Source organism: Amphiura filiformis, chromosome 13, assembly GCF_039555335.1.
Source record: "Amphiura filiformis chromosome 13, Afil_fr2py, whole genome shotgun sequence".
NCBI classification, from domain to species: domain Eukaryota; kingdom Metazoa; phylum Echinodermata; class Ophiuroidea; order Amphilepidida; family Amphiuridae; genus Amphiura; species Amphiura filiformis.
This window is the reverse complement of record NC_092640.1, coordinates 47,931,977-48,076,155: the sequence shown is the minus strand read 5'-3', so window position 1 is coordinate 48,076,155 and position 144,179 is coordinate 47,931,977. Positions and strand designations below refer to the sequence as shown.

Genomic DNA, 144,179 nt, shown 5'->3' with positions numbered 1-144,179 from the left:
GTTTGGTAAACAATATGCATTACCTCCGAATACATGTTAAAAGCTGTGTCATTTCCACAAACTGAGAGAATAGTAAACAATAGTTAAGCAATAGGTGCAGGGTAATACACTCTTTATTTCTACCAAGTTTCAATAGCCTGCGTTTAAATATTTCTGAGATGTCAACAATAAAAGCAAGTATTCGTAGGTAAATTTCGGTAACCGAATGTTACCTACGAATACAATTTGACATCATTACAGTATTGTGAAACACCGCCATTCATGCCAATGCCCATATTGGTACATAACGAAGGCCTGTATGTTTGCTATCAAATCATATGTCAATGAAAGTTGCGAATTCACATACATTAATTGTTGAAAAATATGTACTGAAATAGACGACGGTCTGCTCATTTGAAAGAAAAATCAGATTCGAGGAACATTAGAAGGGGATAAATACTTGGATTTGTCAGCTGTCATGTGTGTTTCATTTTAAACGTTTACCGACCTTCTGGTTTCTGAGTAATTTGTGTCCAACTTGGTTTATTCGAAGGTAACTTTTGACGTTTTCGATAAGTTTACCTACGAATACCATGGACAAAAACGACTTTTCTCATTGTCTCATGATCTAGACAACACAGTGGTGGACCCTAGTATAAAGCTAATTATAGTTGCCCTCAAACGAAAGGCCACAAGACGTAACTGACTCCAAGATGGACTTCACAAGTCTGCAATAACGGTTTTAAGCGATTTGTGTGCAATTAAGCAAATTAAAGTCACTTTAGTGCCTTTGTTTCTTACTTCAATCCTCTTTCAACCACTGTGAACCGACATTAAATATACATGATAGGGTCTCAAATATCAATAAACGCACATAAAGAAAATAATACATTAAAAGTGCTTTATAAAATGAAGATTTGATTGCGATATCCACCAAAAGTCTAATTCTTACCTACAAATACTGAAATGTTACTTACGGATACAGCATAATACATGACATGTGTAATGAAGTGTCCCTACCAATGGAAATTAATTGCCAAAAACTTTAAGCGGTCCCCCCGGACAATATTATTACCCATATACGGTTTCATTCAACAATTACTTATTATGTAAATTTGCTGTTTAACTACTTGTATATCAAAATGAAGTGTTCAAAATCTTGCTAAAAGCATCAAACAATTTTTGATCTAAGATAAAAGCACTTATTCATTTGGACGTACCATCTGAAAGAGATCTAAAAACTACCATTTTATTCATTCATTATCATAATAGCAAAATTTGAACCTCTAAACTCAATATAGAAATTGTTAAATCGCTCATGTTACCTACGAATACCCGGGTTTCTTCACCTATCATTTTTATAAAGCATTAGGTGTATGCGTATAATTCCTAATATTTCTGAAAACAGATATCCCACTCGTTCTTATACAATATGTACATTTATTCATACTCATTTGATAAATAAAATACAGAAACTGACCTAAACTTCATTTTCAAAAATAAACTAGCATAAATTGACTAAGCTCATATTGATCGCGTTATAAAAATAAAAACAAATATTTTCTGGTTGAACTAGCATTTTCCTGACACCCCGTGGTCTACATTACACGAAAATTGGGAATATTCCATTTGTTTTAGGTTGATTGGTATTGCGATAGTGAAAGCATCCTAGTGGTATTCGTAGGTAACATTGGGTTTTGATGTCACATTTACTATCATACGTCCTGGATTTATTTTTCAAGATTAGTGATGGCACTTTTGGTTCCTATAAGGCCAACATGCCATCAATCAATGGGCAAAAGGAAAAAATCGTGGAGACATTTTTATTTTGGACAATTATTTTTGGCCCGTGGACACTTTTGGTTGGATTCAACCATATATGCCACAAAAATTACTGCTATAATACAGGTGAATAAACTTTATTTTCAAGGCCAATCTGTAGTCCAACATTGGCCAACATTTTTGTACTGCTAAGAAACTAACTACAGCTATTGTGATTCAAGAGCAACGAATACAGGCGATGGATTCTGATTGACCTCATTTGACCAAATCGGACAAGTTTAACATTTGGCCCCATTTGATCTTTGACCTCCCATGACCTCTGATGACCTCTGATAAGCCCAATCGGACAATGATTTCAAAATTTCCCCAGCCTTTCCCCGAACTGACCATGCTTCCCTCCCCCACTTCCCTCCCGCACAACCCTGGCGCACATCCCGTCTCCGTGTATAATTTAAGCTCGATACGTCAAAGCGTGGAGAAAGGAATAGCCGAGCAGATTGAAATGGATACAAAAAAGAGGATTACAATATGACCCTTGACCCTTATCTGTGTGTAACTTATATTAAGCTTGGGTCAGTGCTTTTTGGTTGGGTGCGGCGTGCCGCACCCACCCTATATTCTCTGACTATTGACCTACTTTTTCACATGCTGCAGTGTTGAGAAAATATTCGTGCCGGTTATATCGCAAACTCCCACAGAGGTGATAGTTTACGGCGAGTTTTGTAATTATTACTTGATTTTGATATGTAAGTAATACGATAAAATCGTCATAGGCAGTAATGTGTTTGTATTAAAAGAAATAACAAGTATAATTATTTAAGTAATAGAAATACTATTTGGAAATTGCAGCAAGATTTGCAGATGTTTTTATTTGAACAGTATCAGTTCACCAGTTTTGCTAGTTTTCCTAATCTTTGGGCTAAATTAATAGCATCGTGAAGGTCATATATATCATTTTATACTGACAGCTGTGCATTGTGTTCAGTGTGTACATAGGCTATTTACTTTTCAAATCTTGCTGATGCTTGTATAATGTATTATAGACAAATTATTAGAATGCATGTGCACCAGTAGAAATGGCCCAGGTTGAATAAAATAAATAAACATATGAATGAATATTTTATTCCCTGGATTATTTTTGTTGGGACAAAATAATGATATAATTTGACGCTTTGAAATAAAGTTATGTTAATCATAATAAAGTTACAAAGTTAAAAAAAATAATATCGAAATATTGCAAAATCAAACTTTTCCCCTCATAAGTTGTTTCAAAACAACATATTGAGGAAATTGATATGACAGATTTTTAAACTTTGATATGGAAAGATACCCCAGCCCTGTTGTCTCACCAGAGAAGATGAGCAGAAGTCTTTCTATCTGATGATAAAAAAAACCACTCTAGGTATGATTACGAACATGTTTTAAATAACTATTAACTACAAAAGTTTTATAACAATGTTTTATATAAAATGTAAACATAAAACGTCTTCTGTTATGATGTGAAGGGTTAATATAAAAACAGGAAAAATCTGTTCCAACTGACCAGCAGAGAACAAAGGATAAGCAATAGATAAGATTAAAATCAGGGAAAATATGACACAACCTCCAATGGGGAATAACAAACGTATAAACGTATAAAGTTAAAAATTCTTTTAACTTTGGTTATACGTTTTGTGCCCGGGGTCACTCCCATTGTGGCCTGTACACCATCCGCGATAATCAACTTTTGAAAAGCACCCTGAACAAGGATTTAACCCTTGGCTAAAACGATACCCTAAACAGGGATTTTATTCATTGCAGCAAATTTCATACCCTAAATTTCATTTCCGCGTAATAGCAATTGCAATTTAGCTACCTTTTTTCCAATATTTCATGTTTTTGACACCCTAAACGCGTTACGCGCGTATCGTGCCTACCCACGAAAAACTACCCTTTTTACGCGTTTTTATTATCGCGGATGGTGTACAGGCCACAATGGGAGTGACCCCCCGGGGTTTTGTGTTATTCCCCCATTGGAAATCGATGTTGTGTCATATTTTCCCTGTTTTTAATTGTGAAGACTTACTCATGCTTTCATTTCTCTTGACAATTTTTCATTTGCCCACCCTATTCCTTTTAAAGGAATTTTTATTGTCTTCAAGTTTGGTCGGTACTGGCACTAGTAGCATTTTATCGACCTAAAAAAGAAGAAAGATTTTGGAGCTTCACACGATACAGGCGGTGTGCACTTGTGAAATTTTTTTTGTTCGTTCAACAGAACTTGATATACACATTGCTTTGATATATGGATAGTAATGTCTATACGGATTGATCACAAGATTCTAGTGAACAGGCTATGATAAATTGATACACTAGTTCGATTCCTTTCCACTGGTAAGTTCCCTCTGTGTATTTTTGGGCGGAATGTATCACCGTGCCTCAATCAAAGCAGTTTATCACGTGTATAGAAACCACATTATTAAGAACACACAAGTGAATGTTGACATGTAGTTCGCCTGTTAACTTGTATCACTTCTAACATGTCTAATATCATGGCAAAAGTAATCACACTAATAATGCTATCGAATTGGGTATTACATTGAGGTTTAGTTTCCAGAGAAATTTGACCTGATATTGGCAAGAATGTTGGCTTCTAGTTTGTTTATACGTGGCGCTGGAAATTAATACACATTTGAACACAACTTCCACGGAAAATACAACATTATTCGAGGATGACTTAATAATCGTAAGTAACAATTATATAAAAAGCCGTAGCGAGTATTCCGCCAGCATTTCTGCCAAATGTTATACATACAAGGTGTTTGACAAGTTTATAATCAACTGTTTTATACTAAAAAGCTATGTAAAAACATTTCCGTTGATGGGTGCTAAATGCAGCAACCCATGTCCTTGGCGCAAGTATTTTGACAGGAAACATGTAACATACACACATGAATTTGGTGTACATGCTTATCTGAATATTCGTTAAAATCTTTTTCGTTATAAAAAAATGGGATAATCTGTGAATTTAGATTGACAAAATATCAAATGAAAATAGACGTTTCGGAGCGTGTGAAATTACGTCGAATTGTCTGCATTGACAGGATTCATTAAGGTATATGTTGTGCTCAGAAGTTGGAAGGAAGTACCATGATTCTTTCTTTAGAGTTTTCAACACACAAATGGACAAATATTAGGAAATCGGCCCACGGAAACTTAATGAAATCTCGTCTCGAAAAAAAAGTGCGTGAGCTGAAATGCAACATCACATATACAAGCCTATTTACATAATTTACCATTACCTTACACTAGTGACCATGCTCAAATATAAAACTAAAGAGTTTGGTCATTGATGTGCACCATCAATTTTGAGAGTGTGATCAGTATTGCAAAGTATAGGCAAATTCAAAGCAAACATGGTAGAATCCTACTATTTCTGCTCAATGTCAAATGAAATTGTCAGACCCCTTAAGACTCTATTTTTTCAGCGTCGCTGTCACCCAAAGACGCCATATTTGTTTACGAACACATTTTCCGTCACCCGAAGACCCCTTTTCATTTGATCTGTCATCCAAAGACCCTTATTTTTCAATTTGAAGAGCAACTTTCATTTATCACTGATTTTGTTACTTATTTTGACAAAACAAAGAAATTTGAAGCCATTTAGAACTAGAAATTCAATGTTTGAGGTTTCTGTGGCACTGTTTCAGCTCTCACCAAAAGGTTCCATTTAAAAAAGGTCATGTTCTCACCCAATGACCCCATATTTGTTTTACATTTTGCTCTCACCGAATGCCAAAAATCATGCTCCCACCCAATGACCCCATATTTTTTTACATTTTGCTCTCACCGAATGCCCCTTATTGTGAAAGTGCCAGCCCTACACATATATCCATTTCATATTGAAGTGCCTCCCCATCCCCGTGCTGTTCGTGTTGTAAATTTATGTGTACGTATCTTTTTTCACGATTCTGTTTTCAGCTACTACTACAGAAGCACTTACATGCTACAGCTGTGAATATACCTCCAACCGCTTTTGAGTAACGGGTAAAGACTGTTTGCATAGCCCAAATCCGGATGAGTATCGTTTAAAAGAAACATGCTCCCTGAATCAAAAGTGTGCGGTATGTGATTTTCTTTTGAACTGGTAATATTTTGAACTGGTAAAATGTGGATCGTGGCCGGGTTACCACAGAGGAAAAGATGATTAATAATAATTACGCGCAGTTGTCCCGACCAATTCATTTGAGGATACTAAAGCAATTCGAAGAAAGAATAATCTTTAAAATACTATAGAGGTGTTGTGTGGAAATCGCAGCAAAAGGTGTAAATCGGGCCTTGATGCGGACACTTGGTAAAAACCTTGAAACACATTATTGATGTTAGATGGTAATGATACCCCTCAATGTTTGGACAAAAGTGAAACAATCCTCGGAGGTAATTAGCGAGTTAGAAAAAATCGTGTTAAAAGGCGGACTAGGCTATATAGTTGTACAGTCTTTCAAATATTGGAATTAAAGAGGTGACAGAAGTTGTACGGGGAATTACAGAATCACTAGCCCCAACGAAGATATCTTACCCTTCCCAGAATCCTTTGCAACATTCTTCATTTGTTCAGGTTCCCTTTATTTTCATGTTGAGAATAGACTGCTAAACATTGGTCGATAGTCAAGATCACGTTTGGTGATCTTTTGTGATTTTTTATGATTGCTTTGTAATTCTTTTTGTGTGATATCTTGTAAAAATAAAAACACAGAAACATAAAAAAAGGATCAACCAGTACAGAAAATTGAAATGGAAGAAATGCATTATGGGAAGCGTAAGATATCGTCTCTGCACTAATCCTATCGGTACCCTACTAGATCACTTTTACTATGGCCTTCAAAAACTAATGTCATCCGAGCAAAAATGTGTGCTACTGTCAACATATAGCAAATCTTCTTTGGGATAGTAACGAAAATGGTCTTATCTTTAAAAGATTGAAATTTTGATATCTGTAGTATAATTATAGCAAACTATGTGATACACATGGTGCTATCTTCATTGAATCTTCAATCAATGTGGAACAATTTGAGACGACTTTGAGCGAAATCGGAGCATCTTTGATTTTTATACCCCTGCACATAATAATGGCGACCAAAATTTGACATTTGACCTTTATGCCCATAACTCATGAACTATACATCGGAGATAGGTCAAACTAAACTGAATCCTAATAATAATATCAATACAATTATATGATTTTTATCCACATTCGCCCAATTATTTTGAGGTCTGTATTAGCGGCCATTTTGGAAATAGGCACATTAACATTTCCCCCCTGTGCCCTTTTTTGCCCTATTTGGATATGTTGTTCAGGAGGGTATTTAGAGTCACTAGCAAGCAAAAACATTGGTGTTCCATTTTTGTCTAGCTCATACGTAAATTAACTCGTCTATTTCAACTATAGAAAACATCATCATCTATCATTTGTTTATGGTTATTTAATTCATTAAAAATCATACTGCAGTTACTGTCCGTTTTCCTATACACAATACACAGTGCTCTCACCATTGACGCGTGACCCCTACAAATGATGTATGTTGGAAGAATGGGCACTTGACTAGTTAACATCACTGTGTGAAAAATAACCAGCCAATATTTAATTTATTCTCCAAAACTTCTAGCAAATATATTTCTCTAACATGACCTAAAATTACAGCTAGGTTAGATGTTCAGAAATGGTCGCACTTTTGTAAAATATGAGTGAGGGCAAGGCATAGCTAGCCAACTCCCCGTGTTAATTGAATGGAGATTTGACCGAAAATATTGGTATCGGACCGCTCACTTCTGAAGGATGCCACAAAAAACGGTAAAAGCTACATTTTAATTATTCTCTGGCAAACCTTCATGATGAGTTTCTTATATAGTATGCCGAAATTGGGTACTGTAGGTGATTGACAAAGGGTCGCACTTTTCTGATAAATAAGTGACAGTGAACATGAAATATCAGCGCCCATAAACCCAAGTTAGTAGCTAGTTAGTGGAGGCCGTCACGGGACTGATTATTGATTATTGAAGTGCCTTATTAATAGATACGCACGATTTAGGGCAAGAAAAACAAACCGGGACACTTTTGGAGACATCATCATCATCATCATCATCATCATCATCATCATCATCATCATCATCATCGACATCATCATCATCATCATCACTTTCTACATTTTTCTAAACAACATAGGGCCTACCGTTTTAATAAGATTTTTTCTTGAAATGCATGTAACTATAATTATTGTTTAGAGCGTGATGAAATAAAACATCACGATTTTCATCACAAAACAAATATAATGCATAAGAAATCGTTTGTTTTAGAGCGTGATGATGAAATAAAACATCACGATTTTCATACCGAAACAAAGTAATACATAAGAAATCAATTTTTCGTGAGTGATGAAATAAAACATCAAAATTGTCATCACGAAACAAAGTAATACATGAGAAATCGTTTGTTTTAAAGCGTGATGAAATAAAACATCACGATTTTCATCACAAAACAAAGTAATAGGCCTACAAAAGAAATACATTTTTCGAGAGTGATTAAATAAAACATCATGATTTTCATCACGGAACAAAGTAATACATAAGACATCGTTTGTTTGATTGCAATCAACCGCGACAGTTCGTCTCACACACATAACAATGCACTGCGATCAAATAGGTTGATGACAACATTTGATTGAATGGACTGCACTGCGCCGTGATTACGTGCACCGGTTCAAATCCTTTGTTTGGAGCCAATCAATAGGTTCACGTACAGCCTCTATGCAAATTAGAGTTTACACACGCTGCAGCTGGGGTAATCGACCGAAGCTGGTTGCCGTTAGTGATCGAATGCATGAGCTTATTTGCTTTACTGAATCGATTTACTGGATTAATTTCCTGTTAACTGGGTTTAATGCCACAAAGGTCGAATCGCCTTTGCCATGGACCATGACTGCATCATGTATATCATTATCTTTGGTAAATTTTTTGCAGAAAATGTACAACGAAAATGATTATGAAATCACTACGATGATTCGTAGGTGCCTCGATGAACGTTATTGCTCCAGGTATGCTTATGGGCATTCGATATGCGATAATCAACCAGAAGAACGCGACAATTACCCTTACCTAGAGTGTCCAAGATATATACACTGCTGTACCGGTCATCTGTGCAACGCTGTTTCTACGTTACCGTCAGCATCGTGGCACTCGTATCGTCAGTTGTCTTGATTTACTTTGTAATTATGATGTAGGAAAATTGATCAAGAATAAGCTAAGAAGCTAAATATAGCTTGTAAATTTTCGAACTTTATACTTTAGGCTGTAGCTGCTGCAATGTATGTCTACTTTGTCTAGCATTTAAATTTTTATTAATTTTATGCAAGAAACTGTGCATGTATAGGCTTATTGTACACTCAAGTCGACAACCATGGATGTCGACGCCAGCATTCAAAGTCAACTACAAGGTCAAATAAAACTAAATAATAAAATATAGTTGCATACAAGTAAAATACAGTTACTTAACAATTTCCTGTCGTCCATAATTACAGGTAGCTATACTATACGGCTCATTATTTAATTGTTTTCATTAAGGGGGTACTACACCCATGCCCAATTTTGTGCCTATTTTTTTCATTTTTCTCAAAAATTATAGCGCATTGGTGACAAATAAGATATGTATATTATAGGGGCAAGGACTACAACTACTGCACTGGAAATTTTATTTCAATACAGTCAACAGTTGTGGAGTTACAGTCAAAAATGAGGGAAAACCAATATTTGATCAATAAATCAATAACTACTTGCCTCGAATTGCTGAATTTTCAGTGCAGTAGTTGTAGTCCTTGCCCTATAATATACATATCTTACTTGTCACCAATGCGCTATAATTTTTGAGAAAAATGAAAAATAGACACAAAATTGGCTAGGTGTAGTACCCCCTTAAGGCGGCATAATTATTACACTGATAAGTCATCCTTACACAACATCAATAATAATCATGATAATACATTAAGGGAGGGGGAATGGGCAGACACCAAAACCCCAATAATTTTCTCTTTCAATTGCACTAACGCATTTTTGAAATTTTGATTGACACATAATATTTAAATATTTAGCTTTATTAATAGTAAAGTCTAATTTAAAAGACTATGCGCACATGACTTTACTGCTTTTCCAGGCTGCTTTTAAAGCTTTCTTCATTCCATTGTGCAACGTAGAAGCGTCTGATCGGCACATTGATCATGAATTTTGTAAACACAATCCAACAGCTGTTTCCCACTTCCGGGTCAATCAACATAAAATCCATTCATAAATTAGTCAGCTCCGCCCACCTCATTCCATTATTTCAATTTTACAGGTCCACTCGTATGGCGTACGCTATATTTAGTCGTCAATCACAGGACGGCTATAAACTAGCGTACACGAGACTAATTTTATAACCAAATTGGGGGCGGTATATCGATATAGAAGAAGATAGAAGAAGAAATATGATTGGTGGAATATTTGTTCCATTAACCAAATTGACCAATAGAGAAGCAATACTCATCGAATCTTGCATGAAAAATGGAAAATGGCGTACTGTTCAAATCATGGTCAGTTTTCCGACAAGGATTAGCCTCCGAATGAGGCAAAAGGCAAAGTCAGATCATAAAATAAAATAATCGCAAGATTCCTCGTTTAATGCAGTAACAGCAGGGTAAGTAAGAAAACGTGAATAAACAAATTGGCCCCAGAAATCGATGTACAGCCTGTCTCAAAAAAAAATTGTGCAAGTGAAAAGCGCCCTCTGTGGCAATTAGGAAATACCGTTGTGACATAATGCTTACATCAACGTCAAGGGCATAGTCTTAGCTCTCAAATGCCGTTTAGTCTGTTCAATTTGCTTGTTTTAATCTCGAGATATGCTTACTTAACAACGAAAGGGTAAAATCACAATTGTGCCACTGACATTTCTCTAAATTGTTTGAAAAATATACTAAATTCGAACACTGTATGTTATGTACTGACCCATGGCACTTCTCACGCTAAATAGTAGGCGTAGGCCATGTTTACTTTTCAGCACCTAAATGACGTCGCTACCCCAGCCCTTAAGGGATCGTTTTGAGCGTTTCGAAAGTATTTTTGTGGGACATGAGAGCACATCAGACATATCGAATTGCATAGTGAATACGAAGAATGTCTTTCTGATATCAAATAATTTTCATTTTTTGAAATTCACGATATAATACAAATTTTCTGACTAATTATTAAAATTTGATATTTTTCACATTTTTGATATATAACAGTCCTTGTAAATTGTATAAATCTAATGATATATTCTTAAAGTGTATGTAGCTGGGAGGAAAAGCCGACGATCAATTGAACATTTTGACCTTTCATATTGAAGATATTGATTTTTTCCCAAAAAGACCTAATATTGTTGGTGTTTTGGGGGGAAATCTTCAATACGAAAGGTCAAAATTTTCAATTGATCGTCGGCTTTTCATCCCACCTACATACTCTTTAAGTACATATTATCAGATTTATAAAGTTTACTTCGAGTACTGTTAAATATCAAACATATCAATTTTTAATCATTTGCCATAAAATGTGTATTACATTGGGAATTTCAAACAATCAAGATTATTTGATATCAGAAGGACATTCTTCGTATTCAGAATGCAATTCGATATGTCTGATGTGCTCTAATGTCCCACAATAAATACTGTCCAAAGGTTCATACCCCACCCCTTAATGTACATTGACAATCAGAATTTAAAATGTACCCATAGGGCTTGAATAACATTTTGTTGCTATAAGGCCACATAAAATTGATTTTTCTTTGTTGTCTTGCCCGCCAGAATCGTTTTCTAGATTTGGTCCATATTTATTGTTTTGGGATCAAATTTCAAGTATAATTTTGATTTTAAAGCCAATTAATTATGATACTAAAAAAGTTAACAAAAGAAACATGATTCCATTTAAAGATGTTTAGTATTTTACTCTTCCGAACCTGAAAATAACAAGTTCCTCATCGTCAAAAACTCGCTCTCTTATCACCTTTACCCCACTCTCCGGACGAGAACCAAAACTAAGGGGGTCACCTCCCTAACAGATTTTCCGGAACGCTACAACGCTGAAATAAGTGCTCAATAAGTACGACTTGGGCTAGTCGTAAGTCTATCCTTTGCGCTCATGTTAGCAAAAACCATGACCAATTCCTCTATCACCTTACCCGGGGGGTAGGGTGATGGATCACACTTCGAGAGTAAGCAGGGGGTAGTGAGGCCCAGCAATATTTATTTTTATTCTTACAAACTCTAACTTGATATTAGTTTAGAATACCGATGTCCTTTCATATAATAGCCAAACATCCAGTCAAAATCGCATGTTTGAATGAAATATTAGCACACAATAATTGTTGGCCTATAGTGTAAATAGAATTCCCAATTTTCCGAGGGCACACTTACATTATGACGTCATAGCACATGCTTTACTTAAGATTAAGGCAATTCTATATTTCAATGTTTGTATATTTTGTATAACTTACTATTTCTTGTGTATTTTAATACCGTAAACGTTCGCCTAATGGCGCTTTTGGATTCTTAGAAATGTGAGAGCGCCATCCTTGTAAAATCTCAACAGCATTAAGGATACGTGTATGTTAAATTGAGCAACCTGGACATAATGCCTCAGAAAAAATATCGTGACATGACCCAATACTTTAGGTCACTAGGTTAGTTGCTAGAGCAGCAAATGTTTTGGGTTTCTTCAGGTATTCTTTCTCAAAGTGTCATTGGACTTAATTTGTAAATCGATTCATACGTTATACCCAACTCATTTTGGTAAATCTTTTTATAACATTGTAATTTCTTCATATTTTTTTAATATTCTTCAGTTCAAAATTACACCCTTCTATTGTCTGACCCGTTAGCTCAGTCGGTAGAGGGTGCGCCTTGAATGGTGAATGGTACTTGTTCGAATCTTGATTTCTGCCCCCACTTTTATGTGAAGGAGGGTCAAGAAATGTTTTTGGATTTTGTCCCCATTTTACGAACGAATATTGTGAATTTTTTTAAATTTAATTTTCTTTTTTTTTTAGATAAATAGGGACTGTGAACAAACGGCAACAAAAACCGCTGACAAAATTTGCACCACCTGCTACCTATCAATGCGTGATATATTCCACTACATTTAACAGTTAAATGACCTTTGAAAAATAGAACGGCCTCAATGTTTCAAATTGTGTAACTACATTACTTTATTCATTTATGCATTATAAATTATCAGCTATTTTTTCTTTTCTTAAAAGGATCGAACCCAAGTAGATCAGACCATTGATCATATAACTATCAGACCACGAAGTAGTTACGTAACTCCGTGATGGTATCGGAACCAAGCACTGTTTGTATGGCGATCATTACGATCACGCTATTTTGGTATGCCTTTTTGTGTACTGATTGTTTCGATCGTGGTTCATTACTTAAGCGCGTGATCCCGTTGACATAGTAACATTACGTAACTTCGATACCGGGCTTCGATACTGAATAGTTGTTGAGTGCACATAATATGGAAAGCCATTGGGGTATTGTGTACCTTCCAAAGCGCCTTATAACATGTTCTCACTGGAATCCTAGCCAGTATTCAATGATAGCTATAGAGGCCTTGCGTTTATCGATTGGCTCCAAACAAAGGATTTGAACCGGTTTCTTCCCCGTAATCATGGCGCAGTGCAGTCCATTCAATCAAATGTTGTCATCAACCTATTTGATCGTAATGCATTTTGTTATGTGTGTGAGACGAACTGTCGCGGTAGATGCAAGCATGCTTTTGTTGAATGCATTTGAGTAGTCCGCCATATTTACGGGATGATGTATGCCCAGCCTCTATTCAGTTGGTCATTGTTAGTCCGAATAATCAGACCCAGAACAAAATATTAATTTCTGACATGATCGTGTTAGCTGGGTCTGAACTGTTTCCATATGAAATCTTGATGGCAAATTGGACAATAGAAGCACATGGTTCTACGTGACAGCTTTTTAATCCCTATTCAGGTTACGTGAATCACGCTATTGTGGACCATCCTTCTGATACTTGAGTGTTTGGACAAGCGGAACGGTTTTTTGTCTACCTCTCTGTTTGTAAACAAACCAGGAGGTCGAAATCGTCCTCCTCGCCGAATACGAAAGTCAGCGTAATAGTACGGCACTAGGGCGTTGTATGATTTTGTTCGTTCACTCATTCAAATTTTATTTATATCATTTGAAGACTGAGCCTATTATGATACATCCTCCGTGGAACAGTTTCAAACAAATATAGCTAGGGATTATTGGGGCAGAGGTTATCTTTTGAATCCTCTTAGAGGGCTATCATTTTTTTTCGGAAGGGGGTCCCAAATTTACAAAAAGTCTGCGTCAATAAAATTGCGCACCCCCTATTTCGGCAACAAAAATTTTATGATCCCAAACCCCAAAATTGTATTGAAATCAGTCTTTTTGAATAAAATAACACACTTTCTGTGGTCATCGCGTGACTCCCTACATTTTGGTCATAAAACATTTTATGACCCCCTCCTATTATTCTTTCCAAGACTTTATGACCCCCGTATATGGGACCCCCCCCCCTTTCGAATAAAATGATATGACCACTGATGCATAGGCAAGGACACTAGCGCGAATTGAAAGACTTGTCGCACGCGACAGTTCGTCTCACACACATAACAAATGCCTATACAATCAAATAGGTTCATTACAACATTTGATTGAATGGATTGAGTTACTCTAAAATGAAACGATAAAAACAAAGAATCATGAAAAAAGACACATACGAGATAAAATAATAAAATTATATAAACAATGTTAAAGATAAAATCAAGAAAATAGAGAATGAAATTTCCTCAAATCAGAAAAAAACATTGACAGACATCATAATCTGTCAGAAATTACTGCATGAGATTCGAACCATCAATCTTCTCCACAAGTTCTCTTTATCCTCGCACTATAGTCTAATGCTCTGCTCACTGGGCCACAACGTATCAGGTGAATGATTACCGCATTATCATGAACAAGTTTGTTCGATCTTGTTCATAATTGTATGTGTCGATAGGTTTCACCCTTTAACTACACGTACCCTTAATGATCAGTGGTAATAGTCGGCTTTTACAGGGATGGCGCTCTCTCATTTCCATGAACTCCGTAGCGCCATTAGGCGAACGTTTACGGTATGTAAAGTGGGCCCCAGCGGAAAGCAGTGCTTTGTTCACTGATCTGGGCTACCCTCTGTAAAGATGCCGTTAATAAAAGACAATGGAGACTTTGTTAGAAAATTTACTTTAACTGGAACGGCAACTTCAGAAGTATCTATTGGGTTCCTTGCTCAAATTTACTCCAACGCGAACTTATGGTTGGTTACTGCAACAACAGCGTCTTGTCGCTTAAACTCGGGACATGTGTATCAATGTACGTTCAAAAGAAGGGCATGTGTAAGAGCTTGTAATCAACTACATCAAAATGTCTCTATTTTGTTTAGTCAAGTGGTTATTAGTCCCACTTCAAGACAAAAGACTCTACCTTAAGAGCTTCGTTTGAATAAACATGAATGAACTCGCGATACCACTCAATCAATCAATCAGATTTATTTTATTTCCATCAAAAATTATAAAAAGTACAACACGATGGAGGAGGTACAACGATAAGCGAAGCCTGTAAATGCTGCACACCCTGTATAATTAAATTACACACATTAAAACAGAACAAAAACAAAACGAGGATCTGTAGCCAAAAAATTTAAACACAAATATAATGAATCAATCAATTTAAATATAAAATTGTACCATAATCATGAGTATTTAACATTAACATATAGCAAATTACAAACACTGATATAAAGCATAAAAGCAATGATAAACAACTTTGAGATGACATATTAAGTGGAGGCAATGATTTAACAGAATGATTAACAGAAATATTACACTATAATAATGAAGCAAAACATGCTTAGATCTACTTGTCATTCAGTAAGGCATGTACTCCTCTCTTAAAGAGAGAAATGTTGGTAGCCTGTCTAATCTCATAAGGTATTTGATTCCAAATGTTGTTCAAATCAACTTTCATGTTGTTGGGGTGATTATTGGCAGTTTTGTGTTTTTTTATAATCCTTCAGCAGTCTAAAAATATCACTTGTTTTCAGCATAATGCGGTATTAATGCAGTAGCATACCTTGGGAGTCATCTTCAATTTCAATGTATTTAGGTACTTGTCCATATCTGCACTTGTACAGTGTCCACCTAGGGCTGGCCTATAAGTTTGAGTGCCAATTGTAAATCCCTAATCCTCCTTAAATATCAACTGCAATGTTTGAGATCTCTTCGGCTTCCATATGTCATCCTTATAAAGTCCTCAATCCTGTTTCATGTTCAAACTCCATTTTGTGGAATATCATGTTGTGCAATTATGTTGCACTCTTTGAAGGAGCCATGATGGTCTGTTTTATATTATGTCTGCTGATTTTGTACATTTTAAACGTGAGGATGAAGCAGATTTGAGTTGTTTAGCCCCTCTACACCCTAGTTCATAGTTTATGATCCCAGCGTCTCTTTGCTGCGATATTTTATGGACTGGACGTGCACTAGGCCTATTCATGATTGAAACGCATGATGATCACTGTCTTCTCCTCCCCCAAATCCAACTAAACCTCCTTTTTACTGGAATCCCTTGGCAATCAATAGTAGCATCGGGATCTCCAATTTGTATAGACCCCACACATGACCACCTGAACAAAAGCTAAATATTCTCATCAAATCAAGTATATAAGTACATGTACAAATGTGCTGAATCAGCAGACCCAAAGAAAACAGCGAATTGCATATTGTACTAGCCGCTCATTTTTGTTTCCAACGAACTTATGATCGAATCCGTCAGCGATATTTCTGGAAGGGCATGTACCGAGATATAGACAATTGGGTTAGGTCATGTATTTCTTGTTCACAACGGAAAACTCATAGACACAAAGTTTTGCACCCTTGGTCACAATGAAAGTCCCGGGAGCATTTGAACAGGGTTAGTGTAGATGTGCTTTGATTTTTATGGAAATAAAATATGAATGAAATATGAATGAATGTGCTAGGACCATTGCCAATTACTGTATCGGGAAACCGTTATGTTTTATGTTTCACAGACCATTGCACAAGATGGCCTATCTTAGTTCCATTAAAAAAAACCGATGCATCTACAGTGGCTAGAGTTTTCTTTGACTATGTAATTTGTGAACATGGCTGCCCAAATTCCTTATTAAGGGTAGACGAGGTATTGTTGGTCGAAGCAACCTAAAAATCGATTTTCCATTATCTAGATCAATATATTATTGAAATTTAACACCTTGATGTTTTGCAAAAGTTCATTCTACAAATCGTATACTTTGCAAACTTGCTTAATTTATTGTTGTTAATGAGTTATGTACGTTTTACAAAAGTGTTGTTGTTTCAGCCCTCTTTACAACGTAACTCAAGAACCGCAGCACCTATAAAAGTATATCTGTGATATTTTAATTCTTCTACACGCTCGCTATGAATTGAGCAATGCAGTTTTTGCCAAAGCTCACTACCATTCATAAGATACTGTGAACTACCAAATCACAACAGTTTAAAATAATTAATAACCTTAAGTGACAGAGGGACAAACTTTCTTAGCAAAGTGGTACTTGAAGTATGTCGCATTATGCGCACCCAGAAACTTAATACTAGTTCATATCACCCACAATGCAATGCAATTCAAGAAAGGTACAACGCAGTGATATTAGATACTATTTCACATTATGTGAATTAGAGGTATTCAGAGCAGTTTCCCAATCTCATGCCGAAGAGCATCAAGCAAATATGAAAGATCGGTATGATGAACGTTCACATGAAGTTGAATATCAGATAGGGGATACTGTCTGGATATATATCCCAGCTTTGCAAAAGGTCTCTCCGCAAATTGATGAAGTTTTGGTCTGGTCCTTACTTGTTGGTTGAGAAAACGGGTCCCGTTAATTTTCGAGTCAGAAACTTGGAAAACAACAAGTTAATCAGTACGCCGATTCACGTGAATCGAATGAAATATGCGTACGATAGGTATGTTACGCCAATCAACCAAGATCTTCCCTCAGACCAAAATCAAAGAGATGAAGTACCAGGTCTAATACCGGATGACTGTCCTGAGGATTCATTTGAACCTCTCTTAGCAACTCAGGAAGCACACAAGTCAGTCATTCCCATTATTCCAGGTCTTCCCGCGGTTCAGGAACCTGCTCTAGAATACGAAGTTGAACAAATTGTGAGAGGACGTTACCGAAACAAACGTCTTGAATTTCTGATCAAATGGAAAAAATTTCCTCACTCCAGAAATACTTGGGAACCTGAGTGTAATTTAAATGCTGCTGCATTAAACTTTCTCAAGGAAAATCCTGTCAAAATTACAGGTAAAATGTAAAATGGAGTCAGAGACAAATAACTTTTATTACTTGATGCTAAATGTGGAGTAAAATTTGAATTGAAAAATGTAAATTGACTTTACATAAAAAAATCATGTTTATCATGTCATTACATTATTATTGACATTGAGAAATCATAGTCATAAAATGTATAAAACTGTATCATGTTTAAACAAGATATGAAATGTATCTATTTAAATGACCAGCATGAATGAAATCTCGTAACTTATAAAAAAATGACATATTGCCGATTGTGGTAAAATATTGTATATTTGATTAGTTTATCACATGTTTTAACATGTTTAATGTGATGATGAATTGTTGTCTATGGTGGCAAAATAATGACAATATTGAATTTGTTTTTCAAAGACACAAAATAATTGAATACTGTGTAATGGTGTCAGGAGTTCATTTGTGTTTGTGCAATGTCAAATCCATCCTAGGTAGGATTGTGATATCGATATTGTAACTAGCGAACAATTGGTCGAGTTAACTTGAGTCGACGCAAGTTGTCTTTTATACCAAATGTTTGTTGGTTTACACTATCAGATTCACCATTGCATGATCCGAATAACTTTTGTGACTGAAAAGTTAACTCAAATGATTTTGGGTTGTTGAAGGTGTTACATAGGCCTATGTGGTTATGAAATGGTTGTCATTTCTATTGAATGTATATATAGGGCTTATGCCTTGATTTATAAGTAAAATGCAATGTGAAATGAAATTGTATGAGTATTTTGAAATGTAATTGAAATGTGTGAAAAATGATAGAATCGTCAAATTATATAAATAGACGAAAATATGTGTACACTTTACAATGTGTTAATTTTGATATACTGAGTCTTTATCTGTTAAAAGTAGCATGTGATACAACATTGTTGAACTATGTGAAAAGTCGGATATGAAGTTATTTGTTTAATATTCTGTGTGAATGAATAGGTGTTATATATTGTATAGATGTGTATGGGCGACCGTGAGGGCCAAAAGGGTCTCAAAACTACACAAGGGTCTCAAAAGTACAATAAGGTCTCAAAAACACACAAAGGTCTCAGAAATAAACACACAACAAGGTCTCAAAAGTATAATAAGGTCTCAAAAACACACAAAGGTCTCAGAAATAAACACACAGTGGTGTCTCAATAGCACAATACGGTCTCAAAAACAGAGAAAGGTCTCAGAAACAAACACACAACAATGTCTCAATAGTATAATAAGGTCTCAGAAACAGGGAAAGGTCTCAAATACAGAGAAAGGTATCAAAAACAGAGAAAGGTCTCAAAAACAGAGAAAGGTCTCAAAAACAGAGAAAGGTCTCAAACACAGAGAAAGGTCTCAAAAAGAGAAAGGTCTCAAAAACAGAGAAAGGTCTCAAATACAGAGAAAGGTCTCAAAAACAGAGAAAGGTCTCAAAAACAGAGAAAGGTCTCAAAAACAGAGAAAGGTCTCAAAAACAGAGAAAGGTCTCAAAAACAGAAAAAGGTCTCAAAAACACGTTAAGGTCTCAAAAACACGTTATGGTCTCAAAAACACGTTATGGTCTCAAAAACACGTTATGGTCTCAAAAACACGTTATGGTCTCAAAACACGTTATGGTCTCAAAAACACGTTATGGTCTCAAAAACACATTATGGTCTCAAAAACACGTTATGGTCTCAAAAACACGTTATGGTCTCAAAAAAACGTCAATGTCTCAAACCAGGTATTACAACCGACCGTTATATGTGCAGTACCGCATGCAGTACTATACTGCACACATCAGCAGGCGAAACTATACACATTCCGTCACGCACTTCCGCATGAGGAACTACATATCCCAACTTGCATTTCCGCATGCGGTGATGCAGGTCGGAATGTGCAGTTCCGCATGGGGAACTGCAATATTTTTGGTGTATTTCCGCATGGGGAATTTCGGTATATAGGCCTATGGATGAGTCATTAAGTTTTCAAAATTTTCTTAATTTCTTTTGGAAAATAGACCAACTGTGCATCACTGCAGCCAAAATGTTTCTCAAATTGCTTAAGGTTGTAAGTTGTAAAACTAAGACAATTTGTGTTAGACAATTTGTGTTAGATTTGGCCAAAACTTTTGTCCAAATTTCTTACAAAATTACAAGTTGGACTTAAAAAGTCTTATCATATAATGCGATTGAAAAGAAATTTTGCATATTTGAACACGTTCCTAACGTTTTCCTACACCTTTTAGGGTGTAATATAGAAACGTTGCCCAAAATGTATGTGCCAAAAATTGCTTGCTCCCCCCTCCCCCACCCTTTCGACCTGCCAAAAATTACTTGACCCGCCCTTTCGACCTGCCAAAAAATGCTTCCCCCTTTGACATGCCAAAACATCTTTGCGTCCCCCTATAATTCACCACCCCGGCCCCGGGGGTACAATTTATTGCACCACCCCTGACAAGTTCAGGCGCCTAGAGGTGTAAATGAATTGAATAGAAATTTAGTATGAAATGGGTCTATTGAGAAGATTTATCAATTTTGTCCAGGTATTTGGAACATGGGATCACTCAGGGTCCACCCCATATCCATGTTGGTATATCACTGTGGAGGATGAATCTTATTAAAAAATTGAGTTTTATTGGAATTCAGCAGCAGGCATTGCATTCACTAATTTGGACATTTTCAAAATAACTTGCACCTCCCCTCATTAAAACAAAACTTCACTGAAACCCTCAGTTTTTGGCAAAAATCAATGCCTGTTTTACACCACAGAAAAAAAAGTCTTCTTTGTGCAAGGGGTAAATGTGAAAGATAAAAAGCATCACAAAGAGAATATTTTGAGGCAATTTATGAATTGTTTTCAGCTCAAAAACATTGACATATTTTGCTTAAAATTGTTTTCCTTATAAATTTGTTTTTTTTTTCTTGTTTCACCCCTTGCCATTAAAAAAGCGCAACAATTAACTTGTCTAATATTGATCAGCCCTTACACCAGTCACCATGAAAACAAACACATATAGATACATGTTAAATTGTATTCTTATTTATAGTCACTTTATTTTTCTAAACACACAAGTATTCCAACATGTGGTCAGTATACATGTATGATTCAAACAAAAATACACAAAGTTGTAAAACCTAAAGCATGTGTTACATTTTTAGAATTATTAATACATTTGTTGTTTAAAATGATCAAATTTTACTAGCAGTGCCCGTATTATTTTGAATATGCATAATTAACATTAAAAGTTGGGTTGTTTGTCTGTCACTTTTTAATTGATTTAAGGAATATCAACAAGGAATTACAAGAATCATAACAAAGCAGCCATGAAAGTGAAAATTTTAGCTCTTTTGACCTTGGGAACTCAGGCCTGTACATGGGGGAGTGGGGGAGGGGTGCGACCACACATTCACCCCCAAATTTGCACAAGTATACACAAAGTACCAAAATATCACATTTTTGTGAGCATAGCAAGCAAAAAATCAGTTTTTTTACGCTTTTTTGGTCAAAAAAGGTGAAAATTCCACTTTTCACAATATCACCCCCCTGAAAAAAGTGCACTTTCTCAAAATCAGCACCTCCAAAAAAATCCTGCGTACTACGGGCCTGAGGGAACTGTGACAAGCCCTCTAAACTTACAGCTAAAGAGCATTACTTCTTGTCATTTAGGCCTATATAAAGCACTTATGATTTAGAGCTAATAATTCTGTTTGTACTGAATGTATTCCTACAAATCAAAAATTCTGAATCAGCACCCCAAAATTGACTAAGAACACTTCTCAAACCTTGTATAGCTCTCCATGTCCGAAACCCCGCCAGTCCGACACCAGCGCCTTAGACCGCTCGGCTATCAAGGCTTGGTGGTGTCATGTTGAAAATTTAAAAATATAATCACAACTTCATTACTTCAACATACCACGTGACAAGCAAATACAGAAAACGTACCATATTTTGGAATTTTATTTGTTTAAAAACATTAATGTGTATTAATAGCGCTTAATTGTTGATAACTGCGTGTTTTATATACAGAAATAGGAATGAGGCTATACACGCACAATAGTATAATCGATTTTGATTCACACGTGCGCTACGAACTCGCCGTATACTAAAACTATGTGGCGTGGCCTACCATTTTCTTGTAGCTTCTTTTATACACGTCGATGTTTTCATCAATTACACAATTAATCCACATTAGACCCCCAATTTTATTTCAGGAAATAAAAGATTAGATTACCATAAAAACGAAACAGTAATCATTGGTTGGGTCTAATGTAATTTATACATGGAATTTTCAACGTTTTTTCTATCGCCATTCTCGCTCAATTAAAAAAATATTTTGGCGTATATAAAATTGAAATAAAATTCTCTGCCTCATAAAACGACATCAAATGTGCCACAATTGGGTATCACGAATCGTTATATATGATGTGCAGTTAATATTCATATTTTCTTTTATACAGAGGATGCTTCAGTTTTGACAGGAAAAATATTTTCTTGAAAACCCTCTCACTCGGTTATTTTAAAAAGGTAACCACGCTTCCCTAGAATGTGCAATAATTACAATTACAATTTTTCTTATTCTAACAGTAAGCGTTTCTAAAATGCAGTATGGCGAAATGTGGTGTAGATATTAACAAACCATCTAACCCAATAAGTACGATAGGGCCTAGACCTATATTGTGACGAGCTTAGTAACTTAATTTAGCATGTGATCCTAGCATCCTTTTTTATGACATTTTTCAGTAGATATCCACGAAAAAAGCTTATTCACACAATTTCAATCCGATTTTGCGTTTGCGAGTTATGCATGATTATGTGTATTACACTGCTCCATAGGCCACTGTTGTAATTTCGATGTGGTATACCGGTACCAGAACAAAATTCAATTTTTTCATGTCACGATATTTTTGCTAAATGAATTAATCTGCAAGAAATATTTAGTACATAAACATTATGTAGCCAAAAGTTCCCAATGGTATAAAAATCTCTTTTTTTTTGGAAAAAGTTGGGGGATGAGGCTGTGGATCACGAAATGCCCTTTTAACTGCATGTCAAAGCACGTAGCCATTTGACTTAAACTTTTGATTAATACATCCAATTCGGAAATGTACCAAAAATTGCATTTCCCCATGCGGAAATACACCAAACATATTGCAGTTCCCCATACGGAAATACACCAAAAATATTGCAGTGCCCCATGCGGGACTGCAAGCGGATGTTGCAGTACTGTATGCGGTACTGCATATATGGTCGAATCCAACGAAAAGTGTACACGGCATGTTCAGGGCCATAACTTAAAAGTATTAATCAATTGGCATTCGTTTTTGTATTGTGTTTATTCGCCTTGATCATACGCTTCGCGCCATATATAATAAGACCCCTTCTGTGAAAAACTTAGACACAGAGACCCCAAAACATGCTATTTTTACCCATTTTTTCAAAATATTTCTTAAAGTATTTTTAAAAACATCTAAATCAGTTATGAAAAGAAGTCATTGGATTGAATCTAAATTGATTTCCTGAAATGTGTGTATTCAAAGATTGCCTGTTCAATTTTTCACATATTTGTACATAATTATGAATTTTTTGTGATAATTTTTTGAGTGGTATTTTTTACATTACCTACGAATACAATTTTTCATAGCACTAGATATATCTTTAAAAATGGAAATCACTAATAAATGCGCAATTGATACAAGCTTTGATATGTCCAATAGTGAAATGCATTGCATTCAGACATCTTTATCATTGTGTTTAGCTACCAGAAATTCTAAATGGCACAAAGGTAGGTTTGGTAAAAAATATGCATTACCTCCGAATACATGTTAAAAGCTGTGTCATTTCCACAAACTGAGAGAATAGTAAACAATAGTTAAGCAATAGGTGCAGGGCAATACACTCTTTATTTCTACCAAGTTTTAATAGCCTGCGTTTAAATATTTCTGAGATGTCAACAATAAAAGCAAGTATTCGTAGGTAAATTTCGGTAACCGAATGTTACCTACGAATACAATTTGACATCATGACAGTATTGTGAAACACCGCCATTCATGCCAATGCCCATATTGGTACATAACGAAGGCCTGTATGTTTGCTATCCAATCATATGTCAATGAAATTTGCGAATTCACATACATGCCCACCATGCAAAACTGAATACGGCTTACTTGTTGAAAAATATGTACTGAAATATACGACGGTCTGCTCATTTGAAAGAAAAATCAGATTCGAAGAAGATTAGAAGAGGATAAATACTTGGATTTGTCAACTATCATGTGTGCTTCATTTTAAATGTTTACCGACCTTCTGGTTTCTGAGTAATTTGTGTCCAAATTGATTTATTCGAAGGTAACTTTTGACGTTTTCGCTAAGGTTACCTACGAATACCATGGAAAAACGACTGTTCTCATTGTCTCATGATCTAGACAACACAGTGATGGACCCTGGTATAAAGCTAATTGTAGTTGCCATCAAACGAAAGGCCACAAGACGTAACTGACTCCAAGATGGACTTCACAAGTCTGCAATAACGGTTTTAAAGCGATTTGTGTGCAATTAAGCAAATTAAAGTCACTTTAGTGCCTTTGTTTCTTACTTCAATCCTCTTTCAACCGCTGTGAACCAACATTATTAATACATGATAGGGTCTCAAGTATCAATAAACGCACATAAAGAAAATAATACATTCAAAGTGCTTTATAAAATGAAGTTTTGATTGCGATATCCACCAAAAGTCTAATTCTTACCTACAAATACTGAAATGTTACTTACGAATACAGCATAATACGTGCCATGTGTAATGAAGTGTCCATACCAATGGAAATTAATTGTCAAAAACTTTAAGCGGTACCCCAGGACACTATTATTACCCATATACGGATTCATTCAACAATTATTTATTATGTAAAATTGCTGATTAACTACTTGTATATCAAAATGAAGTGTTCAAAATCTTGCTAAAAGCATCAAAATTTTTTGATTTAAGGTAATAGCATTTATTCATTTGGACGTACCATCTGAAACAGATCTAAAAACTACCATTTTATTAATTCATTACCATAATAGCAAAATTTAAACCTCTAAACTCAATATAGATATTGTTAAATCGCTCATGTTACCTACGAATACCCGGGCTTCTTCACCTTTTCATTTTATAAAGCGTTAGGTGTATGCGTATAATTTCAAATTTTCCTGAAAACATATATCCCACTCGTTCTTATACAATGTGTAAATTGATTCATACTCATTTGATAAATAAAATACAGAAACTGACCTAAACTTCATTTTCAAAAATAAACTAGCATAAATTGACTAAGATCATATTGATCGCGTTATAAAAACAAAAATAAATATTTTTTGGTTGAGCTAGCATTTTCCTGACACCCTGTGGTCTACATTACACGAAAAAAGCGTTAATGGGAATATTCCACTTATTTTAGGTTGATTAGTATTGCGATAGTGAAAGCATCCTAGTGGTATTCGTAGGTAACATTGGGTTTTGATATCACATTTACTATCACACGTCCTGGATTTATTTTTCAAGATTAGTAATGGCACTTTTGGTTCCTATAAGGCCAATATGTCATCAATCAATGGGCAAAAGGAAAAAATTGTGGAGACATTTTTATTTCGGACTTTTATTTTTGGCCCGTGGACACTTTTGGTTGGATTCGACCATATACGGTCGGTTGTAATACCTGATTTGAGACCTAGACGTATTTTTGAGACCAAGATGTGGTTTTGAGACCAAGACGTACTTTTGAGACCCTTTTGGCACTCACGGCGCGTCAAAAGGGTCAACGCCGAGGAATACTATGGGCGGCCGTGTGTGCCAAAAAGGGTGTCAAAACACGTTCATGTCTCAAAAACACGTCTAGGTCTCAAATCAGGTATTACAAAGTCAACCGACCGTTATGTGCAGTCTATGTCTCTGAGGTATATGTCTCTGAGACCTTTCTCTATTTTTGAGACCTTTCTCTGTTTTTGAGACCATTCTGTGTTTGAGATCTTTCTCTGTATTTGAGACCTTTCCCTGTTTTTGAGACCTTTCTCTGTTTTTGAGACCTTTCTCTGTACTTGAGACCTTTCTCTGTTTTTGAGACCTTTTTCTGTTTTTGAGATCTTTCTCTGTTTTTGAGACCTTTCTCTGTTTTTGAGACCTTTCCCTGTTTTTGAGACCTTTCTCTGTATTTGAGACCTTCCTCTGTTTTTGAGACCTTTCTCTGTTTTGAGACCTTTCTCTGTTTTTGAGACCTTTCTCTGTTTTGAGACCTTTCTCTGTTTTTGAGACCTTCCTCTGTTTTTGAAACCTTTTTCTGTTTTTGAGACCTTTCTCTTTTTTGAGACCTTTCTCTGTATTTGAGACCTTATTGTACTATTGAGACCTTGTTGTGTGTTTGTTTCTGAGACCTTTCTCTGTTTTTGAGACCTTATTATACTTTTGAGACCTTATTGTGTGTTTATTTCTGAGACCTTTATGTGTTTTTGAGACCTTACTATACGTTTGAGACCTTATTGTGTGTTTATTTCTGAGACCTTTGTGTGTTTTTGAGACCTTATTGTACTTTTGAGACCCGTGTGTGATTTTGAGACCCTTTTGGCCCTCATGGCCGCCCATAGATGTGGTTAAAATAATCTGTGCGATACGTGTTAAATTTTGATTTACTATGTATTATTACACGTAGGCGCACTTGCATATACCTAAGGGAGTGTTCAGAAATACTTTGGTGGGGTGGGCTGGTAAAAAGGGAGGGGGGGCCAAAAAAGTTTTGGACCTTAAAAGAGTGGGGACCAAAAAGTTTTAGGTGGTAGGAAAGGGGGAGCCAAAAAATTTTCCCCCTTCAAAACCCAAAATTTTCGCACGCTTCGCGCGCATTGAGACCCTCAATATCACTTTTAACATGGCAAAGTTTGGGTTTTCAGTGCTTTTGTTTGAAAAAAATGATGTGTACACATATCTATTAATTAATATAACATTAAAGATGATCAGCAACATGCAACATCTGGGTTGGTCTAAGAAATACTGACACTTTTTATCATAGAATTTTATATCTTTATATGTTTACCGACCTTCTGGTTTCTGAGTAATTTGTGTCCAAATTGATTTATTCGAAGGTAACTTTTGACGTTTTCGCTAAGGTTACCTACGAATACCATGGAAAAAACGACTGTTCTCATTGTCTCATGATCTAGACAACACAGTGATGGACCCTGGTATAAAGCTAATTGTAGTTGCCATCAAACGAAAGGCCACAAGACGTAACTGACTCCAAGATGGACTTCACAAGTCTGCAATAACGGTTTTAAAGCGATTTGTGTGCAATTAAGCAAATTAAAGTCACTTTAGTGCCTTTGTTTCTTACTTCAATCCTCTTTCAACCGCTGTGAACCAACATTATTAATACATGATAGGGTCTCAAGTATCAATAAACGCACATAAAGAAAATAATACATTCAAAGTGCTTTATAAAATGAAGTTTTGATTGCGATATCCACCAAAAGTCTAATTCTTACCTACAAATACTGAAATGTTACTTACGAATACAGCATAATACGTGCCATGTGTAATGAAGTGTCCATACCAATGGAAATTAATTGTCAAAAACTTTAAGCGGTACCCCAGGACACTATTATTACCCATATACGGATTCATTCAACAATTATTTATTATGTAAAATTGCTGATTAACTACTTGTATATCAAAATGAAGTGTTCAAAATCTTGCTAAAAGCATCAAAATTTTTTGATCTAAGGTAATAGCATTTATTCATTTGGACGTACCATCTGAAACAGATCTAAAAACTACCATTTTATTAATTCATTACCATAATAGCAAAATTTAAACCTCTAAACTCAATATAGATATTGTTAAATCGCTCATGTTACCTACGAATACCCGGGCTTCTTCACCTTTTCATTTTATAAAGCGTTAGGTGTATGCGTATAATTTCAAATTTTCCTGAAAACATATATCCCACTCGTTCTTATACAATGTGTAAATTGATTCATACTCATTTGATAAATAAAATACAGAAACTGACCTAAACTTCATTTTCAAAAATAAACTAGCATAAATTGACTAAGATCATATTGATCGCGTTATAAAAACAAAATAAATATTTTTTGGTTGAGCTAGCATTTTCCTGACACCCTGTGGTCTACATTACACGAAAAAAGCGTTAATGGGAATATTCCACTTATTTTAGGTTGATTAGTATTGCGATAGTGAAAGCATCCTAGTGGTATTCGTAGGTAACATTGGGTTTTGATATCACATTTACTATCACACGTCCTGGATTTATTTTTCAAGATTAGTAATGGCACTTTTGGTTCCTATAAGGCCAATATGTCATCAATCAATGGGCAAAAGGAAAAAATTGTGGAGACATTTTTATTTCGGACTTTTATTTTTGGCCCGTGGACACTTTTGGTTGGATTCGACCATATACGGTCGGTTGTAATACCTGATTTGAGACCTAGACGTATTTTTGAGACCAAGATGTGGTTTTGAGACCAAGACGAACTTTTGAGACCCTTTTGGCACTCACGGCGCGTCAAAAGGGTCAACGCCGAGGAATACTATGGGCGGCCGTGTGTGCCAAAAAGGGTGTCAAAACACGTTCATGTCTCAAAAACACGTCTATGTCTCAAATCAGGTATTACAAAGTCAACCGACCGTTATGTGCAGTCTATGTCTCTGAGGTATATGTCTCTGAGACCTTTCTCTATTTTTGAGACCTTTCTCTGTTTTTGAGACCATTCTGTGTTTGAGATCTTTCTCTGTATTTGAGACCTTTCCCTGTTTTTGAGACCTTTCTCTGTTTTTGAGACCTTTCTCTGTACTTGAGACCTTTCTCTGTTTTTGAGACCTTTTTCTGTTTTTGAGATCTTTCTCTGTTTTTGAGACCTTTCTCTGTTTTTGAGACCTTTCCCTGTTTTTGAGACCTTTCTCTGTTTTTGAGACCTTTCTCTGTATTTGAGACCTTTCTCTGTTTTTGAGACCTTTCTCTGTTTTTGAGACCTTTCTCTGTTTTTGAGACCTTTCTCTGTTTTTGAGAACCTTTTTTTTTTTTTGAAACCTTTTTCTGTTTTTGAGACCTTTCTCTGTTTTTGAGACCTTTCTCTGTATTTGAGACCTTATTGTACTATTGAGACCTTGTTGTGTGTTTGTTTCTGAGACCTTTCTCTGTTTTTGAGACCTTATTATACTTTTGAGACCTTATTGTGTGTTTATTTCTGAGACCTTTATGTGTTTTTGAGACCTTACTATACGTTTGAGACCTTATTGTGTGTTTATTTCTGAGACCTTTGTGTGTTTTTGAGACCTTATTGTACTTTTGAGACCCGTGTGTGATTTTGAGACCCTTTTGGCCCTCATGGCCGCCCATAGATGTGGTTAAAATAATCTGTGCGATACGTGTTAAATTTTGATTTACTATGTATTATTACACGTAGGCGCACTTGCATATACCTAAGGGAGTGTTCAGAAATACTTTGGTGGGGTGGGCTGGTAAAAGGGAGGGGGGGGCAAAAAAGTTTTGGACCTTAAAAGAGTGGGGACCAAAAGTTTTTTAGGTGGTAGGAAAGGGGAGCCAAAAATTTTCCCCTTCAAAACCAAAATTTTCGCACGCTTCGCGCGCATTGAGACCCTCAATATCACTTTTAACATGGCAAAGTTTGGGTTTTCAGTGCTTTTGTTTGAAAAAAATGATGTGTACACATATCTATTAATTAATATAACATTAAAGATGATCAGCAACATGCAACATCTGGGTTGGTCTAAGAAATACTGACACTTTTTATCATAGAATTTTATATCTTTATTTTTTAATTTTAAACTCAGCACACTGTAAAGTGTGCCGAGGCTTGTGGATCAAAGTCTAGGCGTTGTGCCTGTGCGTAGCGCATTATAAATCACTGCGCTTTTTTTAAACTACTTCCAGACAATTCTGCTCTCCTAAAGGCAACATTGCATGTTTTTTTATAGTAAGATGATGTTTTTTTTTATTATTCCTATTCTTGCTGTTGTTCTTTTTCTCCTGCTCCTCCTCCTTTATTTTTTTTTATTCTTCTCCTTCTTCTTTTTTTCTTCAAAGTTGATTTGTTGCCTTAAAAATCATACAAACATGCGATTTTCCAAGATTTTTGGCTAAATATGATGAATGGAAAGCACTGTTTTAATATCAACTCAATATCACTCTGAATATTTTTGTCAGAGCTAAAAATAACAACCCCCTACCCTTAAAGTTTCATAGATCACCCTACACCAGGGTAGGGTGGTAGGATGGACTTACGATTAGCATAAGTCATTTGAATGTTTTGAGTACAGCAGCAAAAGTTACTTACTTGTAACGAGGTTGAATAACAAGCATCCACATTGACATTGTATAGGGTCCACAACTTATAAGTTACCCCTGAATACTTTTTAAGATAAATCAAAAACATTTGACGAAATTTAAAAGATATAAGTAACCTTAGCTGTTTTACACATATGGACCAAATTATAGCGTCACACGTCATTGCGTTCAATCACAATGGTTCATTATGTAAAAAAGAGACCGTTTCAAACAATTTTAAAAGGGACATCTGAGTCCATAGGAATCAGATCTCAAACAAGTAGGCCAGGCCTATTCATGTGTTGGTTAAAGAAAACCTGACTGCTAGGGACTCAGGTCACGAGGTACAACTTTTAAAACGGCTTCTTTTCTTACACAATTAACCATTGTGATTGAAAATTGGTCCACAAGGGTAAAACAAATAGGGCTATACATAGTTTTTTACATTTTTATATTTCGTATAATATTTTTCGACTTATTTTAAAAAGTATTAGGGGGAATATATAAGTTGTGAACTGTATATCTTCTTTACTGAAATTAATTGAAAAGGTTACTTTTTATATTGTATATAGACGTGTATATCTCAAACATGATCTCGCATGGAATATAAATCTGTACTTTGAAACAAAGCAATAGGTGTAAAGTTTATAAGTAAACGCACATCATATATCTCAGTGGAATATATAGTGATGCAAATCATAATGACATGTGTAAGTAACTTAAGTAATAAAACTCACTGTTGCGAATCTCACACAAACCTATTGTGAACTTCACCAGCCCCACGCAAACCTATGGCGAGCTTCACCAACCCCATACAAACCTATGGCGTATTTCAACAGCCCCACATAAACCTATGGTGAGCTTCATCAGCCCCATATAAACATATGGTTAGCATCACCAGCCCCACATAAACATAATATGGGGAGCTTCACCAGCCCCACATATACCGATGGTGAGTTTCATCAGCCCCACATATACCTATGGTAAGCTTCACCAACCCACACTTCAGATGTTTGATGGTCGGCCTTACCCTCCAGTAAGGTGGTGGGTTAAAAAATTGTATTACTTAAGTGACGAAAAGGGACTATACTGATTAGCCTGAGTAATTTGGGTGCAAATACGAATGTTTAAATTTACCGCATGAGAGCCTTCGTATATCTAAGACAAAGGATAAGAATGTAATGCATAAAGATTGCATGTAGATTATATCACTTCTTCTTGAGAATGGAGTGCATAAGTAAGGCGTTATACAGGCTGAGTCAAAAAGAAGTAAACTCACGTTTGAGGGGCTGTAACTCGAGTTCTGTAAAGAATCTGCAAAAGAAAGAGCAAATTCTACACGTCTAAATAAAGAAAAGAATTGTTGCAACTGCTCACAGCAAACTCAAGTTATACTCATTTGAATACAACCACCCATTTTTGTAGCTGCACACGGTTTCACTTCCCAAGTATAGGCCTACCTATTATATTGATTGGTAAGGCGCGATATTCAAATGCAAATAAAGTTTTGTGGCAGGTGTGGTTTCAACAATAAATCCTGTTGCTGATTCGTCGAAATTGAAATGGATGAAAATCAATCAGCTGTACGCAGCTACAAAAATGGGTGGTTGTATTCAAATGAGTATAGTTTTAGTTTGCTGTGAGCAATTGCAACAATTGATTTTTTATTCACCCGTGTAGAATTTGCTCTTTCCAGTGGTATTTTTATTTTTAGCAGATTTCTTGCAGATCTCGAGTTACAGCCCCTCAAACATGAGTTCACTTCTTTTTGACTCAGCCTGTAAGTAACGCAAATCATATGATTTGGTGTTTCGAATAAAATCTGTAAGTAACGCAAATCATTAAAGGTATTTTAAGAAAGATATGTATAAATAAGCAACCCTATTATATAAATCAGTGTTAAGAATAGGCTGTATATGTAACACAAATCACGTAACTTGGTATGGAATGACTAAGGGACGCTAAAATGTTAAAAAATAAAATGTATAAAAATGTAATCATATAAAGCATCTAGAACATAAAATTATTGTAAATAAAAACTGTATATTCACTTTTTCTTCTATAATAAACATTTTAAATGATTGATCATAAACGTTCTCAATGTTAGAATGGCTGATGGAATGATATCAATATTTTCAAACGCCGTTTAGCCCGAACAGCACGCAATTTTGCTTATTCGTCAATCTTCCGATTCATAACCAATATGAACGCAGCATCTTATAGCTATCATTTGTAAACTAGGGTTCATTTAATAAAACCTTTTAATCTGAACAATTTTGTAAAATGTGACATACGCAATGTATAGTAAATGTTCTGAGAACTTCAAAAATAATATTCAAATTTTGATAGGTCTGTTAGTTTGGCCAGATATAGAGAACTTGAACTTTTTAATATTTTACTTTTATTTTCTTTATAACTCAAGATCCGTAAAAGCTACCAAATTGATAATGCCATGATTGTGTTCTTTTTTTACAAGAAATGTTTGATTTAAAAAAAAAAGCCACAAATGGACGAACGTAAGTCCCCCAAAACTCTCCATTGAGTAAGCATTGTGCGCTTTTAATCAGCCAGTACTGTACGACCTGAAGTTAACAGCAAATTTATTGATAAATTTAAGTGGTGAAAAACGATTAAGATTATAAAAAAAACAATTGCATTAAAATTTCCAGATATACTCAAACACAAAAGTAATTTTAGGGATTCTTGGCCACAAGGCTGAGTACTTCTGGCATTTGTTGTACCAATTGTTTACTTCAAGAGCCAAAGTGGGCGAGGTTTTTAGCTATTGTACTTTTTGAAAAATGTATTTATCGTATTTTTACTTCTAATTAAACTGTTATGCTGGATAACATAATTATGTTGTTTGCGCAATAATTGCATTACGGTTTTGTGTTTTAATTGCTGTTTATTTGGTGTAAATCAGACATTCGGTTCAAATGTTGTGGTTGCTTGAAGTGAAAGGAATGTCGCAACATAAACTTTATAGTGTAATATTTAAACAAAGCAAATAAGGGCAAGACCTATGTTGTGCCAATTTGTAGGCGGCTTGAATGGTGATCGTTAAAAAATGTTCAGAAGCAGGGTGAAAAGAAAAACATGGAGTGTACAGACCTAACAATGTAGGTCTTTGGGGGTGTATATCTTCCATACAAAAAGTCAACATTTTCAAATGATGGCCGGCTTTTCCTTCCAGCAACAAACACTTTAAGTACATATCATTAGATTGATAAAGTTTACTTCGAGGACTGTTCAAATTCTAAAATATCAAAAGTACAAATTTTAAATAATTTGCCTTAAAATTTGTATTATATCGGAAATTTTCCAAAAATCTAAATTATTTGATATCAGAAGGACATTCCTCGTATTCAGATTGCAATTTGGTGTGTCTGATGTGCTCTCAGGTTCCACAAAAATACTGTGTAAACGTTGCTATTCCTTAACATTGTAAATCAAAAATAAAAAGAGAAAGTAAACATGTCTAATTTGACGACTAATAGTTACTTAGTACTCAAGGTTAAGTAACTCTTAGTTGCCATGTTTCGTCTCGTTCTTCCTTTACATTAAGTCACAAATCACAATCACATGTTTATCTAATTCATTCGCTAGAATTTATACATTATTATTTCTCCTTAATACCTTCCGCTAAGCAGGATAGGTATGATTTGGAACGGTAGTATACTGTAACGGTTTAATGCCATTGACGTTATTGACAGCTCGTGATATGGTGGTCCCAGGTTCTAATCCAGGTCTAGGATGATTTTTTTCCTTGGCCTATTGAGGGAAAGAATACATTTCGTGCATGTCTTCGATTCTGTTTTAATATAAAGTGCCTTTTGTCTTATTTTCTTTCATGAGTAATACGTTGCTTTGGCACCGGATAATCTGGCGACTTTACTTCTTCATTGCTACACTTTTTCATCTTCATCAATCACGCCTGTATCATCATAAACGTCATCGTCGATCTCGTCAAGTAACAGGTAGTCCTGGAATGATTGGGTTGAAAGTAAATGAAAAATACAAAAGTAACTTAATATTTTCAATAAACTATTAAACTATGCGAGTGACATGTGATGTGTACATGATATGGGAATATATTGCGCAGATCGTTACCGCACACGATATACATGACTGTGTATGTCGACGGTGACGTCACTGTCTCTTTGAGAATGATTCTAGCATCGCCAAAAAGGTTGATTATTGGGTAGCTAGGATAACCCGACTCATTTTCAAAGTGCAACATAGTTACAACACCTTCAATGGTTTACAGATAATTACTTCCAGAACTCATTGGACTCTTCCTTACTTTGCCACGCTTTTAATATCAGAACCTAATCATGTGTGCTGAATCCAAACTACTTACATAAAGAAAGTCTTCGTCCAATCAAAATCAGTGGCTCTTCATTCTTTTCAGAACACCGTCTAACTATGTTTCTTCTTGTCGTGCGTTAGTGACCTATCATCGTCAGTGGGTGGTTCGCTGGCGGTGGCTTGGAAGTCGTCAGATGTACCATCGCCAGTGGGTGGTTCCTCATCCCGTGGCGGTTCGCTGGAGATGTGGCTGAAAGTCGTCCGATGCACTCTGGCTTTGGCCGGGTTGCTGGCAATCAGTCACATTTACTTCCGAGTTGTATCCGAGAGGCATATCGTCCGTCACGATCTGAATCAAATTGTTATATCCATTCAGAGTTCCAACTTGGCCTCCATGTTGCTCGGAAGCATGTACAGCCCGTGTCTACGACGAAGTCAAGTTTACTCCGTACTTTTACTTGTACTGAAGCGTTCTCTAGTACCGGTCGATCGAATCGAGGTCTACCGCCGAATTCACCGCGTCCTCGACGTTCGCCAAAAATTGCTTCTGAGCGTCAAAAGCCTTTCCACTTTTCACTGATATTTGTATCGAGTAAAATGTGGATTTAATTAGGTCCAGAATGAAAGAATACGGTGTTTTAATTAATTAGTTATGTATTTATTGACTCTTATTGACTTATTTATATATAAATTTATTTATTTATTTATTTATTTATTTATTTATTTATTTATTTATTTATTTATTTATTTATTTATTTATTTATTTATTTATTTATTTATTTATTTATTTATTGGCTCATTCATTTTTTGATTTGCTCTGTACACACCCAAATGCTAACAAGTACAGTTCATCCATAGGTTAAATATTACATATCGCTGGCAAAAATTTAGGCATGAGTCATGTCCATGAATATGCCAGGATCTTGCCATGAACATGACAAGAACATCATGCTCAATTTTCGCTAGCAACGTGCATGAATTGTCGTGAATTTGGGAATTTTTGATGGGTTGTTCATGCTCACACATGAATATTCATGCCATAGCATGCTTTTTTTTGTCATGCATTTAGTCAGAGCCTGGACATGTTCAGGGCATGTTCATGGGTAACTCATGGACATGAATCGCGGTCAATGTCAAATTCTCTCTACTTCCATGCCCATAAATTCAATATTCATGGGTAATTCATGGCATGGATCATGGTCAATGTCAAATTTTCTCTGCCTCCATGCCCATTAATTCTTCATTCAAGGGCGTCTATTACAATTTTAATGGGTTCAAAATTAACCACCCATGAATCCTTGATAGAGGATTTTCATGCCATTTGGCCATATACAAAACAAAAGAATTTGAATGTCTTGCCATGTTCATGGCATGATGGCATGAATATGCCATGTTCATGGCATGGTTTGCATAGCAATCAGTGGCGAATTTTGGGAATACCCATGATTTTATTTATTTATTTATATATGTATTTATTTATTGATTGATTGATTGATTGATTTACTATCTTATTTATTCATTTATTTATTTATAAGTATTATTTTTCAGGTGACTAACTTTGGAATTAAAAGTGCTCAAACCCATTACAGGTGAGCGTATTTATTTATTTATTTATTTATTTATTTATTTATTTATTTTTATTTATTTATTTATCTATTGACTCATTCATTTCTTGATTTGCTCTGAACAAACGCAAATGCTATCAAGTAAAGTTCATCCGTAGGTCAAAAATTACAAAGGCCTAACTAGCGTTTAACATCCTTTTGATTCCTATAATTTGGAGCCATTACCGACATTAAATCATGACTGAGTTTACCTATTATGATTTTATTGACTTCGTTAAAGAAATTCTCTAAATTTTGCTTACATTGGTCAACGGGCAATACTTGTTAACAGTCGGGCAACGCTTGTGAATTGTAGAAATATATCTTTCTCCGGTTCATAGTTTTATCAGGGCTACGACACTGCCTAATTTGCATACCAAAATGACCCGTCTCCTCTGCAGCCAATTAGGTTCCGCACAGTGTCATCGCCCCGATATCTTCATGGCAGAAATCGCCATGGTAGGTTAAATCCACCGCCACGCATAGACATTTTATATCGACCTGTTTAATAGTTTTGTGTCGCATAAGAGCCGAAGGACATCTGACTAAGGCTACTGACAATAGCCCCGATTAGCCCGGTTACTGTCCTCGCTGTGTGTTAGTCAAGCATGGTACACCATAGGTCATATGGTTTTAGACTACCTACACGATTGGCCTATACACTGCCATACTGCAGTTACTGTCCGTTTTCCTATACACAATACACAGTGCTCTTTCCCATTGACGCGTGACCTCTACAAATAGCCCTACGTTAAAAGTATGGGGATATGACTAGTTAACGTCGCTGTGTGAAAAATAACCGGCCAATATTAAAAGTACTCTTCTAAAGTTCTAGAAAATATAGTTTTTTAACATGTCCTAAATTTTAGCTAATTTAGATGTTTGGAAATATTCGTACTTTGGTGTTTTAGTTAATGTTATAGGTAATAGTACATTGCCTAGTTAACGTCGTTGTGTGAAAAATAACCGGCCAATATTAAAAGTACTCTTCTAAAATTCTAGACAATATAGTTTTGTAACATGTCCTAAATTTTTAGCTAATTTAGATGTTTGGAAATATTCGTACTTTGGTGTTTTAGGAAGGATATGTAAACGACAGATAACACTAAAAATATGAAGAAATTATTTCCAAACCGTGTTAAGTCAACAATCATTATGTTGCTCATTTTCAAGAATGCTGGTTTACAAAAAGCAGGCAATTGTCTCATTTCGTGAATAAAGCTACACATACCATTGTTTCCTTTCGTTTCCTTTATAATCGGTTACCCAACTGAAGCTATAATACCAGCTTTATTGCGATATCGCACATGAAAACAGACACTTGTGCACAACCAGAGAAGATCCGATTTAATCAGTTGAGCTGTTTCAATGAGTGTTATCTTGGTTTAATAGCTTTTAATGGGGTTAAGTCCTGCAAAGGTCGAGATGAATTCTACTGTAGACATGACTGCATCATGCGCTATATAATTCGGCACATATTTTTTCAGAGGGCGCACTATAACGTATAAACACGTATAATTTTAATCGTGTGTATTGACTCAAAATAATCATCAAATATCACCATTTGGTTTTGCCATCAACAGTTCATTTTCATCATCACCTACTATTTGTATCCTGTGGATCATACTTGGACCATATTTGACTGGTTTTGTTACTTTCAACGATATTTAAGTGACTTTTTGTGTCCGGAATGGGTCCACCAACACCAACAATGGAACTGAGAGGTAGGAGCGGGAAAGTTAAACCCGTGAAAGATGATGATGTGAGTACTGATATTCAACCTCAAACAGAGCCTGACTTCGAAACCTTTGTCAGAAGCTCCCTAAGAACTATAATTGATGGTCAGAATTCCTTACGTGAGTCAATTACTAGCCTCCAAAAACGTCAAGACAAACTGGAAGCTATGGTTAAAGAAAACGAACAGAATTGTGATGAATCGATTGAATTTCAATCATCCCGTACATCAGACATAGAAAAACAGGTCTCAGCTTTAAAACAACAAAACTCTAAGCTGATACACCAAATAGACCAACACAAAAGTGATGTGAAGAAATTGCGTGAATCAAGTGATAATCTAGAAAGGCATTCACGGCGTCATAATTTGTTGTTATGCAACTATGGTCCTGAGAAGAAAGATGAGGTCCCTGCAGAGATCGTAAACAGAGTAATGAAAAAAGATCTTGGGCTGAACATTTCGGTAGAGGTTGCCCATCGGACGGGTAGACAGAGTCAAGACAAGAATCGTCATAGGCCAATCATTTTTAAAGTACTTTCGCTAATCGATAAAGATTCCATTATCACAGCAAAGAAGGAACTTAAAAAGGCCCCGTATTACATCAAGACCGACGAAATCGAGTCAGACAGAAAGGAACGGTTCAGACTGAAATCAGTTGCGGAGACCGCGTATAAAGCTGGCAAGAAAACAGTTTTCAAACGCGGTAAACTGTTCATAGATAACAAATTGTACAAAGAATCAAGTGACAACGCTGAGAATACGGGTTCTCAAGAGAACACAGGTTCTCATCACGATCATTCGGACTAGGACAGAGTTGGCTGTCATCATTCATTACGAATTGGATGCTGGAACATTGGGTGTTGGTACTTAGAAAACTGTGAATTGCGTAAAAATATTATTGCTAAGTGTGATATTGATATTATGTGTCTTGTAGAAACTCATATGAAAGAAAATGATGTTATAAATGTTCCCAACTATATGTGGTTTGGTCATAATAGATCCGTTCTCCATTGTAAAGCAAGAAAAGGTTCAGGTGGCGTTGGTATCCTTGTACATAAACGTATTCTTAAATCTTTCACAATCAAAACTGTGGAAAAACGCATGATGGTATATTGTGGTTGAAATTTACTAACAAAAGTGCCAAGGAAAGTTTTTATGTTTGCTGTTGTTATCTACCACCCGAAAATTCAAGTCGCGGTGGTCACGCTGAAGAGTTTTTTGATGCATTAATTTCTGATATTTACAAATTTCAAGATACTGGTTCGTTGCAAATATGTGGTGATTTTAATGCCAGAATTGGTGACAGTGTAGATTATATTGAAGGTGTTGATGAAGTTAAAACTCGTAAAGTCATTGATTTTAGTACGAACTCACAAGGTAAACCATTCATTGACTTTTGTATAAGTGCTAATATGTGTTGTCTAAACGGTAGAAATGATGATGTAATAGATAATTTTACTTGTGTTTCAACAAAAGGTAAATCAGTTGTTGATTACTGTCTCGTTCCATATGATGGCTACGTGAACTTTGCTCAGTTTGAAGTATCACTTGTTCAAGATCTTATTGAAAAGTATAGTGTACCTGTGTTTGGTACTATACCTGATCATTCAATGTTATCATGGGTGTTCAAAACTAATGTTTTCTCTTGTTATGAAAAATCTGTGAATAAGTCAAATGTCGACTTGAAAAGTCTGGCTAAATTGTATGATATGCGTGAAATACCGTCCACTTTTCTTATGGATGAGTCTAGTGTGTCAAAAGCAAATGAATTGATTGCTGAAATAAATACCAACCAAGGCAATCAGAGTGAGGTTGACAGTGTATATGACAAGTTTGAAACTTACATTATGTCTGCAGTTGAAAAGAAACTTTAAGAAAAAGAACAATAAGCGTGGTAAACACAATAAGGGTATGAGACATACTCCTAAACCATGGTGGAACGAATCACTTCAATTGATTTGGGATGAGGTGTGTTGTAAACAAAAATCTTGGCTAAGATGTAAAATACCTAACATGCGTAATACATGTACCTTATTTGTGCAATTTAAATCAGCTCATAGACAATTTGATAAAGCTGTGAAGAAAGCTAAACGACAATTTCAATACAGTAAGATCAAAGATATTGATGATATGTTGAATGGTGACCAATCTATGTTTTGGAAAGAGATCGGTAAAATTGGTGTTAACAGTTGTAAACAAAGTAGTAGTATACCAATGGAGGTAATAACAGATACTGGTGAAACTACAGATAATACTGACCATGTTTTAAACAAATGGTGTAATGAATTTGAATCGCTTTTCAAAGCTGATGCAAATAATTTTGATGACGAGTTTTTGTCACATATAAAGACAAAATTGAAAGATCTTGAAGCTAGTTCGTCTGAGAAAGATTATACTGCAGTTAATCTCAATAAACCTCTTGAGCTTGATGAAGTTATTGGTGCAATTAATAGAGCTAAATTGAATAAAGCTGCTGGTGTTGATGGTATTGTAACAGAATTACTTAAGAACAAAACTATGACAGTTGTTCTCCATGCTCTCTTTAGCCGTTGTTTTACATGTGGTATTTGTCCATCCAAATGGAGATTTGGTTTAATAAACCCAATACCTAAATCTGGTAATAATGATTCTAGAGATCCGATGAGTTACAGAGGTATAACGCTGATTTCAGTGGTATATAAAAAATATTGTTTTGTGATCCGTAAAAGGCTCACAGATTGGCTTGAAGAAAATAACATTATCAATGAAGAGCAGAATGGATTTAGAAAGAATCGTAGTTGTCTTGATCATTTATACACATTTTCATCTATTGTACAGAATAGAAATCTTTGCAAAAAAAGACACATTTGCTTGTTTTATCGATGCCAAGAAGGCATTTGACCGTGTCAATCGTGATTGTTTATGGTATAAACTTAGAAGTATAGGTATTAATGGTAACTTTTATAACTGTATTAAAAGTCTTTATGAAGATGTGAAATGTTCTGTAAGGGTTAATAACTTTATGACAAATTGGTTTGATGTTGAAATCGGTGTGAAACAAGGTTGTTTACTTTCTCCCGTGCTCTTTAACATTTATTTGAATAGTATTGTGAATGAAATAAAATAATCAAAATGTGGTGTTCCTGTGCTTGACACAAAAATTGATCTGCTAATGTATGCGGATGATATTGTACTTGTTGCTGAAAGTGAAAGTTCTCTTCAAAGAATGTTAGACTGTGTATCAAACTGGACTAAAAGATGGCGTATAAGTTTAAATGATACAAAGACTCAGGTAGTTCATTTCCGCATTAAAAGCCGTGATAAATCAAATGTACAGTTTACATGCTGTGATACTAACATCTCTACAGTAAATGGTTATAAATATTTAGGCATTTGGTTTGACGAATATCTTGATTTTCATGTGTCTACCCGAAATCTAGCTGCTTCTGCATCCAGAGCTCTGGGAATGGTCATCAGTAAAGTCAAAGCCCTGGGTGGTATCAATTTCAATTCTTTCACCAAGCTTTTTGACTCTTTCGTTGGTCCAATTTTAGACTACGGCAGTGGGGTCTGGGGTATTGATGAGTTTTCCTCGATTAATTCTGTGTTCTACCGCGCTTGCCGATTTTTCCTTGGTGTTGGGAAATATGTTCCAAATGACGCCATGCTTGGTGACTTGGGATGGGTTTCCCCTTTTGAGCGTCAAATGCAGTCAGTGGCTAGATTGTGGAGTCGTCTTTCAAAACTAGACAGCAATCGTTACCCAAGTAAAGTTTTTCAATGGTCCCAACATTTAGCAGGTAAAGGTATTAAGAACTGGTGTTACAAAGTAAGATCGTTATGTTCTAAGTTGAATTGTGATCTAATTCTGAGTATTTCTGAACAGATCGGTACTCGAAACTTAGTTAATCATATATCCGATGCTGCTAAATTGTTTGTAGAAAATCGTTGGAAAGAGGCAATCTTTAAGAACCCAAATGCTCGCAATAAACTTCGTACGTATCGCACCTTTAAAGCCACTTATGGCACTGCTGAGTATGTAAATACCATTATGAAGAAGTGTAATAGACGGGCTTTAGCCCTCTTCAGGTGTGGATGCGCTCCAATTGCCATTGAAACGGGTCGTTATAATAACACTCAGGTACAGAACCGAATTTGTAATATTTGTAATATGAATTGTATTGAAGATGAGTTCCATTGTTTTTATAATTTGTTCAACGTATAATGATATCAGATCCAATTTCTTTAATGACATGGTTAAATTTAACCCAAGTTTCTCAAATCTTTCAGATTACAATAAATTCATTTTTGTAATGTCAGATGGCAACCATTGTTGCAGGGTAGCAAAATTTGCAAATGAAATTCTCACACTTCGTCAATCTATTGTGTACACTAAGGGTTAAATAAATTGTAATTATTATTTAGCTGTCTCCTCATGTACACGTCAACATCATGCTTGCTTCTGCCATGTTGCGCATTTGCGGCTTCTTGCATTTATTTTGTTCTTTTGATCTAGGCCTAAAAGCATGATGGGCGTTTGATGAGGTTTCAGCTAACATTGCCTTGTGTTTATTTAAAAAAAATGTATATGCATGTTATTGTTTTTAAAAAAAACCTTGACTATATTTACATGTATTATTATGTGCTATTTATATGTATTATTTATATGCTATATTTTTATATTGTATATTATTGTTTTGTCACTCATAAGCCAGAATTGGCTGGTCTCTATGTGAGAGTGTGACGTTAGTAAAGATTTAAACTAAACTAAACTAAACTAAACTATACATCAAAATTATTGTCAGTTTTTGACTCAAGACGCAAGCTAGTATCTCAAAGCGCAAGCCAGCGACTATCATATCTGTTAAAAATATATATTCAAGTGCAAGGAACCAGATCTGGTTTCTTTATACGAAATCATTTACGGGAGATATTCATCATTTTCAAACCCGGTATCCAAAGATTTATCGTCTGAATATCAATCGTGCATAGCACATCCACGTGTATCGATCCCGTCTATTCATTTCAGTGTCTCTTGCTGTATAGTGTAATTAATAACCGGGCGATGTCGGTGTGTTCCGCTCCATCGAAATCAAGCTGGTCACGGAGGAGACTACCCTCCTTTGTGTTTGTTCATGTGTGTATGGAGAGCCCTTCTTGGAGCCCGTAATGACTTAGGCTACGCTCTCAGCTAGAATCCGACGCTGCATTGTACTAGAAATACCTTTTCTGTGAAATCGCTATAGAGCCAACCGGGAACACGTATTCGTTTTGAAAATATAGCATTAAAATTAGTATCACTCTTGTGGCCCCCGTGCAGTGGAAAATCTTAATTCTTTCATTAAAAAGAAATGAAACAAAACAAAACACGGATCTACCTGTGCACCTATAAAATGAGCACAGCAATTTGTCTCAAATATGAATGAATTTTACGAAACATACGGGATATGATGAACATTGACCTGACGCCATGATAGTAGGATCTATTAGTCGTTTTATATACAATGTATATACCGTATTGTCATAATATTCAGATTTGTCATATAAATATTGAGTAATATTTAGCAACGTAAATGTGCAGTTCATATGCACAACGAATACTGATCTTTATGATATTCAGGTTTGTGTACATCACATCATAACATGTCACATAGGAGGTCATACGTGTTGACCTTCATCTATTGTATTTGTTCATCTGTGTATGGAGAGGAGAAACGCCATTAAACGCCATTAAAACTCCATCAGTATTGGGGCGTAGTTCAGTGAACTCACCGTATTGCTATTCTAAGTATGTATTAATGGGTCGAGGCGATTGCATTGAAAAACCTAATAAATTATTCATAACAGTTACGTAATCAATCGATAGTGCTTACACTTTTCACTTGCAAGCCACAAAAATTCGTGATCTTTTAGCGTTGGAAAAGAAACCACGTGAATAGAGTGCCCTCTCAAGAATATCAACTCTCTGGTTTTATATTCGAAGCCGCATACTATTTTGACGACCAACAATTGAAGAGCTTTGTTTCAAAACCCCTTACATCCACTTGGCAATTTTTAAGAACACATCATCATCAAAAAAAATCACTGATGTATGGGGGTTTGCAACAAAAGCAGTTTTTGGTGGGATGCTTGGATAGGATGAGCATCCTGCCAAAAACTGCTTTTGTTGAAAAACACCTTATATCAGTGATTATTTTGATGATTTATTGATGTGTTCTCAAAATTGGGCAAGTGGATGTAAGGGGTTTTGAAACAAAGCTCTTCAATTATTCGAAGCCGAATATTCGCCTTCGAATATACACACTGAACAGGGCTTCAGACATGTGCTGCGTAGCGACGGATGCGAGCTAGAAGCAAAGTGTCTACAAGGGGTGACGTTAAATTCACGGTTGTTCTATTAGCAACGCAAAACCTATGAAAAATCCCGCTGCTTTGCTACCAAGAAAATGAGGCCAGTTATCGATCCATTGTGAATAATTCATGTTTGACCCCTTGATCATGTTAATTAAGGTTGGCAAATAACAACGTTGTTAGTTTTGCGAACTTTGCCTGTTCAATGAGAGCACAGTGCACATCAGGGCGAAAACGGTCCGGTTTACAAATGGTTTATGAAATGGCGGACGAGAATTTCCCATCAGTGATATGTTTTTTCAAAGAAAGTCTACTAATTTGATATGAAATGACATTTTGCAATAGCAATATCAAACATTACTCGCCGATGGTCGATAGACGTCCCAATAAATCGGACTCTACAGAATAGATCTCCAAAGCTAACGATGGTTAACTATGGAAACATGTTAAAGGACATCAAGAAAATTTTCTAAGTTATTTATTTTGAGCTCTTTCGAGTATCGACGAGTAATAGATATAAAAACTGTCATATGGGCATGAAACTAGGTCCTACGGGGCTCAAACTCGGTGGGTGGGTGTAGTTCTGTCCTGGCAAGAAGATGTTCATGTTTGTTAAGTCATCCGACCCCGGGGCCCCCCTCCCAGGGGTCATGTGGGGTCAAATGACTAAAACTGTCATATGGGCATGAAACTAGGTCGTACGAGGCTCAAACTCGGTGGGTGGGTGTAGTTCTGTCCTGGCAAGAAGAAGTTTATGTTCGTTAAGTCATCCGACCCCGGGGCCCCCTCCCAGTGGCCATTTGATGTAAAATGACTAAAAACTGTCATATGGGCATGAAACTAGGTCGTACGCGGCTCAAACTCGGTGGGTGGGTGTAGTTCTGTCCTGGCAAGAAGATGTTTATGTTCGTTTTAAAGTCATCTGACACCGGGGTCCCCTCCCAGGGGTCATCTGAGGTCAAATTACTAAAAAGTGTCGTATGGGCATGAAACTTGGTAGGTACAGTCAACATTTAAAACAACATTTTTTGAAGGTCATTGTGGGGTCATCCAAGGTCACCACTGGTCATCTGAGGTCAAATTAGTAAAAACTCATATTATGGGCATGAAACTTGGTGGGTACAGTCAACATTTAGAGTTATAAGTTTAGGTCATTTTGGGGTCATCCAAGGTCACCCAGGGGTCATCTGAGGTCAAATTACTAAAAACTGTCGTATGGGCATGAAACTTGGTGGGTACAGTCAACATTTAGAGCCACATTTTGGAAGGTCATTTTGGGGTCGCCAGAGGTCATCTGAGGTCAAATTAGTAAAAACTGTCATATGGGCATGTCACCTTACTACTTACTGCTTACTGCTCCCATAACCCTCCTGGGTCGTAGGGGCACTGCATGATAGACCGCTCCACCACCATCCTCCATCTGTCTCGGTTGTGTGCCAGGGTTTGAGTCTGTGAGAAATTCATCCCAGTCCATTCTGCGATGTTGTCCATCCATCTCTTCCTCTGCCGGCCTCTTCTTCTCTTTCCCTGCACTGTTCCCTGTAGGATCGTCTTGGATAGGCCACTGGATCTTGTTACATGGCCATACCACTTCAACTTCCTTTTCTTAACAGTGGACAGCAGGTCCTCATAATTACTCATGTGTTGTAATACTCTTCTGCGCACTTCCTCGTTGGTGATGTGGTCAGTATATGATATGCCGAGGAGCCTTCGTAGGCATCTCATTTCTACAGCTTGGATCTTTTTCTGTAGTTCTGCCGTCAGGGTCCACGACTCACATGCATACAAAAAGATTGAGAGCACTAGGGCATGAAGTAGCCTTAGTTTGGAGTTCAGAGTGATGTTTTTATCTCTCCAAATCGGTTGCAGTTTTGCCAGGGCAGCTGTTGTCTGTGCAGTTCTGGAGAGGATTTCTGGTTTGGAACCTTCTTGGCTGATTATGGCCCCTAGATATTTGAATTTCTTCACTGTGTCAAGTTGCTGGCCACTGACTGAGATTGGTGTTTTTATTTCCCCGTCATTATTTTTCATCAGCTTTGTCTTCTCTCCACTTATCTCCATGCCATATCTGGTTGATGTTATGTCCAGCCGATTTACGAGGTCTGCCAACTCTTATTCGCTTTCTGCTAGCCCGTCAATGTCATCAGCAAACATTAGGTTAGTGATTGTTCGGCCTCCTATGCTGACTGTTCCACAATGGTCTTCTAGTGCTTCAGTCATGATTCTTTCCAAGAAGATGTTGAACAAGGTAGGAGATAGCAGACAACCTTGACGTACGCCAACTGACGTGTGAAACCATTCTCCGATTTTGCTTTGTGCAAGTACTGCGCTGCTGGCTTTACTGTACAGCTGTTGGATTGATTTGATTAGCTTCTGGCCCATGTTGTAGCTCTTCATTGTGGCCCACAATGCGTTGTGCCATACACGGTCAAAGGCCTTCTTAAAGTCAATGAACACGTGGAAGATGTCCTGCTGGTGTTGGTTGTATTTCTCACCCAGGACACGCAGATTAAATATTTGCTCGGTTGTGCTTCTTCCACTCCTGAAACCGGCTTGCTCCTCAGAGATAATTTCTTCTGCCTGTGGTTTCAGCCTGTTCAGTAATACTTTTAGCATGACCTTACTGGCATGACTAATTAAACTGATGGTTCTGTAATTCTGACATTGTTGCAGATTGCCTTTCTTGGGGAGTGTGATGATGAGCGACTGAGTCCATGGTGTTGGCCACTCACCAGATTGCCATATCTTATTGCAAATGACTGTGAGGATGTCAATTGTCATTTCGCCTCCATGCCTGATTAGCTCAGCTGTAACATTGTCTACCCCCGGAGCCTTTCCAATCTTAAGTGATTTAATGGCTTTCTCCACCTCTTCCCTCAAGACGGGAGAGTCATCATTGTTTGATGATTCCTGGCTTATGGTTACACCAGGATCTCCATTTGTCTGGTGGTTGTAAAGGTCTGAGGAATACTCTGTCCACCTCTTTAGTATGCCTTCCTCTTCTGTGAGACAGTTCCCCTCTTTGTCTTGGATGGTGTTGACTCGTGGCTGCCTAGGTTTTGTGAGGTCCTTGACAATCTGAAATGCTCTTCTGCTGTTGTTTTTTCTCCAGGCTTTCTTCCAGCTCAGTACATTGTTTCTGAATCCAATGATCCTTAGCTTTATTCATACTTTTCCTGATCTGCTTGCTGACTTCCTTGTACCCTTTGGCACCTGCTGGAGTATTCTTGTCCTTCTTTAGCTTTCTCCTTTTGTCACACATGTCCAGTATGTCCTCGGTAACCCATGGTTGTGTTTTCCTGCGATGTTTCCCAAGTGTCTCTGTTGCTGTCTCAATCATTTAATTTTGATGTCAGCATTTCGGCACTGTCATTGTCGTTGAGCATCAACAAGGGAGCAAACCTTCCACCAACTGTGGCTTTGAAGGAAGCAGAGATGTTGGGGTCCTTCAGTCTGTCCAAGTTGAACTTGATCCTGGTGCTCTTGGTCTTTTTGGTATTCTTTAACCGGACTCGGAAGTTCATTATCACCATGTCATGGTCGCTCCCAATGTCTGCACCTGGGTAGGTCCTTGTTGTCTCTTTGTTGATTCCTGACTGAAACCGCTTCTGCACCAGTATATAATCGATCTGATTATGGTATCGTCCATTTGGTGAGTGCCTGGTCCAGCGGCGAGATGGCTTGTGTTTTCCAAGAGTGTTGGCAAGTACCATGTTGTTGAGTCTTGTAAATTCCAACAGCCTTAGCCCTCTTTCATTGGTTACAGTATTGCAAGAGGGGCCACAGACTTCCTCCCAGTCTTTCAGTGCATCCTCACCGACTTTTGCATTCCAGTCACCCTGGATGATCAAGATGTCCTTCTTTTTACTTTGTCGATGACTTCCTGCAGTTGGGTGTAGAAGGTTTCCACATGTTCATCATCGTACTCTGACGTTGGCACATAAACCTGGATTATTGTGATGTTAAATGGGGCTGCTTGCAGCTTAATGGTGATGATCCTGCTAGAAACTGGGCAGCATCCCAAAACAGCATTTTTGATGCTCTTGTTGACAAGAAAGCCCACTCCATTGGCATGTGTGTCAAGCTCTCCACTATAGTACAACACGTGGCCTTCCTCTGTTTGATGTTCTCCGAAGTTCTTCCATCTCATCTCGCACAATCCCACAATGTGCCAAGTGTAAATCTTTAGTTCATGTGTTAGCTCATGGAGTTTCCCTGTTTGGGCAAGTGTTCTAACATTCCATGTGGCTAATGAGATCAAATCTCTTCCACGGATCTTCTGTAAGTTTGCACCAGTATCACATTTTTCACGTCTGTCCTGGTGAAAGGCAGATCGCGCGGTCCTTGTTGACCCGGGCGACGACCGATCCGGTATGTGAGTTGTTGTTGGTGTGTCCATCATACAGTGCGTCTTGGGCAGTTGAGGCCTAGCGGAGCCCATCCCTCTCCAGGCCTGTTACTCATATTACTAGAAGCTGAGGCTTGCTGGTATCGCGCCCAGCCGAGAACCGCCAAATATGGTAACCGCCTAGTCTATTTTAAAACTGATGCATCAATGACTATGTTCATCATGTCAATATTGTATCATTCTCACATACATTAGGAAATGAATTTGGAGAATAGAGGCCTTGCATGTGACATATCATCCCGTAAATATGGCGGACTACTCAAATGCATTCAACAAAAGCATGATTGCAATCAAATAGGTTGATGACAACATTTGATTGAATGGACTTCACTCCACCATAACTACGGTGAAGGACACCGGCTCAAATCCTTTGTTTGGAGCCAATCGATAATTTCATGCAGGGCCTCTATACTTTCTGTTAATAAAATACTATGCTAACCTCACACTCCAGTAATTTCAGATCATTGAGCTCAGTAATACATCAAAGAATGTCTTCCAATTCATGAAAACAAATAGATAATCTGCATATCGGATTAAAAGCTTGAGGCATTTCAATTGCAAGGCTCATTACTTATACACCAACAACAACATAGGCCTACAAGTGTATATAATGTAGCATGTGCACACATTATCATGTTGTGGATGGTGAATCAAGCTGCAGTCCCTACACATTCCCAAATGTTTTTTCTATTCCTGTTGTATTTTGATTTTAAAAGCATGTATTGATTTTGTACCTTTTATACCATGTAAAAAAATACGCAATTTGGCCTTAGGGCCACGAGGTTATTTTTAATAAAATTGAATTGAATTGAAATGAATGCAGTGACCAGCAGGCGTTCACTCATGATGGACGTACTGATCATTACGTATGATTTAAACTCATAGGTGTTGTGCGTTAAGTTTGGCAATTTGGGAGGGGGTGGGTTCAAAATGACCCCATAGGATTATACGGGGGTAAATATTTCAAATTGCTCAAATACCCCTTTCAAATATATCAAATTATTTAAATAAATAAATAATTTAAATAAATAAATAAATAAATAAATAAATAAATAAATAAACGAAAAACAAATTGAACAAATTGTAGCGTAGCATTAAAATCATAATAACCATTGCTGACGGGCGGATTCGAACCAACGATATTGACATTACCAGTCTGATGCTCTAACACTGAGCTATGCCATCATCTAGTAATGAGGGTCGAGTTTTTAGCGTGTACAGTGTTTGTCTGTGACAATGCCGCCTCGTGAAATAAATAAACTGAACGAGGTTCAGGACAAATCAATGTCCTCTCATTGTTAATTGTTGGTTAACCCACCACTTGAACAGGATTTAGCCAAAAAAAGACTTAAGCTTTTTACTAATGCTATACATAAGTATAAGCTTATTACCCTCTTCAACAATACGATTAAAGATTGGTGTTTGACTGGAATTGCGTGCTAGTGTCATTGGTTATTGTTAAAAGGCAATAAGGTGTGTAATTGCAATATTTCATCTGAATAGGAATGACTCTCTACATCGAACCATGGATGCCGGTGGTTCGAATTAAGCCCGATCCTGACTCCACTTCGTAGCGCGATGCGATGCTGCGATGCTTTTCAAACATCTCAGCATCGCGCGATGAAATTTAAATGTACAGGTGGAGTCAGTATCGGGCTTTAGGAGAAGGTATCTTCCAAACCCAATTCGAAATGCGGCGCGGTCCGGTAACTAAGTCTTTATTGGGCGTTTTATCGTAGGTCACCGAGTAATGATTTGGGACTTGCTGTCAATAATACGAAGAAATAGTGACAAAGGCAAAGTATGAAATACAAGTAGTATTTGAAGCTACGAAAACCTTTGACACCCCATCTGACCTTCCACCATGGCACCGTATTCGTCTATGTGTTTGTATTCATGTTCTCAGGTAAAATAAAACACCAAGCTGCACTAATCAGACAGAATGTTACTTGGCTCCCAGCATAAATTATTGATCTTATAAGGAGGTAAAGAAATGCACAGCTGACTACGAATGTGTGCCAGCCATGCACCAATACTCCAAATATTCACGGTAAATCTGACTAATGGTCACATGTTGACATTTCATGTGTTCGGGAAATCACGTGGCAATATTTTAAGAGTTCAGGCTTGTTTACTAGTTAAATTGTCATTTGTATTCTCGATTTTTTATCTTTGTGAATTAACATATCTTTTAAATTCTGATAAATCGCGGTTGGCTACCCATATATCTGTTAAATTCAATGTTTCATGAATATAATTCTACCACACAGAGGAGGTCACACAGCAGAATTTCACACCACCCGAATAGCTAGATTTCGGCGCTCTGCACTGCAAATTCACGTAAAGTTCAAAGTTTATGCACTTAATATATTTAATATGATACTCATTTTTTTGTTATAACAAAATGGTACATGAAATATACTAGCTTATTACCTATACAGAAAGGAGATTATACACATTCTCTCAGGAATTTGATATGCCTAGTGCATCGAGCCATTCTCCGTCTGCATAACATGACTACCGCCATCTATAGGTCAGGGCGCAAATTTGAATAACAATACGCTATTTACATATCAATGCGCCTCATGCTAATTAAAGTTGCCACTTCCAGGAGTTCTTCTATGGTGTCTATTTATGCCGTGTGTGAAGAGAAGCTACGCAGGCCCGCGACACTTCGGAGCTAGTTTGAGGACAGTACACATAACCATATATGCCCCCCATGACAGTACACATACCATATGGATGTGATTGATAATAATTAATAAATTATATTGCAAACCCGTGCTGGTCTTCTACACAACCAGTTAGGCCGGTTCTGACATACAGTCTGGTCCCGAGACTAGACAAAACTCTGTTCTGTGATTGGTTCTGCATGTCCATACAGTCCATCACGTCATGGATAATTGATTAATTATTGTCATTCACATTTTTGCTGTCCTCAACTTCGGTGTACATGCATGCATGGTACGTATAGGCAGGCTAGCGGTACTCTGTACAAATTGCCTATACCGATTCTGAGGACAAGACCTGTGTAACAGTCGCGTTCCCCTGCTTTGTACGCAGCGCCCTGGTCACAGTCTGTCTACGTGACAGCATTGCAGGTCAGAGGTCGGAGGACAGTGGCTGTGGAAAAGCGCCCCCATTGTAATAAAGGTCGATTAATCACCTTTTTGTACCGCCGATATGCAGCAGTCAATCACCATGCAGAACGAGTGAGAACTGGTGAGAATTACTGGGTAAAATCGGGAATAAAATTATAAAAACAAATCTAAATAGGTAAATCTACCATATATTTTTTTAAAAGGTAATTAAATAGTCTATGAAAGAGATAACAGCTTCAGAAAAGATGAGAAAAGGCGCTTTTTATTGCGGCGTCGTCTGCAACTAAAGGCAGCGAACGAGTGAATGACGTCCAACGCTCTGCATCGTCTATTGTGCTATTGTTTCCGATTAGAGCACTGACATATTGGAAAATGTTGCCAATCAATATTCATCTGAGTGTACATTCAACGTCCAGTTTGCGAAATTGGGTGACTTGTGTTTGGCTGGTGTGAAATACATCTGACCAAGGAGGTTAGATATAGAAAGGAGAGGAAATAGATTACGTAACGCAAATTGTTCCTTTGTGCCAATTAGAGTTGCCGCCAAACTATTCATCGAGAGGTACCTTTTGTTCGGGACAAAGGGCATCCGCCATTAAATCGGTAACTGACCTGACAGCGTATTAACGCTATATAGGGAGGCCACTGTCATTAAGTGATCAAATGAAAGTCACGTGAAAGCGCCTACTCGGACGAGAGGTACCTTTTGTTATAATACCACACAAGGGTGTGCTCGAGTTGTCGCATACACACAAAAACACACTTTACCGTCGACATAGAATTATTTACCGCCCATCTTAATTTAGGCGCCTCGTTTAAATAAATTCAATAGAGTTGCTGACCGATTACCCGTAACAACGTGTCATTGCTGCCAGGTATATAGGTCTATCTATAATTAACTACTTCGCAGCTATTATGTTGTTATCATGGTTATAGGCCTGTTCAATAAAATCAAATGGATTTCTTCAGGTCCAATTGAGGTAGTGAAGGAGGGTCGAGAGGTGAAAAGAGGGGAAGCGGATGGGTGATCGAGATTCTAGGGGAGGGAGGAAGACAAAAAAGAAAGGAAGAGGAGGAGAAGGAGAGAGAGGTAGAAGGAGAGCGATGCAGTCACATGGCTCTAAGTTACTAGGCGTAGATCCTGGGAGGGGGAGGGAGTTTGGGGGGGATAAATCCCCCCAATATTTAGCCAGGGAGGGATGGTCGATATAATTACACCCCCACCCCCAATATTGACGCCTGTGTATCGGTTTCTGTCAAAATTAACCATTTGGCCATTTTAGCCACAAAATGCCTTTTATTAGCGCTCCGAGCGAATTAATTCCACTTTTTGTTCAATATGTCACCAGTTTAGTTTCAATAGGCCTATGCTAAAATTTTCCCGCGCATATTTGTACCACTGTACTGGGTACTTACCCCCCCGCTCCATGCCACTGCTTAAGTGTGTGCATAAGAAAGAATAAGTGCAGAGAAAAGAAAATAAAGGAATGAATAAAGAAAATAATAATTATTATTATAGAATCTAAGCATATAACAGCACTAGGCAGCCATTTAATTATGCTAAAACCTTAGTACGTTACGTAATTAAAACACCCAGTCAGATATATTTCACACCTGCCAAACACAAGTCACCCAATTTCGATAACTGGACGTTGAATATACACTCTCATGAATATTGATTAGCAACATTTTCCAATATGTCAGCGCTCAAATCGGACACAATAGAACAATAGACCCTTCAGTGCGTTGCATCTGACTGGGTGTTTAATTACGTAACGAATATAGGCATTAACATCATCGAATGGCTGCCCAGTGCTGTTATGTGTTTAGTTATTATATATATAGGCCTAATAATTATTATTAAATGTATTCATCATGCCTTTCTTTTCCCTTCTCTGTACTTATTCTTTCCTAGGCCTACACTTTATCACTCCCTGGCTCTCCTTGTCCTCTCTCACCCTGCCTCTCTCATTCCCATCATTTTCCTTATCCACTTGTCTTTATTGTATCTTTTCATTTCTCCCTTCCTCCAGCCCTCTCTCATTCTCCATATCCCTCATCCCCTCTTCCTCCCTCCTCCCCTCCCAAGACTTCTCACAGGGGTGAATCTGCCCCTTCCCAACCCCCCTCCCCTCATTGGTTACGCCACTATTTCTATACCAATCTCATTCTTAAAATAAAATTAAATGGAAATTTCTTAAAAACAACCTTTATAGGCCTATACTTATACTTACATGTATACGTATAGCGATTATCATTATAGTGTAATATAGATATGTAGAAATGGCAGCCTTCATACATTGTAATGTGTAATCGATCAGCAACAGCATTCAATTTATTTAAATGAAGCGCCTAAAGTCAGGTGGGTGGTAAAGATGATTGCATCGACAGCTAAAGCCTCCTTTATCGACTTCAGACCCACACAAGCACACATTTGGGATACGTGGGAACAATGGTACCACTTTACACATGACTTATTGATGCTCGCCTGTTGTGTAGAGCGTTAATATGATGCCGGATCAGTGACCAATTTAATGGCGGAACCACTTTGTTCGAAACAATTGTACCACTTTTATGAATAGCCTGTCTAATCGGCATCAAACGAACAAAGCATTATATAATCTATTGCGACTCTATTTCTATTAAAAGCTCTTTGATGACGTCATTCTGCAATGAGTGCAATTAATGTGGGCCAAGATAAATGACGTATGTTATTAGTCACCTAGCTCTTACACAAGGTAACGAGCTCACACTGTCCTCACTTTAGCGATCGAAGTAGCGCCTCTCTAATTTTAGTACTCGCAGGTATTGGCCGTTCGTGTACAGACTGTCTTATCTCATAGTATAAAATCTCTGAGCTGGGCTGTACTTGTCGAGACTCGCACGACAGGAAATATTTACAATTGTAAACTACTACACATGTAGATGGGCAGAGGTAACATGAAAGTAGTCATGACTTATATTGGGATAGCGGTTCTTATGTAGCACAGCGACGAAATACACAAGTACGAGGAAATAATAATGCAGAACATGACGTAAACAGGATTTATATTGCGTGAATTTCAGTCGCCATCTACTGTATATGTTACAGCTAAAGGAAGGATATTTGTATCGAGTAAAAATATATAGCATTATAGATAGCACGTAGCCGGGCACGCAGCATGTTTACCTATCCATCGTGATGTGGCAGGCGGGGATGCTGTTACTTCTTGGACAGTTGCCACATTTAGGTAAGATTATCCACTGTTTGATAGCTAGCACTGGTGAATTTAAATTGGGTGAGGAGTGAGAAGTGAGGGAATTTAAAGGCTGTGCAATATAATTGTGAGCCCTGCTGGAAGGGTAAAATTGTGGGGGGAGGGGGGAACAAGAATTTGGCTTGCCAAAAGGGGGGGGGAGCAATTTTTGGCAAGCCGAGAGGGGGCAAGCGAGTTTTGGCACACATTAATGGGGCACCTTTTAAATAAAACGCTCTAAAAAGGAAAACAGCACGGAAATGCTTTAATATGCAAATTTTCCTGTTCGCTGTGCTCGCAACATTATACCTAGACCGTGTCAGGTTTGAAATTGGGATCCCAAAAGTTAGCATGTGCAAAGGGGGGGGAGGGGGCAATTAATTTTGGCAGCCTGAGAAGGTGGGGGGGGTAGGGGCAATCGATTTTGGCAGCCCGAGAGGGGGGGAGCGATTTTTGGCGGGCCGTTCGGAAATTTTACCCGGGGGGAGTGGCTTATAATTATTGCACAGCCCCTTATTAAATTTAATGTTGTGGTAATTGCATTTTGATTTCCAAATTTGTGAGTATTTTGTTCATAATGTGCTTTTTTTTTTACTTCAGCGAGTCCAAAAGCATAGTTAAAAAAACAAACAAACAATCAACTGAGCAGGAATCTGTTTAAGACTTAAAGATGACGCCTCCCCGTGGTTAGGGTTGGGGTGTGCCGCCGAGAATTTGAAAGGGAACAATCAATATTATAATTTTTCAAGAAATTTTGAACCATCGATATACCAAAATTCAAATATTTTTGGCCAAATTTAACACAAATTGTCTTAATTTTTACAAATTTCAAAAATGTTGGCTACAGTGAGGCAAACTTGGGCTATTTTCCGAAAACATTAAGAACATTTTGAAAAAGGACCCATCCATAATACCAAAATTGGCCTAAAAATGGTCATTGATAATCCAAAAGGCTGAAAATGCTACCAATTTGTGCCACGTCCCCATATGGTCATTTGTACTGAGTACCCCCCCCTCCGCCCCGATGCCTCCTGGGTGTTTATATCTTTCTAATATTGGTTGTTATGTATATATACAGGGTGTCCCAAAATAAGTTACATGTAGAAAATAAATGCAATTTGCGGTGATACAACAAAAGAGTTCATTGTTTCAGATATTATTTACTCGCCCTTCTTGTAAGGGTATGTCAAGTTTCAACTCTGTATTTTAAACACAACTTAACTTATGGGCGCGAGACAACAGGGTTGGGGGGGGGGGGGGGTCGGGTCGGGGTCAAGAGTGACTAACCATTATATCAATGTGTAAGCGCTCTTTAGCAATGTCATAGTTCATTGAATTTACAACCGTATGACAAAACAGGCGAAAATAGTTTTTAGAAAACTTTTTGCACAAGATTTGCAATTTAAAGAGAATTGGACATTGCTCATTCTAATTGGGCTAGCATATTGACAGTATAGTTGTGCTTATTCATTTAATTAGTGATAGGCTGTATAGGGGTGTAGTTGCAAACAGCTTAGGGTACCAGCTTATTTGATGCAGCTTGTTGTCCCGGGGGGGTCACTCACTACTTGACTTGCTACGCACCCGTGTCCAAGAAAAACGTCTAAAAGGGTATGTTTTTCACCACAGAGCGGCGTCGACGTCTTTTTGAAAAAGGGGTACTTTTTCAGAAGGCATCGCCATTTAGGGGTCCTTTTTCAGCCAAATCCTTAGACGTTTAGGGTTAGTAATATTATTGTTTGAGTGAGTTTGCACTAATTTTATAAATATCACCACTTTTTAATTGATTCTTGTTACTTTTGTGTATGTTTTCTTCAGTATCTATATGTCTGCAACATCAAAAAGACACCTTGGGTATCAAATTAGCTCATTTCCCTGTTTACGCCACTTAGAGTATCAATAAAGATATTTCCAAGTTGACGCCATTTAGGGTATGGTTTTTGCATGTGCTACGCCATTTAGGGTAGGATTTTGCATGTGTTTCGCCATTAAGGGGTGCAATTTGATTATGTGAAAATTCGCCATTAAGGGTGCATTTTCGAGGTGTTCGGACGCGGGTGGGAGGCACTTTTGTGTGAGAGTGACCCCCCCGGGCTTGTTGTCCTGAGTAATTTGACACCAATTTTATTGAAATCGGCCAAAAATTGAGACAGTGCCGGCCAAATAACGACACACAAGGGGGGGGGGGGGGCAGATTTGACCTCTATTTTCTAGTGTTAAGGGAATTTTATAACATTAAGGATTATGTAATGCATTTTTGGTACATAGTTTTAGGTCTAGGAATGTCATTTATGCATTTTGTGTCAAATGAAACTATTTAGTGTCCTTAAAATTAACGGTTTTGGGTACAATTTGGACAGATGCTGTTATTTATCAGTAACTTTGATTTGATAATAAGAAATGATAAAATTTTAGTAGGGGGGATACGTAACAGCTATTAGGCTGAACAGCGCCCTCACATCATAAATTGGCTCTTAAACTTGCATCAAAACATACGATTTGTGTAAAAATTGCATAAATATATCCAGGGGACCCAAAAGTATGTAACTAATCATTCGAATCCAACAAACAGGCAAAAGAAACACCCATAATTGTCAAAATAGTGAAAAATGGGGGGGTCCCAAGAAATCCCCCTTATGCGTAGTTTTTGGCCGGCACTGTCTCATTTTTTCAACCGATGTTTTTTAAAAGGTGTCAAAATGCTCAGGAGGATTAGCTGCTTCAATTCAGCTGGTACCCTAAGCTTTTTGAAATATCACCTTTTTTTTGGGGGGGCTGTACAGCCTATCACTAATTTTATGACATAAAATTTGAAAAAATATTGTAAGGAACACCGAGATTTGACTTTCAAAACATACATTTTGGTCAAAAATTGTGCTGGGATAGGTCGCAAGCTGTGAACTTGACATTTACACTGGGTACTACATTATGTCATGAAAAGGAAATTTATATTTGTTAGCAATAACTTGTAGAACAAAGATCTACATTTGACCTTATTTTTGGAACACCTCCGCCACCCTGTATTATGAATAATTTGTGTTGCAAGTACAACTTTCGAAGTTCAGGGTAAAATTGCAATACATTATATTGTAGGCATTTATTGCATCTTAACTACATTTAGTGTGTAGTGCAGCTGGCAACTAAGGAAAACTTAATTATTTTATGATATGAAGCTTTTAGCTATACCACAAATTTTAATACACTGCAAAAACGCCGGCACCGAGGGTGTTGATTTTAACACTGTTGTGGCGTTCTGAGAGGACCACACTCTTCTTGGTGTTAATTGATCAACACCCTTTGGGTGCTAATTAATTAACGCCCCATTTGTGCAGTTACATTTACATTAAAAACCCTATGAACATGCTGGTGATTTCATATTTTATGTTATCTACAGAAGGTGTGAATTATCCTTCAAACACACACCACTTTTGTCCTGAAATCGACCAAGTAATAATGACACACACACAATTTTAAAACAGTAAAGTGGCAGTTGAAACTCTAGTGATAACACTTTTACAAGAATAATAGAAATATTTAGATTGCCCTTTACATTTTATACATATATCATATATAGATTCCTGTCATCTGTTTGGTTGAAATTGCAGTAATTAGCTATGCCCTCAAAATGCACTATGCCCGGTCATGGAAACAAACTATTGACCGGTCACGTGCGTCCCGATCACACTGCGCAATCGCAACATCCACGTACATCCATTCGCTATATAAAACAAATATTGACTGCTTTATATTCGGGACATGTTTAAAATTATAGATGATTTGACCTCAATGTTTATCAACAAAGGCAAGGAACTGGTATATCGACATGCTTGAGTGAACCCCATGCAACCACTACACTGTTCAATAGCCTTATTGTGATGTGGCGAGAGTTTTAAAACACGAGCCCTGAACAAAATATGATGCGCGCGAATACTGCCAGGCAAAAAACAATGGCAATTATGATGATGCGTGCGCATACTGCCAGGCATTGACGCCAGAAGTCAAATTCATCTATAGGCCCGCGGTGATCTCAAAACCATGCTATGACCTGAGGCGCACCTTGGGCCTATAATTTTAACCATGCTCCTAATAGCAGTCAATATTTGTATACTAATCTTCTAAATCATGAATTTTTAACTACTCCAATTCACAGGAAATGTAAAACTTTCATGGAATTTCATGATACTGCCTCTGTTCGGAATGAATTAAAGTAATAATTTACTGCTTGAGTTAGACAACTAGGCAGGGTTCGGTTTTTGCCGGAAAAAACCTGTTTTTGCCAGCAAAGTGGCAAAAACCTGGCAAAAACTGTTTTTGCAAGTATTTGCCTGGTTTAAACCGGCAAAAATGGCAAAAAATGGCAAAAACTCACATATTGTCACTCAAATATTAAAAAGTGACACAGAAAGCTCATAAACAGTAACACACAACTTTTAATGAATTGTTCAACATATTTTTTTGTCTCACCAAGTCCTTAAAATGAAAAAGTTTTGAATTTGATACATGCCACATTTCGATTAAATGCAATTGAGCAATGAAAACGCATGCCTTTAATATCTTAATATACACTTCTAGTGCCCGTTTCTATTCATCGTTATGTATTCTTCTCCCGTGCATTATTTTCGCGAACTACCCTTCATAGCCCAAATTATATAAACCTGCACGCTAAACAATGCATTATCTAAAACCCGCACGCTAAACGGATCAAACTTTCTCTTCAGCTCGCTCTCAAACTCTGAGGAGAGAAAAAGGCACAACCTCGCCACCGAGAAACTCCAACATGATCGAGATTCGTGGAATCAGGCACGTCTCCAGAGGATCGACTATATTAATAATCAGCTAAAACGGCAGGGCCACGCAGAAAAAACTTTTGAGGAAGCCACTCTTCGTTCGAACATTTTTGAGCCGCCTTTATTATATCAGGCTTCATATGAATCAAATCTTCATCCGAGAGTTCTTGAGCATATTTCAATGCTGTTTTGTTCGAGTATTTGATCGCTTCAGTTAGCTCGTCAGTTATTTCGATTAGGCGTTCCTTCATTTCGAGCGCCTCTTCGTCCAGGGTTTTCATTTTATATTCCATCTTTTTTATGCCTCCACCGCGAGGCATACTGTTTTTGCAATGTCCGTCCTTCCGTGCTTCCGTCCTTCCGTGCTTCCGTCCTTCCGTCCGGATGCGATATCTCGGGCATGGATGGGCGGATTGACTTCAGATTTTCAGGATAGGTGGGTCATGGTCAAAAACTCTGGCTACTTTTTTTTGGGTGAGGTTCAAGGTCATATACCGAGGTAAAAGGTCATTTGAGGTCACAGGGCCCATTTTCCTTATTTACCACTTTTCTCGGAGACTGGGGGTCACACGTTCCTCAAACTTGGTGGGTGGGTGCATCTTGACCCCAGACAGAACAAGTTTATATTGGTTAGTGGGTCAAGGTCTCCTGAGGTCATGCAGGGGTCATCTGAGGTCAAATTAGCAAAAATAGTCAGATGGCCATGAAACTTGGTAGGTACAGTCAACATTTAGAGCCACATTTTTGGAAGGTCATTTTGGGGTCATCTGGGGTCACCCAGGGGTCATCTGAGGTCAAATTAGTAAAAACTGTCGTATGGGCATGAAACTTGGAGGGTACAGTCAACATTCAGAGCCTAATTTTTGAAGGTCATTCTGGGGTCATCCAGGGTCACCCAGGGTCATCTGAGGTCAAATTAGTAAAAACTGTCGTATGGGCATGAAATTTGGTGGGTACAGTCAATATTCAGAGCCAAATTTTTGGAAGGTCATTTCAGGGTCATCTGAGGTCATCCAGGGGTCATCTGAGGTCAAATTAGTAAAAACTGTCGTATGGGCATGAAACTTGGTGGGTACAGTTAACATTTAGAGCCAAATTTTTGGAAGGTCATTTTGGGGTCCACCAGGGGTCATCTGAGGTCAAATTAGTATAATTACTATATGGGCATGAAACTTGGTGGGTACAGTCAACATTTAGAGCCAAATTTTTGGGCGGTCATTTTGGGGTCACCCAGAAGTCATTGAAAGGTTGTTTTGGGGTCATCTAAGGTCAAATTCAGTCTCCTCTTTTAGGCTTGAAGCTTTGTATCAACTTGTGAATTCCACATCACTCCCTTTGGTGGAGGCATCACGGTCGACGCTGTGCGTCGAAAACCGCGAAATCCGAGAACCGCGGTCCATCTAGTTATTTATTGCAAAATGTAATCCTAAATAAATATATTTTTTTGCTGTTCTCCAGATATTAGTAGATGTAATAATAAAGATGGAAGACTCAAAAATCCTTGCGACAGCTGCTGGCACAGGACCTGAAGAGCCACAAAATCGTTACGGCTCCTCATGCGCGGGCTAAAGACCCAAAAAAAGTTGCCGCCGGAAAAAAACTGGCGGAGATAAACAAAGAAAAGAGGGCAAAATTAAAAGCTTTTGAAGAACAACAAGCGTCCCTCCCACAACCCGAGAAGACAGCGCAGGCAGCTCCACAAGCACAACCCCGCTGGCCAATTATCGTCGGAGTAGGAGTAGGAGCTATTCTTTTGGGGGCCGCGTACTGGGCAGGCGCATCATGGAGCCTCGTCCCCCGAACCCCCCAAGCATCAGCGTCAGCATCGACAGAGGTCTCCACCCCTCAAGCACCAGCGCCAGCATCGGCAGTGGTCTCCACCCCCCAAGCACCAGCGCCGTCCGCTTCAAAAAAAGAAATTTATTTCGACGAATTCGCATAGTAACCCCTATAATAAAATGGCAAACGAAAATCCAAACGTTGACATGTTCGTCAACAGCGCCTATCACGCGCTGACGATAAGCGCACTCATGACAGCAAACTGCTGGGCCGCGAAGAAATTCTTCAAATTCAAACCCGCGAATCTGGGACAGCTCGACGCGGAAGATGTCGTAAAGCTCACACTCTCAGTCGGGTTGGCGACCTACGCGAGAGACTTTTTAGTCAAGCAAAAAATATTGCCAGAAAATATCGTCGGGGATAAAATAAAGAAATGGCATCTTTGGCAATGCTTTTTGGCGGGGCAGTCGTTAATGCCCTCGCCTTCAGCGGATCAAACTTTCTCTTCAGCTCGCTCTCAAACTCTGAGGAGAGAAAAAGGCACAACCTCGCCACCGAGAAACTCCAACATGATCGAGATTCGTGGAATCAGGCACGTCTCCAGAGGATCGACTATATTAATAATCAGCTTTAACGGCAGGGCCACGCAGAAAAAAACTTTTGAGGACGTCGACGACGCGATGCGACAATATTACAATCTCACTGGGGCGCTCTTGGATCCCCTACCACCCGAGCAGCATTTATACGATTATCTCGACGAGGGGCAGACTGAGTCTATCAAAAATGGTCGGAGTGGGTATGGTTGCGACTGGAGTTCTCGTGTATAACGTTGTATAGAGTCAATAAAAAACCTCGCATTTACGTGAGGTTTTTTTTTTATTTTAGTCATTGAGGCTCGTTCGTAAAATATAATTCCGATTGAATGACACCGCAATCCAGACATGTAGGCAGGCCATCAACAAGAACGATACTGCCCGAGCTGCCGCAGTCTTTGCAAACTTTGATGGTCTCGGGGGAGCGTACGCGAGCTGGTGGTATTTTTCCACATTTGAGGAGTGGCCCAAAAGTTCGCACGCGAGCTTACACATTTTTTTCAAAGGCGCTCCATCTCTCTTCAAAAACGCAATACGAAGGGCCGCTGTGTACCACTTACGACAAAGCGAACAGTCGTTTCGACTCCCACAAACGCAACCCTTGCACATAATGGCGTTTTTTACGTCCAAAAAAATACCCTCGGTAGTCGAGGGTATTTTTTGTGGTAGTTCTTCAAACAGACGTTGAATTTTATTGCTGGCTAGACTCTTAGGCAAGTGGTCAGCCCGTTTTTTCTCAGCTCTCTCCTTTCTCTTGCAAACAGCCGCTGAATTCCATTGCAAACTGAACTCTTAAGCAAGAGGTCAGTCTGTGTTTTTTTTTTTTTTGCTCTAACTTTCCTCTCCTCGAACAACCGCTGAATTACGTTGCAGACCGAACTCTTAAGCAAGAGGTCAGTTTGTGTTTTTTTTTTTTTTTTTGCTCTAGCTTTTCTCTTCTTACAAATGTCGCAAGTGCACCTGCGAAGATCAGGCATCATCTTCCTCAAACTCATATTTATTTTCCCAGACGACGTCAACTGAAAAATACTCTTGACCCGAAAGTCCGTTCGACCTCATATAGCAACGCGAATGCTGAAAGTTTTCATTATCTTTTTCGAGTTTGTCTTGCAGCGTAGACGGCGCCCAGAAGCTTAATGACGCACGTTGGACCATACTTGGTATTAATGTACTTGAAGCCTCTGATTTCGAGGATTTTGCCTTCTTCCAAGTCTCGCCATTTTTGGATGGTCGACTTTTGCTCCTCGCGCAGTCCATCGAATTTTAAAGAATCCATTTTTATTTTTTCTTTATTTTGTCAATTCATAAGCCAATTTTTTTTTCTGCCTCGCGGGCTAGGTTGTACTTTTGCAGCGCTTCGGCTATGTGTCTGGCTTCCATCCTAATTCTCCTTTCTGGACAGTCCAGGAGACATGCTGCGTATAACCAAAATGTAACTAACATCGCCGTTTATTTTAGATAAAACATGGCGGATTCAATTTATTTTGAGCTAGCTGACGATGAAATTTTCGAGCAGCTGCAGGATGCGTCCAAAGGAGATTTTTTCAAGTAGAACGGAACGAGTTTAGGAAATTTGTTCGTGGCTGCTAGTGGATACAACGGAAGTAAGGTGAGGATCCAGGCGCATGCCCTGCTGCTATGCTTTCCCCTGTGGTACAAGGATCGGTACAAAATGAGACTGTGCTTAAGACCGCCTTGGATCTTCCCAGAAAGAACTGAAGAAATTCCGATTCTTGAAAAAACAATCGATTTTCTTCAAAAAAACTCGGTCGATCAGCGAGATATGAACGCGCTGGAATACGTCAAAAAATTTGGACTACTAACAAAATTGTGTGAAATAATGTGAAAATAAAGAAAATTAAACTTTCAAAAATCTATTACAGTCCAAAGGGATACTGGAAAGGCGTCTCAGCAATAGACAAGTTGGCAAAATAAGCTGGGGTGTCAAAAGAAAAAGCTGCGGACTTTTTAAAAAAGCAGACTATCTGGCAGATCTACCTTCCACCTCCAAAGTACATCCCTAGGGCAAAATTCAGCGTGAGCACTCCAAACGAGGTTCACCAGGCCGACCTGCTTTTTTGCCTCACGACAGGCCAGGTAAAGGACGTAAGCTTTACAAATACGCTCTGACTGTGGTGGACGTTGCAAACAGGTACAAAGAGGCTGAACCGCTGAGCTCGAAGGAGTCGGGGGAGGTTGTCAAAGCTTTCAAAAAAAATTACGCAAGAGGCCTGCTTAAATGGCCAACCCTTTTGCAAGTCGATCCAGGAAAGGAGTTCATGGGAAAAGTAAACGAACTCATGAAAAAGCATAACGTGAGCGTGCGAAGAGGAGAGCCTGGTCAGCATAGGGCTCAAACCATCGTGGAAAGATTCAATCGAACTTTGTCTGAAAGGTTGTTCGGACTTCAATATGCTCAAGAAATCTTGATAGAAGCTCGAAACGGGATGAATGTAAGAAGTACAGAGTGGGTAGCTAGACTGTCGGAAGTTATCAGAGCCTTAAATAATGAAGAAACGCGTCTCATCGGAATGAAGCCGTCGGACGCGATTAAAAAAAAGAAAGTCAAGGCTCAAAGTTCAGCGCCTCAAAAATTAAAAAATTAAATCCAAATTCCTAACAACGTAAAATTAAGGTATCTTTACGCACCTGGAGAACTCGAAGGAGGAGAGAGGGTCCGAGCTACAAACCCAATTTGGTCTTTGGAAACGTATGGGATCGACAGCGTTGTTGAAACTCCGGGAGATCCAATCTTGTACTACCTATCTGAAGGAGCTCCAAAAGAAGTTTTGTTCGTCAAGAGTTGATGATTGTACCCGATGGAACTCAGCTACCTCCAGAGGGTATACTCAAATAACCATAAGAATGAGTATTAATTTTGTCCTCAAGTATGATTCTTTTATCATCTTTTGAATCAAGAGCAACCTTGTTAAGCTCTTCAGTGTAGATCTCATGACCGTAGCTCCTAATGACATTCATTGTTCTCATCTGTGAAGTCTCGCTAAAAAGACATTTCTTGTAGTCATCAAAAGTGATCTTCTTTTTGACGACACTTTTCTTACAGCCCTTGCACTTTTTCTCTTCAAAGCCCTCGTACATACTGTATGAATACAACTTAGCTCTAAGGCCAACAAACTTCGCTATCTGCTTGCCACCAGCTTCATCCTTGAACTTACCAAGCACTTTCTTGTTCAGTCCAGTTCGAATCCTGGACGGATGGTCGTCCGGGTAGTTCGAGGTATCAAATCGATCGTCAAGATCCTGGGCGATGTCCCGGTAGAAGTCCTCAGTTTGGATTTCGTATGCCAAAGAGTCCGTGTCACTGAAAAGTAGCTTTGCCCTGTCTCCGTACTTTGGTTTGATGTACTTGTAATGAAAATCGTACATCTTGGTTTTACTGATGTCTAAAATGCTCATCCCAAGATAGATCGGCTTGTTGAAGTACAGTTTGATTTTCTTCATGTGAATGGCTATCAGGTTCTCGTCAAAGATGGCGCATCGATCGTAGTTTGGCTTCGCAGCTAGTTTGATGGCCTTGGCCTCCGAGTTCACGAGATGAATGTTAGCTCTGTTTCTAATGTTTTCCATGGTCTTGCCGAACACAGAATTGTTCATGAGTTTGAAAAAATCTTTTTCAAACTCCGATTTCCTTTTTGACGAAGCTTGGTGTTCAGGTCAATGTACTTTCCCATAAAAGGTTCTTCACAAAACTTAATTCCCCTATGAACCTTGGTCAGTTTCAGATCAAGATCCGAGTACTGTTTCAAGGCTTGTTGGTGAATCACGTACTTCTTGTTGTCTCGAAGATTTGGATGAGTTTTTCTACTTTGTTGACAGTAACCCTTTCTGGTGCTAGTGGGTAATTATCGTGAAGATTGTGAAGTTCTTGAGGATACTTCAGGTCAACTTCCAAAATACAAGGGTGTGTAGTCCAATCATCCATTGCTTGGGAGTCATCCACTTGAAGTCTCCGGTGGGCAATGGCTGACTCATCGCCCAGCCATAAAGGTTGTTGGCGTCAAGATACTGGATGTACCTGGAAGGTTTTGATGGATCGTACTGGTCTCCCATGTACTTGTCGTTTGCTTCTGAGTACCTGGTGGAGATCATCGACACGCCACCTCTGATTCCTTTTTCAATCATCATTGCCATGTCAATGTCAGTAAGAAGATTCAGAGTAACTCGAGTGGTCTTCAACATAGCGTCGTATGCAAGCCCTGGGGCTGTGTAGTACCAGAGGGGGTCTAACTCATAGTTCCCGAGACAAACTTTTCTGAAGTTCTCAAAGACATCCGCTAGTAATAGAACATCAGACTTGAGATAGAGGTCATGATATTCTCTCATGGTTTTCATGTCAAAGACATTCCAAACCTTTTGAGCGTGTTGGTAGTCCTCGTCAGAAATTTCTTCTTCGATGAGCTTGGAGTAGAAGGCTTCTTTCAATGGAAGACGGGTTTCTTGGAGTTTTTCCAAGGAGTTTACATGATCGTATGGTTAGTTTATTCTTTCTTTATTGAGGGTAACAACTTCAGTGACCAGCACTGCTTTCCAAGCAGGCCATCAGTCAATACAAAACATAATATAATAATAGTACACAAAAGTGATACAATATAAGTATACAAAAAATGCAATCACAATTATGAATTCATAGACTATACACATAGTCCTGGCCCTGTCCTACAGACCCGTATACAATTTTTCAGGAAGAAAGTTTGAATGTTGATTCGAGTAGGGTATGCATAGGTCTTTCAAATTCTACTAGGTGGAAAATTCCAAACCTGGGCAAACTCTGTATATGGCCGTTTTTCAAAATGGCCGCCAAAATGTACTTATGAACCATGTATAATGACAATAACTCTGAAACTATTTGACCTAGAGGGGTGATTGAGGTGTCTATCCCCACTAAATCAAGGCTGTCTGATTGAATGAAGGGGGTTTCATGGTTGTCCGAGGTCTAGGATACCTGAAATCCAAGATGGCCGCCCGTAGCAACCATAATCATCATATTCGCCAGATGAAATGACAATAATTCGGAATCTGCTTGACCTACAAGGGCCATTAAGGTGTCTATCCCCACTAAATCAAGGCTTTCTGATTGAATGAAGGGGGTTTCATGCTTGTCCGAGGTCTAGGACACCTGAAATTCAAGATGGCCGCCCATAGCAACCAGATAATCATCATATTAGCCAGATGAAATGACAATAATTCGGAATCTGCTTGACCTGCAAGGGCCATTTAGGTCTCTATCCCTATGAAATCAAGACTGTCTAATTGAATGAAGAGGGTGTCATGGTTGTCTGATGTCTAGGACCCCGGGTCTAGGACAACCACAATCTAAGATGGCCGCCCATAGCAACCATATAAATATTCACATTAACCAGGTGAGATGACAATATCTCAATAATTATTTGATCCAGAAGAGCAATTAAGGCGTGTAACTTCGCTAAATCAAGGCTGTTTGATTAAATGATGTGATATCATGGTTGTCTGAAGTCGAAGTCACACCAAACCAGATGGCAGCCATAGCAACCACTATTAACCAAGTAAAATGTCATCAATTAGAACCTCTGTAGCATAGAGGCTGGATTAATGCCGCCAAAATACGTTTTTTTCACTAAAAATGGGTTAGAGTGTCATTGAAACAGCATTATAAGCATTAAATATTCAAAATAATCGATGAAAAATGGCTTTGAGGGTTATAGCAGAAACATTTCTCCCTAAATTATGTTGCTAATATGTTTTTAATCCAAAATGGCGCTGATTATGAGGTCCAAATGGCCTTCAAAATACATTTTTCACTCAAAAATGGGTTAGAGTGGCATTAAAACAGCATTTAACACATTAAATATTCAAACTTATCAATGGTAAATGGCTTTGAAGGTTACAGCAGAAACATTTCTCCCCAATTGTGTTGTTAACATGTTTCAAATCCAAAATGGTGCCGATTATGAGGTCAAAAATGGCCACCAAAATACTTTTTTCACTCAAAAATGGGTTAGAGTGGCATTAAGGCTACATGCTCTTTTTGGTTGAAATTTTTGGCGGGAAATAATCCCGCCAAAACATTAAAGTAATCTTTTCCCACAACTAAATATCATAGTCAGGAAATTAATGATGCATCTGGTAGCTTAGATCATAACTGTCATTGCACTTAGTTGCAATTATCCCAGAAAATTCTTGATTTGTTTTTACAGAGTCTTGAATTGTCGATGTTTTTGATCAAAAACATCACTGGTGTATTTTGAAACTCGAGGCATTAACTCTTCTCAAATTAGCCCCAAATCATAATTTATTATATGCATGTGTAGCAAACACCAATGGGAATACTTGGACGTTGTTTGCGGAGCCTAAATTTGGTTTGATTTTATTTCACAATAATTCTAAGGTGAGAATTTTGACCTGACATTTACTTTTTGGATTTCAAATTTAAATTTATTGATATACATATTTTGAATAAATAAAGAGTACGCTTACCTTTCTGCAACACTTCCCGGTATCATTAAGCATCTGCTGATAACCAACATTTTAGCTGAAAACAGTTCAAAAATGGTTCAAAAGTCCGTACGCTGCGTGTATAAATTAGCACAGCGAGATAACGAACAGAGCTATTTACGGTGGGGTATCTATTGTAAGCTATTAGGGTAGGCCTATAGTATATCTTCCCGTAAGTGACAAGATGTGTCAAGCAGGGCGGTATATTCAAACGCTATTGTCTGGATCATTGAGTATCGATTGAGCACGTATACATGCAGCACGGATGTGTGTGGTCCTCCCCAGGTTTTGACATAAATTACAAATGACGTCGTGAATGACCCAGCGTTTTCATTTTATTATTACTAAATTAATCGTCGTTTATCACGAGTGCTAAGAGTTGTACCAGTTCCATTCATCAAAATTAATTTGTATTAAATGAAAAACAAACAGACAAGTAGAGTCATATGTCTTTCTATGACCGTATTCCTACCAAAATCAAAATCAAAATGATTTTCAATACACTAGAAACGTGTTGATATGTATATCTTTGAAAATCGCCGAATGTTAACCACAGTCACCGTGGCACAGCATAGGCATCTTTAGCATTCAGTGAAATTGGCATTGGTTCGAACCCCGGTGAAAATTTTAGTATTTTTTATTCTTTTTACTAATGCGCTGTGCCGTTTTACAAACACGCCCCTGAATGAAACTCATGGGCATGTACCCTTAAAACAGCATTATAAACATTAAATATTCAAAATAATCAATGAAAAATGGCTTTGAGGGTTATAGAAGAAACATGTCTCCCCAAATTATGTTGCTTATATGTTTTAAATCCAAAATGGCGCCGATATTATGAGGTCCAAAATGGCCTCAAAATACATTTTTCACTCGAAAAATGGGTTAGAGTGGCATTAAAATAACATTTAACACATTAAATATTAAAACTTATCAATGGTAAATGGCTTTAGAGGGTTAAAGCAGAAACATTTTCCCCAATTTGTGTTGTTAACATGTTTCAAATCCAAAATGGTGTACATTATGAGGTCCAAAATGGCCGCAAAAATACATTTTAAGCAGCCATAAGTAGTATTAAAACAGATTAAACACATTAAATATTCAAAATAATCAATGGTAAACCGTTTTAGGATTACAACAGAAACATTTTGTACCAAACAATAGGTTGTTAACATGTTTTAAATCCAAAATGGTACAAAAAATGAAAACCAAAATGACCGCTAAAGTATTTTTTTCATACTAAAGGCGACATTAAAACAGCATTAAAAGCTGAGAAAAATGTATTTGGCCGCTATTTTGGGCTTCACTTTGGGCGCCATTTTGAATTTGACACCTGTGAATGACACAATTTGGATACAAATGTTATCTGTAGCCCTCAATGCCATTTACCATTGATAAGTTTGAATATTTAATGTGTTAAATGCTGTTTTAATGCCACTCTAACCCATTTGTTGAGTGAAAAAAAATGTATTTTGGAGGCCATTTTGGACCTCATAATCGGCGCCATTTTGGATTTAAAACATATTAGCAACATAAATTGGGGAGACATGTTTCTTCTATAACCCTCAAAGCAATTTTTCATTGATTATTTTGAATATTTAATGTTTATAATGCTGTTTTAATGCCACTCTAACCCATTTTTGAGTGAAAAAAGTATTTTGGTGGCCATTTTTGACCTCATAATCGGCACCATTTTGGATTTGAAACATGTTAACAACACAATTTGGGGAGAAATGTTTTGCTGTAACCCTCAAAGCCATTTACCATTGATAAGTTTGAATATTTAATGTGTTAAATGCTGTTTTAATGGCACTCTAACCCATTTTTTGAGTGAAAAAATGTATTTTGAAGGCCATTTTGGACTTCATAATCGGCGCCATTTTGGATTAAAAACATATTAGCAACATAATTTAGGGAGAAATGTTTCTGCTATAACCCTCAAAGCCATTTTTCATCGATTATTTTGAATATTTAATGCTTATAATGCTGTTTCAATGACACTCTAATCCATTTTTAGTGAAAAAAAACGTATTTTGGCGGCATTAATCCAGCCTCTATGTTACAGAGGTTCTAATTGATGACATTTTACTTGGTTAATAGTGGTTGCTATGGCTGCCATCTGGTTTGGTGTGACTTCGACTTCAGACAACCATGATATCACATCAATTAATCAAACAGCCTTGATTTAGCGAAGTTACACGCCTTAATTGCTCTTCTGGATCAAATAATTATTGAGATATTGTCATCTCACCTGGTTAATGTGAATATTTATATGGTTGCTATGGGCGGCCATCTTAGATTGTAGTTGTCCTAGACCCGGGGGTCCTAGACATCAGACAACCATGACACCCTCTTCATTCAATTAGACAGTCTTGATTTCATAGGGATAGAGACCTAAATGGCCCTTGCAGGTCAAGCAGATTCCGAATTATTGTCATTTCATCTGGCTAATATGATGATTATCTGGTTGCTATGGGCGGCCATCTTGAATTTCAGGTGTCCTAGACCTCGGACAACCATGAAACCCCTTTATTCAATCAGAAAGCCTTGATTTAGTGGGGATAGACACCTTAATGACCCTTGTAGGTCAAGCAGATTCCGAATTATTGTCATTTCATCTGGCGAATATGATGATTATGGTTGCTACGGGCGGCCATCTTGGATTTCAGGTGTCCTAGACCTCGGACAACCATGAAACCCCCTTCATTCAATCAGACAGCCTTGATTTAGTGGGAATAGACACTTCAATCACCCCTCTAGGTCAAATAGTTTCAGAGTTATTGTCATTATACCTGGTTCATAAGTACATTTTGGCGGCCATTTTGAAAAACGGCCATATACAGAGTTTGCCCGGGTTTGGAATTTTCCACCTAGTAGAATTTGAAAGACCTATGCATACCCTACTCGAATCAACATTCAAACTTTCTTCCTGAAAAATTGTATACGGGTCTGTAGGACAGGGCCAGGACTAACATTTTAACATGAAATGAGAACATTTGTTTTGAATTGTCTCAAAGACATATTTTCCATATCAGTTCGAATCATTGGTGATAAACTGTTCCAAATATGTGATGCGATCAAGCAAAATCAGTCGGAACTCGGCAATGATAAATGTTCAGTTTCCTATAGGATTGTAAAAAGTATTTATAAAGCTGGATTTTGCAGAAAATCCCATTGAAATTGAACAACCAGTTCCAAAGATATGAGCAATTAAAGAGTTTCCAAAACAATAGGAAACAAAAGGAAAAATTTCCTTTGTTTGGCTATATCTCAAAATCAATATTTCCGAGTTCCGACTGATTTGGCTTGATCGCATCACATATGAGCAGCTCTGACGTGAAATGTACGTAATCCAGAATTAGTGTTGTATTTTGGAACAATCAATGTATTAGACGAATGATTTCTGGTTACATGAGAATGAGTATTATGAACAAATTCAAACTGAGATGATAAATATGAAGGACTAAGATTTCTTAAACATTTAAATGTAAGAATAAGCATATGATTTTTCCATCTGTCACTTAGTTTGATCCACCCTAGTGAGTTTAACATGTCTATTACTGGCGTCCTAATATCAGCAAATAGAATCGTTCTAGCTAAACTATTTTGTAAAACCTGAAGCCGCCTTTGATATTCAAGAGAAAAGTTACACCACACTGAACTAGCATAATCAAAATTAGGGGTTACGAGAGCATTTGATAACATAACAAGAGTGTGATGAGGAAGAAAATGTCTACAGCGCCTAATAATACCAATTCTTTTTGAAACATTTTTAGATAAATAATCAATGTGAGAGGACCATGACATATTATAATCAAACTTAACACCTAGATATTTTAAATCATCAACCTTTTCAATAATACAATTGTTGTATATAAGATTTACATTACTAAATTTATCTATGATATGATTGTTACCAAGGATCATTAATTTAGTTTTATCTACATTTAAAATGAGTTTGTTAGCTGTTAACCACTTTGCTTCGTTACACATGTTTGATTGCAAATGTGCTTGAAGATCTACCTCATTCTTAGCTCTACAAATGAAGGCTGTGTCATCAGCGTACATGACTATTTTGCAATCCACAGTAGATGCTAAGCAATTTACAAATATTATGAAGAGCAATGGCCCTAAAATTGATCCCTGCGGAATACCTATATTGATATCTTCAAATTTTGAAAGAGTAGCATTTACATTAACAGCCTGAGATCTGTTGCTTAAGTAAGATTTAAACCAAAATAGTTCATTACCATTTATGCCATATCTGCTCAGTTTATCAATAAGTATATCATGGTTTACCACATCACACGCTTTTTTAAATCAAGAAAGATCATACCTGTAGCATATCCATTATCCATATTATTTAAAACAAAATCTTGGACATCAAGAAGAGTTGTAGTCGTTGAATGATTGGCACGGAAACCAGATTGTGCACTTGAGAGAATATTTGCATCATTTAATTGATTATATACAGCCCTTTCAATAATCTTGGACACAATGGGTAGGACTGAAATTGGCCTATAATTTCCAACATTATTTTTATCACCTGACTTGTGAATAGGTGTTACCTTTGCCTTTTTCCAGTTATCAGGAAATACAGAATTGCTTAAAGACAAGTTACAAATGTAGGCCAGGCAATCAGAAATAAACGGCGCAGCCAATTTGAGTAATTTTACATTAAATTGATCAAATCCAGATGATTTGTTGTTATCCATATTACATATAAGTTCTAATACAAAATCAGAGGTTATTTCTAGAAACTTAAACTTATTTACAGTACAGTATTGCTTACAATATAAATGGTTACATGGACAATTAGTTACATTTGTTTTACTATCAAATTGCTTACCAAGTGTATTACCAATTGATGTAAAATAGTTGTTAAATTCATTTGCAATACTACTACTTGAATTTGTTTGACCACTATCAGAATTTACTACGCTAGGATCACTTACAGTCTTACTTGGAATTATTTTCTTAATTGATTTCCATAATTTTTTACTGTCATGCATATTGTTAGTAACAGCTTCATTACAATAATTTTTCTTGAGATAGTACCTCATGTTGTTTACTTTATTTCTTAACATCCTTGCCATGTCCCAATCAGCTTGATCATTTGTTTTATGTGCCTTAGCAAAATAATAGTCCCTGTCTTTACATAAATGCAGAAAATCCCCATTAATCCAATCAGGGAGATGTCCTTTGACTTTCTTCTCCTTAAATGGTGCATGGTTATTGCATGCTTCATTGAATAAAGATTGCCACTTACTAAGTGCGTTATTTACATCATCAATACAACTAATTTGGTTCCAATCAATATCTTTTATAGTGTTAATAAAGGCCATTTCATTGAAATTCTTAAAACATCTAGACTTAATAGTTTTTGGAGGAAGTTTAATTTGTTTGTGTTTGCGCACAACATAAATTAATGAGTGGTCACTAAGACCTAAACTATGTACACCTGATGTTATAACAAGGTTAGGACATGAAACAAATATTAAATCAATAACAGTTTGGCTCTTGTCAGTAATCCTAGTATAATCTGTAATTAATTGTTTCATATTACTATTTCTACACAAACCTGTAATTTTCCTTGCTTTACATTGTTTGGAAATGTCTACATTAAAGTCGCCAAGAATATATACATCATCATATATAGAATTACACTTTTGAAAAATTGAATCAACCTTTTCCAAATAATCTACAGTAGAATCTGGTGGGCGATAGACAGTCCCAACAATAATTGGTTTTGTTTTAGGCAGAATAATTTCAACCCAAAGGCTTTCAATGTCATTGTCATGAAGATCACAATTTTTCTTAAATGAAATTCCTTCCTTTACATAACATAAAATACCACCATGAGACACGCCATTAAATCTATCAAGTCTGCAAAAAGTATATCCATTGATACCAAGTTCTGAGTCATCAATGTCATCAGACAACCAAGTCTCGGTGATACAAAAAACATCAATATTATTGTCATGTAAAAGCAGATTAATATAATCAATTTTGTTCATGAGCAATCGGATGTTTAAATGAACAATTTTAAGTCCCTTTTGTAACTTACAATTTAGATCAACAAAGCACTCAACAAAAGGAAGTTCCTCATTACAAGTTTTTGAAAAACAACAATTACATAACCAGTTAGTGTTACATTTTTCAACATCTGAGATATCAATACAATTAGAATGGAAGTCTAGGGTACATTTTTGACAAGTTACATAGGCATCAAGATAAATAATTTTCTTTGTACAATTTCCACAGAACATACTTGAGTTTTTGTCATGACAAAGTGATAAGATTTTTGAACTGTCAACTTGACCATTTGAATTTGCATTATTATTACATGTACTTACATTGGTATTATTCACATCTCTATGCATATCATCATTATTTGGAATCAAGTGTTCAGAGTTTTTGTTGTAAACCACTTTAAAAAAGAAATATAGTTCATTGCAAGTTGACGTATTCCATTTCCTTTGAGGTACAGGTAATCTGAGCGAGTTAGATGGTCAAGTCCAATGTTGCTATTGTCAATATACGCTGCAAAGTTTGTTTGACGACACAAATTATATAGGTTAGCATTAAAATCATTCACCCAAGCAGTTCCTCTTGTATTTCCTTGGATGATTAAAGATGAAATCGCGATTGCTATATGTGGGTTTATGGTAGATATAATACGAGCAAGTTCCATAGTCAGATCTAGGCATTTTGAAGGCAGGCATGTTTGGATGTTGTTAGTCCCACAGTGGATTATCACAAATGTTGGGTTGTGTTCCTTAATCAAAGCAGGTGCTGTTGTCATACACTGTTCGAGAGTACTGCCGCGAATACACTCATTGCGTACTGTAAGCCGCCGGGACATACGTTTTCCGTCCAGGTACTTGGGGATGGAATCACCCAGAATGAGTACAGTCCTATTTTTGGGTGATGTGCTGCTGCTGCTGGTTGCTTTTTCAACTGGTGTTGCTGATGGAGTACTTGTAGCACGAGGTTCGGGATCATTGGTTTTAATGTCCAATTGTCTGGGTTTTGTGATTCTTTTAGATATTTTGATCCATGGAAGGGGGTTAGGGGGAAATCTTCATCAGGGGTTTCTTCTACATCTAACACACTGAACACATTACTGGTGGGGATAGCTGCAACACGACTAAGTGAAGGGATTGCTGGCATAGAAGCTGCTTCTTGAGTAGCTGTGGCATGGACAGAGTCTGTTTGAGTTTGAGCATCACAGGTTGAAGAAGTTGATGTCTGGGTGTCTGTAGTATTGGTGACAGAAGTACTTGATGTTTGGCATCCAACTGAACAAGTCTTAATGGGTGATCTGCATGCAGCGGCTGGTGTAGATGTGCATAACAAATCATTGCTTGTGTTGAGGAAGGTAAAGTGAACTTCAGATGGCTCGTCATCATCACCAAGGTCTGCTTTAAGTTGCTGTTCAAGTCTAAGTCGCTGTCCAAGCTCATGCAGAACTGTCTCTACCCAACTTTCTTGAAGTGTTCCTTGGATAGACATAGACATAGTTGTAGTTGATGGGTAACAAGTAATGGTTACCTGTGCAATGGTGCCATCATTATTGTTCATTAGACATCTATATAATTTGCCATGCTGGGTTCCTTTGTCTAACGGGGGTCCATAAAGTTCACATAATTCATACAGAAGATTGTCAAATATGTCTGATTCTACTATAATTGTTGTTGATCTTGACCTAGGTTTGATAGTCCATAAAGAATGTACATAGATGTCATCATGAGAAAATCCATTGAAGTTGAACATAATACTTGAGTCATTTAGGCAGGAAGTATCAAATGCACCCATTGTTGTGTAGTGATGAACAGGATATGCAAAAATCAATACTGGTAAAGATGATATATACTAGTCCATTTGTAGATAAACAACAAAAATTACAACAAAATATGCAATTTTCTTGATAAATATAACACAGTCAAAGATGAAATTAGTATCAGAAGAATCCTGGTGAAAAACTCTAGATGATGGTATATAAAACAATATATACAAATCCACAATTCAGCTAATTAGATGATATAAATGCAGAGCTCTGCTTATGTGTGTCTGCTCATGTGCAGTGTTGCCAGTGTTGGCACGGTTGTTATGATCATTTATTAGTTTTTCAAACAAAACATCATGTACAATCCAATTTTAGGCTTAAACAGCTTAAAGCGGTATCATACTATTGTATACAGATGCTTTTGAGTCATTTGCAACCTTAATTTCCTCTTGTTTACAACATTATTCACTTTCACGGCATTTTTAATAGCTTTTTCGGATACAAAATGTATCTATTTATGAGAAGATTGGTGGCGCTATTTAGATACGGGAAATTACCCTTTCAGGCTTTTAATACAAATAATTCCTGTTATTTTTTTATGAAACATGTTTATAAAATTTCTCTGTTGCTTGTTTCACCTATTCCACCTGTTTTAATGGCAGCATTGATCACCTAACCCTTGCAAATTAAGAAATATGATTTATGATAAATAGCGCCACCTATAGTTTGCATTTACTTAATAATGAAGCCAATTCTATATACATCAAACAACTGTGATGGGTAAACACCTTTTCTTACAAGAAGTCTTCTTTTTTCTTCGCTCGGGAAGAATTCTTCCATCGTTGGAAAGTTGGACAAATTATTGACAAGCTTGGATAGACCCGACGCCATAAATTTGAAGCTGTCGATAAATTGGATATCGCGCTTGACCTCAATTTCTTTCCCCTCATTGCCAACGAAGGAGTCAACAACGATCTTCTTCGTAAAGGAAATATACTTTTCCTCGTTGTTCGGAATGCAGTCAATTTCCCCCTCGGTCTTTCCAAGATTTTTGATGAAAAGGTGAGCGTCATAGCCAGGAAGATTGTGAAAAATCACCGGAAAAAACTTGGGTGTCCTGTAGTTCAAGTTGCAATTGATGTGAGCTGCTCCTCGGAATTTTCCTGTGAAGTGACAGTGGTCCCTGACGTTGCAGTTTTTATCGTCATTCGGAGTTAGTGGAGTTTTGCAGATGTGATAGTGAGTGGACTCTTCACAGACCTTTCTATCCTGCCGTCCGAAGATCATATTTTTCATGGACACATACTTATTGTTCTCAATTTTCCAGAACCTGTTGTAAATTTTTCTAATATTCTCCTCAAGGGTGTTCACAAAAATCTGCGAGACGTCATCTTCGGGAGATTCCTTAGTGAAAATCACTGGTTCTTGGAAGTACACCGAGTCGTCGAAGCACTTGATGTAATAACAAAAGCCCCGTTCGTGCTTCTGGTGCTTTTTCGTGTAGCTATCGTTGGGAATTGGCTGACACGTATCAATGGGCTTCGTGAAGGATTCAAAGTCAGCATACACAACAAATGGAACACTCTGTGATCTGTAGTGGTTGGTAAAGGATTGAGTTTTTGTAAATTTCGGCATTTCAATCTTCACAGTATGGTGCAATAAGATCTTCGTGAACAGCTAGCCGCTCTTTCGAAGTGTAAAGTGTGTAACAGTTTAGACAGTAGTAGTGCGCTACTTTCATTTTTGTTCTTTGCTCCTGCGGGAGCATACTAAAGCTCTTGATCACGCAGTAATGTTGATTTTCAAAGTTGTCCGAAAACAAAAGAAGATCAACATGGTGCTCTCGCTTGGTGCACGAGCTCTTTCTCAGCGGGTAGACTTCATGCTTTTCAGATATTTATTTAGTAGGGTTGGCCACGGTCAAAAAAATTTTTCTTGCTGAGGTGAAAGGTATTTGGTTGGAGGTTACAAAAATGCATTTTAAAAATTCAGCTGAAGTCCGTTGCCATGGGAACGGCCCGATTTGTGTTTTTTACAATTTTCGCCTATTTTGGAAGCTAAAAAAGTGAAAATTGCCCTTAAAAGGGCGCCTCGTTGCCTTAATATACAAGTTGTGTTTAGAGATTTGTTTTCTAAATATCAATTTCGGGCCTAGCAACACTGCAAGTTTTTCAAATTTGAAAAATGCCATTTTTTACCGATTTTGGCGATACGAAAAATTAACTTTCGCGCTCACCTAGTTTTTTCTCGTAATGCTTATTGGTAGAACATACCTTGCCCCAACATATATAATAAGAACAGCTTGGGGAAATTTATTTCTCTAAGGAAGGTGTTGCCAGAAAAACATACATTTTGTAAAAATTCAAAATTCTCATAAAAGAAAATTTGCTCCATTTTGCCCTAGATTTAGCACATGTGATGTAATGAGTTGTATCATAGAGTCACTTTATCATCATGGTCAAGGATTCTGAATGTTTGGAAACAATAAATGAAGTTTAATTTTAATGCGGTGTTGCCAGATGCCCAAAATTATGAAAGCTACGTTACGCAAATTAGCCCAAATAGGTCAAGTTTTCATGTATGAATCTAATCAATCCAGTCAAATCACAGTCTATTATTATAAATCATTTTATCATAATTTTCACCTGTTTTGAATGTTTGGAAACAAAAAAATTCATCACACAGTGTTGCCAGATGCCAAAAAGTAGAAAAGGTACAATTCTGGTTTACCCTGTGCACCCTGTGTTTTCAATACCATTATTGGTTTACCGCGGGCACCCTATTTTCATAAAGGACATTTTTTCCAATTTGCCCCGAATTTAGTACATGTGATGTAATGAATTGTATGTAGAGTCACATTATCACCGTTGACAACTATTCTCTATGTTTCGAAACTTTAACTTGCATTGTTGCCAGATGCCTAAACCATGAAAAATAGGACAAGTTTTTATGTATGATAAACAATTTTTTTGATGATGCATTTAAAATACAATTAAATTATAATAAATTATGATATGACCCCTTAAACTATTTGTTTGGAGATTTGATACGGCGCCGAAGACTACAGCTGTGCCATAATAAAACTGAAACCCTGTTTCCAGACGAAAATTTGTATGTTGTTACAAGGAATTCAGAGGATGTTTAAAGACATTACCACAACCCAATGGGGTTTCTGACCTTGTATGTCTGGCTTTTGTACACATGTGGTACAGTTGATCATACCTTACATTTGGATTGTGTGCAAATATCTGGTGTTTTCATCCTATTATTTAACATTCAAAACATTGAGACATTGGAATAAAATTAATGCAGTGGAACAATAAGAATGTTTCCTGTAAGAAAATCAAATATCAGTCATAAGTCTCAACTATTAGCTCGTTGGCCGCAGTTTTAAAATTTCCATTTTGTGTGTATGGTAATGGGGACTTTGCCTTTAAAGTTAGGTTATATTGATCAAATTTCCCAATCATAGTGCATTGTAGGAATGCCTTTAAGCCTCCTCTGCAAGGAATTCAAAGTAATTTTATATCATCAAGGGACCCACATAGAGGAATACGACATCGATAGTGAGCCAATCTGCATTTTGTTGCCTGCAAAAGCTGGAGATCAGAATGAAATTCTGAAACGACCATGACCAGATATTTTTCTTAATTTCTTGGTAAACTTAAAACGTATTAAAAACGCCAAATTGCAGTCACAAAATTGATAATATTAGTAAATCCCTGGGAGTAAATCACCAAAGCGAATGGTAACAAAGCTATGCGGAAACGGACTGCATTAACAATAACAAAGTATATGTGCGCAAAGATTTGTCTTTGGCATGACGCTTTTTTTCCTCAAAATTTAGAACAAACACGAACCTTCCAAAATAAATACTTATTCACACTCCGTGGCCCAACCACTACCTGCTGCTGTGATTTGGGGTAACTCGTTGCTTCCCCTCTTCAGATACCTGTACTTCAAGTATACCCCACGCCTTAAAGAAATTTGTGTATTAACACTTTCTAGGGTGTTAAATTAAATTGTAGTATAAGATGCATTGAGGTTACAAGTAGATGGTGTGGCAGAATGGTGATAGACTGTAGACAGTGTCTGTTAGGTTAGACCTGGTAATAGTTATTGAAATGGCTCCACAGTATTTAACACGCATGCTTTCATAGTGAAGAATTACTGGTTGACACGAAGCTATGGAGAAGTGTAGAGAAGATTTAGAAGACAGTTTCCAAGAAAATGTTTCAAAATGTTTCAAAATTTGATGCGGGCAGTTACAGAATGGAAGATCACAGGGCTTCACCTCACACTGTCAGAGTCGTAAGGCAGAGACTTCGGGAACTATCTTTCTAAAAGTACATGTACAGCAATTTTATGTTATGTAGACTGAAGTGAGATAATGATTGAGAGCATGTATGCAATAAATAGTTCAAGCAGTGAACCTATTCATCTTGTGCTGTGTAAGTAAAACAATGCTTAAGTCGATCTTCGCTTATCATAGCTCCCAGATGCATCAACCTATTATCTTCAGATTATTAGAACAATGAGTTAACATATTCCCCTTTCTTTTTGTTTTAGCAAATTTATAATTTTGATATATTTTTGAAAATGTCACCAACCATTTTGATACACCCTGTACATCAAGAATGTCTTGTTAAACTCGAACTTATGTTCTGGGATCACTTTTTGATCAAATACCTGGTCATATAATCATGATAATGGAACACTGGTAAAGAGTGTATGTGTATTGATAAGATATGATTGGCCAATTCCTTTTCCAATTTTTCAGCAATATCTGAAATGAAAATGAAAATTGGCGATACTGAGGACTTATATAAATTACAATTTTGTTTGTAAAAATGTTTACTGGAAAGTTTATGTCAATGTTAAAGTGGTTAAGTAAAGTACAAGGTTTAAAAAGCTCTGAGAGTGTATGGCATGTATGGTGTATATTTTACCAAATCCTCCTATGTCTGCTAGTATTTGGCATCTGGCAACACTATGTTAAACATTCCCAACTGACAAACAGATAGGTTAACATGGTTAAAGGGGTCATATCGTTTAATTTAATTGTATTTTAGATGCATCATCAAAGAAATTGTTTATCATACATAAAAACTTGTCATATTTTTATAGTTTAGGCATCTGGCAACACTGCATTAAAATTAAAGTTTCGAAACATAGAGAATAGTTCTCCATGATGATAATGTGACTCTACATACAATTCATTACATCACATGTACTAAATTGGGGGCAAATTTGAAAAAAAAATCTTTTTATGAAAATATGGTGCCCAGGGTCAACCAGAATTGTATTGAAACACAGGGTGTACAGGGTAAACCAGAATTGTACCTTTTCTACTTTTTGGCATCTAGCAACACTGTATGATGAACTTTTTTGTTTCCAAACATTCAGAACAGGTGAAAATTATGATAAAATGATTTATAATAATAGACCGTGATTTAGCTGGATTGACTAGATTCATACATGAAAACTTAACCTATTTGGGCTATTTTGCGTAATGTAGCTTTCATAATTTTGGGCATCTGGCAACACCGCATTAAAGTTAAACTTCATTTATTGTTTCCAAACATTCAGAATCGTTGACCATGATGATAAAATGACTCTACATACAACTCATTACATCACATGTGCTAAATCTAGGGTAAAATGCAGCAAATTTTCTTTTTATGAGAATTTTGAATTTTTACAAAATGTATGTTTTTCTGGCAACACCTTCCTTAGAGAAATAAATTTCCCCAAGCTGTTCTTATTATATATGTTGGGGGCAAGGTATGTTCTACCAATAACCATAACGACAAAATCCTAGGTGAGCGCAAAAGTTAATTTTTCGGACCGCCAAAATCGGTAAAAAATGGCATTTTTCCAATTTGAAAAACTTGCAGTATTGTCAGGCCCGAAATTGATATTTAGAAAACAAATCTCTGAACACAACTTCGTTTGTAGATAGAACAAGGATAAAGCTTTTTTTATGATATAATTTATTTTTAAATACCAACTTGTATATTAAGGCAACGAGGCGCCCTTTTAAGGGCAATTTTCACTTTTTTAGCTCCAAAATAGGCGAAAATTGTAAAAAACACAAATCGGACCGTTGCCATGGCAACGGACTTCAGCTGAATTTTCGAAATGCATTTTTGTAACCTCCAACCAAAGTCCTTTCACATCAGCAAGAAAAAATTTTTTGACCGTGGCCAACCCTACTAAATAAATATCTGATATTGCACTTCTCTGCATGAACCCTTTGGGGCAAAGCCAGCAACATTCACAGAAACATTCGGGTTGTTCTTGTAAAACTTGGTAAAGATCATCAAGGTCTGCACCTTCAAAGATAATCTCCGTGTCGGACCAAAAGTTTTTTTCCATGGTCACGGTTTCGCCTGTTCTCTTTTTCAAAGTCGCATCTAAGAACAAGTCTTACCTTTTTTTTGCCGATTGTTTAATAAAAAAATTACGATAGTTTGCGTCGTTGCATCAAGAAAAGTTTGAGGTACATATCCAGGCCGACCATTAATTTTGTTCACAGTAGCAAATTGTCTAAGGGCAGAGTTAAATTCTTCAAGTTCGAATAAATTCTTCTTGTAAAGCTCTCGAATATTTTTTTAGACCTCGAAGTCTAGCGCTGCGTCTTGGTGGTGGTTGAGGCGTGTCTAAAAAAGACCAATCTTGTTTCAATTTTTTTCTTTTGGCTACTTGGGGTTGTGGTGGTACATATGACGTTGGTTGGAGTATTGGCGCATCAATACTTATCTTACGGGCGTGTCTAGTAGGCTTCCCTCTGTGATATAATTCTCCTCCAAAAATCTAATAAGATCAGCTTTTTTCAAACGGTAAAATACTCGAAGTCCAGCATTTTTTTGCCTTCAACCGTAAATTTTTGACAGTGGTGAGTCTAGTCTCCATACTTGTCCCTTTGTTTATCATATTTTTATTTTCATAAGCCATTGAAAAAAGGAGCTCGACAGTTTGTGGGAAAAGTCCCATAACTATCGTAGGCATATCGCGTGCGCATTTTCGTTGCTTGATTTGACAGGGAAGCCCCGCAATCCGTTGGGGTAGTGAGCTTTTGACAGGATAATTTCCCCAAATTGAAACAAAATTCAAACTGTATTCGGAGCCCTATATTACATCTACTCAAGTGCTTCAACAGTTCAAGATGGCGTCCGGCGGCTATCTTGAATACGTGACCTTCAGCACCTGACCTTGACCTTGACTTGAGTAGATAACATCAGAAATGGATTCTACACATTCCAAACCCCTTAAAAGTAGTATTATATATTATTCAATGGCAAGTGGTACAAAGGTTTTCAAGATGACGTCCGGTGGCCATCTTGGATACTTGACCTTAAGCATCTGACATTGACCTTGAATTGAAAAAATAACATCAAAATGTATTCTGAAAAGTGTTATTATTATACATCGTTTTAGGCAAGTGTTTCAAAGGTTCAATTTTTTCAGATGGCGTCCGGCGGCCAATTTGGAAATATGCTAATTAGGACTCCGTTGAAAATTTTTCGCTGGCAACATCAAAATTCCTAAATGTGATGTCCTAGCAGAGGGCTGACAGTAAATTTCGCTGATCCCTCCTGTTCTTTTCTATGTCGATTTAACACACAATTCCCGCTGTTGTTTTGGTTCCACTTTAGCACCCCCTGGTACACGCATGGAGGTCGCCATTTGAGGTTTTAGCACCCACTTTAGAAACCGGCTACCACGACTACGCGTTCAGCATCGCGCACAGTACGCGTTCCCAACTGTCAATCATTAGGGGTCAATCACCTCGAGCTTGACAACAATATCTGAATAGACTATCGCCAAGTCTTACGTGTATGCGCGAAATTTAGGTTAATTTTCGTGATTGAAACAGTATTTTTCTTGTATAAATCTTGGCCCGGATAGCGGGATTGTTGGTTGATTTAATGCATTTGATAAATTAAGTTCATGGATGAGCTAAAAAATGTAATTAAAAGTATTCAAAAAGCTGTTCAACATTTGAAAAAAATGCACTGTAGCAGGCTTGAAAAAGTCTAACCGTGGATGCAGCAAGCCGCGATTTTTCATGACTTGAACGCAGAGCACGGACGCGATATAGCCGGTAGAAATCGCGGTAGCGTTCCAGGCCTACGCGATGGCAGGGTAATGGCGGCTTCCATACTTTAATTGCTTTTAAAACGAGCTGTCTACGAGCTGGTTTAAACATTCGGGCTGGTCCTAGGGGTGCTAAATCTCCTGTTAGATTTTAGTTATAGGGTCTATACTCGTGAACCCTTTCTGGCTGCTAAACTAAAAGACTGTGTTTATAATATTTGCAATATATTTTGGTTCTGTTTCATTACCATTTTCTTCTTTGATACAAGTTATAGTGGTTCCCTAGCATTTACCAGGAATAAAAAGTTCAAACTTGGTTAGTGTTGTTACCACTTGTTTGAATACTATTAGCAACATGCGGTTTGATTTCATTTTTTGTTAACCCTAAATTTTCATTGATCTGAAGTCAAACCAATCTCTATTAGTTCAGTTTTAATAAAGAGTGCCCCCCTCCCCCAAAATCAACAACAACACAACAACAAACAAACAAACAACAACAACAAAACCTTCATTGCGCCATTTTATCTTATTTCTGAAAAACTATTCAAACATTTTTTGGTATGTAAAAAACCCTTTATCGTTAGCTTTAATACACCTAAACAAATATATCAATCGGCTCACAACTTTTGAAAATATGCTCTTTGAAAGAAAAGTACCTGTTTTTCACTCTGTCCACGGAGAGCAAACATAATGGTTATAATGGGCCATGCTGTGGAGTGGCCGGCAAGATCACCAGACTTCACACCACTTGATTGATTCCTTTATTCCTTTATTTTGTGCAATAAAGGTATCAAACTAAACTAAACTAAACTACACTAAACTAAACTAAACTAAACTAAACTAAACTTAAGGGTAAGAGGGTGGGATATTAAAAAAACAGGCACGAAACACTATTCCAGATTCGAACTAAGGTCCTACCGATATAAGGCCATGTTCGGAACAGGTAAACCAAGCACGGGTTGTGAAATTGATTACAATCACACAATACTTAAAGCTCTACATGAACTTGTGAAGCTACCGTGTTCGCAGTGAATTCATTGATTAAAATCATAGTTTTTATCACATCAGACATATTATATACGGTCACATTGCATCTATATTTGGCTAATGTTCACAGGTAATTATTTTCAATTTAAGCCAAATGAGCACGGTTAACCAGCACGGTTAACCAGAATATAAAAGATACTTATAAAGTTATATTATTTTGGTAGACCGTGCATTTACGTCATTTTTGTAATCCTTTGTTTTCGCCGTAACTTCATGCAGCTTCTACTGTAGTGTAGCGGTGTGCAAGTTATCTTCTAATCCGGAGGTCTCGAGTTCGAATTGCAGTGTCACATATTTCTTTCATTTTTAATTCTGCACTTTTCAACTTCTTAAATACTACTAGATTTCAGATGACACCTACAACAGTGGAGTATAGAGATACATATTTTTTTCGCAGTTGAGACAATATATACAATCGGTGATAAGTAAAATGAGTGCATTCCACGGGTTTTAACATGTATTACATTTATATCTTGCGTCGGCTTGTCCTCGATGGGTGCACTGTGAGTGCGAGCATTACTTGTGTCCTTTCTTAAATAACGTGGAGCTGATCCCGTCGTAGGGGGGGGTGTTCAAGTTTAGCAGAAGTAGTATGGTTCAAAATATATAGATGACTTTGAAAGGTTTTTTGCGGACCGAGTGCTACAACTTGGAAGCGGAAGTTCGATTTGGAACTTTAGAATTTTGAACAATCACGTGGTACAATAGTCTAATATATATTACAAAATTCCGTTTAGTTACGAAATACGTTGCCTATAAATTCCATTTTTCATTGTGTTTGTTTTAACAGGTGTATTTGGTGAGGAGACGAATGAACAAAATGAATTTATCTTCAATATACCTTATCTGGAATACGCTACTCACCCACCGCACGTGCTTATGACGACATCTTCACTACTACCTATTGATACTACCCTGACCATACCTGGGCTTGGTTACCAGGTCGATAACACCATCAGTAGGGATAATCCTGGTGACATCCGCTTGTCAACATATGTAGCTGGTATAGACGTACGTCTTCTTCCTGGAGATCGAAAGCAACCGAATAAGAGTGTAATTGTCCGAGCTTCCGGTCAAATTTTATTGTTTGTTATAGAAAACGAGTTCGCTCAAAGTGATGGTTTTAAAGTGTTGCCAACTTCAGGACTAGGCACAAAGTACTACATAGCATCTTACAAACCTCCCAGCATATACCCGTCATTCTTCTGCATCTCATCAGTCTACTCAAACACGTCGATTAACATCACAACACCTACAGGACAGAAACATCACATTATTCTAAAACGACACGAGAGCTACCGTTACGACGGTGGTGACTATGAAGATCTATCAGGAATCTTTGTGGAGAGTAATAAGCCCATTGCGGTGATCTCAGGTGTGTTCACGGAAGTACATGAAGGTGAGTGTTGTGAAGACGGATTGATGGAACAACTACCACCTGTACATAGTTGGGGGTACAACTTCACCTTGACTCCATTTCTAAGTTTAAACTCTGGTTATGTATATAGAGTGTATAGTGCCATCCATTCAGCTACATTGCATATGTCTGATGGCAACATTACACATATCACAGCCGAGTCCTTTTATGAAGCAGATGTTACAGGGGATACTATTGTATCATTTACATCAGACCAACCCATCATGGTGGTACAGTACATGAAGAGCTTCGATACCAATAATCCTTATCGCGGTGATCCATCTATGCTTATCGTCACACCGAGCACTTTGTACTCTGCTGATGTAACATTCCCTGTCATTGAATACACACTCCCAGATGGGCACACATATTACATCAATGTAGTAATAAAATGTGACTATCTTGATGGATTTCTCTTGGATGAGGCACCTTTGGTCGATTCGAATTCACTCCACACATTTGATAACTCGATGTGCTGTTTACGTAGTAATGTGTCTACAGGACATCATACCATATCTCATACCAACCCCATGGCAAGATTCTCTGTTACTGTATATGCTATTTGTAAAGGATACTGTGCTTCTTCCTATGCCTATCCAGTCAATGCGTTTGGTTTAACAGCAGGTAAGTAACTCAGCATATTACTGGTATCACAAACCTTATTCCATTTTATTTTTTAACATGGCATAAATAACAATAGTAGGGCCTAGTCTATCAAAATAATAAAGATGTAGTAAATATAAATAGTAAAATTAAAAAATCAATTAATAAATTAAAAAACATGCCCCGATCTCGGAAACTTTTAGGTCATAAAACAACAATTGCATTTAAAGTTAGGTGCAAATCATTGTTTTTGATGTATGCGCAATAACCCAAATGAAGTTGTTGTTTATTGACCAAAGACAACACATTTTTTGATCACCACCAATGATGAACCAATGATGAACGTCTAGTATTTTATAAAAGTCAAGTTGAAGGCAAATAGTATATCAGCTCCCGAGACAGATCATGCACATGGGACAGATATTACACCCCTCATTTCAAGGCTTGGTATCTTATGCATGGAACTCATACAATTCCTCTCGTGCGTCAGCTTTACATTAAAACCGGTGCAAACACCGGTCATCGCCCCACCCGTATAGTTTTAATGTCGAGCATATCTAGGCATTAACAGCTGAAATCTAGGATATAACGCTGACGAAACTTCCGTCAGGCACAAGTGACCTGGTGAACGAAGGGGGTCGCCGTAGATAGTTTTTTGGGGAATATTTGCAGGACAGTCAAGTGTAGCCAGCAATCGGGCTTATTACTCTGATCGGAACCGACTATAACGAGGTCTGTTTGTCATGGGTCATCCGCCCCGCCATTGCCAGATGAGCCACGGGGAGAGCGGAATTAATTGCACTCGGGACCTCTTGCACCAAAGGCAAAGATCTTAACCAGTTTGCCACGCTGCTCCCCGTATTAATTTGATAAAGATATATTTGCATTATATTTGTGTACAAATTACAAATTGAGCTATCCCCGATTCCCAATGCGCTTTATATCCCTTTTAAAACGGGCTTACTGCGACGTGATGATTTAAGAGGGTTTTTGCCTGTATTCATTAGTAACATTAGCAGTTCAATGGTAAAAACTAGACTAGACTTCCCCGTAGTCCACTTGTACCCATACTCCAGCTTATTTATACATACAAGCCCTTATTTGTATTAATTTGCATAGGTAATATATTTTCCACATCTAATCTTTTCAGTGACCTTACACAAGTTTCACTTGGTCTCCAAGTGATTTTACTCGGGAATTCGCGGGCTCTTAAACATTAAAAATAAATGAGAACTCATAATTATGCCTAGAAATGTTAATTTCGATCTGTACTTTCACTGTGATTGAGAGAAATCGTTTCATGACTGCATTATTTTCCCCCAACTCGTCAATAGTGAACACTCGCGAACACTCTCAAATTGTAAAGCGCTTGGGGCAGATAGCTCAATTTGTAATTTTAAAATATGTACTTTTATTTATTTAAGAAAGGTCGAAAGGGGGCATTGTTACGAGTCGTACTTGACTCAAGGCCAAAATCACCTTTTACCCAAATTTACACGAATGCACAACACAAATACACAAAGTCTTTAATTGAAAACAGAGTATGATTGGTACATATAATAACAATATCGCATATACAATAAAATCACACAATGACAGGTTTACTGTATCAGTACTTAACCAGCTGTCTTCTTGTCGCTGATCCTAGAGTTCTTGTAATGTTCTGGACGACTGATGTAATATATCCTTATTCACATGTCCTGCGAAAATCAGCGAAATCCAGTGTACACTTATAAATATCCTTGCGTATGAAATCCTCACACAAAAATGGCGTTGCTTTCTCCAAACCGTTATCTCCTTGCGCTGCTTTCTCCAAACTTAACTCCTTGCGCTGCTTTGGTTCTATTTCCACCTTTCACACAATATCGTCAGGAAGCAGGACTGCGATGCAGTTGTCCCCACTTATATTGACAGTTGTGTTGCTCCATTAACCAGACTTCAGCAAATCGGCAGAAGAATATATATTCCTTTCTTGGAAGAAGTACGTTCTTTAACGTATTCTAGATCTTCTCCGACAACACTGGCAGGCAGTAGTGCATTGACTACGTAAAATATTTCTGGTTAGCAATTTCCTTTCTTTGAAGGAATTGGACTGTGACCATATTAGCTAGCTAGCCCAGATCAACACTATAAACTGTCTCAATGATAAAGGCTATTGCAGCCTGTCAGATCTGTATCCAGATGATAATTGTAACCTTTTCCATAAAGTCCGAGACAATCCGCAGTAGACCCTATGTCTTACTTTGGTCCATTTTCGTAGCTTTGAAATAACCATATTTCCAGCTTGTCGGTGAAAATATCCATCCATCTCCATCGCTCAGGGGCTGTTTTAAATAGCACTGTCGGAAACTCATGATCTCCCTGGCCACACTCAGTAATACTCCATGAGTATCCTGATTTTAATTGGTTAACATTATTTACTCTCTTTTGTTGAGCTGTAGCTACATCCATTCACATTACAATCATATTGATACAGGTCTGTCAAGAATTATTATTAACATTGTGTTTTATCCCCCATCTGGGATTTTCCCAATGTTCTATTAATAGACATTGCCATCATTGTTCATTATTACAACATACTCATATCAGGGGATTTTCCCCTTGACATAAATAGTCTTGATTAATGATGCTGTTATTGCATTCATCTGGGGTTTCCCCCGATGTCATAATAAACAAACTCTTGCATGATTATAAAGGTAACTTCCCCTATTTCATGATATACATTGTACACAATTATACAGGGTACATCACATCATGACTGGCGCTACTGGCAGCAAGGTGTGTTTAAAATTGCTTAAGGTTGGTTGAGGATTTATATTTCGGGAATATAAACTCATTGCATCCTCTTGGAATCCGCGCGCAAATATGAGAGTACCTCATGGAAAGTACATGATGCGGGTATAATCAAGTGTCTATATTCGGTTTATCCTTCGTGTAAAAAAGCACGACACTTGGTTCAATATTAAATGAGGGGTCACAATCTTTATTTGGTGATCTTTGTTAATCGTCTCACACTAGGGATATATCTTACATTCTTAAACGACACAAATGTATTTGTATTCATTTATTTTTCTTTCTGATCTTTGTAGAGTCCCATTCGACCCAGGCAGTGATTCAACAACCAACCATCGGCATGACGTCATCAGCAATCTCGACCAATAATATCATTGGTAAGTATGCACATACCTCTTTATTCCGAGATAATAACTCAATAGGTGTGAATCAAAACAACTAATCACCGATTTTTGCGATACAGTAGGAAACCGGAGATCCCGGAGAAAACCTGCGAGAGCGAGCATGGAATCGGGATAAACCAAATGCACATGAGTCCTTGGGCCGCGCCGGGGCTTGAACCCGGGACCTCAGTGGTGCAAAGCGAGGGAACTACCGCTGCGCTAACTCGCCCTTCACAGACATAACCTATGTTACATTTTGTGTTGAGTATTGGTGGCTTTCAGAACTACGTGAACATACTTTACGCGCCATCACCTTCGGCCAAAAAATCTGAAGAATATGATAGATATCGTAAAAAGGATGTCAATCGTGTTGAGATGATCCAACGCCGGGCGGCTAGGTTTGTGCTGAAAAGATACCATCACCGAGACAACGTGACTTCCATGTTGCAAGAGCTTGAATGGGAATCCCTCGAGAAACGCCGCCAAGCAGCCACATCATGATGTATAAAATCAACACCAATGCCATAGCCATCAATCCTGCTCAGTATGCTAGCAACCAATACCAGACAGTACCACCCTGCATCACTGTTGACCTCTCCTTCGGTGGAGGCTGACACATCCTTCATCTAAGTGGGTCCGGTTTTTTACTTGCACGATGGCTGTCATCAGGGCACGGTGGCTCAGTGGTTACGGCCTTGGACTCATAATCTGAGAGCTTGCTCGACGTGCGTGGGTTCGATTCCCCGTCCCACCACCGTGTTGCGCCCTTGGGCAAGGCGCTTTGCCTCGCTTGCCTCACCCCACCCAGGTGCAATGGGAAGCTGTTAGGGGTAGTCACAGTCGTTGTACTGATGGACCCCCTGCGCCACTTGTAGGCTGCAAACGTGGTTCTGACATATTCTAATGACGGCGGAATAAATGTAAAGCGCTTTGAGGCTGTTTACGGCATAAAGCGCTATATAAATGTCTACATTTATTTTATTTTTTGTCATCACCATGTATATATGCACCGCTGCACAATGGACTTTGCACCGCACCTGAGCATAAGTCACAATTCCTTGGCCGCACGTCCAAATGGATCCTGCCAAGTATCAAAGTAGACGTAGACGTAGACGTTACATGATTGCGGTGTTGTTGTTTTTTTGTTGTTTTTTCAAGTAACCAACAGTTTAGGGGAGCAGATATCACCAACGCGTGTTTAAGATTGCTTAACGTTGGTTGAGGTGTGTTATATTAGAAAAATAAACTTCATGCGTCCCCTTGAAATTCGCGCGCAAAATATTTTTTGATTTATTTTAATCGTCTTACACTAGGGATATACCCTACATTCGTGAAGCACTAAATGGATTTATATTCATTTGTTTTTCTCTCTGACTTTGTAGATTCCCATTCAACCCAGACAATAATTCATCAACCAACCACCAATCAAGTGCTTACAGTTTTGAGTTTAGATGTCATTTTTGATACCCTTTGATATCACTTTAATTTCTTGGAAATGTTCCAAAACCATAATGTGTACAGTAGACTTCGGTTGTATATATAAATGCGCTTTTATAAATGCGCACGTGACCAGATGGCCAGCGCCATATTTGCATTACATCACTGTCAATCACTGAAATTGCGACCATTGAAGGAGTGGCTACAATTTATATATTTTTTATTTATTTATTTATTTATTTATTTATTTATTTATTTATTTATTTATTTATTTATTTATTTATTTATTTATTTATTTATTTATGCGACGAAAAACAAAAACCCTGTTCTATTTTGAACAAATTGGGAAACAAATTTTTCCTGTACAAATGAATGCCGACCCCAAATTTCGGACATTTCAGGACAATTTTTTTTTGTATTTTCTCAAATTGAAATTTATTTACAAATTTTTGTGATTTTTTGGGTTATTTAAACATTTAAAAAAAATACCAACAGACCGACCGACCCTACTTGAAAGGTCCGTTCGCCCGTAGAACAGGGTTTCTCTCTTTCTCGCCTTACTTATAATTTTATAAATATTATTTGCCACCCCCCCTTCCCACAAAACCACCCCTCCCCCTTTTACACTCATAAATTAATTGTTTTTTTGCTAACTTCCCCTTCCGTGTAAAGTAAAACTTTATAAGCCGGTTGAATCAAACTGAACAAAATTGACGTATACAATTACAATATACCATGACAATAATGTGTATGACGAGATCTAACTTACTAGCTGAATAAACCTCAAACCATGCATCACATACGTGATTGTACGTCATATTGTCATATAACGTATGAGCGTGATGTATAGTATTACGAGTCTTCCTCAACATCTTCCAGTCGGGATGATTAGATCATGTACAGTCATCTACGTGTTTATACTCTAAATTGTACGTCAAAGGGTGACAAAGGGTGTACAGATTACCGATTTAGCATGGGGGACACAAAAAGGTGCTTAAAAACACATTTTGAATTTGTTTTTTGTCCATTTGCGAGCGAATGGTCGGGCGGGGACATCTAGCCTATTAGTTTGAGAGGGTCATTATACCGAAAAGGGCTAAAGTTATAGTTTCCTCAATTTACGTTATAATTAGAGTTAAAATTAGGGTCAGAGTTATGTTTATTGGCGGCGCTACGGGGGGGGGTGGGGTACTTATCTTGATAAACAAATAAATAAATCCATGACCCCTTCCTTCCGAAGAAAATGACAGCCCCCTAAGTTCCCTACGTGCAAACATTATCAAATAACATCATCGGCAGCTACCTAGTTCTGACCTTAATGCCAGTAAGAATAACATTTCGTCATCAATATGGCCAATTGCCACGCCCATGTAGCACGGAAATAATGAAATATAACTTTTTAAATCAGCTATATCTAGCTTTTCCGTCATAATTTTTTTTCCGTAATAGTGAGGCGGATATGTGAAATAGATGTTCACTTCTGGCAGAAATCATAGAAATTGGTAGTTGGGGGTTCTGAAGTATGCTGATTTTCAAAAAAAATTGGCGGCCATCTTGGATTTCAAAATGGCCGCCCTTGAAATATATAGAATATTCAATATCTCAGCCTGCGAAGGTCACATGATGCTAAAATTGGTGGCAATAAATATATATTTATATTGCCCAGGGACTCATAAAAAGTATTTTTTGAGAACTGTTACTGTAAGGGACCAGCTTGGATTTCAAAATGGCCGCCATTTAAACATAGTATGGTGAATATATTGGCCTGTGAAGATCACAGGATGCTAAAAATGGTGGCAATACCCATATTTGTAATAACAAGGGTCCCGTAAAAAGTATTTTTAAACATGAGAACTGTTACCTCAAGCGACCAGCTTGGATTTCAACATGGCCGCCATTTAAACATAGTATGTTGAATATGTTTGCCTGTGAAGGTCACAGGATGCTAAAATTGGTGACAATACCCATATATGTAATGCCAAGGGTCCCATATACATTATTATAAACATGAAACATTTTATATTAAGCAGACATATTTCATTTCAAAATGGCCGCCATTTGAGTTCAATAGTATCCTTTGTTATTTGTGACGTAAGCAAGATAAATAAAACGGTACTAGGTAATGGTAGTCCTATAAAGGGTCCTAAATACTACTATTAAACAGTAAAACTTTCAGTGGACTTGTCATCTTGAATTTCAAAATGGTTGCCTTTCCAAACTAGTTTAGTATGTGTTTGAAATTGGTAGTACATATCATCAATATCTGTATATTGAATACATGATGAAAGGATTACATAATAGTTATGTACATTTCCTTTTCATTACAACCTTACTAATTTTTTCTGTTGTAAAATGGATGGAATTAGCTGGTATTGGTTATTACAGTTATAATGTCGTTATTGTTCACACTGACCCACGCAGAAACATAACTGTGTACATTTCAGATTTGCCCCGCCATTATAGTATTTACACCTTCCATGACAGTTCCTCTTGCAGTCACATTTGACCATTTTCCTACATAGTTTGGATGCTTCTAGAAGTGTTGTCCAAACAACAGCCCAGTGTGATGTAGTGTCTCCTTTTACCCAGCCCCAGTTTGAAGGAGAAGGAATTATTGGATTGGAAGTAAGTGATTATCCCCAAATGAAACCTGCCTGGATTACAGCTCGCTTGACAAGCTGGAAAAGGGCACACCTAGTTGGAGGAATGTTCTCAAGATGATAGTTCCCATAAGCAAATGTATAGGGGTTTCCTTGCTTCGATCCCTCTAGCCAGAGAGTATGTTCTGTTATATAGGAGAACAACATAACTCTCTAGCTCATCCATATCCTTCCAGGCAGTCTTCCTACCAATCCCACTACTGTTATATATGAGAACAACATAACTCTCTAGCTCATCTGTTATTGTTTGTGGAGTTTGAGATAAGCGTTTGAAGGACTGATTTTAGTTATGGCAACGATCTCCATACTTTCCAGGCAGTCTTCCTACCAATTCCACTAAACGATGATATGGTATCACATCCAGAAACAGTATAATGTGTTTCCTTGCTTCGTTCACTTTAGCCAGAGAGGGTATTATGTTATATATGAGAACAACATAACTCGCTAGCTCATCCATATCAACATCTGTTTTGTCTGTGGAGTTTGAGACAGGTGTTTGAAGACTGATTTTAGGTATGGCAATGATCTCCATACTTTCCAGGCAGACTTCCTACCAATCCCACTAAACGATGATATGGTATCACATCCAGAAACAGCACACATGAATAGAAGGCCCCATGAGCAATCTGTGCGTAGCTGATTGGCAATACCGTGTGCCGATGTACCTAAAGTTGGATCCATGTTCAAATGCCAGCCATAGTTAACACCTAGGCAAACACTTGCTGTTGCTATGACATGACAAGTACAGCTTCCTCGTAGTCACCATGAAGGATATGCATAGCATGCAGCAACATCCATACAGTACTCGGCCTTTTCATGATTACAAGGTTCAAGTTCAGATACTTCTGATGTTGGGCTTGAAAGAACACGTTCTTCAATGTTGTCAGGAGCAATTTACCTTCTGGTACCGAGACTGTGCTATAGCAGAAGCGAGAAACTAGAAAAGTCGTGCTTTATTTGAATCCACAGAAGTGCTTGGCTTTTACTACGATATTGCATTATGACTTGAGGCCTGTCAGGTTTGTATATGTATCCCTTATCCTTTATCACAGCCAAGCTTCTCACAATTGCTTTGCCTCAAACTCAAACTCCACAAACAATCACAGATGATGACATGGATGAGCTAGAGAGTTATGTTGTTCTCCGATTTAACAGGACATCCTCTCCAGCTAAAGTGAACGAAGCAAGGAAACACCTATAATTATATTTGTTTATGGGAGCCGTCATCTTGAGAACGTTCCTCTTGCACTCCTCCAGCTTGTCAAGTGAGCTGTAATCCAGGCAGGTTTCATTAGGGGATAATCACTTCTAATCCAATAATTCCCTCTCCTTCAAACTGGGATTGGGTAAAAGAAGACGACACAGCACACTGGGCTCTTGTTTAGACAACACTTCTAGAAGCATCCAAACCATGTAGGGTAATGGCCAAATGTGACTGCAAGAGGAACTGTCATAGAAGGTGCAAATGCTGTAATGCAAATCTGAAATGTACACAGTACTGATAATAATGGCATTGTAACTGTAATATCCAATACCAGCTAATTCCAGCCGTCTTATAACATAAAACATTAGTAAGGTTGTAATGAAAAGGAAATGTACATAATTATTATATAATCCTTTCATCATGTATTCAACAACTCCTCCTATACCTTTGTACAGGAACCAACCGTTGTTAATAATCCGTGATGAATCCACACTTTTACTCTAGCGTATTACTATACGATCTTTAGCTTCTTTTCGTTGTTGAAAGGGTTTCAATCATGTTTCACCGTTGTTCATCACCGTTTAATAACTCTCGTCCGGCGCGTCTGCGTGGTAAAGCTGCCCTCGCGAAGTAAACCACGCAGACGACACGGCCGCATCGTTGTTAAACGGTGATGAACAACGGTGAAACATGATTGAATCCCTAATTCAATATACAGTTATTGATGATTATGTACTACCAATTTCAAACACATACTAAACTAGTTTGGAAATTAAGGCAACCATTTTGAAATTCAAGATGACAGGTCCACTGAAATAGTTCTACTTTTTAATAGTAGTATTTAGGACCTTTTATAGGACTACCATTAATTAGTACCGTTTTATTTATCTTGCTTACCTCACAAATAACGAAGGATACTATTGAACTCAAATGGCGGCCATTTTGAAATCAAATATGTCTGCTTAAGATTTTTCATGTTTATAATAATGTAAAATCATGGGACCCTTAGCATTACATATATGGGTATTGCCACCAATTTTAGCATTTTGTGACCTTTACATGCCAAGATATTCAACATACTATGTTTAAATGGCGGCCATTTTGAAATCCAAGCTTTTCGCTTAAGGTAACAGTTCTCATGTTTAAAAATGCTTTTTATGGTACCCTTGGCATTACAAATATGGGTATTGCCACAATTTTTAGCCTCCTGTGATCTTCACATGCCAAGATATGTAACATACTAGTTTTAATGGCGGCCATTTTGAAATTCAATCTGGTCCCTTAAGATAACAGTTCCCATGTTTAAAAGTACTTTTCATGGGTCCCTTGGCAATACAAATATGGGTATTGCCACTGATTTTAGCAACCTGTGACCTTCACAAGCGGAGAAATTTAACATTCTATATATTCAAATGGCGGCCATTTTGAATTCCAAGATGGCCGCTAAACGGCTGCTCAGATTATTTGTATCCGTAGCTTTTTGAAATCAGCACACCTTCAACCCCCTATATACCCATTTTCATGATTTCTGCCAGAAGTGAACATCTCACCCAATCTATGTCACATATCCGCTTCACTATAATGGAAAATCCAAATAAAGAGTTTATGTTTCGGGTCAAATTATTTTGCCCTTTGCAATCAATGCCACTATTTTGCAAAACCAATTTTCCTTGTAACCTGTCATTTTCGCCTATACTTTTGCGTGTGGAATTTGTGCACATCCGGGTACCTTACATCGTTGAACACGGTATGGCGACTTGTAGCTGTCACGTGCGCATTTATAAATGCGCATTTATATATATACACGAAGTCCACTGATCAAAGTGCAAATTGTGACCACTTTAAACGTCAACGGCCTTTATTTCAATGTTAATTTTCTCGGTAACGTAAAATGACGATTTAGGTACACGATAACTCAATAAATACAGTCAATACCTATACATCTATAGGTAAGCAATTATGCTCATCATAAAAAGCATGATCGACTTATGAAACGGTTTTCTCATTTTTTTTATATTTTAGTCTATTTCCGATTTTAGGCATCATTTTGTGCAAATTGGCGTTTGTGAATTTTAAAAAGTTCATAAGATGCCTTATATGGTCAATATCTCGAAACATAAGGCCAATATCAAAAAACTAAAAAAAAACCTGTTTTTAGAATGGTTCCTCAAGATTAAGAAAAAAAAAAAAAAACTTTTTGGAAGGAGTGTTTTTTGTTATGATTTACCGAACAAAAATTGCCAAAAATTCACTTTTTTTGTGATTTTCTTCAAATTTGTTGTTTTTACACCAAATCTTTATTTATATTGAGATTCATTGATGGATTGCCTTTATAAAATGTATACTTTTATATGTCTTGCGTGAATAATTACAAAGTTATGGCACTTTTACTACATGCATGTCTGACAGTACACAGCCTCCTTAAACAGAATAATCATATACTAAGCTGTACACCGAACGTAGATTTATCATATGGTACAGCCAAAATAAGTGAAATATTGACCACTTGACATCACTATTTATCAACAAAGGCGAGGGACTCGTCCATCGATATACTTGAACGAGTCGCTACACTGTTCAATGGCTTTCTTGTACTACATGAAATGTGATTCAAAATGCACGTGCCCTTAGCAAACTGCGATGCGTACGCACACTGCAGGGCAAAGAACAATGGAAATTGCCATAATTCGCCCGCATACTGCCGGGCAATGACGTCACATGCCAAGTGGTCTTATTGTGAAATCTCAGAAAATTATACATGAAGTGTAAATTTCTTTATTTACTATACTTTTTTATGCAAACGAGTTCTCATGAATAACTTTATTTTTAGAAGGACCGAAATTTTAGAAGAAAGCGAGTTGGCGCAGTGGTAGTATCTTCGCCTTGCACCACTGATGTCCCGGGTTCAAGCCCCGGCCGTGCCCAAGGACTGTATGTGCACTTGGTTTATCCCGATTCCATGCTCGCTCTTGCAGATTTTCTCCGGGATCTCCGGTTTCCTCCTGCTTTCAAAAAATCGGTGATTGGTTGTTTGGTTATCAAAAACTTCCTTCACCCAGTGCGGATAGGTCTGCGCCAGGTTCGGCTGCAACTGGCCTAGTTGATCCGATATGATTGTGATGATTCGCCGTGTCAGCGAAATTACAGCGCTTTGGATCCTCTAAGATCGGAAAAGGCGAAATATAAATCCAAAATTTATTTATTATTTTACTATCAGAATGGTACCAACGTTTCCAAACGTCATTAATTCAAAACAACAATTTAGAGTATTCGTCACTCGGCCGTGTTCATAACAATATAATGAAAATGTAATCAAAGTTTTTGCCACGGCAGTGGCTATAATACGGAATTCCCAATTGGGTGCTATGTGGGTCTCTTATCTTTTAATTACATTATTTATTACACCCAATGTTGGTGGAATTCATGTCATTAATTTGGGCTCATACTCCCTCATACTGCTATTGTTGCCAAATTAGTATGGGAATTTCCTTAATTTGCTTATGCATGAAATTGAATTCATGTTAGTTGACAAAGATTGGCTCCTATGTTTGTACCTATATGCTTCGTCCTGAGTTCTATTCAGCCACATGCATGCACTATGGGATTCTTGGGTTAAATGTTATCTAATGCATGATAACCTTGACAATCCATGAGATCCAGATAAACAATTTTCGCTAGCAGTTTTGTATACATATAGGCCTATAGAAGATTAGGAGTAGTAGCGATAACTTTGTTTAACTAGAATAATCTAGGCAGTTATTAAATGTGCTGGATATGTGTTTTGTTTGTGGATAAATTTGGCTATAATCAACAAAATCAGGTGCATGACTCAATTTCAGTTCATATTGACTCCAAACATGTTCAAATTGTTAACATTTTGATGAAAATATGATATTTTCTGAAGTAATGTTTGGCATCTTTTCCTCCTATCAACAATACTTTAGTTGTCAGTAGTATCACAGATCGTAGTATCCTTGCAGACCTGCAAGACCGCTGTGCATAGCGTGATATGTTTGGTTGTGATCATGTTGATAAACAGATCTAATATTGTATACAGAATTAAAATCTTAGTATGGACCATGTGGGAGTCAGTAAATCTCCTATCCTTTATCGTTTTATGGATAAAAAGGGACTCAAAATGTTATTGATAAAATAATTGATATCTTAAACATCAGTTTTGTCTTTCCAACAGGAAAAATCCCATGCAAAATAAAGTTTTTAGGGCATAGTTATGACATGGGCATAATTTATACACAATGTACACGTAGGCTATAGGCCTAATATTGAACAAATGCACCCCAATTGACTTGTTCTTATAGATAGGAAGGCAAATAAATAAATTATTGTATTATTTTAGTAATTTAATTATTTATTTATTAATTAATTATAAATGGCCTTGGTCCAACAAGATTTAAGCAAAACATCTTATAATAGAACATTCATGTGATTCGGCTGGTTAAAAGTAGCCTCAAACTGTATTTGAACCAAATGATACTTTTATCTTAGGTCAACTGAATATTGATTGTCGGATTGTCAGGAAACTTGCTTGGATTGATATGCATGGAGATTTTTGTTATACAATTCTGAATTAGATATACTTAGCACACATTTTAAGAGTAAATATGTATTTCCTATATCCTTGGTGGTATTTACCAATAAATACCCATACATGTATGTCCCATCCGGAAATTAATTTACACATAAAACAAATAACCAGCATATCATGAACTATCGGCAATCTACCACTTTTTACCCCTGAGGGGTAAGCATGTTGCCATCGCTTGATGAAATCCGCCCAAATCCGCCCAATACTATGAACGTTTTCAAGTTGTTTACTACCCAATTTCATCTGATGCCATCAATAGAGATCCGAACTCTATATACTACCACTTTTTACCCCTGTCAATAGTTATACTGTGTACACAATATTGATACAGGGTAAAAAGTGGTAGTATATAGCAAACAGCCAAAGCAGCAATACTACAGCCTGTCTCAAAAAAAATTGTGCAAGTCAAAAGCGCTCTCTTTGGCAATTAGAAAATACCGTTGTGACATGATGCTTACATCAACGTCAAGGGCACAGTCTTAGCTCTCAAATATTGTTTGTTCTGTTCAATTTGCTCTTTTTAATCTCGAGATATGTTTAGTTAACAACGAAAGGGTAAAATCACAATTGTGCCACTTTTACTAGGGAATAGGTCTGTACATGTAAATCAATGATAGCTGATGTTGATGCGTCTAATGCACTCCTGCCTTCGGGGCTCGTGCATTAGACGCATCAGCACCAGCGTGCGTGCATTATTTTGTCTAATTTCATTAATTTGTCAAATTTCACGAACTTGTCAAAGTTCATGAACCTATAAGTGTGCAATATTTGTTTGTCTTTTAACATGTCTTGAATGACAAAGAGAACAGTATTTACCATGGTAAAATCATTGACATGCACATGTATTTAATTTTACAGCAGAATGTGAAATATTTATTTATCGTTTAATTTGTCGTAAGTGGAAAAAGAGAATCATTATACCTTTATCATGGTAAAACACTAAAAACAATTTTGTATTGTTGTGTAATTGATGCATTCTTTTGATTTCACGAAGGAACTCTTGATAAACTGGATGCTATCATTGATTTACATATCATGTACAGCCCTCTTCCCTAGTAAAAGTGGCACAATTGTGATTTTACCCTTTCGTTGTTAAGTAAGCATATCTCGAGATTAAAACAAGCAAATTGAACAGACTAAACGGCATTTGAGAGCTAAGACTATGCCCTTGACGATGATGTAAGCATTATGTCACAACGGTATTTTCTAATTGCCACAGAGGGCGCTTTTCACTCGCACAATTTTTTTTGAGACAGGCTGTATACTACCACTTTTACCCCTGTTTCCTATCAATACTGTGTACACAAAATTCATAGGGACCAGGATCAAAACCACGCTATTATATACTACCACTTTTTACCCCTGTTTGCTATTGACAACAGGGGTAAAAAGTGTTAGTATAGTATACTACCGACTTTTACCCCTAGTCAAAAGCAAAATCCGCTTCCCTCTTTTAAAATACCCCTTCTTTATAACTACACCGCCAATATTTATTAACCCCTAAATCACTATACCCCTTTTCAAACGGAGGGATTCTCCCCTCAGTCGGGTGAAAATAATTTAGAATGTACGATATTATAGGGTTTACTTGATTTCGGACCTCTATATACTACCACTTTTTAGCCCTGTTTGCTATAGGGAACAGGGGTAAAAAGTGGTAGTATAGTATACTACCGACTTTTACCCCTATTTCCTATAATTCCGATTCCCTCTTTTTAAAAACACGATTAATATTATAGTGTCTGGGATAGTACCAAGCTTGATACTTGTCGTGTTTCATAATAACTATTGTTAAATGGATTTAAAGTCAAAACAAGATTTTATTTTTAATTTTATGTTGAAACTTAAAAACATTTAGAGCAATATCGTCATATTTTGGTTTATTCCATTTTGAGGATACTATACTAATCGTGTTTCACCACCTGTTCCCTAAACTATCTGCAGTAAAGGTGTGTACAAAAGTATAGGGACGGGTGGTGAAACACTATTAGTATGGTGTGATGAAAACGAAATAAACGAAACCGTGTTGCTAAAATGTTTTTAAGTTTCAAAACAAATAGAATCTTGTTTGGACTATAAAGTACTGTGGATAACTACATTTAATATATTTTCAAACTGACAAAATAGGTAAGACATTCTCTCGTATTTTGGTTTATTTTGTATTCTGAAAATACATTGAATCAATTATATAGATATTATTAGTATTTCGATTTTAAACTAATCATTGTTATATTGTTGGGAATCCTTAAAATAAATGATGAACTTTCTATAATATTTTGGTTTATTCCGTATTTAAGACAGACATCAATTAAAGTTTGTTACTATTTCTGATTTTGTATAGTATCAAGCTTGATACTAATCAAAAGTTTCGAATTTTATGAACGGAATAAACTGAATTTTTGTCATATTTTGTAAGACGGACATCAATTAAAGATTGTTACTATTTCTGATTTTGGATTGTATCAAGCTTTATACTAATCAAAAGATTCGAATTTTATGAACGGAATAAACTGAAAATATTGTATTCTATTTACTTTTAAACTTAAAATAGATCAGCAATATTTTGTCATATTTTGGTTTTATTCCGTTTTTAAGACGGACATCAATTTGAGATTGTTACTATTTCTGATTTTGGATAGTATCAAGCTTTATACTAATCAAAAGTTTGGAATTTTATGAACGGAATAAACTGAATTTCTGTCATATTTTGGTTTATTCTGTTTTGTAAGACGGACATTAATTAAAGATTGTTACTATTTCTGATTTTGGATAGTATCAAGCTTTGCACTAATCAAAAGTTTCGAATTTTATGAACGGAATAAACTGAATTTCTGTCATATTTTGGTTTATTCCGTTTTGTAAGGCGGACATCAATTAAAGATTGTTACTATTTCTGATTTTGGATTGTATCAAGCTTTATACTAATCAAAAGTTTCGAATTTTATGAACGGAATAAACTGAAAACATTATATTCTATTTACTTTTAAACTTAAAAATGATCAGCAATATTTTGTCATATTTTGGTTTTATTCCGTTTTGTAAGACGGACATCAATTAAAGATTGTTACTATTTCTGATTTTGGATTGTATCAAGCTTTATACTAATCAAAAGTTTCGAATTTTATGAACGGAATAAACTGAAAACATTGTGTATTCTATTTACTTTGAAACTTAAAATAGATCAGCAATATTTTGTCATATTTTGGTTTATTCCGTTTTGTAAGACGGGCATCAATTTTAGATTGTTACTATTTCTGATTTTGGATAGTATCAAGCTTTATACTAATCAAAAGTTTCGAATTTTATGAACGGAATAAACTGAAAACATTGTATTCTATAGTATTTACTTATAAACTTAAAATAGATCAGCAATATTTTGTCATATTTTGGTTTTATTCCGTTTTTAAGACGGACATCAATTTGAGATTGTTACTATTTCTGATTTTGGATAGTATCAAGCTTTATACTAATCAAAAGTTTGGAATTTTATGAACGGAATAAACTGAATTTCTGTCATATTTTGGTTTATTCCGTTTTGTAAGACGGGCATCAATTTGAGATTGTTACTATTTCTGATTTTGGATAGTATCAAGCTTTATACTAATCAAAAGTTTGGAATTTTATGAACGGAATAAACTGAATTTCTGTCATATTTTGGTTTATTCCGTTTTGTAAGACGGACATTAATTAAAGATTGTTACTATTTCTGATTTTGGATAGTATCAAGCTTTGTACTAATCAAAAGTTTCGAATTTTATGAACGGAATAAACTGAATTTCTGTCATATTTTGGTTTATTCCGTTTTGTAAGACGGACATCAATTAAAGATTGTTACTATTTCTGATTTTGGATTGTATCAAGCTTTTTACTAATCAAAAGTTTCGAATTTTATGAACGGAATAAACTGAAAACATTATATTCAATTTACTTTTAAACTTAAAAATGATCAGCAATATTTTGTCATATTTTGGTTTTATTCCGTTTTGTAAGACGGACATCAATTAAAGATTGTTACTATTTCTGATTTTGGATTGTATCAAGCTTTATACTAATCAAAAGTTTCGAATTTTATGAACGGAATAAACTGAAAACATTATATTCTGTTTACTTTTAAACTTAAAAATGATCAGCAATATTTTGTCATATTTTGGTTTTATTCCGTTTTGTAAGACGGACATCAATTAAAGATTGTTACTATTTCTGATTTTGGATTGTATCAAGCTTTATACTAATAAAAAGTTTCGAATTTTATGAACGGAATAAACTGAAAACATTGTGTATTAGAGTCACGCGGTAGCCGTGACCAGCAAGTTTTTAAAAAAAAAATGATAAAGAAGACTAATAACAGATGCTCCCGCGAGACTATATTTACAGCTAACATTAAAACACTTGACTTCTATTGTTCGATGTTATTTTCGCTGGGTACAAAATGTGGCTAAAACCATACTAAATGTTATTTACAGTCCCAGGTGTAATATCTTGACAACTCATTAATTCAGAAAGGGCCACCAATCATACAGTCAATCATTGTTCGTAATAAACAAATATTTTTGCTTCCATTTTACACGGTATTTCATAGCGAAAATTAGTGGTAAATCATACTGATCCAGAATTTTTAGACACTGCTACAGGTCTAACTGGTTATCACCTTCACACTACTTTTTCAGATTCACTTCCAATTATACCCTAGCAATTTCTGAAATACCGTACATACAAATTCCGAACCCCATTCGCCAAAAAATCAAGTTTTTCACAATTCTTTTGTTCTTTTCGGACGACACATCAATTCATATAATAAATATTGTACATCGACACGCTATTTCACAGCCGAGTCCCGTGGTCTAATGGTAAATGACTTGGACTCCTATTCCGGGGACTGGAGTTCGAAATCCGATGACCAACTTCTTTTTTTTTACAATCTGTTATTAAACAATTAATTTTCGTTCATCAAGGATAACATAATTTTAACATGGTGCTATTGTGATATTATTTTTTTTTTATCAAAGCAAGATGTTTTATTCTCAGGGAAATTGTTTATTAAAATTACCCCCCCTAGAGACTGCATGGCTTGAAGAATGAGGGAAATTAAAAACCACAAATCGCGAAAGACCGCCAACAACCGCCGCTCAATAGGGATGTCAAACTAGATTGCCCCGTAGGGCAACAAAGAACCACAAACCGCGAAATATGGATATCCAACCAGTTTAAAAGACAAATTAGCCACCGTTAGAGGCCAGGGCCTGAACAAGTAGAAAAATTAAAACCACAAACCGCGAAAGAACGCTAAAACCACCGCTCACTAGGGATATCCAACTATATTGGCCCGCAGGGCTACAAAGAACCACAAACCGCGCAATTTGGATATCATACAAATTAAAACCACAAACTGGGAAAGACAACCAACAACCGCCGCTCAATAGAGACATCCAGCTAGATTGCCCCGCAGGGCTTCAAAAACCACATACCGCGAAGTATAGTTATCCAACAAGCTTAAACTATAAATTAACAACGATAGATGGTAGGGCATAAAGAATGAGGGAAATCAAAACCACAAACCGCGAAAGACCGCCAACAACCGCCGCTTAATAGGGAAATCCAACTAGATCTATAAATCTAAATAACTATCAACCGCGAAATTTGGATATCCAACTAGAATACAAAGAACCACACACCGCGAAGTATAGTTATCCAACAAGCTTAAACTATAAATTAACCCCCGATAGAGGGTAGGGCACGAAGAATGAGGGAAATTAAAACTAAAAACCGCGAAAGACCCCCCAACAACCGCCGCTTAATAGGGAAATCCAAATAGGGCTACAAAGAACTATCAACCGCGAAATTTGGATATCCAACTAGATTGCCCCGCAAGGCAACAAAGAACCACACACCGCGAAGTATAGTTTTCCAACGAGCTTAAACTATAAATTAACCCCCGATAGAGGGTAGGGCATGAAGAATGAGGGAAGTTAAAACTACAAACCGCGAAAGTCAGCCAACAACCGCCGCTTAATAGGGAAATCCAACTAGATTGCCCCGCAGGGCTACAAAGAACTATAAACCGCGAAATTTGGATATCCAACTAGATTGCCCCGGGGTTACAAAAACCACAATCATTAAAACATAATTATCTTGCTAAGTCGTGGCACTTCCGTAGTACACAGTGCTACATAGTTTCAATTTGAAGTAAATCGGACTGACTCTGTGTCTCGCTGGCATCGTCAACATTGGGTGTGTGTTGTTCATATTTACATTTCTTAGTTGCCTTGAATAATTAAAGTATATTAAAATGTATATGTATCCTATTCACATTACAGTCACGCGGTAGCTGTGACCAGCAAGTTTTAAAAATAAACGGCTGATAAAGTTTTATTAAATTATTTACTGTCATAAATCAAGGATAACATAATTTCAAACATCTATTTTTCGTTTTATTCGTTTTATGGAGTACTTCGTAACCCGATGACTTTCCAAGCTTAGAGCTGCTTGGCTACATTCATAAAAAGAAAGAAAATCCACCAAAAAAACGTTGATAACGTAAAGAAAGCAGCAAGTTTAAAAAGCCCCCACCTCGGCTCACTTTGTTGAATATCAACAGCAAATCGGTGGTTTTAACGTTTAAACAATAGCATCATTGCCATTAACATGCCTACTTGTTATTCGTTTAATTCAATCATTGGTCATGAACTTAATAATTATTATAAAACAAAACATATATAGGATATTGGCAAGAACAACATAATAACCTTTCTGATCGTTCCAGAATTATGCTAACAACTTAATATCGCATCGGCACATTAAAGATACATAACACTTCTGGAAATAATTTAAGTTGATAATTATGACAAAAATTAAATCAGTATCTTTTACAAATGGGACCAAGTTTCAAAAAGTGAGCCGAGGTGGGGGCTTTTTAAACTTGCTGCAACGTTTTTTTGGTGGATTATATTTACTTTTAAACTTAAAATAGATTAGCAATATTTTGTTATATTTTGGTTTATTCCGTTTTGTAAGACGGGCATTAATTAAAGATTGTTACTATTTCTGATTTTGGATAGTATCAAGCTTTGTACTAATCAAAAGTTTCGAATTTTATGAACGGAATACACTGAATTTCTGTCATATTTTGGTTTATTCCGTTTTGTAAGACGGACATCAATTAAAGATTGTTACTATTTCTGATTTTGGATAGTATCAAGCTTTATACTAATCAAAAGTTTCGAATTTTATGAACGGAATAAACTGAAAACATTATATTCTATTTACTTTTAAACTTAAAATAGATCAGCAATATTTTGTCATATTTTGGTTTTATTCCGTTTTGTAAGACGGACATCAATTAAAGATTGTTACTATTTCTGATTTTGGATTGTATCAAGCTTTATACTAACCAAAAGTTTCGAATTTCATGAACGGAATAAACTGAAAATATTGTATTCTATTTACTTTTAAACTTAAAATAGATCAGCAATATTTTGTCATATTTTGGTTTTATTCCGTTTTTAAGACGGACATCAATTTGAGAGTGTTACTATTTCTGATTTTGGATAGTATCAAGCTTTATACTAATCAAAAGTTTGGAATTTTATGAACGGAATAAACTGAAAATATTGTATTCTATTTATTTTTAAACTTAAAATAGATCAGCAATATTTTGTCATATTTTGGTTTTATTCCGTTTTTAAGACGGACATCAATTTGAGATTGTTACTATTTCTGATTTTGGATAGTATCAAGCTTTATACTAATCAAAAGTTTGGAATTTTATGAACGGAATAAACTGAATTTCTGTCATATTTTGGTTTATTCCGTTTTGTAAGACGGGCATCAATTTGAGATTGTTACTATTTCTGATTTTGGATAGTATCAAGCTTTATACTAATCAAAAGTTTGGAATTTTATGAACGGAATAAACTGAATTTCTGTCATATTTTGGTTTATTCCGTTTTGTAAGACGGACATTAATTAAAGATTGTTACTATTTCTGATTTTGGATAGTATCAAGCTTTGTACTAATCAAAAGTTTCGAATTTTATGAACGGAATAAACTGAATTTCTGTCATATTTTGGTTTATTCCGTTTTGTAAGACGGACATCATTTAAAGATTGTTACTATTTCTGATTTTGGATTGTATCAAGCTTTATACTAATCAAAAGTTTCGAATTTTATGAACGAAATAAACTGAAAACATTATATTCAATTTACTTTTAAACTTAAAAATGATCAGCAATATTTTGTCATATTTTGGTTTTATTCCGTTTTGTAAGACGGACATCAATTAAAGATTGTTACTATTTCTGATTTTGGATTGTATCAAGCTTTATACTAATCAAAAGTTTCGAATTTTATGAACGGAATAAACTGAAAACATTATATTCTGTTTACTTTTAAACTTAAAAATGATCAGCAATATTTTGTCATATTTTGGTTTTATTCCGTTTTGTAAGACGGACATCAATTAAAGATTGTTACTATTTCTGATTTTGGATTGTATCAAGCTTTATACTAATAAAAAGTTTCGAATTTTATGAACGGAATAAACTGAAAACATTGTGTATTAGAGTCACGCGGTAGCCGTGACCAGCAAGTTTTAAAAAAAAAAATGATAAAGAAGACTAATAACAGATGCTCCCGCGAGACTATATTTACAGCTAACATTAAAACACTTGACTTCTATTGTTCGATGTTATTTTTCGCTGGGTACAAAATGTGGCTAAAACCATACTAAATGTTATTTACAGTCCCAGGTGTAATATCTTGACAACTCATTAATTCAAAAAGGGCCACCAATCATACAGTCAATCATTGTTCGTAATAAACAAATATTTTTGCTTCCATTTTACACGGTATTTCATAGCGAAAATTAGTGGTAAATCATACTGATCCAGAATTTTTAGACACTGCTACAGGTCTAACTGGTTATCACCTTCACACTACTTTTTCAGATTCACTTCCAATTATACCCTAGCAATTTCTGAAATACCGTACATACAAATTCCGAACCCCATTCGCCAAAAAATCAAGTTTTTCACAATTCTTTTGTTCTTTTCGGACGACACATCAATTCATATAATAAATATTGTACATCGACACGCTATTTCACAGCCGAGTCCCGTGGTCTAATGGTAAATGACTTGGACTCCTATTCCGGGGACTGGAGTTCGAAATCCGATGACCAACTTCTTTTTTTTTTACAATCTGTTATTAAACAATTAATTTTCGTTCATCAAGGATAACATAATTTTAACATGGTGCTATTGTGATATTATTTTTTTTTATCAAAGCAAGATGTTTTATTCTCAGGGAAATTGTTTATTAAAATTACCCCCCCCCCTAGAGACTGCATGGCTTGAAGAATGAGGGAAATTAAAAATCACAAATCGCGAAAGACCGCCAACAACCGCCGCTCAATAGGGATGTCAAACTAGATTGCCCCGTAGGGCAACAAAGAACCACAAACCGCGAAATATGGATATCCAACCAGTTTAAAAGACAAATAAGCCACCGTTAGAGGCCAGGGCCTGAACAAGTAGAAAAATTAAAACCACAAACCGCGAAAGAACGCTAAAAACCACCGCTCACTAGGGATATCCAACTATATTGGCCCGCAGGGCTACAAAGAACCACAAACCGCGCAATTTGGATATCATACAAATTAAAACCACAAACTGGGAAAGACAACCAACAACCGCCGCTCAATAGAGACATCCAGCTAGATTGCCCCGCAGGTCTTCAAAACCCACATACCGCGAAGTATAGTTATCCAACAAGCTTAAACTATAAATTAACAACGATAGATGGTAGGGCATAAAGAATGAGGGAAATCAAAACCACAAACCGCGAAAGACCGCCAACAACCGCCGCTTAATAGGGAAATCCAACTAGATCTATAAATCTAAATAACTATCAACCGCGAAATTTGGATATCCAACTAGATTGCCCCGCAGGGCTACAAAGAACCACACACCGCGAAGTATAGTTATCCAACAAGCTTAAACTATAAATTAACCCCGATAGAGGGTAGGGCACGAAGAATGAGGGAAATTAAAACTACAAACCGCGAAAGACCCCCAACAACCGCCGCTTAATAGGGAAATCCAAATAGGGCTACAAAGAACTATCAACCGCGAAATTTGGATATCCAACTAGATTGCCCCGCAGGGCAACAAAGAACCACACACCGCGAAGTATAGTTTTCCAACGAGCTTAAACTATAAATTAACCCCCGATAGAGGGTAGGGCATGAAGAATGAGGGAAATTAAAACTACAAACCGCGAAAGACAGCCAACAACCGCCGCTTAATAGGGAAATCCAACTAGATTGCCCCGCAGGGCTACAAAGAACTATAAACCGCGAAATTTGGATATCCAACTAGATTGCCCCTTAGGGTTACAAAAACCACAATCATTAAAACATAATTATCTTGCTAAGTCGTGGCACTTCCGTAGTACACAGTGCTACATAGTTTCAATTTGAAGTAAATCGGACTGACTCTGTGTCTCGCTGGCATCGTCAACATTGGGTGTGTGTTGTTCATATTTACATTTCTTAGTTGCCTTGAATAATTAAAGTATATTAAAATGTATATGTATCCCTATTAACATTACAGTCACGCGGTAGCTGTGACCAGCAAGTTTTAAAAATAAACGGCTGATAAAGTTTTATTAAATTATTTACTGTCATAAATCAAGGATAACATAATTTCAAACATCTATTTTTCGTTTTATTCGTTTTATGGAGTACTTCGTAAACCGATGACTTTCCAAGCTTAGAGCTGCTTGGCTACATTCATAAAAAGAAAGAAAATCCACCAAAAAACGTTGACAACGTAAAGAAAGCAGCAAGTTTAAAAGCCCCCACCTCGGCTCACTTTTTGAAACTTGGCCCCAGTTTGAATATCAACAGCAAATCGGTGGTTTTAACGTTTAAACAATAGCATCATTGCCATTAACATGCCTACTTGTTATTCGTTTAATTCAATCATTGGTCATGAACTTAATAATTATTATAAAACAAAACATATATAGGATATTGGCAAGAACAACATAATAACCTTTCTGATCGTTCCAGAATTATGCTAACAACTTAATATCGCATCGGCACATTAAAGATACATAACACTTCTGGAAATAATTTAAGTTGATAATTATGACAAAAATTAAATCAGTATCTTTTACAAATGGGACCAAGTTTCAAAAAGTGAGCCGAGGTGGGGGCTTTTTAAACTTGCTGCAACATTTTTTTGGTGGATTATATTTACTTTTAAACTTAAAATAGATTAGCAATATTTTGTTATATTTTGGTTTATTCCGTTTTGTAAGACGGGCATTAATTAAAGATTGTTACTATTTCTGATTTTGGATAGTATCAAGCTTTGTACTAATCAAAAGTTTCGAATTTTATGAACGGAATACACTGAATTTCTGTCATATTTTGGTTTATTCCGTTTTGTAAGACGGACATCAATTAAAGATTGTTACTATTTCTGATTTTGGATAGTATCAAGCTTTATACTAATCAAAAGTTTCGAATTTTATGAACGGAATAAACTGAAAACATTATATTCTATTTACTTTTAAACTTATAATAGATCAGCAATATTTTGTCATATTTTGGTTTTATTCCGTTTTGTAAGACGGACATCAATTAAAGATTGTTACTATTTCTGATTTTGGATTGTATCAAGCTTTATACTAATCAAAAGTTTCGAATTTCATGAACGGAATAAACTGAAAATATTGTATTCTATTTACTTTTAAACTTAAAATAGATCAGCAATATTTTGTCATATTTTGTTTTTATTCCGTTTTTAAGACGGACATCAATTTGAGAGTGTTACTATTTCTGATTTTGGATAGTATCAAGCTTTATACTAATCAAAAGTTTGGAATTTTATGAACGGAATAAACTGAAAATATTGTATTCTATTTATTTTTAAACTTAAAATAGATCAGCAATATTTTGTCATATTTTGGTTTTATTCCGTTTTTAAGACGGACATCAATTTGAGATTGTTACTATTTCTGATTTTGGATAGTATCAAGCTTTATACTAATCAAAAGTTTGAAATTTTATGAACGGAATAAACTGAATTTCTGTCATATTTTGGTTTATTCCGTTTTGTAAGACGGGCATCAATTTGAGATTGTTACTATTTCTGATGTTGGATAGTATCAAGCTTTATACTAATCAAAAGTTTGGAATTTTATGAACGGAATAAACTGAATTTCTGTCATATTTTGGTTTATTCCGTTTTGTAAGACGGACATTAATTAAAGATTGTTACTATTTCTGATTTTGGATAGTATCAAGCTTTGTACTAATCAAAAGTTTGAAATTTTATGAACGAAATACACTGAATTTCTGTCATATTTTGGTTTATTCCGTTTTGTAAGACGGACATCAATTAATGATTGTTACTATTTCTGATTTTGGATAGTATCAAGCTTTATACTAATCAAAAGTTTCGAATTTTATAAACGGAATAAACTGAAAACATTATATTCTATTTACTTTTAAACTTAAAATAGATCAGCAATATTTTGTCATATTTTGGTTTTATTCCGTTTTGTAAGACGGACATCAATTAAAGAAAGTTACTATTTCTGATTTTGGATTGTATCAAGCTTTATACTAATCAAAAGTTTCGAATTTCATGAACGAAATAAACTGAAAATATTGTATTCTATTTACTTTTAAACTTAAAATAGATCAGCAATATTTTGTCATATTTTGGTTTTATTCCGTTTTTAAGACGGACATCAATTTGAGATTGTTACTATTTCTGATTTTGGATAGTATCAAGCTTTATACTAATCAAAAGTTTGAAATTTTATGAACGGAATAAACTGAATTTCTGTCATATTTTGGTTTATTCCGTTTTGTAAGACGGACATTAATTAAAGATTGTTACTATTTCTGATTTTTGATAGTATCAAGCTTTGTACTAATCAAAAGTTTCGAATTTTATGAAATGAATAAACTGAATTTCTGTCATATTTTGGTTTATTCCTTTTTGTAAGACGGACATCAATTAAAGATTGTTACTATTTCTGATTTTGGATAGTATCAAGCTTTATACTAATCAAAAGTTTCGAATTTTATGAACGGAATAAACTGAAGACATTGTATTCTATTTACTTTTAAACTTAAAATAGATCAGCAATATTTTGTCATATTTTGGTTTTATTCCGTTTTTAAGACGGACATCAATTTGAGATTGTTACTAGTTCTGATTTTGGATAGTATCAACCTCTCATGAACAATCTTCATTGGCTTCCGATTAGCAACCGCATCCAATTCAAACTCTGTCTTCTGATTTATAAGTGCCTGACTGACTCTGCTCCGCGATACCTCATCGATTCAATTAGTCTTAAGCCAACACCGTCCAGTGGCCCTGTTACAAGATCTGCCCTGGACAGAACTCTCCTAAACATTCCCATGTGCAAGTTAACCTGTGGTGATAAGTCATTTACAGCTGCTGGACCGTCCAACTGGAACAGCCTGCCACGGAACGTACGGGAAGCTTCTTCTCTCACACAATTCAAAAAGCTGCTGAAAACTCACTTGTACAATTTTTAGTATTTTTCATTTTGTCTTTACATTGACTTTTCTTGTTTTCCACTGGCTGGTTATCGTTTGTTGTTGGTAATGTAGTTTTGTGCGTTTAGATCAATTTTTTGCATAAGCGCCTTAAATCACCTTTATGTATGTATGTATGTATACTAATCAAAAGTTTGGAATTTTATGAACGGAATAAACTAAATTTCTGTCATATTTTGGTTTATTCCGTTTTGTAAGACGGGCATCAATTTTAGATTGTTACTATTTCTGATTTTGGATAGTATCAAGCTTTATACTAATCAAAAGTTTGAAATTTTATGAACGGAATAAACTGAATTTCTGTCATATTTTGGTTTATTCCGTTTTGTAAGACGGACATTAATTAAAGATTGTTACTATTTCTGATTTTTGATAGTATCAAGCTTTGTACTAATCAAAAGTTTCGAATTTTATGAAATGAATAAACTGAATTTCTGTCATATTTTGGTTTATTCCTTTTTGTAAGACGGACATCAATTAAAGATTGTTACTATTTCTGATTTTGGATTGTATCAAGCTTTATACTAATCAAAAGTTTCGAATTTCATGAACGGAATAAACTGAAAATATTGTATTCTATTTACTTTTAAACTTAAAATAGATCAGCAATATTTTGTCATATTTTGGTTTTATTCCGTTTTTAAGACGGACATCAATTTGAGATTGTTACTATTTCTGATTTTGGATAGTATCAAGCTTTATACTAATCAAAAGTTTGGAATTTTATGAAAGGAATAAACTGAATTTCTGTCATATTTTGGTTTATTCCGTTTTGTAAGACGGGCATCAATTTTAGATTGTTACTATTTCTGATTTTGGATAGTATCAAGCTTTATACTAATCAAAAGTTTCGAATTTTATGAAATGAATAAACTGAATTTCTGTCATATTTTGGTTTATTCCTTTTTGTAAGACGGACATCAATTAAAGATTGTTACTATTTCTGATTTTGGATAGTATCAAGCTTTATACTAATCAAAAGTTTCGAATTTTATGAACGGAATAAACTGAAGACATTGTATTCTATTTACTTTTAAACTTAAAATAGATCAGCAATATTTTGTCATATTTTGGTTTTATTCCGTTTTTAAGACGGACATCAATTTGAGATTGTTACTAGTTCTGATTTTGGATAGTATCAACCTCTCATGAACAATCTTCATTGGCTTCCGATTAGCAACCGCATCCAATTCAAACTCTGTCTTCTGATTTATAAGTGCCTGACTGACTCTGCTCCGCGATACCTCATCGATTCAATTAGTCTTAAGCCAACACCGTCCAGTGGCCCTGTTACAAGATCTGCCCTGGACAGAACTCTCCTAAACATTCCCATGTGCAAGTTAACCTGTGGTGATAAGTCATTTACAGCTGCTGGACCGTCCAACTGGAACAGCCTGCCACGGAACGTACGGGAAGCTTCTTCTCTCACACAATTCAAAAAGCTGCTGAAAACTCACTTGTACAATTTTTAGTATTTTTCATTTTGTCTTTACATTGACTTTTCTTGTTTTCCACTGGCTGGTTATCGTTTGTTGTTGGTAATGTAGTTTTGTGCGTTTAAATCAATTTTTTGCATAAGCGCCTTAAATCACCTTTATGTATGTATGTATGTATACTAATCAAAAGTTTGGAATTTTATGAACGGAATAAACTAAATTTCTGTCATATTTTGGTTTATTCCGTTTTGTAAGACGGACATTAATTAAAGATTGTTACTATTTCTGATTTTGGATAGTATCAAGCTTTATACTAATCAAAAGAGGGAAGCGGATTTTTTTAAACAGGGGTAAAAAGTGGTAGTATATATAGAGCTCCGAACTCAAGTAAACACTATAATATCTTGATTCAGAATACAAGATATTTTAGTGTTTCGTCCAGTTGCGAACTCTATATATACTACCATTTTTTACCCCTGTCGCCTATAGCAAACAGGGGTAAAAAGTGGTAGTATATATAGAGCTCCGAGCTCAAGTAAACCCTATAATATCGTACATTCTAAATTATTCACCTCGCCTACAGCAAACAGGGGTAAAAAGTGGTAGTATATATAGAGCTCCGAACTCAAGTAAACACTATAATATCTTGATTCAGAATACAAGATATTTTAGTGTTTCGTCCGTTGCGAACTCTATATATACTACCACTTTTTACCCCAGTCGCCTATAGCAAACAGGGGTAAAAAGTGGTAGTATATATAGAGCTCCGAGTTCAAGTAAACCCTATAATATCGTACATTCTAAATTATTTCACCTCGCCTACAGCAAACAGGGGTAAAAAGTGGTAGTATAGAGCTCCGAACTCAAGTAAACACTATAATATCTTGATTCAGAATACAAGATATTTTAGTGTTTCGTCCCGTTGCGAACTCTATATATACTACCACTTTTTACCCCTGTCGCCTATGGCAAGTAAACCCTATACATTCTAAATTATTTTCACCCGACTGGGGGAGAATCCCCCCGTTTGAAAAGGGGTATAGAAGTGATTTAAGGGGTTAATAAATATTGGGGGTATAGTTATAAAGAAGGGGGTATTTTAAAAGAGGGAAGTGATTTTTTTTCTAATAGGGGTAAAAACTTTATACCTCTGTTGCCTATAGCAAACAGGGGTAAAAAGTGGTAGTATGTATAGAAGTGATTTAGGGGGTTAATAAACATTGGGGGTATAGTTATAAAGAAGGGGTATTTTAAAAGAGGGAAGTGATTTTTTTTAAATAGGGTAAAAACTTTTTACCCCTGTTGCCTATAGCAAACAGGGGTAAAAAGTGGTAGTATATATAGAGCTCCGAGCTCAAGTAAACCCTATAATATCGTACATTCTAAATTATTTTCACCCGACTGGGTTATAGAAGAAAGGGTATAGAAGTGATTTAGGGGTTAATAAATATTGGGGTATAGTTATAAGGAAGGGGGTATTTTAAAAGAGGGAAGCGGATATTTTTTTAAATAGGGGTAAAAACTTTTTACCCCTGTTGCCTATAGCAAACAGGGGTAAAAAGTGGTAGTATAATATATAGAGTTCCGAACTCAAGTAAACACTATAATATCTTGATTCAGAATACAGGATATTTTAGTGTTTCGTCCAGTTGCGAACTCTATATATACTACCACTTTTTACCCCTGTCGCCTATAGCAAACAGGGGTAAAAAGTGGTAGTATATATAGAGCTCCGAACTCAAGTAAACACTATAATATCTTGATTCAGAATACAGGATATTTTAGTGTTTCGTCCAGTTGCGAACTCTATATATACTACCACTTTTTACCCCTGTCGCCTATAGCAAACAGGGGTAAAAAGTGGTAGTATATATAGAGCTCCGACCTCAAGTAAACCCTATAATATCGTACATTCTAAATAATTTTCACCCGACTGGGGGAGAATCCCCCCGTTTGAAAAGGGGTATAGAAGTGATTTAGGGGTTAATAAATATTGGGGTACAGTTATAAAGAAGGGGTATTTTAAAAGAGGAAGCGGATTCTTTTTAAATAGGGTAAAACTTTTTACCCTGTTGCTTATAGCAAACAGGGTAAAAAGTGGTCGTATATATAGAGCTCCGAGCTCAAGTAAACGCTTTAATATCGTACATTCTAAATTATTCACCTCGCCTATAGCAAACAGGGGTAAAAAGTGGTAGTATATATAGAGCTCCGAGCTCAAGTAAACCCTATAACATCGTACATTCTAAATTATTTTTACCCGACTGGGGGGAGAATCCCCCCGTTTGAAAAGGGGTATAGAAGTGATTTAGGGGGTTAATAAATATTGGGGGTATAGTTATAAAGAAGGGGGTATTTTAAAAGAGGGAAGTGATTTTTTTTAAAGGGGTAAAAACTTTTTACCCCTGTTGCCTATAGCAAACAGGGGTAAAAAGTGGTAGTATATATAGAGCTCCGAGCTCAAGTAAACCCTATAATATCGTACATTCTAAATTATTTTCACCCGACTGGGGAGAATCCCCCGTTTGAAAAAAGGGGTATAGAAGTGATTTAGGGGGTGAATAAATATTGGGGGTATAGTTATAAGGAAGGGGGTATTTTAAAAGAGGGAAGCGGATATTTTTTTTTTTGTGGTAAAAACTTTTTACCCCTGTTGCCTATAGCAAACAGGGGTAAAAAGTGGTAGTATATATAGAGCTCCGAGCTCAAGTAAACCCTATAATATCGTACATTCTAAATTATTTTCACCCGACTGGGGGAGAATCCCCCCGTTTGAAAAAAGGGGTATAGAAGTGATTTAGGGGGTCAATAAATATTGGGGGTATAGTTATAAGGAAGGGGGTATTTTAAAAGAGGGAAGCTGATAAATAGGGGTAAAAACTTTTTACCCCTGTTGCCTATAGCAAACAGGGGTAACAAGTGGTAGTATATATAGAGTTCCAAACTCAAGTAAACACTATAATATCTTGATTCAGAATACAAGATATTTTAGCCTGTTTCGTCCCGTTGCGAACTCTATATATACTACCACTTTTTACCCCTGTCGCCTATGGCAAACAGGGGTTAAAAGTGATAGTATATATAGAGCTCCGAGCTCAAGTAAACCCTATAATATCGTACATTCTAAATTATTTTCACCCGACTGGGGGGAGAATCCCCCCGTTTGAAAAGGGGTATAGAAGTGATTTAGGGGGTTAATAAATATTGGGGGTATAGTTATAAAGAAGGGGTATTTTAAAAGAGGGAAGTGATTTTTTTAATAGGGGTAAAAAGTGGTAGTATACATAATGTTGGGCGTATTGGGCGGAATGCATCAAATGAACGTTATTGCAACTTTCAATGAGTTTTGTGATCTAAAGATACGTTTTTTAGCTAACTGGCAACACTGAAATTGTTTTTACCCCTCAGGGGTAAAAAGTTGTAGATTGCCGAACTATCAATGCAAATTATGAAACATGGTCTTCATCCGTGGCATTGTCTTTTTAAAGACATTTCTTGTTCGTTGATAACCTGCATTATGTAGAAGTCATTCCTTTATGTCATTGACATAAATATTATTTATTATTTATCTATTTATTGCTTATTTAACCTGGGGTGACCAATCAATGCACTGGCACTGTTCTCCCTTGGTTCACAGGTGGCACGTACAAGGGTATACATATAATACACAATAAAAACGGCATATAAAACATTATATCATACGATTGCATTATGTTAAAACTAATTACATCAAGAGCAATACAATAAAAACATCATTTAAGGCATAGGTCATACGATTGCACATTACATCAAAAGCATCAAGGAAATATACATAAGAGTAGACAAAATGTTTTTTTTTTATGACAAAACACAATGGATTCAGGTATCTGGGGCTAAAGCTGGAGCAACGTCAGATCTGACCCAGCATATCCATAGTCTTTGTCAAAGACTGAATCGAGATAGTGTCGGACTCGCGTTCAAGGGGGGGGGGGGTCGTGAGCGACGAAGCCGCGATGAGCCACGAAGCGGCGAGTACGAGCTGAGAGCCGCGGAGCGGCTCTCGGCGAGGGTTTCTGAGAGTGTGTGGTTCCCAGTAGTTTTTCTCCCTATGGATAATATAGGCTATGGTTTCTGAGAGTGTGTGGTTCCAAGTAGTTTCTCTCCCTATGGATAATATAGGTACACGGTCTGTAACACAGACTAGCATATCCAAGAACAAGAACACAAGCGCAGGGACATAACTGAATGCAAAAGAACATCCCTGCGCCCAAGAGATGCTACTAGCAGGCAAACACAGGGGTCAGCCCGAAAAACACTCCAACAGCACCCCAGTTACCTAAACCAGTGTAAAGACCTGGATGAAACCCTGACCACCACCACCGACCACTCCATCCACCGGAGCACCTCCATGAAATGAATGACTTCTACCGAATGCAGGGACTGAGTTAGACGTAACATTACATCGTTATGCCGGTTTTCATTATGTTTAATTGATCTATTGTATTACCATTCTTAGATGGTTCTTCAACGATCACGATCATTATAGCAGTAAGTGCAGCAGCAGTTGGAGTCGTTGTGACTATAGCTATTGTGGCTATTGTGGTATACTGTAGAAGGTATGTAAAGCATGTTCTACCTGATATTATAAAGCGTATTTAAAGTTGGAGCAAATGGACTCCACATTTAAGATGGAAAATATTATAGTCATTATGGTATATAAAACGACTAAATCCTGCCATCATGGCGTATAATAATCAATGGCAATAATGGTCAATATCCGTATGTGTTTGTTTGGGTTTTTTTATTTTGGTTTTTTTTCTAAATCATCAGTCATCATCATCATCATCAGCCCATGTCATCCCACTGCTGGGTAAAAGCCTCTCCCAAATTCTGCCAATTTCTCCTGTCTCCTGCAATTCCTGTCCAGGCTGTTGTTCCCAGGTAGCTGACCAGCTCGTCTCTCCATCTAGCATCAGTATTTGAGACCAATTGTTATTTTATATGTACACATGTAGTTCTTTTTAAGTAACAAAACTCAGGTTTACCAGTGCACAGGGGCTGCCGGGCGATACTAATGACAATATCACAGAAAATTAACAAAAGGCATACAATGCGGAGACAGACTCTAACTGAGAACATAGCCTAAGTCCCACTGCCTCCAAGAACTGCCCTCCATAAACAAATGAACAAACATAATGGATAGGCTAGACTGTTATACAAGAAATTTAAGAAATCATTGATCAAAGATATCTGTTTCCTGCTCAAGTGATATTTTTTTCCTATTTGCATTTTTAAGATAAGAATATGTAAGAAAATTTGCCCTGGAAGTGCCAAAACTGCAACAAACAAAAATCAAATTCACGGGGAGTAGTTTTGACAATCATTATCTATACTGAGCCAAAAAAGTATTCTTACACTTGGAAAAATAATCACAATTCACAACTTAACCATATTGGGGTAGATTTGTTTTTTAATAGATGTGCAACAAAGAGACAACACAGTTTCTTCAATGAAGCTTTATTTAAAGCAGTTTAAATATCAGATTTACTTATCTGTACTTTTCATAACTTTCATTGTTTTTGCCAGCTCTTTTGTTTCAGTTTTCTTTTCCTTTTGTTTTAAGTTAAAAGGCACGCACAAATTAGCTATTTACCACTCTCAAACCAGATGTCTAGTCTGTGGAGTTTAGACCAGTTTGTCACTTTAAGACTGAACCTTCGTCTAATCAAATGCTTGTACAGGGTGTCCCATAAAAATAACTACCAAGTGATTAAATTGAACGTAAGTCGAGAAGTAGACATTAGAATCAGAAAATTTAAAATGTAGCGCATAGCATGTGTTAATGTGCATCACGTACGAAAATTGGGTTGACTGGTTGCGAAGAAATTAACGATTACATATTGTGCGCATCAATGCAGTTCATTCCAAGTTTGATCACAGGCGCTTTTTTTCATAATAGCTCACCACTTCCTAAAGTTTGTGTATCTCATTAAATTTAGTCCACATTATCAATTTTATAATCCAACGGTGTTATGTTATTCATGCATTCACTGAAGATGAATAACAGTTTGTTCAAGAAAACTTCTTTTGATTTCTGTAATTGGAAGCTTTCCAACTTTAATTATTTAGGTTGTACAAATATGTTGTATTTTAACCTTCCAAAGAATATTTGAGCCAAGAATGACAATGATCAAATGCTTATACAGTTTACGTGACATCCGATGTTAATGACATTAATGTTGAAGTTTAAACTTTTCATTACAATTGCTACGGAATATTCCAAAAACTTAAATGTGTGTGAGAAATTGTTTAAGGCAGCTGGAATTCTTTTATGCAATATTCCTTATGCAACATTTATATCAACATTTACGAAAAAATATTTACAAGTACCGAGCATCATCTTACATGCAAACTTTCATTTTCAATATCGTGCAGGTTTTCAAATCTGAACAAAACCTAATTCAATGTTTTGTAAGAAAGAGATTGTTTAAAAAGAACGAAAAGGATTTCACAGAACAAAATATGAAGCCGATTGACAGGTAACCACTATAGTGCGCATTGTGCTGAATGATCTTTCTTTCAAACTTGGAATGAAGTGAATTGACGCATGCGTTATGTAATCGCTCATTTCTTCGCAATCAGTCAACCGATTCCAGTAAAATTGACGTATATGATGCAGAATCAGATGGGCTACACGCTGATGTTTGGATTCTGGATTATATTTCTCGACTTACGTCCAAATTCATTCGCCCGGTAATTTTTTTCTGGGACATCCTGTATAACTTTGCTTCTTGAAGTCACATTGGATTCAATGGGGGTGTCATAATGTACCTGATTAGATGCATCTATTAAAAACAAATTTACCTCAATATGGTTCAGTTTTAAAATGTGTTTGTGTATTTGTATGTACACTTGTATTATTGAGATATCCTATCCTTTTCATGCTTTTGTTTACACTTGTTATAATATCAAATTCAGTTGCTGCCAATCTCTCAATGAAAACGTTACACAGGACTAATCGTCGTCCGTATTCCATAGTGGCGTATAGTGGGGCGCCGCGAATAAACAACTTTTCGAGAAAATCGGGTTTGAAGAAATGCCAATTTCAAATCGAGTTGTGTAAATCAGACATTCATTATATTTTGTAAATGATGTGAAATTTCTGTAGTAAACTAAATAGATTTTATTGTTATATATTTTTCAAAAGAAATAAATACATACTATTGCTGGCAAACTGAAAATAAAACTATACGTCACTATGGAAAACGAACAAAACGCAATACCCTAACCTAACGTTAACCGTACGCCACCTCGGTCGCCGTGTAATCCCTATGGCGTTACTTTTTTTCGTCGTTCGTATTCCATAGTGGCGTATAGGTCCGATACGTGTACGCCACTATGACATACGATGTTTTTCATTTTTGCCGATATTTCATAATTATAAAATGTGTATAAAAAGTGGCGTATGGTCGATACGCCACTATGGAATACAAAAATGTCACTTTGTAACTATACGCCACATTTAATTAATTAATTACTAATTAATTAGCTAATTATGACTGATGAGACTTAGAAAAATGAAAGAGAACATCATTAAAAACATATGTGCCAATTTTCAAAAAAAATGACCAAAAATCACTATACGCCACTATGGAATACAGCCGACGACTTGACGTTTTCATAGTATTTGAAGAGTTACTTCCGGGTTGAAAGTGATTAGTTTTTTCAAACAGACTGTCGCTAAATTCCTCAGCATTAGTGTAATGTTCCAGCACTAATGGGATGCCGATCTGCTGTGCTATCTGGTGATCAGAAATCATTGGTTTCTCATTTTTAAATGTTAATCTTCATTTTTGCTTACTTGTTTTGGTTGTTTTTGCAACCAAAAAAATCATTATATGTATTTATATATATCATTATATATTAATTAATGAATTTATTTGTTTATGTATTTACGTATAATTTTTTATCCATTTACTTTTTCTGTCTTTTTTATTTGTTTTCATTAGGAAAAGCAAAACAGATCTATCTGCCTCCTCTACTCACATACCACCCAACGTACAAGATCCGAATAGACAAGAAGAAGAACAATACGACGACACAGGCACTGAAATACCTCTTGACAATATGGGTTATGAATCCATAGGAGATAACAGGGATAAGGAAAGGAAACATGACCAGGGAATATCGGGCTACTCAACCTACATAACACCTAACGAACAAGAACCAGTGGAAGACCAATACGACGATACGGGGGTTGAAATACCGCTTGACAATATGGGTTATGAATCCTTAGGAGCTGACAGAGATATAGATAACTACCAGGGGCTGTACGCAGATATTCCTAACTAATGTGTATACCTAACGGATATTTGTAATTATGGTGAATTTTATGTTCCAGCATAAAGTTGTTGTTTTTTTAAACTTCCGTGGTCGGGGTACGCGCTGGTGAATTGCGATCGCGTAAAAGTGACAAGGTCGCCTACTACGCGCCGAACAGACAACCAATGGGTCAACCGACTTGTTGTCAAGTGCGTTGATCAGCCAATCAGCGTGATTGCTTATTTGTTTACAACAGAGAACACTATTTGCCATGACAGAATCATTGACATGTTTGTAATTTTACAGCAGAATCTGAAATTCTTCTAATCTGTTTCAAGTAGAAAAGAGAATCATTATACCTGTATCATGATAAAACAGTAAAAACAGTAAAAAACTGTATTGTTTCTTTTGATTTAACGAAGGAACTCTTGATAAACTTGATGCTATCATTGATTTACATGTACAGCCTTCTTCCCTTGTAAATGTTATTTTATCCTTTCGTTGTTAACGAAACATATCTTGAGATTAAAATAAGCAAATTTAACAGTACAAACTAGCATTTAAAAGCTAGGACTGCGCAATTGACGGTGATGTAAGCATCATGCCACAACAGTTTTTTCTAATTGCCAAAGAGGGCGCTATTTACCTGCACAATTTTGTTTGAGACCGGCTGTGCAAACAATATGGGTTAGTGTTACAAATGGACTGTTGAAGCAGCGTAAATCAATATGAGTCTGTGTTGAGAATGTATGTGAAGTAACGTAAACCATATCACTCATTGTTAAGACTAAAATGTGTAAAGAGCTTAACAATTACTCAGTGTTCAGATGGGAACGTAAAGGTTATCACGTTACTTAGTGTTAAGATTTAAATGTATCAATAACGCCAATCACGTGATACGGTAATGTGTAAGTAACGCAAATCATTATATATTTTATAAAAGGCATGTATAAGTAACGCTATCATATAAATCAGTGTTACGAATGGGTTGTATCGCAAATCACGTGACTTGACACGGAATGACCACGGAATGCAACATGGTTACATGTTAAAAAATAAAATGTATAAATATATAATCATATAAAGCATTTAGCACATAAAAGTATTGTAAATAAATATTGTATAATCACCTTTTCTTGTATAATATACAAATAACCAATAAATTATGATTTGTTGAAAACTGGAGTTCATTTAATTTTGTAAAAAGTGACATACACATTGTGTATTTAAAGTTCTGAGAACTTGCAAAGTTGCATTCAAATTTAAAATTTTTAAAATATTGGCTAAGATACTTATAGAGAACTTGAACTTTTTAACATTCTACCTACAACTCAACTACTCAAGAACCGAAAAAAGCTAAAAAATTGATAATGTCGTTTTTGTGTTACTTTTTACCAAAAATGTTTGATTGTTTTAATTAAGCCACAAATGGACATAAGGTTTTCAACTATTGTACCTTTTCAAAAATGTGACTCACTCTGAAAAAAAAACCAGGAACAAGTCACATTTCTTTTATATTTCAAGATTTGAATAAAAATGTAAGCACTAGACAATAAGCTTTAAAATAATACCAAAATAAATAGCATCAATACTTTTGTAGAAGATTGTAAATGATACCTTGATATTTTGCCAAATTGCTATTCTGAGTAATGGGTCAATTAGTTTCCTGCCTTTTAAAACAGGATTGAATTGGGATTATCATAGTTTACTTGTTATTTGTTGATTAAATACACTTTAATAAGTAGTTTCAAGGATTTGCCAAATCACTTAGTCCCACAGTCAAATACCATGAATTCCAGCATTTGATTTTTATTATGGGAATGCCATCTTTAAAGGCCTATAACTCAAAAACATATCTGGCGACGTGTTCCCGGTTTTGTTGGAACTAGTTACAAATGTATTTATCTTTAACCCATCAGTTGAGCAAAATAGGAAAGTGGGCTTTCGGTTAAGGTAGTATACGCCTAATTAAACTGTTATGTTGGTCAAAATATGTTGTTTGCTCCGTAATTGCATTACAGTTTTGTGTTTTGATTGCATTTTATTTGGTGTAATTTGGACATTCGGATCAAATGTTATGGTTGATTAAACTGAAAGGAATGCCGCAATATTTCAGCGCATAATACATTTCCCTATAGAAGTACATGTATTTAAATTCGGGGGTTTTTTTCGGTGTAAATTTAAGCATTTTGGTCTAAAAAAGTCAATAAAAGTCCAATTCATATGGAGTGGCTGAGGAACACAACATGGATCAATGTTAAAAATAAAATACATAAAATGTGTAATTACATAAAGCATTTAGAACATTGTAAATAAAAATCTGTATTAACTTTTATGATATACATTTTAAATTATTGACCACGAATGTTCTCTTTTTTGGAAGGGCCAACGGAATGGTATACATTTTTTGTGTTACTTTCACCAGACATATTTGATTTTTGAAAAAATAAGCCAGAAATGGACGAACGTAAGTCTTCAAAACCTCTCCATTGGGTGAGCATATTGTGCTGTTCAATCAGCCAGTACTGTGCGAGCTGAAATCAACAGGAAATTGCTAAATTTAAGTGGTGAAAAACGACTACAATCATAAAAAACTTAAAACTTAAAATTTCAAGATATACTCAAACACAAAGGTAAAAATTTTACTTGAATTAATGTTACATAATATGGATCCAATAATAGTATAGACAATAAATGAAGAATTGAACTTTTGTTCACAACACATGAAGTTGCTCACGTGAAATTTTCGGTTGTTTAGACCATAGCCTTTTTCAGCAGAATTGTGGAGTTCGTTGATCGATTTGACGACTCTTGACTTGTGACGTCAGAACTGGATCGGAGACTATTTCTAAGTTGTAGCGCCCCGTCCTTATTCAGAGAAGGTTGCTTGACCCGGATGTTGATGTCCTCTTTGACTCCTCTTTCGAAGCACCGGTGTTCTCTGTCGAGGATCTGTACTTTCCCTATGTCCACGTGGTTCACATCACTAAAGTCCTTTCTATCTGTGGGTATACCCCAAGTGAACATTTGACCCAAGTAAACCGCCAAATAATAGTACGAACACCAAGGGACATTGGTGTTTGACTTTTGCCTTTGGCATTCCTTATGTCAAAGGCATCTCCGATGCCTTAAAACGTCCGTGGTGTCTCATCACATACACATAGATTAACCGGGACACCACATGGACCTAGAGAAAGTGCAGATTCTCGACAGAGAATCAATGTACTACAATATGCTTATATTGTAAATAAACGTGCATATTTATAATATGTGACGTGTCATGTCAAAAGCAGACACTTTTGGGCAGGATCGTAAATGGAAAAATAGCCAAAAATCTGCCCGGGGGTAATTTTTTCACAATTTGTGTTTGTTGCGAATTTGTGCTGTTATCAATGTTAAAAATATTGTCTTTGACATGACACGTCACATATTGTTCATCATTTGGGAGCTTTTTGCGTAATAGGTAAATTTAAGTGGTGAAAAGGATTAAAAAAGGTGCAATGACATCGTGTCAGTTTTAAAATACCCTTCTTTAACACTTTTGAAAACATTTTCACTAAAATTGATAGAAATGCTCAAACACAAAGGCAAATGTTACATGACTTAATGTTGCATAAATAAATCCAACAGCATAGAAAAAAATATCAGACATTGTGTCCCAACCCCGTGGAGTGACCCTTATGCATCTTATAAGCATCATCTTTGAATACGGTAGTACAAGGTTGTGTCACCCTGTAATATCCAAAAAGCACTTCCACTTGCTTTAGCTTGATCTGGATGGTAGCAGTGGCTCAGATGTGTCCCAACCCCGTGGAGTGACGTCTATAACGTTATAGAGCACTTGATGATTGATAATAATATTTTCAATATACCTGTGTGCAAGTGAAAAATAACATTTTTGCTGTGCTTTTATATGAGCAAATCATCGTTTCCGTATAATCTCATACCTTTTATACATAAGAGTGTCAACAATTCGATGGAAGCCATATATTTTAAATGTATGTAGCCCTTTTTTAATTGTTACCAGTTGCCGTCAGTTTTTCCAGCAAGGAATAGCCAAATTTGGCGTCTTTATCGCAGCACTGCATAAAAATGTTATCACTCACCATGCACCACCAATAATATGCCATCGATTCCCGTATTCGTCTTTGTCTGGCGCCCTCTACATGCTATTTTGACGGATTTTAGTAAGGTCATAGTTGAACGAACTATAACATTGGGCGAAGCTGACATGAAGAAAGAAACTATTCATTCATGACATGACGCTTTCAGCTCACCTTTGCTAAGATATACATTACATTCAGCATTCTTGTTCTCGTTGGTGTCACACGGAACTTCCTTTACCTGGTCCTTCCTTTTCAATATTGTATATTATTTTTATGTTTTGTTCTTGAAATTACCAAACTATCCTGAATTAAGCTGTAGTTTAGGAAAGAAAACATCGAGTTGAACAATGACGACGATTAAACTTCTTCTGCATATTTTGGTGATTGCTTGCACTGGCGTTGTTACATGTAAGTATAATAATACAGATATATTTTTAAGGCAAATTTAATTTTAAAGTATCAGGAATAGAAGATAATAAACAATAACAACATTATAAATGAAGTACCCGATTTAAATATTTTCAACAATTTTGGTTCTTGAAATTACCCAATTCTCCTGATTTAAGCTCTAAACGTGGAAAGAAATCGTACAGGGGAAGTAGACATAAGACCCGGAGACCACTAATTCTCCTGTATGTCGCCCTCCTATGACCAGACCAGATGTTGGACTTTGTCCCAGCCGACTTGTACTCGTAAGCCACACGGGTATCTGCGCAAGCGACTCCGCAAGTGTACATGCGCCGGTACACACCAAGGTGACACGATAGACCTACTCGCTCTCTGGTGGCGGGCAGTATATGGACAGATAAATTTTCACCCAAGCACCTTACTCGGGACCGGCCATCAAAGATGATCATAGGCCCCAATGATTTACATTTCGCTCTTGTGAAATTATTTCCAGAGCTACTGACTTTTTACTTCTTAGTTAGGTGAGAATAGTCATTTCCTTTTATATTTAGCAAAAAAACTTGGTGAAAAACGCATTTTTGTAGAATTTTTAGCCGATAATCAATTTTGCCTATACTTTTGTATACAACCAGAAGTTCCCACATTGTGACGTCATAGCGATATTATGTGGGGAATGTTTGTACTTATTTTGGTAGCACTGGGTAGAGAAAACCCATCGCTATACATTAGTGCCAAATATAAGGTAGATGACTTTTATAATTGACAATTAAGGGGGATCGCTACAACCCCCTCTTCGTAGATCGTGTTACAAAACATGGCTCAGTAGTTCTAGGGTTAAGGATGTGCGAAAATGATAAAAGTTAAAACAAAATTGATCAGTAAAGAAATGCAAACGGGAACAAAAAAAGAAGGTAAGAAAGAAGCTAATCATGAGTTGTAAGAAAATGGAATGAAGCTAAAATGTATGGGAATGGGATTAGATAAATACATAATAGAAACGGGAAACCACAAAATAAACACTAAATACTGAAATAGAAGAAAACATGAAGAAAAAAGAAAAGTAGAATCTAAAAAAGAAATATCGCTAGTACATATATTACTTTGATTAAATATGATGTATTTGATGACCTTTGTACAGAAGTAGTGTTTAACTGGATTAATTTAAATCATACCATATAATATAACTACCATTTAACAATTACAAAGTATCCTTCTTTAAAGCAACGATGTACAATTTCGTACCAATTTAGATTCTATTTTTTTATGAACCGCATAATGTAGTGAATTAACCTAAAGGCCCATTCTCCGTTAAAGCGTCCAAGTTTGGTCTCAGGAATGACAAAATGCCAACCACAAAGAATTCATAAAATTCATTCAGAATTGTAAACTTTAATAGTTTATGAACACAAAACAGTGCATGGGTGATTTTTCAACAATACTTCATTTTTAAGCAATATTACTTGTACGTATTGGGGGTAACGTATCAGTGGTAACGTATCTGTGAAACCCTTTCCTATCTTTGTCTTAATCGTGCAAGTGTAAAAACTGACCGACTTAATACCCATACTTGATCAATCATTACCCAATGTACTAAAGTCTGGTATGGTATTTGGCTTCATTTATCACAGCGTTTTTTCCGAGGGGAGTAGAATTTAGGTAACGTATCTGTGAAGGCATGAACGTAACGTCAGGACTTTTTGCCATTAATAGACCTGATTTTTTTACTTTGAAACCATTATGTTTTGTTCCATATATATAATATAACTATGGAGACTGCTTGATCCATCACATATGAGAAAATTCATCTAGCCAATTATTTTCACAGATTATTATCCATTAGAAATATGGTAACGTATCTGTGAACAATATTGGCGACATAGTCTGAAAGACCTGTTGGAAAAATTTAATAATCTGTGTTGTGATGATTTATACTTTATAATTAGGGCATGATACCATTATATGCGCGCATGTTTAGAGAGCAGGGACACATTATACAGAACACACCTTGTCTGGCGACATGGAGGAAAACAGTGGACATGCATAATCAGCTCTATTGTTTTATTCTTTCTAGGCATGTTACAACCTCTAGCCTCACACATTTTAAAAAGCAACTCCTAAGTATAAGTTATATTAATAAAAGTTATTTCTTTCTGGCAAAACAAGTCTGAATACGACTTGAAACTATGGGCGACACATATTTGGCATTTTGAACGCTTTATCGGAGAATGTGCCTTAAAATAGCGGATATAAGGAGACTGACTTTGAGGTGGGGGTTAACTTTCTGAATTTCTGAACATTTCTGCTTAAGAAATGCTTCATCATGATGATAGTATCGTCATGAGTAGTTTGATGATCTCTGATCTGTACTAGATACAGGTAATTTGTGAGATGGCTTCGCGGATATCGTTGTCATCTCTAGTGGATGTAAAAGAGATTCCCAATATTTCGGCTGACCGAAAACGCAATTAAAATTTGGACTCATTTAAAGCAATGTGGACCTTTTTAAAAATGCAACTGATGTTGAAGAGAAATCAAATGTAGAAATGGCTGCACCTTGAAGTGTTATGCACACGGGACAGTTGTTTATCAATACCTAAAGGAAGCGACATACTCAGGCTTCTGAAGGAGCTACCTCTGATGACTTATGCCAACAATTCAAACTTTACGTCATATCTAGAAATATTTCATGTAACTTTTGTGTTTGTTCATATTTCGTTTTTAATAGGGTAGTACCGAGAGGAGAAATTTAAAATGTTGAATTTTGTAAAATAATACCTCCCCTAATTAAAGAAATTGTTACTTTATTACTGCACTATTGCGTGTATATCATTATGATTACCTATATAAAATCTCAGGATCTCGGGTTAAAATTAAAATTTCATATTTTGTCGCAACACAGAATTTATAATGCTTTATTTTTCGCATTTCTCATTTTCGTTCGTACATTACAATCGTAATCGTGTTTCGTGTAAAACAACACAATTTAGAAAATGAATATGAAGGGCCTCCTCCTCAGCAAATCTTACATAGTGACTTTAACAATATTTAACATAAGATTCGGGTTCAGGTAAGTGGATTAGAGTCATATTTTGTTTTAGGATTAATGTTAGGGTTTGGGGTTATTTTTTGTTTATGATTATGATTGGGGTAAAATAAGGGTAACGGTAGGGTTAGCATCAGGGTTAGGCTTAGTGTTAGATTGGTTATGGTTTAGGGTTCATAATAAAGCTATGCTTAAGTTCGAGTTCAGGCGAGTGTTAGAATTAGAGATATGTTTAGTTTTAGGGTTTTTGGTTAGGTTAGGGTTAAGGTAGGGTTATTATTAGTGTTAGGCTTAGTGTTAGGGATATGTTTAGGTTTAAAGGGTTAGTATAAGTGCTAGGATTAGAGTTATGGTTTGGTTCATGGTTAGGCTTAGGGTTTAGGGCTTTCTGGTTATGACTCAGGGTTAATGTTAAGGATATGTTTAAGTTAGGGTTAGAGTAAGTGTTAAGATAATAGTTATGGTTGGGTTTGAGGTTAGGGCTTATGGTTTTTTGGTTATGATTGGGGTTCGGGATAAGGTTAGGGTGAGCATCTGGGTTAGTGTCAGAGTTAAGGATAGCTTTTAGGTTAGTATAGATTTAATTGTTAGGATTAAAGTTGTAGTTATGTTTAGGATAAGGGTTAAGTTTAGGATAAGAATTATGTCTTATGTTATTGTAAGGATTCGATTTATTGAGACCCCTCGGACTATTTTTTTTTTTTTCTGTTCCTCTCTGTACATTTTTTCCCAGAAAGACTTAATTTTATTTTGGTGGGGTTTTTTTTTTTGGGGGATCCATATCATTAATACGAAAGGTCATATTTTTCAATTGATTGTCGGCTTTTCACTCCAGCCACATACACTTTAAATACACATTACTAGATTTAGACAGTTTACTTCGAGGACTGTTAAATATCAAACATATCAATGTTTAATAATTTGCCATAAAATGTGTATTACATTGCGAATTTCAACTAGATATGTCTGATGTGCTCCTATGTCCCACAAAAATACTGTCCAAACGTTCATTTACCAGGTCTTAATCGACTTTACCGGCTAATGTTTCGATCCGTTGAAGTAGTTCCTGGATGTGTTCTTACAAGAGGGCGGTGTCATCAACGAGGTCCAGGTCTAGTCAATCTAATTCTAATTGGCCTAATTCGCCCCCTCTGTCTCCTTTCTAGATGGAATTTAAAGTGCCTCTTCCATGCCATCAACAGTCATTCTTAAGGCATAGTCGAGTACTATCACAAACAGATATGAGACAAGGGTATCGCCTTGTCTCCAAAAGATCACATGGCTCTGGGTTTTTTTATGTCCTTCCAATAGCGTCCACAATTGGTTTTGGTATACGATAGCTAAAGAGAATCTCCCTGAAAAGTTTCAATAAATGTTATAATTGCTCTTACATTTTGGCCTTTACTCTTTCAATTATCCTTCATATAGCCATTACGTTGCTGAAAACTATTTATTCCTATTATACCGAAGCCATTCAGGTCGTTTATCTCTTAATCATGTAAATTATGGTTAACCACAATATTAAGGGAAATTAACCATCTTTATCGTTATTGCATTTTAAAACTTAAATATTTTATGATGGTAGGCACACATAATTGGTGTAAATGTTTAGCGTCAAAAGACCTACCTGGGTGTTGATTCATTATATCAAAACAACACCCTCTGTCTGATCTGAACTACAAAAGGTACGATGAGTAATTCAATGACGAATGGAGTGATTTCAATAACATTGGGCGAAGTTGAAATGAAGCGGAGAAAGAAATTCATTGTTTAGTTATACATGACATTCTTACTTTCTTGTGATTTTACACGGAACTTCCTTTACCGTGTTGCACTCATAAATAAAGGACACGAATACGAATTGTGATCAATAAATTATACCATATTTTGGTGAAATTACAACAATTCTCCTAAATTAAGCTTTAGACTAAGAAAACGTCGAAAGGAACAATGACGATGATTAAATTTCTGCATATTTTGGTGATTGTCAACACTGACATTGTTACATGTAAGTATATACATAGAGATATCGTTTAAAGCCAATTGAAGTTGATAGTATCATGAACAGAAGTTAAATTAACAATAATCACGTACAGTATAGGTGTAAACTAATAACGAGGTAATACAAATAACAGCTATAACATTATAATAATTATTGTCATTGATAGTTCAATATTTCCATGTAAAATACTTAAGCCTCTTACCTATGTTTCACGATGACTTAAACTCAACGATTAAAGCACTATGTATTTGATCTCGTACTCTGATGTGGGTGTGTGTGTGTGTGTGTTTACCCTGACCGATCAACAAGAGTGCCAGACTCCAGATTGTATATCAGGGATAGGCTGCCTAGCTCAATTAGTGCGGGATTAGTGATAAGGACGCAATTAGCGCTAATAGCGCAATTAGCGCTAATTAGCGCGAGATAGCGTCTTGGCGCTAATAACGCTAATTATCAGTACCTAGCACCCTGACGCTAATTTGCTAAACTGAAGGTGACCCAGTGGGAGGGGCGCAATTAGCGCGAATAGCGCTATTAGCGCTAATTAGCGCGATATAACGTTGTAGCGCTAATAACGCTAATTTGCGATACCTATAGCACAGTGTCGCTAATTTCCTAGATTGAAGATGACCCAGTGAGATGGGCGCAATTAGCGCTAATAGCGCAATTAGCGCTAATTAGCGCTATATAGCGTTGTGACGCTAATAACGCTAATATCAGTACCTAGCACGCTGACGCTAATTTGCTAAACTGAAGGTGACCCAGTGGGAGGGGCGCAATTAGCGCGAATAGCGCTATAAACGCTGATTAGCGCGATATAGCGTTGTAGCGCTAATAACGCTAATTTGCGGTACCTAGCACGTTGTCGCTAATTTCCTAGATTGAAGATGACCCAGTGAGATGGACGCAATTAGCGCTAATAGCGCAATTAGCGCTAATTAGCGCTATATAGCGTTTTGACGCTAATAACGCTAATTATCAGTACCTAGCACGCTGATGCTAATTTGCTAAATTGAAGGTGACCCGGTGAGAGGGGCGCAATTAGCGCTAGTTAGCACGATATAGCATTGTAGCGCTATTAACGCTAATTTGCGGTACCTAGCACGCTGTCGCTAATTTCCTAGATTGAAGATGACCCAGTGAGATTGGCGCAAATGGCGCTAATTATCAGTACCTAGCACCCTGACGCTAATTTGCTAAATTAAAGGTGGCCCAGTGAGAGGGGCGCAATTAGCGCTAATAGCGCTATTAGCGCGATATAGCGTTGTAGCGCTAATAACGCTAATTTGCGGTACCTAGCACGCTGTCGCTCATTTCCTAGATCGAAGATGACCCAGTGAGATGGGCGCGATTAGCGCTAATATCGCAATTAGCGCGATACAGCGTTTTGACGTTAATAGGGTTTAAACTCATGTAATATGTGGCCAACAACTTTTGATGACTTTCATTTCCTCACATGGCATTGTACACCTTCCAAAACTAGATATCGTACAAGTACAGTTATATCATAAAGCTAAATTTTTCATTGGTCAATTTTCTATACTAGACGGGCTCTGATTGCATGTTTTGACCAATAAATGTGGCTGTTATAGCAAGTAACTTTCAGCTACTTTTGGGGCGGTTCTCACTTGCTTGTGCACTTGGCAGTTAGTATTTTTTTGCAATGGTAAATGAGCCTGAAAAAATTGGAGGATTTCTCCTGATAGGCTTGTGAGATATTGACTCTTTACTTGTTAGTTATTTTGAAATAGTTATTTTCTTTTACAAAATGTGGTGAAAACTGCATGTTCGTATCATTTTTAGCCGAAAATAAATTTTGCCTATTTGTACATAGCCATAATTTCCAGGCGGCATAGGAAGCGCAACACGTGACGTACGAGGCTGGCGAAGATACAGGGCTGACAGCCCCATTCAAAATACACGGTTAGCAATTACAAATGGAAAATTAACATACTTGCAGTGTGGTATATTGTCGTACCCCGACGGTTTTAGAGTAAGATAATTTTGCTTTGACACCACATAACAAATTTAGAATTGTTTGTGAAGATTTCATGATTATGCGTTAATCCAATGGCGACCAATTGGCGATATCGCTTCCATCACCGCCTGATAATTTCTCAAATTTACATGGGTGCCCTCACATTATGACGTCATAGCGATATTATGTTGGGAATGTTTGTACTTATTTGGACATCCCTGGATAGAGGCGACCCAAAGTAATCCGTGTTATAAAATATGGCTCAGCAGTTCTAGGATTAAATAACACGCGCTGAGCATGTGATACATGTCATACCAAGGTATGGTGTGATAGTTTGGTTAGTGATTTTGAATGGTTTTCAGAACAGTTATTTGCGTTAACAAGGAAACTTGCCTATTATTAACCATTAGAGCCTATCATTTATTGTGTACAATATTTGTGTGAAAGTTCAATTCCAAGGTGCGTATTATTATTAACTCTGGTTTTATTGATTGCCAAAATATTTCGACATTCCTTCCAATTACAAATGTATAATAATACAAAATTAACGAAACACCATGCCGTTTCTATTTACATTTCTACTTTAAAAAAATACTCTAACTAACTTGAAGTTTTATTTAAAACTGAAAAGAGACGTCCTTTATTGGTCAGATTTCAATTGCTGTCAAGGAGTGAGTAATATCTGACCAATGGAAATGAGTGTACTTTCCAAATCAACAATAAAGACGTACTTCATTGGTCAGATTTCAATCGCTATCAAGGAGTGAGTAATATCTGACCAATGGAAATGAGTGTACTTTCAAAAGCAGCACTAAAACACGTACTTCATTGGTCAGATTTCAATCGCTATCAAGGAGCGAGTAAAATTTGGTTCAGACAAGTCAGTGTAAATTTGACTTGAATATTTATTTTCAAGTTATTATTTTTAGCTTCAAAAGTTTGTAACTTGCATTAATACCAAAACAACCGACCAACCGCATCAATCATATTAATATGTTTTGATTTCACAAAAGGCTAGCGAATTATATGGATTTCTTTTTGACGGTAACTTTGAATGGAAGATTTACCTATGGAGCCACATGATATATGACAGGACTGGTTCTGAATGGTTTGGGTTTAATTAAATTTTATTGTATTACTAGTGAGTCATGGAATAATTACTGCCTCGGCTAATATGTATGATGTTTTTGAAGAAAAGAAAAAAGTCGCATAGAGTTTGTGAAATAGTAACTTGTTGTTACAGGTAATATTTCTTTCCAGATATTACTGTCCTCCTTTCTTGGCAGTTAAACTAGACATTTTGTAGTGCGGCTTTTGAAAAAAAAAGTAGATCTCTTTTCCGGGGGATGGGTAATTTGTAAACAAGTTACCTTCATCCCTAAATTTGGACCCAGGCCGCCTGGCAGTTTCTGCTATTTCTGGAGGGAATACTATTGGCTTGTCCTCCTCATCCATCAGGAAGGTCCAATCGCTTTAGGATGTTTTACTTCTGTCTTTGGGGTTTGTAGAGCCATCCTGTATGTCGTGCCATCAGCTTTACGGAAAGCAATGGTAGGGATGAAGTCTGGATTATACTCTGCTGTTTTGAAGTCTGGAGTATACTCTGTTGTTTCGCTGTTGTACTAGCCTCATCATGGTGCCCGGCCCGATACTATTGTTCTTAGTGTTTAGTCATGGCGCCAGTTGTACCTGTTACGGTAGTTGCAGAGTTGGCACAGTCCAAGACTGGTCTTCCCCCACAGTTTCAGTTTAGCAGATGAAGGAAGTTGGTCATGGGTGGCATTGATATGAATAGACAGGGGCTCTGGTGTCCAGACATATAAGAGCTTCTTCCATGGGGTGTTAGTCTGCATGGCGGAGTTCCATCTCAACCACTCTCATTGTTAAGCACATCCGTAGAGGTATAGCCAGCATATCTTCTTCATTCACTTCGTTCACCAGATTAGTGAGGCATTTTCTGTGCTCTTTCTGGCACATGTTCTAAATAAGCTTTTAGGTTTTCTTAAAACCCAGCCCTGCCCAGTAAGTTTGACCTCGGCTCATCTCATTTAAGATGAGGTGGTGCTCTCTCTGATTGAGCTCTTTAACTCCACTCTTCTTGGTTTTCTTATCTTCCAAACAATCTCTATAATAGCGTTTGGATATTTCCATCTCTGGAGTATTTGTTCAGATGGTATTTGATGACCTGCATGCATTTGACAGCGTTTTTTTTTTCAACTGTGCGTCATGGTTTCCATTGGTGGTGCAACTGCTAATGCCGGTCATCTCTTCAAGTAGGCCTGCTTCGTAGAGGGTGCCTCCAGGTTCTCGATGTAAGTTTTGGGAGATTGTATACCATGTCATTTTGAGGATAATCAAACAAGAGCGGTAATTTGTCAAAATTTCTCAACAGTTTCTCAACATCATCAGTTATTAAGTTACGTTTGTTTTATGCGATCAAGTACCCAAAAAATCAGTTCCCGAAAAAACAGTTCTTTCAAGGACACCCTATACACGGAAACTTCCTCTTCCACTCACTCCACCTTGACAGTATGGGCTAAGTAATATGCTTCTAGAAGGATTACACGAGGGAAGAGAGTGGGAGTTGCAATCCAGATATATTTTTGTATATTTATAAACATAAAATAACATAACATAATAGCAAAATCATTGATACTTGGAGGGTAGGGTCGGTGAAGCCCACTATAGGTTTCAACAGTATTTTTATGGTCTTGTGAAGCTATTCTAGCGAATATTGAGTGTAAAGCTCATCTACAATGTAGTTAAGTCAGTCTTTTTTATTTTAACAACAAAATGGAACTTATGGAAAGTTGAAAATTCTACGACGGCCATCTTGATTAATTTTATTCTACTAAATTCGTCGGCCGTATTAACTAATGACGTATTTGCAAAATGCGCATTTCGAGAAAATTGAACTTGAAAATCTAGCGATTTTCATTTGCTCAATAATCTTGATTAAAACATTATTGTCGATTAAAACCAGGTTAACGGTAATTCAAGTATACGATATTCTAAATATAATTCACTTATCACTATCATAGCATATCGTATTTTGCAAAAAATCAATATTAGATCAAATACGTCACTATGTGATAAGGACTAATGACATTTTCGCCGCTCAAATGACAAATAGGCTACGTCGCGCACATACGTCACTATGTGATACAGTTGCGCAAATACGCCAGTATGTAAAACGGACAAAACAGCAACTTTACCGCGCAATGACAAAGTAGCACAAATACGTAGCGCAAATACGTCAGTATGTGAAACTTCAAATTCTTCAAATTGCAGATACGACATACTGAGCTTGCGCAGTATATGTGATCGACAAATACGTCGTTATGTGATACAGATATTTCAATGTTTTGTAAATATGACATAGTTAAATTAATTATTTATCTTACTAATTAAGCCACTTTGAGGCATAATTTTGGTGAATACATAGAGTAGAAGATAACAATTAATATACCAATTTTCTCAAAATGTTAAAATGTCGAATACGTCAGTATGTGATACGGCTGACGAATTGTATTTTATCCCATTTCAAATTATTTCCATAGTTATTTATGATAATACTAGCGTGGCGAAGTTGAACCCGTAAATAGGAACACACCATGCATGACGCATGGTAATTATGTTCATTTATTTTTACGGTATTTCTATTATACTTTTCAATGTCTGAACTGTATTCGTATGACAGCAGTGTCAGCATTGCGAAAATTTGCCATATCCTTCACTGTGGCAGCGTCACTTTTCTTCTTCGAATTGTGTTGTGAGCCTTGTGTAATGCACACGGTATGCATTGCGCTGTCCACACAAATTGTTTTTACTACGCATGGATAGGAGTTGTACGGGCTTATTTTTACTGTAATACCTACATGAAAACAGTAAATGAAAAGTATAATACAATAATTAAATCAAAATCATGAAGCACACTTTAATCAACTACAAAAAAACTACATATGAAGTACGCTGACTCATTCAGTATAGGATTTAGGACAGCATTGAAATAAAGACCAAAATGGAAGGCAAAGTTGAAGTAGACAAAGAAATAATTCACTCGATACGCTTTCAGGTTCACTAGTCACTTAGCTATTCTGTATAGCACACCATACGGTATTGGTTGTCGTTTACTTGATATTATATCACGGAACTTCCTTTTCGCAGGTGCATTGATACAAAATTGCCACGTATACTATTTGTTCCCAGTATTTTAAGTTCTTGATACCAAATAAGGGAATCACGTGCATTTGGGGAGGGAGGGTGTTACCCGGTTTTATTGTTGTATATCATTCAATATAAAATATAACGTAATAGCAAAATCATTGATACATAGATGGTCGGTGCGGCCCAATACAGGTTTCGGCAGTACTTTTTTACGTTTGGTCTTGTGAACTCCGTAGGCAGGATACTCTATGTAACTACTGGCTATGTTCTTTCTTTTATTTGTTTTATAATTTACAAGGTTAGATGTGTTAAATCTGTCCTTTTTAGGGGTAGGGCCAAACAATATTCTGGAAGCGCCCATTTACTCGAAACATTGTTCATGTCTGACATGCACTCTTACGGTATCACCCCTATCATACATTTGGTGGAATTTTTCTATAAATTATACTATAATTGTTAACATAATATGGAACTGGAAAATTATGTTGCGGCCATGCTAGATACCTTTGTATATTTTGTGTTTTTTAACATCATTTTCTTTTCTTTAATTCTCTACTGTGTTTTTATTTCATTTTTCAATTTCTGAAATGCATGCGTCCCACAAAACAGTATTAACTTTTGCCCCCGCATGACAGCGGCTTTTTTTTTTTTCAAACAGTGTTGTGAGCCTTGTGTAATGCACAGGATATGCATGACGCTCTCCAGACATTTTGTATCCACCTCCTCTCCTCCTCTGAACTAAATGCCGCCCTGAACTATGTCTGGTGTCATTATATTTTTGACGGTAACTTTGAATGGAAGATTTACCTATGGAGCCACATGATATATGACAGGACTGGTTCTGAATGGTTTGGGTTTAATTAAATTTTATTGTATTACTAGTGAGTCATGGAATAATTACTGCCTCGGCTAATATGTATGATGTTTTTGAAGAAAAGAAAAAAGTCGCATAGAGTTTGTGAAATAGTAACTTGTTGTTACAGGTAATATTTCTTTCCAGATATTACTGTCCTCCTTTCTTGGCAGTTAAACTAGACATTTTGTAGTGCGGATTTTGAAAAAAAAAGTAGATCTCTTTTCCGGGGGATGGGTAATTTGTAAACAAGTTACCTTCATCCCTAAATTTGGACCCAGGCTGCCTGGCAGTTTCTGCTATTTCTGGAGGGAATACTATTGGCTTGTCCTCCTCATCCATCAGGAAGGTCCAATCGCTTTAGGATGTTTTACTTCTGTCTTTGGGGTTTGTAGAGCCATCCTGTATGTCGTGCCATCAGCTTTACGGAAAGCAATGGTAGGGATGAAGTCTGGATTATACTCTGCTGTTTTGAAGTCTGGAGTATACTCTGTTGTTTCGCTGTTGTACTAGCCTCATCATGGTGCCCGGCCCGATACTATTGTTCTTAGTGTTTAGTCATGGCGCCAGTTGTACCTGTTACGGTAGTTGCAGAGTTGGCACAGTCCAAGACTGGTCTTCCCCCACAGTTTCAGTTTAGCAGATGAAGGAAGTTGGTCATGGGTGGCATTGATATGAATAGACAGGGGCTCTGGTGTCCAGACATATAAGAGCTTCTTCCATGGGGTGTTAGTCTGCATGGCGGAGTTCCATCTCAACCACTCTCATTGTTAAGCACATCCGTAGAGGTATAGCCAGCATATCTTCTTCATTCACTTCGTTCACCAGATTAGTGAGGCATTTTCTGTGCTCTTTCTGGCACATGTTCTAAATAAGCTTTTAGGTTTTCTTAAAACCCAGCCCTGCCCGGTAAGTTTGACCTCGGCTCATCTCATTTAAGATGAGGTGGTGCTCTCTCTGATTGAGCTCTTTAACTCCACTCTTCTTGGTTTTCTTATCTTCCAAACAATCTCTATAATAGCGTTTGGATATTTCCATCTCTGGAGTATTTGTTCAGATGGTATTTGATGACCTGCATGCATTTGACAGCGTTTTTTTTTTTTTTTTCAACTGTGCGCCATGGTTTCCATTGGTGGTGCAACTGCTAATGCCGGTCATCTCTTCAAGTAGGCCTGCTTCGTAGAGGGTGCCTCCAGGTTCTCGATGTAAGTTTTGGGATATTGTATACCATGTCATTTTGAGGATAATCAAACAAGAGCGGTAATTTGTCAAAATTTCTCAACAGTTTCTCAACATCATCAGTTATTAAGTTACGTTTGTTTTATGCGATCAAGTACCCAAAAAAATCAGTTCCCGAAAAAACAGTTCTTTCAAGGACACCCTATACACGGAAACTTCCTCTTCCACTCACTCCACCTTGACAGTATGGGCTAAGTAATATGCTTCTAGAAGGATTACACGAGGGAAGAGAGTGGGAGTTGCAATCCAGATATATTTTTGTATATTTATAAACATAAAATAACATAACATAATAGCAAAATCATTGATACTTGGAGGGTAGGGTCGGTGAAGCCCACTATAGGTTTCAACAGTATTTTTATGGTCTTGTGAAGCTATTCTAGCGAATATTGAGTGTAAAGCTCATCTACAATGTAGTTAAGTCAGTCTTTTTTATTTTAACAACAAAATGGAACTTATGGAAAGTTGAAAATTCTACGACGGCCATCTTGATTAATTTTATTCTACTAAATTCGTCGGCCGTATTAACTAATGACGTATTTGCAAAATGCGCATTTCGAGAAAATTGAACTTGAAAATCTAGCGATTTTCATTTGCTCAATAATCTTGATTAAAACATTATTGTCGATTAAAACCAGGTTAACGGTAATTCAAGTATACGATATTCTAAATATAATTCACTTATCACTATCATAGCATATCGTATTTTGCAAAAAATCAATATTAGATCAAATACGTCACTATGTGATAAGGACTAATGACATTTTCGCCGCTCAAATGACAAATAGGCTACGTCGCGCACATACGTCACTATGTGATACAGTTGCGCAAATACGCCAGTATGTAAAACGGACAAAACAGCAACTTTACCGCGCAATGACAAAGTAGCACAAATACGTAGCGCAAATACGTCAGTATGTGAAACTTCAAATTCTTCAAATTGCAGATACGACATACTGAGCTTGCGCAGTATATGTGATCGACAAATACGTCGTTATGTGATACAGATATTTCAATGTTTTGTAAATATGACATAGTTAAATTAATTATTTATCTTACTAATTAAGCCACTTTGAGGCATAATTTTTGGTGAATACATAGAGTAGAAGATAACAATTAATATACCAATTTTCTCAAAAATGTTAAAAATGTCGAATACGTCAGTATGTGATACGGCTGACGAATTGTATTTTATCCCATTTCAAATTATTTCCATAGTTATTTATGATAATACTAGCGTGGCGAAGTTGAACCCGTAAATAGGAACACACCATGCATGACGCATGGTAATTATGTTCATTTATTTTACGGTATTTCTATTATACTTTTCAATGTCTGAACTGTATTCGTATGACAGCAGTGTCAGCATTGCGAAAATTTGCCATATCCTTCACTGTGGCAGCGTCACTTTTCTTCTTCGAATTGTGTTGTGAGCCTTGTGTAATGCACACGGTATGCATTGCGCTGTCCACACAAATTGTTTTTACTACGCATGGATAGGAGTTGTACGGGCTTATTTTTACTGTAATACCTACATGAAAACAGTAAATGAAAAGTATAATACAATAATTAAATCAAAATCATGAAGCACACTTTAATCAACTACAAAAAAACTACATATGAAGTACGCTGACTCATTCAGTATAGGATTTAGGACAGCATTGAAATAAAGACCAAAATGGAAGGCAAAGTTGAAGTAGACAAAGAAATAATTCACTCGATACGCTTTCAGGTTCACTAGTCACTTAGCTATTCTGTATAGCACACCATACGGTATTGGTTGTCGTTTACTTGATATTATATCACGGAACTTCCTTTTCGCAGGTGCATTGATACAAAATTGCCACGTATACTATTTGTTCCCAGTATTTTAAGTTCTTGATACCAAATAAGGGGAATCACGTGCATTTGGGGGAGGGGGAGGGGTGTTACCCGGTTTTATTGTTGTATATCATTCAATATAAAATATAACGTAATAGCAAAATCATTGATACATAGATGGTCGGTGCGGCCCAATACAGGTTTCGGCAGTACTTTTTTACGTTTGGTCTTGTGAACTCCGTAGGCAGGATACTCTATGTAACTACTGGCTATGTTCTTTCTTTTATTTGTTTTATAATTTACAAGGTT

The 144,179-nt window shown here is 36.7% G+C and overlaps 2 protein-coding genes across 2 annotated transcripts; one reads left to right on the top strand and one right to left on the bottom strand.

Annotated features, from left to right (window-relative positions):
* Positions 1-48,327: 48,327 nt before the first annotated feature.
* On the bottom strand, positions 48,328-48,879 carry LOC140167726 (craniofacial development protein 2-like). Its single transcript, XM_072191020.1, has one exon. The coding sequence runs from the start codon at positions 48,877-48,879 to the stop codon at positions 48,328-48,330; it is 552 nt and encodes a 183-aa protein (XP_072047121.1).
* A 6,026-nt stretch (positions 48,880-54,905) lies between these two features.
* On the top strand, positions 54,906-125,433 carry LOC140168458 (uncharacterized). Its single transcript, XM_072191854.1, has 5 exons — positions 54,906-55,219; positions 86,603-87,853; positions 90,922-91,002; positions 120,448-120,547; positions 123,941-125,433. The coding sequence occupies exons 1-5, from the start codon at positions 55,171-55,173 to the stop codon at positions 124,281-124,283; spliced, it is 1,824 nt and encodes a 607-aa protein (XP_072047955.1). The 5' UTR covers positions 54,906-55,170; the 3' UTR covers positions 124,284-125,433.
* The last annotated feature ends 18,746 nt before the right edge of the window (positions 125,434-144,179 follow it).

Coding starts and splice junctions, on each gene's coding strand:
- LOC140168458 (XM_072191854.1), top strand. CDS start 55,171: ATGTGGCAGGCGGGGATGCTGTTACTTCTTGGACAGTTGCCACATTTA. Junction 87,854..90,921: donor TGCGTTTGGTTTAACAGCAG/GTAAGTAACTCA, acceptor TGATCTTTGTAG/AGTCCCATTCGACCCAGGCA. Junction 120,548..123,940: donor ATTGTGGTATACTGTAGAAG/GTATGTAAAGCA, acceptor TGTTTTCATTAG/GAAAAGCAAAACAGATCTAT.
- LOC140167726 (XM_072191020.1), bottom strand. CDS start 48,879: ATGGACACACCAACAACAACTCACATACCGGATCGGTCGTCGCCCGGG.